Source organism: Mytilus edulis, chromosome 5 (assembly GCF_963676685.1).
Source record: "Mytilus edulis chromosome 5, xbMytEdul2.2, whole genome shotgun sequence".
In the NCBI taxonomy this organism is placed as follows: domain Eukaryota; kingdom Metazoa; phylum Mollusca; class Bivalvia; order Mytilida; family Mytilidae; genus Mytilus; species Mytilus edulis.
In genome coordinates this window covers 39,196,360-39,340,538 of record NC_092348.1, presented here as the reverse complement: position 1 = coordinate 39,340,538, position 144,179 = coordinate 39,196,360, and the positions used below count along the sequence as shown (strand labels likewise).

General features: G+C 31.6%; 2 protein-coding genes across 3 annotated transcripts; one reads left to right on the top strand and one right to left on the bottom strand.

Moving 5' to 3' along the window:
* Positions 1 to 12,207: 12,207 nt before the first annotated feature.
* Positions 12,208 to 13,251, bottom strand: LOC139525078 (uncharacterized). Its single transcript, XM_071320258.1, has one exon. It carries the CDS (start codon positions 13,249 to 13,251, stop codon positions 12,208 to 12,210), a length of 1,044 nt encoding a protein of 347 aa, XP_071176359.1.
* Positions 13,252 to 55,652: 42,401 nt separating this feature from the next.
* Positions 55,653 to 123,340, top strand: LOC139523638 (GTP-binding protein GEM-like). 2 transcript variants are annotated; one of them, XM_071317801.1, is made up of 4 exons: positions 55,653 to 56,340; positions 115,387 to 115,469; positions 119,839 to 120,022; positions 122,960 to 123,340. In XM_071317801.1, exons 1-4 carry the CDS (start codon positions 55,800 to 55,802, stop codon positions 123,202 to 123,204), a joined length of 1,053 nt encoding a protein of 350 aa, XP_071173902.1. In that variant the 5' UTR covers positions 55,653 to 55,799; the 3' UTR covers positions 123,205 to 123,340. The 2 variants fall into 2 exon arrangements, with proteins under 2 accessions (XP_071173902.1, XP_071173901.1); XM_071317800.1 differs by lacking the exon at positions 55,653 to 56,340 and adding an exon at positions 82,704 to 83,576.
* Positions 123,341 to 144,179: the final 20,839 nt, after the last annotated feature.

Genomic DNA, 144,179 nt, shown 5'->3' with positions numbered 1-144,179 from the left:
CCCATTTCCATTCTCAATTTTATTTGATATTTGAACATCACTCAGACACAAATTTGATTCATGATCAAATTTTTTGGTATCATAAACAGAAAATTCACCACATCTTAAAAACCCGAAAAAAGCTGTTACACATGCAACTTCTATTAAAACATCAGTAAAACTATCAAAAATTCAATTGCGTAATAAAAACACATTTTGTGTAAAATATCAAATGTGATAGGTAAACGAACTCTCTTAGGCATAATGGCACGCTTCATTTTCAAACCTACTAGTACTGATTTTAATTTTGGCAATGATTTACTGACAAAGTCCTCTAATGGATTAACATCCCCTTTTAGTAAGTAAAAGAAACGTATACCACATAGGTAGGATTTAATGGTGGAATATCTCAGATGCTTATTAGATTCGCAGTAGGCTATTAAACACATCAACAGGTTCTCAGAAACAGGTGGTAACTGGAAAGTTGACCAATTTGATCCTTGTAATTGTAAGAACTTAAGATAATGTTCATATCCCACGTTGTACAAAGCTTTAGTTGAATCTGCAACAGCGAAAGCTTGTAAATGTTCTACTGCGATGTCCAAATAATCACTTCCAGGGTTGGACAAGGAGTTGCTGCTTTCTCTGCCTCTGGTGCTAACTGATGAAATTTGTTTAGTTCATTTTTCCAGGCACATGTTCGCTGTAAAATGCAAAGTTAAATTGTGCTGCACACATAACAAGACGTCTGATCAGTTTTATGATTATTGGATCTTTTGACCGACATTTAGTTAGTATAATAACAGATGCTAAATTGTCGCAGTGAAATAAAATACGCTTTTTATACCATCCTTTCCCCCATAAAACAGCTGGCACCCCGATAGGATATAACTAAAAAAAAAGCAACAGATAGAGTTTTATCCGAAATGGTTGGGAGGTCTTTTGGCCAAGTGTCACAAAACCATTTTCCTTGATAAAAACCTCCAAAATCAATGATAGATGAAGCATCCTTAAATAAATGCATGTCCGCTGCAGAGGTTAAATGAGATTGTAGCCATCTTGTTAAATCAGATTAGCACTCTTTATTTAAATGAACATAGTGGTGACTCTCTTTGACAGAAAACACCAGTCTATAAAGGTAAGTGACAAAGGCCCGACCTGGCAGAATTACTCTTGTAGCAAAGTTAAGATGTCCAAGTAATTGTTCAAGTTCTCTACGCGTACAAGATTTTTTATCTAGAACAAAACTAATAAATTGTGTGATTCTCTCAACCTTGTCTAACGGAAGTCTAGCCTGCATATTAATCGTGTCCAAAATAATGTCTAGGTATTCGAGTTCGCAAACTGGTCCAACAGTCTTTTTACATGACAAAGGAATATTAAGTTTGTTAAAATTAAGGCTTAACAAAGCCATTGTTCTTTCTCCACAATCAGAAGGTTTGTCTACAGTTAAAAAGGCATCTAATAGATGGAAAATAACTTTGATATCATAATTGTTCTGAGCTATCCAGCACACACTTGTAGATAAAGAGTCAAACAGACGGGGACTACAACGACACACAAAAGGTAAACGAACGTAATGATAGTACTGACCATTCCACTTGACACAAAAGAGATGCCACTGTTCTTTTTTAATCGGAAGTTGTTTGAATGCATCTGAGATGTCCAACGTACAACATAAGGACTTTAAACCATATCTTTGAATCGCATTAATAGCATCATCAATTTTAATGTATGTCGAGGAACATAGGTCTTTATCTATCAAATCGTTAACACTGTAGTGCTCATATAAACTATGAGGAGATGATAAATCAATTATAAGCCTTTGCTTTTTGGAATATTTGTGTGTAGCAATACCCAATGGACTTACTCTATTACTTAAAAAAGGAGGTTGAGAAAAGGGGCCCTTTAAAAAAACCTTTATCAACCTCCTGTTGTAATAAATTTGTGACTACTTCAGGATTTTTCCTGGCATTTAAAGAATTTTTACATTCATAAATAGGTAAATTTACATCTGAAATTAACATATCAAATCCATTACGAAGGCTGTTACATAAAAAGTTCACAAAACGACTATCTGGATGATTTAAAAGTTCCCTTTTTGATTGGTCAATGTCAATAGGTTTTGAGGAACGTCTGTCGTATCAATATAATCTAGTCATTTTGATTTACTGTTGGGCTGTCTAACTGGGAATGATTTGTTTTGTTCCTGTTGGGTTCCTGGCATAGATTTATTAGTGGAACATTTAAACTTTCCATGGGGTTTCTTGCAAATTTTACACACGTGAGCATATCGGCAGTAAGGTTTGACACAATCTTTTGGTTGATTAAAATTATTACAGATTTGCATTCCATCATGCATCACAATATCTCTTCCATTTGTATCCTGTGTAGGTTGAATTTTAGAATTTTGATATCCCCTGCTATTCCCACACATAGATGATTTGTGAAGTGTTGAAGAACAGAAATTGCACATATTTACTGTAGATCCAGCACAAACCATGTGTCTCAATTCTAAATCACCCCTTGACCAGTCAATTTTTATATTGTGTTCTTGTAACATGATTGAACATTTTGAACTAAACATTTTGTGATATTCAAAAAATTTTGCTGGCCACACATTAGCGGTCTCGATGATGTGAGATAGGTAGCAATCTAGTTCTTCCGTCCTGTTTGGAAATACTTGACACATTATTTTTTTATATCTTTCAAAAGCTGTAATCAACTCGTCTAATGTTAAATTTCTTTTTAAACGGTCATCATTTTCTTTAGATATTTGGTGATTGGGCGTTTCATAGTTTGGAAGTAGGAGTATGTTTAAGTTGATGTGTTTATCTGAGATGATTTTGGTGCGAATCTCTGGAGAAACCATGTCAACTCCGGAAAACGCTGTGGCGAGATATCTATGTTTTGACAATTGCATTTGTTGATTTTGCATGGAAAAGATTGGAACTTGTGAAACGAAACTGTTTGGAAAATTCATCTGATTCGGGTTTGCAAATTCTCCCAACGTAGGGTTTTGAACACCAAATGTATTTTGGTTAACGGGTAATGTTGATCCAGGCCCGGGGTTAAAGTTCATGGCGGAATGCAAGTTGTATTTATTAGTCTGTTTTGGAACTCCGGCAATAACTTGCTGACACAATTGTAATGTGTTGTTGACAAGAGCATAGTCAAGCGTATTGAGATCAGCCCTGGTCGGAAATGCGTTGTTTTGACGCGCAGAAGCACATATTACTGGTAAAGGCGTGGGCTCCACTGTATTCATCCGCAAGGTAGATGCTGTCGGAATATTGGAAAATTCGGGATTTTGCGTATTTGTAGTCGATAAAAATAACACCATCTAATACATTTGATGCTATAGAAGTATTCAAATTTGCACTGATGTTGGTAGTTCTAGTATTTCCACTGTCAGAACTTTCCGGACTACTTTTTTGAATATCCAAGAAAATACGTTTCAATTGTTTATTAGTAAAGGTTTTCGGATATTTTGATCCCAAGCAAAGCTTATTTATCTGTAAGCTCTGTTGGTGTCCAATTAATCGGATTATTAGGATCTAGTTCTTGACCACGAGTTCTTTTCCTAGAATCCCTCCTTTTAGAAGCCATAACGAGACGAACCTTGTCCACTCTGCCCGCCCATAGACATGGGCATGCAATTTATTTTGTTTGATTAAAAGACTTGCAAGTACAATCAATATTATTAGCTGGAGTGGGCACGGATGGGCTATCCACGGTGGGCCGGTGGAAAAAGCAAAATCCACCCGGGCTGTTGTACATTATCAAAGATACGGCCCTTGTCTGTAATTGATAAATGACAAATGCTGGAAACTGCTACATAATTCCAACAGTATTTGGTTTTGCATAGTTCTTCAAAAGTCTGAGCAATTGGTTAAATGTATTGTAATTGTAATTCACATTTGCAAGACCCTAAGCTAATAGAATGCTTAATATTGGAACCCGCTTTTCTGATTAAAAGTTAATTTGCTTTCCTATTTGAATATCAATAAAATATTTGCTAAATGACATTAAGCAAACAATTGCCAATCAACCAGAAAAACAAGTGCAATTACATGCAAACAATTTCATAAATATAAAACACAAAGATAATCAGGAAATGAACTTGTTCAGACATTAATTTGCATTTCGGAATAACTAGAAGTTGATGCAATTGTGAAAACATTAAATCTATTTACTAAAAGGAACACCCAAATTAAGCAAAAAAAAAAATATAAGTCGTAATTTTTCTCGTTTAAATTGTTTTACATTTGCCATTTCGCGGTCTATTTGAGCTGACTATGCGGTATTGGTTTTACTCATTGTTGAAGGTAATACGATTACCTGAAGTTATTTATTTCTGTGTCATTTTGGTCTCTTGGGGCCCCAAAATGACTAACGTAAAACCATTCAAATAGGAAAATTATGCACATTATAGAACAAATAAAACATTACATTAAGTATTTGTAGGGTTTGCATACACATTTCCGTAATTTGTTTTAGTTCATAGCTTATAATATCCGTTGAAATCATTTGACGTTTTGATAACGTTTTCTTATAAATAGATATAAGAAGATTTGGTATGAGTGTCAATGAGAAACTTCTCAATCCAAGTCACAATTTGTAAAAGTAAACCATAATGTACATTTGTAACCCAAATAATTTAAATAATGGCATACTGTATCAACTTTTTATTACTGTAAACACACGTTCGTGGCATTTTATGTGGTATATTTGCCGTGGTTACTTAAAACTCCAAGGGAATTTAAACTCATAGATCGAAGACAAACTGACAACGGTTTTGTGTAAAATGAAAAGACACATAACTAAAGACATCCACTTCATTTGCACTTTCGCGGATAGTCGCTAATTTGCAATTATCATATCACATCTTCTTATTTCTTGTTTATAGATACGTTAAAGTGAGAGGTATTTGTGTTTTTTGTTGTTAATTATGCAATTACTTCACGTGAAAAGACTAGAAAACACGTGTTATGTTTTAATCGTAGTATGTATAGAAAACAACTGGTAGTTACCTCCCGTTAAAATGTTCATTTCAATTATTTTGAAATAATTGAAAAATTAAACATTTTTACTCTTTTAAACTTATAAATTCAATAGAGTGATACAAGTTGTATATACAAATGGAAGTAACATATCACGAGTTGCTTTCTTTCAAAAGTTTAACTGCAAGAATAGTAAATAAATGATACCGCAACTAGCATTATTTTGATTTTCATAAAATGATCCATTTCAATATATTGGATGCGCTTATACCTAAGGAAGGTAACTGAAGGTGAGTGCGCCAACCTTTCTAAAGTTCTGGTAGGCAGTGGTGTTTTCGCCTATGGACTGTCATAATGTACAACGCCGACGGAGGAGAACCAATTACTGCTTTAGCCGTGCACCTTTACAAGGTGTATTTTCTTATGGGTTAGCAATAACCCAAAAGAATTTACTTTGGAACGGATCTCATACTTTCTACTTTTTCATCCTTACTCTTTATTATTCTTTCAATCTTCCTTTCAATCTCTATTTTTTTCTTTCACTGTATATTTTTCACACGCTCTCTCTCTTCTACTTTTAGTTTAAATTTTCTCTCAATCTTTCTTTTTCTCTCGATCTTTCTTTCTTTCTCTATTTCTGTTGACTGTGAGAGAGGGTGTGGTGTTAGTGAGAGAGGTTGTGGGAGGGTGTGGTGTTGGTGTTAGTGAGAGACACTGTTAGTCTTAGAACATGTTAGTGAGAGAGAGTGTTAGTGAGAGAGGGTGTTAGTGAGATTAGTGAGAGAGAGTGTTAGTGAGAGAACGTATTAGTGAGAGAGGGTGTTAGTGAGAGAACGTGTTAGTGAGAGAGGGTGTTAGTGAGAGGGTGTTAGTGAGAGAGAGAGAGAGGTTGTTAGTGAGTGTTAGTGAGAGAGGGTGTTAGTGACAGAGAGAGAGAGAGAGTGTGTTAGTGAGAGTGAGAGGGTGTTATTGTGAGAGAGAGAGAGAGCGAGGGTGTGTAAGAGAGTGCTAGTGTGAGAGAGAGCTAATGTGAGAAAGAGTGCAATAGTGAGAGAGAGTGTCAGAGTGTTAGCGTGAGAAAGGGTGCCATTGTGAGGGAGAGTGTTAGCGTGAGAGAGGGGTTTCAGTGTGAGAGAGGGGTGTCAGGGTGCCAGTGTGAGAAAGGGTGTTAGTGTAACAGTGTACCAGTGTAAGAGAGTTTGAGATAAGACTGTTTTAGACAGAGAGATCGTTTGAGAGAGGAGTGTGACGGAGAGTAAGAATAAGAGAGTAAGAGAAATAGAGTGTAAGAGAGAGAGATAATGGATAAGTGAGGGCGAGTCTATGAGAGAATAGGTGAGGCCTAGTGTGAGGGGGGAAAAGTAAGATATTTAGAAAATCCCACAGTACGTGAGAGACAGCGGCGGGAGAGTGACGTAAAAGAAAATAGAGATGAGTGGAAGTGGAAGTATGTAAGGATTAAATGGATGAATTAGACAGACAGAGTGAGTGAGTAGACATTTTCTTTACATATGTTTGTTTTTTGGCATTATTTTGGAAACTAATGAAGAGACGTTTTATATATCCGAAAAGATCTTCAATTCTTTGAATTTCCCCAACGCGTAATTCAACATCTTATATTTTACACTTCATACTGTAATTTTATTCAGCATTTTGTTTTAATATATAAGATAAAGAGAAACAGGGGGAAAAGTATAAAAGATTAAAATTTATTTCTGCGGGTTTTTATTTGCTTTCATATTTTCATATTATAAAATATGTATTACATGGAGTTCTAACTTTAAACGGCTGAAATAATAAGCTAGACGTAATTGTAAAGCAAAATTATATTCGGATGAAATTTGATCCGGAGGAAAATATTCCCTGGGATATTTATTCCTTTGCCGTGAAATTCTATCTGGGTAGTTAACTTATTGAATAGTTATTAGAAAAAACTTATCTTTTACAAATAATATGAAATAATAATAGTGTATTTGAATTAAAGCTAAATTGTTAAAAAAAATGTATTATAATAGGAAATAATTTCACAAAATATCATTGAAAAAAATTCCTGAAATATTCAAGTAAAGATTATTCTGTTAAAAAATAAAATTATCATGAAACATAAGAAAGAAAACCGGAAGTAATTTCAAAGATCGTAATTGTGAAATAATATCATGATTAAATTAAGTGAAATACATGTAAACGTGAGTTGTTTTCAGATCTCAGTACAAATATAAAGTACAAAGTAAAGCCGTAGAAATATAGTTGCATTACTACTTTTCACAGTAATAGAAGAATTTAATTATGATGACATTTTTAACTATATAAATAGTTTTGTTTGGGGACAAAGATGTAGTTGTTGAGTAAATAAGGGAATCAGATAAATCATAGTATAACAATATATTGGAACAAAAGCAATTTTAACAGGTGGATAGTATTAATCTGTGAAATGTTATCTGTCTATTTAAATCATGTTGTAAGTTATCTAAAATGAATATATAAAAAATAAGATTCAAGGACAAATTTCACTATGGAATAGATTCAGGAATATATTATATTATTATCTTTAAAATATAAATTGCTCATAATTACCTGCCTTTGATAAATTATGCAAATTTGTTCTACCTTTGTGAAACATTTTATAATTATAGTCAGGTATATATTGATTATGAGTAACTTACATAGTAGTTAATGAGTATCTATTTCATAAGGTTCTGTGAAATATGGTATGGCAAATATATATCGGTACATACTATCCGCATAACACAGATAGATTTTGACTCCTCTGGAAAAAATCTACCTTTGGTATACCATGTCTGGATAAAAATTACTGTGACAAATTATCCCCAGGATAAAATATCACAGAGGAAGAAACAAACCATTACATAATCAACAAAGAAGTCAACATGATCGAAATAGTCAATCGACTTCTTATACAAATAATTGCCTTTCATTTACGATGTTAAAATTTTTGGCAAATACTGTCTGTATTATAATAGTTAAAAGAAAATAACTTTACTCAAAATAAATCTGTGATTTTATAATTTCACACATCACGTTATGAAATAAAGTTCATCATGTATTCCTTAAAACGTTAGGAAGAAAAATACTAAAAAAACTTTGGCTTACCAAATTCTACTACCTTAAAAGAAAAAAAGGCAACAGTAGTATACCGCTGTTCAAAACTCGTAAATCTATGGACAAAAACAAAATCGGGGTAACAAACTAAAACTGAGGGAAACGCATTAAATATGAGAGGAGAACAACGACACAACATTAAAATGTAACACACACAGAAACAGATTAAGCATTAGACAAAATCCGATGAGAATAAAAAATATAACATCAAAACCCAATACATGAATTTGGGATAGAAAAGTACCGTGACACGTCTTATTGTAATGCGAATTCACACTCAAATATAAGAGAAAACAAACGACACAACGGAAACACAACGTAAAAATGTTACACACACACAGAAACGAACTATGATATAACATTGGTCATTTTGGAAGACAGGATTTGCAGTTCGTTTTAAAATATTTTCACTGCTCCTTTTCTGTCTTTTTTATATTGTAACTGGTTCACTTTAAAGTTGTGGGTTTATTCTAGAAGAGATGATTATATAATACCATCTTTAAAGACTGAATTTGAACTTTTTTGTCTAAGTTGAACGAAGTATTGTTCCCACTGTATCTTGTTGTTCGTACACCAAAATAGAAAAATAACATTTCCTATTTGCTTGAATAGTTATCAAAGGTACCAGAATTATAATTTAGTACGCTAGACGCGCGTTTCGTCTACATAAGACTCATCAGTGACGCTCATATTGAAATATTTATAAAGTCAAACAAGTACTTGAACTTCCTTAATTGAAAACATTCAAACTAAAGTTTCTTTGTACAATTTTGAAAATATTACTATGAATATGAGATTTGGAAACGGCGAAGTATGTTGTTTGAAGCAAAACTAAAATGTTTCTTTTATTTTCTGCATTGGACTTATGCAACTAGTTCTCGGCAATTCACACGATCTTAAGTACCTGTAGTAGATTTGCAGTTGCTATTCCAAATTTTGTTGTAAAATACAACAACATTCTTTTTGGACAGGTTATGTTTTTGTTCTTTTAAATTTCTATAAATAATTTTGTTAGCTTTTATGTTGAAACTACAATTAAGTTTCTATTGCTTTTAACAACATAAATCTGGATTTTTATTTCATATTTCATTTTTGACCTGAAAGTCTTTCAACTAATATTTGCTTGTACGTGATGTTTTCTAAAAAAAGATAATATGTAAGAGCAGGTACACGAATGTACTTGTCAAGAAAGTGTTGGTGTAAATTTACCAGGTGCTTTGCATAACTGTAAATTAGTTTTCTTTGAAAACATCGGCTTATAGTAAAAGATTAGAATATAACTATGTAGATATAATTGTATTCGAAGAACGGCTGAAAATACCATGGTAACAAGAAGAAAAATAGAAATCACTAAATCATCATAAAGGTAAATTTCGCATACAACTATTAATTTTACAATAGCAGCCCACTAGACATCAATATTATTCTCTGGAACCGCTGCAGAGTTAACAGCTGCTACTCAGCATACATCATCAGTTTTCATATTTCCTGTGTCTTGGTCTCTATGTTTTCCTTGATGTGCAAAAAAAACAGTCTAAGTATTGCAAAGACTAATTAACACAGAACTACGTCATTAAAATTAATCTAAAATAATATTCAAAACAACTGACAAAATAAAAAGACGGCATGCGATATTGTAGGGAGGAAATATGATATATGATGTTCCGAAAGTATACATGTATTACAATGAAAATATTTAGATCTGTAAAAAAGGAAAATCACAAATTACTTAACTCAAAGGGAAACTCACAACGGAAAGTCCTAAATCAAATGAGGAAATCAAAAGCTAAAACACACGAAACGAATGGACAACAACTGACCCGGTACAGTCATTTTCTAATGCAGAAAATGGTGGATTAATGCGAACTAAACCTCTCACTTATATGACAGTCGCATAAATTTATTGTTTTGTATTATCATTATGCATTACAGATATCCATCACGTCTCACATGATTTGAAAAATGCATTACAAAAAAAAAAAAAGATAACAAAGGGATAATAAAAAATCACAAATCCACCAACAAGAATGATAACAGTCCACACAACATGTACACTTAAGAGAAACATCAAGAGTGATCAACACGTATCCAACAAAGGAACGGTATATACTCTACGAAGATTGTAGTTCATAAAATAATTATTAATAGCAGCGTCATCTGATGTTTTGGTAGAGAGTGGTTTCATTTGCAATCAAATAACATCTCACTTTTGCTACAAAGAAAAGTCATTTTACTGCAACAAAGATCAATTATCGCAGCGACTGAGTTAGTTTTACTTGATCTGCATCTTATCCCATGAATAAAAAAATTTCATTGCCTTTAACATGTTTAAATAATAAAAATATCTTAAAGCATACAAATCGATTCCACATAAATTTGCAGTGTAAATTTTCTATCATTATTAACAATTTTCCGCTTCAAGTGGACAACATTTCTTCAATATCGATGAACAGTGCATTATTATATTATGTCGTATTGCGCTGAAACAGAATTATCAAAGGATATTTCGTTAAATCTGATGACAACTAGACAATAACAGTTTTGTTTTATGACTTCACTTGTTCTTGATGTATTATAAAGTGGTTATATCTTATACCAAATTAATGTCTCTTTCATTTTCCCGTACCACTCTTTATCACAGAAATGATAATTCTTGCCTTGAGATGCTGTCTCATAAGCATAAACCCAAACCTCAATTCTGAAGGACTCATGTCTGTAGCCGGTTTGTAATAACTGTAAGTGTGATGAGAAGTATACTAATATATACAAAGACTAAGTACTAAACTATTATTTATTCAAGAATCTAAAAGCATATGCATTTATTTACAATATGGCAACTGGGGACTTATGTACAACTGCAATTAAAAACCAATAATGTATAATGTTCTATCTATGCAAAGGGAGATAACTCTAGCTAAATCTTTAAACTTGGAATTGAGATAATTTTTCATAGATTTTGTATCGAAATAGCCAAATACAGATGCTTGCAGCTGTAGCCCCAAGTTGAAATAATAAGAAGAATAAAAATCAATCCACTCCTTGCTGTCAGTACACATTTTTAATTCTTCAAAGTAGATGTCATTTGAATTTGAGCTTTTCTAAGTACATCTGGAGATGTATGAATCTATTTGGTATAACAATCTGAGGACCATCGTCCCAAAGTTTGAATAAGATGATCTTCCAGTCGTGCTTTGTGTGCAGTGGTTGCAGCACCACTTCTGAATGAATGGCAATTATACTTTTCGCTGGATAATACTAATTTATCTAATGTACATTTTACATGAGAAATGAAAAAAATTCTTGACAATGGATCACCTTTATTAGTAATAAAAAAGGACTCAGAATTGCCAAAAATACTCATTCTGAGTCTATAGTATTTTTGAATACAACTACAGGACATATATCTGTAGAGTTTTTGAACAAAGGAATAGTAATACCATACCTAAAATGATCAGTCTTAGATTTCGTAAGGTGCACAAAAATACAGTCATTTGATATTTGAACATCACTCAGACACAAATTTGATTCATGATCAAATTTTTTGGTATTATAAACAAAAAATTCACCACATCTTAAAAACCCGAAAAAAGCTGTTACACATGCAGCTTCTATTAAAACATCTGTAAAACTATCAAAAATACAATTGCGCAATAAAAAACACATTTTGTGTAAAATATCAAATGTGATAGATAAACGAACTCTCTTAGGCATAATGGCATGCTTCATTTTCAAACCTACTAATACTGATTTTAATTTTGACAAGGATTTACCGACAAAGTTCTCTAATGGATTAACACCCTCTTTTAGTAAGTAAAAGAAACGTATACCACATAGGTAGGATTTAATGGTGGAATATCTCAGATGTTTATTAGATTCGCAGTATGCTATTAAACGCATCAACAGGTTCTCAGAAACAGATGGTAACTGGAAAGTTGACCAAGTTGATCCTTGTAATTGTAAGAACTTAAGATATCGTTCATATCCTACGTTGTACAAAGCTTTAGTTGAATCTGCAACAGCGAAAGCTTGTAAATTTTCTACTGCGATGTCAAAATAATCTCTTCCAGGGTTGGACAAGGAGTTGTTGCTTTCTCTTCCTCTGGTGCTAACTGATGGTTAAGTTCATTTTTCCAGGCACATGTTCGCTGTAAAATGCAAAGTTAAATTTTGCTGCACACATAACAAGACGTCTCATCAGTTTTATGATTATTGGATCTTTTGACCGACCTTTAGTTAGTATAATAACAGATGCTAAATTGTCGCAGTGAAATAAAATACGCTTTTTATACCATCCTTTTCCCCATAAAACAGCTGACACCACGATAGGATATAACTCCAAAAAAGCAATAGATAGAGTTTCTTCCGAAATAGTTGGGAGGTCTTTTGGGCGAGTGTCACAAAACCATTTTCCTTGATTAAAACCTCCAAAATCAATGGTAGATGAAGCATCCGTAAATAAATGCATGTCCGCTGCAGAGGTTAAATGAGATTCATAGAACATGTTAATTCCATTCCACGTTGACAAAAATTGTAGCCACATTGTTAAATCAGATTTACACTCTTTATTTAAATGAACATAGTGGTGACTCTCTTTGACAGAACACATCAGTCTATAAAGGTAAGTGACAAAGGCCCGACCTGGCAGAATTACTCTTGTAGCAAAGTTAAGATGTCCAAGTAATTGTTCAAGTTCTCTACGCGTACAAGATTTTTTATCTAGAACAAAACCAATAAATTGTGTGATTTTCTCAACCTTGTCTAACGGAAGTCTAGCCTGCATAGTAATCGTGTCCAAAATAATGCCTAGGTATTCAAGTTCGCAAACTGGTCCAACAGTCTTTTTACATGACAAAGGAATATTAAGTTTGTTAAAATTAAGGCTTAACAAAGCCATTGTTCTTTCTCCACAATCAGAAGGTTTGTCTACAGTTAAAAAGGCATCTAATAGATGGAAAATAACTTTGATATCATAATTGTTCTGAGCTATCCAGCACACACTTGTAGATAAAGAGTCAAACAGACGGGGACTAGAACGACACCCAAAAGGTAAACGAACGTAATGATAGTACTGACCATTCCACTTGACACAAAAGAGATGCCACTGTTCTTTTTTAATCGGAAGTTGTTTGAACTTATCTGAGATGTCCATCGTACAACATAGGGACTTTAAACCATATCTTTGAATCGCATTAATAGCATCATCAATTTTAATGTATGTCAAGAAACATAGGTCTTTGTCTATCAAATCGTTAACACTGTAGTGCTCATCTAAATTACGAGGAGATGATAAATCAATTATAAGCCTTTGTTTTTCGGAATATTTGTGTGTAGCAATACCCAATGGACTTACTCTATAACTTAAAAAAAGGGGGTTGAGAAAAAGGGCCCTTTAAAAAACTTTATCAACCTTCTGTTGTAATAAATTTGTGACTACTTCAGGATTTTTCCTGGCAGTTAAAGAATTTTTACATTAATAAATAGGTAAATTTACATCTGAAACTAACATATCAAATCCATTACGAAGGCTGTTACATAAAAAGTTCACAAAACGCCTATCTGGATGATTTAAAAGTAACCTTTTTGATTGGTCAATGTTAATAGGAAGCCTTTGTTTTTTGGAATATTTGTGTGTAGCAATACCCAATGGACTTACTCTATAACTTAAAAAAGGGGGTTGAGAAAAAGGTCCCTTTAAAAAACCTTTATCAACCTCCTTTTGTAATAAATTTGTGACTACTTCAGGATTTTTCCTGGCAGTTAAAGAATTTTTACATTCATAAATAGGTAAATTTACATCTGAAACTAACATATCAAATCCATTACGAAGGCTGTTACATAAAAAGTTCACAAAACGCCTATCTGGATGATTTAAAAGTAACCTTTTTGATTGGTCAATGTTAATAGGTGTTGACCAGTGGCGGATCCAGAGGGGGGCGTAGAGGGCGTACGCCCCCCCCTTTGCTTGGACTTTTTTTTTTTTTGTAAAAGATTAATCAGACAGTCACAAGACTTCGTGAACTTTGATATTTCCCGTGTATTTAGTTTTTATGTGGCAGTTCTTTACTTATAAAGATATTTTTCGCTCGTATTTACTGTAATATAAAGTCAAAGTCCTGTGATTCGCTACGGTGGAGAAAACCAGTGCGTCGAAAAAACATCACTATGTCAATTTGAAAATCAAATTACAGTAACAAATTGCTTATGCTGAGGGTGACAAGAATGACACATTCGATGTGACAAGGATTGAGCAAGAACGTACTGACTTCTATTTCACAATTCCACCAAACAGAAAGTAATACTCTATTTCAATGTCAGGAACAAAAAAGTTCCACAGCAATATTATTTACCTACAAAAACATGTTTAACCAAACACGGCCAAGCCTATTAATAACATAGCTGAATAATGATCCTCTGTAAGTAAGCTTAAGATCTAAGTTAGGGACCTTTGATTTGAGGGGGCAGTCTGAGATGTATAAGAGGAAAAGTTCTGACACTGCTTTCTGCCTTAAATAAAATTCTTGTCGTATCAGGATTGAAAACAATAATCTTGTCCACTTTTTTTGCCATTTGAAACCAAAATTTCCAACAGATTTTTTTTAGAATTAAATGACCATGATGATTAATAAAAGGGAGTAATTTTTTGGTTTCCGGGGTTTTGCATGTAAATCCAGTATCTGACCTGAATGTCTGTTTCGCCGAACTGATTTATTGAATACTTTGACCAAGGCCCGACTGCAACCTGCCTGCTGGATGTTGCCTTAATGTCTCCATTTTTCGACCGTCATTCATAAATTCGTAGCCTTTGGTTGATTTGGAACCCCTCACTTCCCTTGTTGGCGGAAACATTTCGACCAAACATTTGGATAAAAATTGTCTGTTTGTTTCTTAACTCGTGTCGGTCGTATTGTAAACAAACGAGAATTTTCCATGTCCATTTTTAACTGGCAAGTCCCAATCAAATATATTAGTACATAGCTTTGGATCCATCCCATCATTTTATAATAGACAATTAATGTGGAGAATACGGCATAAAAAATGTCCAACTCTTACACTTTACAGCAACTATAAAATATACATGTCTTAAGTCAAGAACCGTTTAAAAACTGCATTTTACACTAATTCTATGCTTTTAGTCTAAAAAAGGTCCCAAAAATTTTTCGCCTCGCTCCGCTCCGCGATTTTTAGTTACTTCGCCCCCCCTTTCCAAAATCCTGGATCCGCCCCTGTTGACTGAACGTCTGTTGTATCAATAGAATCTAGTCATTTTGATTTACTGTTGGGCTGTCTAACTGGGAATGATTTGTTTTGTTCCTGTTGGGTTCCTGGCATAGATTTATTAGTGGAACATTCAAACTTTCCATGGGTTTTCTTGCAAATTTTACACACGTGAGCATATCGGTAGTAAGGTTTGACACAACCTTTTGGTTGATTAAAATTATTACAGATTTGCATTCCATCATGCACCACAATATCTCTTCCATTTTTATTCTGTGTAGGTTGAATTTTAGAATTTTGATATCCCCTGCTATTCCCACACATAGATGATTTGTGAAGTGTTGAAGAACAGAAATTGCACATTTTTACTGTAGATCCAGCACAAACCATTTGTCTCAATTCTAAATCACCCCTTGACCAGTCAATTTATATATTGTGTTCTAGTAACATGATTGAACATTTTGAACTAAACATTTTGTGATATCCAAAAAATTTGCTGGCCACACATTAGCGGTCTCCAAGATGTGAGATAGGTAGCAATCTAGTTCTTCTGTCCTGTTTGGAAATACTTGACACATTTTTTTTTATATCTTTCAAAATCTATAATCAACTCGTCTAATGTTAAATTTCTTTTTAAACGGTCATCATTTTTTTTTTAGATTTTTGGTGATTGGGCGTTTCATACTTTGGAAGTAGGAGTATGTTTAAGTTGATGTGTTTATCTGAGATAATTTTGGTGCGAATCTCTGGAGAAACCATGTCAACTCCGGAAAACGCTGTGGCTGGATATCCATGTTTTGACATTTGCATTTGTTGGTTTTGCATGGAAAAGATTGGAACTTGTGAAACGAAACTGTTTGGAAAATTCATCTGATTGGGGTTTGCAAATTCCCCCAACGTAGGGTTTTGAACACCAAATGTATTTTGGTTAACGGGTAATGTTGATCCAGGCCCGGGGTTAAAGTTCATGGCGGAATGCAAGTTGTATTTATTAGTCTGTTTTGGAACTCCGGCAATAACTTGCTGCCACAATTGTAATGTGTTGTTGACAAGAGCATAGTCAAGCGTATTGAGATCAGCCCTGGGCGGAAATGCGTTGTTTTGACGCGTAGAAGCACATATTACTGGTAAAGGCGTGGGCTCCACTGTATTCATCCGAGAGGTAGATGCTGTCGGAATATTGGAAAATTCGGGATTTTGCGTATTTGTAGTCGATAAAAATAACACCATCTTCTTCATTTGATGCTATAGAAGTATTCAAATTTGCACTGATGTTGGTAGTTTCAGTATTTCCACTGTCAGAACTTTCCGGACTACTTTTTTGAATATCCAAGAAAATACGTTTTAATTGTTTATTAGTAAAGTTTTCGGATATTTTGATCCCAAGCAAAGCTAATTTATCTGTAAGCTCTGTTGATGTCCAATTATTCGGATTATTAGAATCTAGTTCTGGACCACGAGTTCTTTTCCTAGAATCCCTCCTTTTAGAAGCCACAACGACACGAACGTTTTACACATATAATTTGTCCAATAATAAAAGCATCAGGCTAAACACAAAGTTATTCTATGTGTAGTAATTCTTCTTGAAGTCTAAAGAATCAAAGTACACAGTTTCAAGTCAAAAAGCTGACCAAAACAATAGAAGTTCATGTATTACTTGCATACACATATCATACGCAAACATCGTGTGAAGTAATGACGTAACAATATAGATTAGAATGGAATGTGCACTGTGGCGTCATAGACCGTGTGCAAAGATAATTAACTACCCAATAGAGTGAGATGACAACTTCATAATAAACTCCAATCATAATAAATATAATTTTAATTATATTTAATGATAAGGAAAAAAGTCTAATAGATTATTTGATTGGTCCTAAATTGATGCTTACTATTTAGTCTGATAAACAACAACAGAATTTCTTTATAATCTATATTGATAGAATGAGAAGAAAATATGAATCAATTATTAATCATGTTTAGGTCTTTTATACCATCAGAAAGAAATAAAAACAACACTCTATAAATGTCCTGCACACGTGGCGCTTTTCTAGATTTAATTTAATCAGAAATGTTCAATTGGGTGCGCGCCGATGAACGTGTTTTGAAATTTTTCACAATTCTTTATAATTGACCTATTGATATCGTTCTATAGGATATGGGTTTTTCTCAATTCTTTATAATTGGCATATTAATATCGTTCTATAGGGTATGGGTTTTTCACAATTCTTTATAATTGGCCTATTAATATCGTTCTATAGGGTATGGGTTTTTCACAATTCTTTATAATTGGCCTTTAATATCGTTCTATAGGATATGGGTTTTTCTAATTGTTATAATTGGCCTATTCATATCGTTCTATAGGGTATGGGTTTTTCACAATTCTTTATAATTGGCCTATTAATATCGTTCTATAGGGTATGGGTTTTTCAAAATTCTTTATAATTGGCCTATTTATATCGTTCTATAGGGTATTGGTTTTTCACAATTCTTTATAATTGGCCTATTCATATCGTTCTATAGGGTATGGGTTTTTCACAATTCTTTATAATTGGCCTATTAATAACGTTCTATAGGATATGGGTTTTTCTCAATTCTTTATAATTGGCCTATTTATATCGTTCTATAGGATATGGGTTTTTCACAATTCTTTATAATTGGCCTATTTATATCGTTCTATAGGGTATGGGTTTTTCACAATTCTTTATAATTGGCCTATCAATATCGTTCTATAGGGTATGTTTTTTTTTACAATTCTTTATAATTGGCCTATTAATATCGTTCTATAGGGTATGTTTTTTTTTACAATTCTTTATAATTGGCCTATTAATATCGTTCTATAGGGTATGGGTTTTTCTCAATTTTTTATAATTGGCCTATTAATATCATTCTATAGGATATGGGTTTTTCACAATTCTTTATAATTGGCCTATTAATATCGTTCTATAGGGAATGGGTTTTTCACAATTCTTTATAATTGGCCTATTAATATCGTTCTATAGGGTATGGGTTTTTCTCAATTCTTTATAATTGGCCTATTAATATCGTTCTATAGGGTATGGGTTTTTCACAATTCTTTATAATTGGCCTATTAATATCGTTCTATAGGGAATGGGTTTTTCACAATTCTTTATAATTGGCCTATTAATATCGTTCTATAGGGTATGGGTTTTTCACAATTCTTTATAATTGGCCTATTAATATCGTTCTATAGGGTATGGGTTTTTCACAATTCTTTATAATTGGCCTATTTATATCGTTCTATAGGGTATGGGTTTTTCACAATTCTTTATAATTGGCCTATTAATATCGTTCTATAGGGTATGGGTTTTTTACAATTCTTTATAATTAGCCTATTAATATCGTTCTATAGGGTATGGGTTTTTCTCAATTTTTTATAATTGGCCTATTAATATCGTTCTATAGGATATTGGTTTTTCACAATTCTTTATAATTGGCCTATTAATATCGTTCTATAGGGTATGGGTTTTTCACAATTCTTTATAATTGATAGATTTTCATCCCCGCCCGCCCCTCAAAAATCGTGCCGCCCCGATTTTTTTTTATTTTTCAAAATTTACGACTTCCGGATTTTGTTCATTTACGTTACCGATATCCGTGTCGAAAACTTCGTTTTGTTAACTTCCGGTAACAATATTCAACATGGTTTTCGTGATTCTTAGAGTAAAATGCGGTGTAAACGAAAAGAAAGCGTGGTATACTACGAATTTCAGTGATGAAAAAAACATTTTTGATTTGTATAACGAGTTCGCGTCTGGAAATCTGGACAATAAATCGCCTGTGAACGAAATTCAAAACTCTAGAATAACGGCACATATTGGAACCAAAAAAAGTGAAATGAATACGGAAATCGATCCTAGCACAAAGTTGTGCGACGCGGTTCCTTGCCTTGGTCCCTACATAGAATACAGAGTTAATAAAGATGTAAATGAAAACTGTGAAAAAAATGCTAAAGCTGATGTTTTTACTATATTAATGCAGGGGGCAAATAAAGCTAATCATATGCCTAACATAAAACATGAACTTAACCAAAAGAACAAATTATTTAATGATATAATTGAGTGGCTAAGGGCACAAAATGTGGGCTTTTTGTCAACTAACAAAGACAGTTTTGGGGTGAATTTGGTTAATACGTTAACAGACATTTTGTGGTATGTGGACGGTAACCACCATCCATTAGCTAGCCGAGCATGTGATATTCCTGAAGCACTGACTCATTTTAATGGGTACTATAAACCTGAATTAAGAAAGAGAAAGAAAATTGATTCAACTAGTCTTCAAGAAAACATTTTACGCAGTCATTCAACTGCATTTTTACTTCTTACGGAAAATGGCTTTTTAAAACGAGAGAAGTGGTTGCCAATAAAAACTATTCATTTAGAATTTGGACAAAATTTGAAAAAGTATGCTGATTTTTTAGTTTCGCAGCAGTACAGAACAGAATGCAGTGCTTCGAAAAAAGTTTTCCAAGGGGACAAGGAGAGGTGGGAATATTGAGCACCTGTCTCCAATATCAATCCTACAAAGCAAGCAAGATACAATTTATTACATACTGCTATTATACATAGTGACTTTTTTGCTCCTATTGTGGTCAATGACTACAGTCCGGGTGAACCAAACAGAAGATATGACTATTTCAAAGGCCTAATAGTACCTGTAAAATGCTGTCAATTTAAATAAACAGGATCAAAAGAACACTTGATGTTTCTGTGGAAAGTTCCAATGGTATCTGAGAGTGATTTACTTACTAAGAACATGCAAATAGCATGCAATTTGCGTAAATCACTCCCGGTGTATCACAGTCGGGCAATGCGACGTGAATTTCTTTCTTTGTTTGGTCGCATAATTTCCAATAAATCTGTGTTTCTAAGAGAGGCTTCACAGACAGAGGTTGACAGGCGCATTAGTGAAATTTTAGACAATGAAGACTCTGAACGTATTTGTGACTTAAGACTAAAATAACCGGGGTCAACCCGAAAAGTATAATGAATTTCTTTCAGAATGCCAAAACTATATAAATGAGAAGCTTGAACTAGCTGTAGATGACAGACGGCATGACAAAATTGATAAGGGGGGTGATGTTATAACTCATTTGGCAGATGCGTTTTCAGTTACAGATCTTTATGAACAGGTTAAAGCTAAATTAGCTCCAAACATTTTAGTCCCTTCACAGCAATGGTTGCGTTGGCAATTTTGGCCACGTCATGCCAATTTTCAATCTTCTCATAGATATACAGGCAAGTTGAAAGTAAAATTTATGATTCAAAGTCGCCAATTTAGAAAGACTCATGTAGATATGCATTATGCTTCTGCTATTTTTAGGTACCAAAAAGAGTTTGCAATAATGTATAAACCATTTTGTAATTTTGTGTGTATGGATGATAAGCACAAATTAAAAGTTGGGGAGCCTGGATATCCAGTTGCAACTGTGGAAAGGGGGAAGCAAGTCATTGTTGCCATGGGAAAGAAATTTGAGGTTGCTGATCACGACTTCACAAAATTTTCAATAACTCCAAGTGTAAATTTATTTTCAGAGATTCCAGATGAAATTGAACAAACATTTTATGGTGGGCAAGTTTTTGTTGGTGTAAAAGAAACAGCATTTCAATCTTCTTCCCCATGGCGACATGCAACTGAAATGTCTAAAATTTTGAAAAATTAATTTTTAGAAAATGGTATGATCAAGCCCATTTTAATTTTTTACAGCGATGGGGGTCCCGACCATAGATTGACATATGTTTCAGTTCAAATGTCTTTGATTTGCCTGTTTCTTATATTTGATCTTGATATGATTTGTGTTGCTATAACCCCTCCACAAAATAGCTGGAAAAATCCAGCTGAAAGAATAATGTCTATCTTGAACCTGGGTTTCCAGTCATTAGGACTGATGCGTGAAAAAACAGAGCACTATGAAAAACAATTAGATTCTGCAAATTCATTAGGTGAAATAAGAAAAATAGCAGAAAAATATCGTACTATTGAGGAAGAGGTTTTAGACTCGGTTGAACCTGTTCGTATTTTATTGTCAAATGTAATAACTAGGCTCAAATGGAAAGATAAAAACTTAAAGGTATTTAATCCAGCAACAGAGGGTGAAATATTTGATCTCAGACGAGAAATATTGAAAATAGACCAGGATATTAAAGTTACAGATAGTACTCAGCAGGATATTAAAAAAAGAAAATTGTTTGTCAGTTTTTTGAATGATCATTGTAAAATTGCTCAGTACATTTTTAGTGTAAAAAAATGTGGTAAAACATCATGTCATGTTTGCAAAAAACCTCGTTTAAGTAATGAAATGTTTGAAAGACTTTATCATCTTCCAGACCCAGAGCCACTTAATTGTGACAAATATAAATCATTTGATCAGTTATATGGAAAGCCAACTTCAGAGAAGTATAGACCATCACTCGTTGGTAAACCATCATCTGAACATGGATTACCATTTTCTCCATCTTCTCAGTACGCTAAAAATGTTGAAATGGTTGTTCTATTTTCCGATTGTGATAAACCGAGAGTTTTTTACTCCAAAAAGGTAGTAAGGGGTGTCAGAAGGACACAACTATCAAATTGTTTAACTGATATTCAGTACACATGTGGTTTTTCATTTGATGAATTAGATCTTGATGAAGAAACCCATGTTTTGAAAACTGTGTTTTTAAGAAAAAACAGAACATGTAACTGTACTATTGAATTAACGTATTATTCTACTGGTTCTTAAGATGTTTGTTTCTTTTGTGGAACTGATGAGCTTGAACCTGCTGAGGCAGGTGATGAAGATGAAGCCAAAAAATATTATCCTTTATGCACTGGTTGTAAAGATAATGGTAAAAAACTTGTTGAAAGACGTACTAGGAACAAATTTAATCCTAAATAACCAAATTTTTTTATAAATGATACAATATAGTTACAAAAATGTTTGAACTCTTTGTTTTAATATATTCATGTAATATAAGTATCAATAATTTTCAATATATTGCAATTCAATTCAATGTCATTCTTGTTTTGTGTGTAATAAAACAGATAGTTTTATTTGAATTTAGCTTTTATTGTCATTCACTTTGATATGGTCAAATGATGGATAATTTTCACACTGGATATTTGTCAGAGAAATGAGATTTGAATCTTGTAACATGAGATGGATCATCTGATATTGAAGACTATTTTTGTGACTTTGAGATGTCTTTTGGTCAGTTTAATTCTGAAGAGATTGGAAGTTGAATTTTATGTGCAGCAGCATATGTCTGGAATAAAATATAATACATGTATAAATAAAGAAGATGTGGACTGATTGCCAATCAGACACTATTCAAAAGAGACCAAGTAACATGGAAATTAAGAACTATAGCCAAGGTTATCTTATGGCCTTTAATAATGAGCAAAATAAGCCATTTTATAACGTTTATATATTTATAAAACCTTACAAAATAGTTTCTTATGAAATAAAAAATAAAAAATAAAATCCTCCCACCCGCCCCATTTTTTTTCAAAAGTTGGATGAAAATCTACTAATAAATTTTAGTTGGCCTTATATCGTTCTATAGGGTATGGGTTTTTCACAATTCTTTATAATTGGCCTATTTATATCGTTCTATAGGGTATGGGTTTTTCACAATTCTTTATAATTGGCCTATTAATATCGTTCTATAGGGTATGGGTTTTTCTCATTGTTATAACTGACCTATTAATATCGTTCTACAGGGTATGGGTTTTTCTCATTATTGTTGGTATTATACAGTGACTGGTAATTTATCACTTTATTTGTCAATTGGTATTGATGGATAGCTTTATGAATGATAATTGTGCAACAAATCCTTATTTCAGCTGATTCGTCTGTTGTTACCCAGCGGCATTTTACAGCTTACTATACGAATTTATTTTGCTCATTGTTAAAGATCAGATAGTGACCGGTGGTTGTCCACAATGATTACGTCTAGCCTATTATTTCAACCGTTTAAAGTTAGAACTCCATGTTATACATATTTTAAATATGAAAATATGAAAGCAAATAAAAACCCTCAGAAATAAATAAAACAGCAATTCAAGAGCAACTACGATAATGTTTAGCTTTTAGGTTCAATACTATTTTTCATCTTTTATACTTTCCCCGTGTTTCTCTTTATCTTATATATTAAAACAAAATGCTGAATTATTACAGAATGAAGGGTGAAATATAAGATGTTGAATTACGGGTTGGGGAAATTCAAAGAATTGAAGATCTTTTCGAATATATAAAATGTCTCTTCATTAGTTTAAAAAATAATGCCAATAAACAAACATATTTTAAAAAAAAATGTCTACTCACTCTGATTGTCTAATTCATCCATTAAATCCTTACATACTTCCACTTCCACTCATCTCTTTTTTTTCCGTCACTCTCTCGCCGCAATCTCTCATGTACTGTGGGATTTTCTAAATATCTTACTTTTCCACCCTCATACTAGGCCTCACCTTTTCTCTCATAGACTCGCCCTCACTTATCCATTATCTCTCTCACTTTCTCTTACATTCTATCTCTCTTACACTCTATCTCTGTAACACTCTTTTACTCTCTGTCACTCTCCGTCACACTCCTCTCTCAAACAATCTTTCTGTCTCAAACTCTCTTACATTGGTACACTTACACCCTTTCTCACACTGGCCTCTCACACTGACACCCCTCTCTCACTATGGCACTATCTCTCTCACGCTAACACTCTTACGCTAACACTCTCTCTAATAACGGCACCCTCTCTCACGCTAACACTCTCTCTCACTCTTGCACACCCGTTCTCACACTATCACCCTCTCTCACGCTAACACTCTCACTCTTGCACACCCTTTCTCACACTAGCACCCTCTTTCACACACATCTCTCACACTAGCACCCGCACACTAGCACTCTCACTCTAGCACCCTCTTTCACACTAGCACTTCATCACACTAGCACTCTCTCAAACTAGCACTCTCTCACAGTAGCACATTCTCTCACAGTAGCACATTCTCTCACACTAGCACCTTCTCTCTCACTGGCACCGCTCTTACACTCAGTCACACAGTGAACAGAAATAGAAAAAGAAAGATTGAGAGAAAAAGAAAGATTGAGATAAAAGTAAAACTGAAAGTAAAAGGGAAAGCGTGTGAAAAATATACAGTGAGAGAAAATAATAGAGATTGAAAGGAAGATTGAAAGAATAATAAAGAGTAAGGATGAAAAAGTAGAAAGATAGATAGAGATCCGTTCCAAAGTAAATTCTTTAGGGTCATTGCTAACCCACAAGAAAATACACCTTGTAAAGGTGCACGGCTAAAGCAGTAATGGGTTCTCCTCCGTTGGCGCTGTACGTTATGACAGTCCATAGGCGAAAACACCACTGCCTACCAGAACTTTGGAAAGGTTGGCGCACTCACCTTCAGTTACCTTCATTAGGTAAGAGCGCACCGAATACATTGAATTGAATCATTTTATGAAAATCAAAATATTGCTAGTTGCGGTATTATTTAGCTATCATTCTTGCAGTTAAACTTTTGAAAGAAAGCAACTCGTGATATGTTACTTCTGTTTGTATATACAAATTGTATGACTCTATTGAACTTATAAGTTTAAAGGAGTAAAAATGTTTTATTTTTCAAATATTTCAAAATAATTGAAATGAACATTTTAACGGGAGGTAACTTCAGTTGCTTACTACACATGCTACGAATAAAACATAACACGTGTTTTCCAGACTTTTCACGTGAAGTAATTGCATAACTAGCAACACAAAACACAAATAACTCTCACTTTTACGTATCAATAAACAAATTAGAAGAAGATGTGATGTGATTTTGCCGATTAGACAACTATTCGCAAAAGTGCAAATGAAGTGGATGTCTAGAGTTAACTATATTTTATGTCAAAGAGATTTGTTAAATGTATGTGCTTAGTCGGTTTGTGTTTTTGTTGACTGTTATGTGTCTTTTTATTTTACGCAAAACCGTTGTCAGTTTGTCTTCGATCTATGAGTTTAAATTCCCTTTGAGTTTTAAATAACCACGGCAAATATACCACATAAAATGCCACGAACGTGTTTGTGTTTACAGTAAGAAAGACTTGATACAGGATGCCATTATTTACATTATTTAGGTTGCAAATGAACATGATGGTTTACTTTTACAAATTGTGTCTTGGATTGAGAAGTTTCTCACTAACACACATACCAAATCTTCTTATATCTGTTTATAAGAAAACGTTATCAAAACAAATGATTTCAACTGATAATTACAATGGTTGAACCGTCATAGTTTACACTAAACAACGAATTGGTAATGGTTCAACGCCACTGATCAGGCAACGTTAAGCTCTGACGGATTTTTACGTTTTGTTCAATTCATCTTTGTATTTATGCTTTTAGATGGGGATGTGTTTTGTCTTTAAATAAAGACAACATACATGTAGTATACCTCTGTTCGAAAAATTTAACGTATCCGATGAATGTTATTGAAGGACAACTTATTAATCGTTTACACATAATTAGGTATTATTATTCTATGAGGTTTTTTAAGAGACAAATTCGTAGAAATATTATCTATCATCAGATATCAATGTTGCAAAGCTTGAATTACTATGTTCTGCAAGGGACTTAAATAATTAGACATTGTCAAAGTCTTGTACGTGTATCATATACAGTTTTGAAAATCTATTGCAAAATAAAATATTGAAATGTTTCGCCAAAACTAACAAACAGCACACAAAACACAACATAGAACATTAAAGACTAAGCAACACGAACTCCACCACGAATAAGGGATGATCTCGGATGCTTGGGAAGGAGAGTTTATCCTTCTCTTCATATGTCACCCGTCGTGGTTATCATGTAAGTACGAACTCGGTGACAAGTCTAATTTGATAGGTCACATTCTTGGAAAAAAAATGAACGGGATTGTAATTTAAGACAATTAGAACATATCAATCGTCATCTGAGAAGCAGATAACGGTCAACCAACTCGTGATGGCTACCGTTAATTTTACAAATGGATGATTTTATATAGTTACTAAATAATAATAATCGTTTACAGTTGTTTGTGATATGTTTTTTGTCAAGGTTTAGCTAAGTGGTTAATGTACAATTTTTATATTTAAAGATCAATAGATTAATGTGAAATGTCTTTTTGTGACTTAAACAAAATCGACAACAGCTGTTTTTGTATTGTTATTTTATGATATTTGTTTTGTATTATTATTATAATGAATCTGATATCAATTTTGTCACGCATTTACAGCAAACACCACCAAATATCTATTTTCTAATTTTAAGATGTTTGTATGTTTAGTTCTCTATTAAGTTGCCCTTTACCGCACAGATCATTTTGTTTTAGTATGCTCGCCACAAAAATAAATAAGAGTATTTAGTCGTCGCTATTTTCGTCCGTCTGTCTGTCTGTTTTTTTTCCAGTTTACTTGCTTAATTTGTATGAAAATTCCAACAAACAGAGGTAGGCTAAGACGTTTATGGCTACTGCTTGTTAGGTCCATAGGTCAATGTAAAAGGTAACTGTAACTAGAATTTTGAAAAAATGTTTTGGAAAATGATTTCCAGATGGTACATTTAAACATTTTAGAATGAAACTTATACAACTGAAAAATATTACAAAGAGGGAGACGCTTATTAATTTCAGAGTTGAAGTTACTGTTTCTGAAAATGTTTGCTTTTGAAAAAATTGCTATCCTTGAAATGTAATATATTTTTATAATTTTTAGCAATATGCTCCATATCTGGCCGGTAATATTTGTCAGATTGAGGGAACTTTTGCACAATTGGTTAACAATGAATCCTATACATAATATATCTGCATATTGTAGCTCTGGAGAAAGTGCTGGTAAAATTTGTGTTGTAGATACTTTACTTTTTATACTTCTTGGAGCATTTAATACATACATTCTAGTTCTCTCTTGCTAAATCCAACATTAACAGTGAAATTTTGTAAAGTTTATTCGGACATATTTAGCAATGCAACAAATCTTTCATTCCTGCACTGTTACGGGTTTCTATCTGGTATCTACTCCAAAGCTATATTATAGAGTTAAGCGCTTTTCCTATAATTTGTTTTATTGTATACTAAGTTCCTCCATTTGCTTGAGATTACATATTGTAAAGTTAAGTTTAAACCCGCTTTTTGTTTTTGTGCCTGTAAATAAATAGTCATAGGTTCTTCAAGGATTTCTTTAACGTTGAATTTAGAATTCTGAAAACAGTTTCATTCATAGTACGTGTCCACGTTTCCTAAATCAATGTCAAGCCGTTATGCATTTTTGATTACATATTCAGAGGTTTTGAATCTGGGACAAAATGTTGTATTCGGTTAATAGTTTTTGTAGAATATGAAAACATATAATTATTTTACTTTTTAACACGTAAATAATCGAACAACTGACGGCTTGGTCAAATATAATATAATATCTGTTAGTTTTACAAAGCTCTAGTTCATCGTAGTTTATATGCATATATATTTTTATTACAATAAGTTCTCATGTAGTTTCGTACAAAGAACGAAAATTATAATAATAACAGTTTTTATTTGAAAATTTCATATTTTCATTTATTTGTTGTAAAAAATGAAGTCATAACCCTAAAACTGAGAGTCAACTCCATTGAACATTTATAAATATGTTATAATATATTTAAACGTTAAATTTACTGGTCGTAAGATGTTAAAAGTATTCGAGTCGCTAAGACTGTCTTTTCGCGAGGCAGGTATGGACCTTTCTTGTTTGCTATTTATGTTACCTTTCGAATATTTAATTTCGAGCGCAAAGAGTACACTAAATAATGTAGACGAAACTCTTGTAGAGCATACTAAATTTTCAAACGGATATTGTTTGTTTGCGATTTGCTGATATACAATTTAGGATATAATTTTAGATTAAAAATGTATCTCCCGCATGCAAAGCTCTGATTCCTTGTCCGAATTTGGCTGTACTTTTTGTTTTTTTTTGTATTTAATAAGCTCTTTTGTTTAAGTTTTGGATTTTTCAAATATTTTTGGCGTAAGTATTCAAAATGTTTTTACCATCGTGATGAAACAAAATCAACTGAAACGTAATAAATTATGTTGATTTACTCAAATAATGATTTATGAATGCATGCCATCTATTATCGATTTATGTGTATTGATTTCTGACATGCAGTCGTGAACAGAGGGAATTTTTCTGTATTACACAGGCAAGATAGCCGGTTAAAGGATGTGATAATATGGGGTAGCTGATGATGGAAGTTATTAACGACCTTGACTGGCTATACAGCTCTCGCGCGGTCGGGTTAGGAGCAGCTATAAAGAGCATACACAAAACAGCTAGACAATCTACTGTAAACTCGCCCTCAAGGAATTCTAACTACCATCTAATAGTGAATCTAGATTTATTGGGCTCATTCTTGGGTTACGTTAACTATTGTAGATTGTGATCAAATGTCGTTATTCACTTAAAAATCCAAAACGTTTACAAATTCCGCCAAAAACCTTACTAACATTGATTTGAGATTTTATAAAACAAGAAACCTCGCATAGTCTTGCAACAGTTATATGCTTACATACATGTATAATATTATTTAAACAATTATATAAAATCTTGAACATATTATGTAGAATTTAATCTAGTTTTGATATAAAACATATGAATGTTATTGATATATCAATCGAAATTTTTATCACCTTTGCTGAATAAACTGTGTTAAAGCATAAAACGATACTGTGCTGGTATAATAAATTGAAATGTTTTATTAATGAGTTAGCTGTTTAACAATGATATACCACTTTGCTTTTTGAATAGCGTGAACGATACATTACACATCGGAAATTAAACCATGATAATCTACGACAAATTTTATAATGGCAATCTATTGACTGGGAAATGAGCGGTATAAAATTGATACTTTAGCGATAAAATGAATATTATCTATGGATAATAAGGAAATCTACCTCCCCTTTTTCTAACATGTAAAAGCATTGTTTTCAGTTTTCCGAAGTAAATTTATAAAGTACTGCAGTCTAAACTAATCTATTTATGTATAACAAATATCGAGTATTATTATAATACTTAATATGGTTAAATATTGATTTTTTTCTTCAAAAGTGCATCCATTACGATTGTACTATAAAAACACTAACGTTTATAGTTGTCGTTCTTGCGTTTGATGTGTTTTATCATTTGATTTTTCCATTTGATTAGGGATTTTTTCGTTTTGAATTTTCCTCGGAGTTCAGTATTTTTGTGATTTTACTTCTTACGTCATCCATCCGAACCAACGATTACTTGCGTATAAGTAAACTATACATGGTATGTTAAAAGCTTAAAGCTTAAGGTACCTACGATGCTCATTCTTTTTTCTTTATAAATACAAATGTGCAAAAATATAAAACAGCGATTTTCTTAATTAAAGAAATGCACACCGTGTGAATACACAAACTAGCTTGTAACACAGATATATAATACATCTTTGATATTTCAAATGAAGTTTGAAAGGTGTTTATTTACACACTTGTGAGCATTACGTTGTATGCATCATTTAAACATCAATGATTATTTTTCAAGACAATCAAGAATATGATTCAGCATAAAATAATATAATAACAATATCCCCAGTACACGGATGCCCCACTCATTTTCTATTTTCAGTGGACCGTAAACTGGAATAAAAACTCTAATTTGGCATTGAAATTAAAAGATCATATCATAGGGAACATGTGTACTAATTTTCAAGTTGATTGGACTTCAACTTCATCAACGGGCGGACGAATGGACGAACGAACGCACAGACCAGAAAACAAAATGCCATCAACTTTTGTAGGTGGGCATAAAACTAAACATTTACATCGTAATGCAGAATGTATCCACCAACACCACGTAGACATATTTCTCTATTTTTTCTAAACATTTCAAGCTATTTTACCGTTTTTTCACCTTAAGGACTATTATAATCTGTTTCTAAACATATAAAGCTATTTTACCGATTTTTAACTTAAAGGACTATTGTAATCTATGATTATTTGGTTTGACCATTGAGCAGTGCAACAAGTATCACATTAATAGAACGATATATTATAATACTCTTCCGAAGTATGTTTAAATTGCGGATATACGAAATGAGGGGTAACGACAGTATGTTTAGCGAAACAACATTGAAAGATATCTTAAGATCAACACGCAGTTTGAAAGATACAAACGAATCTATACGTTTTCCGCATATCAAGTTCTTATTTACCCGAGTTTTAAGAACTTGTAAAGAATAATAAATACCATTTGAATTTTAATTGTAATAAAAAACCACATGATACTACCAATCAACCAAAATGCTTGTTATAGATATTTAACTTGCATAATTTGATTTTTATTTCGAAGTAATACTAACACCAATGTTTTTTTTTGGTAACATATTCCATTTGAAAAAGATGTGAGAGTTAAGAATGATGACGACAGACGGTTTTTCAATTCAAGAATAAATTCCGCTTGAAGATAATATGGTAAAGCATAGAGTGTCGAAAATATCTTTTAAGTTTACATTTCTTCAAATAATTATTTGAGATTGTCCTCTTTACATCTTCTTACTATTTTTAAAACAATTAGTGACTTAAATTACACTCATAATCTTTCTCTTTAACGCTTTTCTCAAAACCTCATTAGATATTAACGTTAATATCTGGGCAGGGATACAATTATTGCAATCATGTCTACGAGAAATCCAAAACGAGAATCTTTCTGAATGTTCTTTCCTGCTAATTACAAGTCTATAGCTCTAATTATGTCGTCTTTTGAACACTCAAACAGACTGCTGTAATCGTTGTGACCTTGAAATTAATATCTTTTTGACCAACATCTGAGATGTATTTCTTACAGCTCTGATGAATAGATTTGTAGCTTTCATTTTCATTTGACATTGGTTAGATTTTAAACAGTATGTACAGTACTGTACTGTCAATTGTTTGTGTAATCATAGTTAAAATGAAAAGTAACATTACGCTAAGGATTGCATACGAAAGTAAAGAATCATATAATAGTAACAATTCAGTGTGAAAATAGTCTTTGTTTTCTTAAACAGAACTTTAAATTTTAGAAATAGGAAAATCCGACTACACAAAAGAAAAACGACAAACCAACACCAACAAAACTGTAAACCTTTAGAAAAAAAAATATCTACTAACAAATTGACAGAACTGTACAAAGGAAATTCAAAAACGATAATCAATATACATTTTGAAAAATCTGACAAACCAAACGCCCGACTTTATCAACCAACGGAACACATTACCTTATTATAAATAGGAATAAGAATATCTTTCTCTTTTTCTTCTCAAACATATAATTGTTCCAAACCACAAGATTAACCATGGTCAGATGTTCCTGACTTGTTACAGGCGCAACTATGCAGCGGGATTTAACATATTGTGTGAGATCTGAACATTCTCCCTTTACCTCTAGCAAATGTGAAATAACAAACACATATTAATTCGCACATTACAATTCATTATAAAAAGAGTTCGATGCCAGAAAAGGTAACAGAAGAAACTAAAATAAATGACCATAGTCATTAACAAAGGACTACTAGCATTTACTGACAAGCCAGCTCCTGACCTCAATTAAACTAATTAAAAAATGTCTTTCTTATATCAAAATCAAGCACAATTCTTTTCGTTATTGGGATTGGTATCATAAAAAAAAGTATCATATCATCCTAAACTATACGAGAAGAACACAACCCGTATCATGCCAAAAATGTAAAGACCCGATGAGTGAATCAATAATACTCCCGAAAATACCATTTATATTGACCTGACAACAGTATCGTAACTATATCACTTCTGAATAAGTCTGTTTAACGGTTTGGTTAGCTCTTGAGGTGAGTATCGATAAATGTGTGCCTTCTTTAGAATATTACTGTAAAAGATGGATGTGGAATACCTGAACGTATTTATGATGTCTGCACGTTTATCTATGTTTTCAAATGCTATCTTTGTACCGATGATAAAATTTAGTGAATGTTTTGGCTGGTTTGTGATATTTAAAACCCTTGTGGAATAATTTTCCAGTAATATAGAGGTTTTATTCGTTAATATCGAAAACGTTGTTACATACACGAGCGAATAAAATTAGTTAAGATACATAAACGACATAAAGTGGTAACAAGGGAACATCACCATCTGAAATGGAAAATTCACAATATGAAATGAAATATCATATCTTCTATATACGATGTAGAAAACACGATCTAATTCATTCGTTGTACACAAGATGATCCATGAAAAAACTTCTACAGTCGATGATCTCTGACAAAGGACGGCTGATTTTCTTACATTGACTTTTTATTCCTGAGCAGCGATATACCAGCTGACATTGTCTATAGGACATGTTTGTGGCAGCTGATACCACACGTCAGTCTGAACGTAATAAGCCAAGGCCTTTCTTGATAGAATATTCTTGACATAGACAGTAGTTTATAACTCAATTTAAAGCCTTGTTTCCCATTTATACTGACGATATCGTGTCGATCACTCAACAGTTTTGTATATCAACCCATTATTGTATTAATTCCGAGAAATTACCTTATTAGATTCAAAAGAACAAAATTTCCACAAATTTTCACAAAATTTTCAGCAAACGTAAGATGATGTTTGTTCAGTTTTTTGATACTCGTATTGACTGTGCCCTAAATTTCAAGTTACAAAATGTAGCTTGAAAATTTTAATAAAATCAATCTACATTTACTTCTGGTAAGTTCTTATGACGATATCGGTTAATTGAGAGATCTGAACATAAACTACTTTCTAATAATTCTTTGTTTCTTTATCTCATTAACACGCATCTTAAATTAAAAAAAATAAATAAAATATATTGAATTCGTACAGCGTTACACTATAAAAAAGTGTTATCTCCTTGTCAGCTCATTATGTTTCGATTCGCTCAATACTAAAAGCTTTCATAAGATAACGTAAAAACGCCGTGACAAAGAAAGGTTTTATAAACAGCATTGTCTTAAGATAGGATTAACCTTGAACTTTCTAAATATAGATACGTTTCATTTCTTTGACGTAAAAGAACTATAATCTTGTATTTCTCATAAATAAGAAAAAAAGTGTATCATAGTAAGATTTCGAAATTGTGTCATTTTTTATAGGAAAGAATCTATACTTAATTTTTACTGTGTTTTCCTAACTCAATTGGCACGCCAAATTTCCACCCTTCATGCATCTAAGGTTGACTTAAACTGCAGAACCTATACGTAATGAATTTGTAGTTAATTTGTTCTCTTTCGACGATGCATGACGTGTTGACACTGGACATCCGAAAAAAAAAATCATAGAAAAATTATATCATATTCGATCATTGTAAGCTTCATGTTATATAAAGTATAAAATATTCATGAATTTTTAATGTTTTAGTAATTTAATATGAAAATAAATTGAACACATATTTAATGTTCATTCCTTTTTAGCTCACCTGGCCGAAAGGCCAAGTGAGGTTTTCTCATCATTTGGCGTCCGTCGTCCATCGTCGTCGTCGTCCGTCGTCGTCCTGCGTTAATTTTACAAAAATCTTCTTCTCTGAAACTACTGGCCCAAATTTAACCAAACTTGGCCACAAACATCATTGGGGTATCTAGTTTGAAAAATGTGTCCGGTGACCCTCCAAACCAACCAAGATGGCCGCCATGGCTAAAAATAGAACATAGGGGTAAAATGCAGTTTTTGGCTTATAACTCAAAAACCAAAGCATTTAGAGCAAATCTGACATGGGGTAAAATTGTTCATCAGGTCAAAATTTATCTGCCCTGAAATTTTCAGATGAATTGGACATTCCGTTGTTGGGTTGCTGCCTCTGAAATGGTAATTTTAAGGACATTTTGCTGTTTTTGGTTATTATCTTGTATATTATTATAGATAGAGATAAACTGTAAACAGCAATAATGTTCAGCAAGGTAAGATCTACAAATAAGTCAACATGACCAAAATGGTCAGTTGACCACTTTAGGAGGTATTGCCCTTTATAGTCAATTTTTAACCATTTTTCGTAAATCTTAGTAATCTTTTAGAAAAATCTTCTCCTTTGAAACTACTGGGTAAAGTTTAACCAAACTTAGCCATAATCATCATTGGGGTATCTAGTTTAAAAATTGTGTCCGGTAACTCGGCCAACAAACCAAGATGGTCGCCATGGCTAAAAATAAAACATGGGGGTAAAATGCAGTTTTTGGCTTATAACTCAAAAACCAAAGCATTAAGAGCAAATCTGACAGGAAGTAAAATTGTTGATCAAGTCACGATCTATCTGCCCTGGAATTTTCAGTTGAATCGGATAATCGGTTGTTATGTTGCTGCCCCTGAATTGGTAATTTTGAGGACATTTTGCTGTTTTTTTGTTATTATCTTGAATATTATTATAGATGGAGATAAACTGTAAACAGCAATAATGTACAGCAAAGAACTAAAAATAAGTCAGTATGACCAAAATAGTCAATTGACCCCCTAAGGAGTTATTGCCCTTCATAGTCAATTTTTAACAATTTTCTTAAAATTTGAAGATTTTCAATAACATTTTCCACAGAAAGTACTGTAATAGATAGAGATAATTGTAATCAGCAAGAATGTTTAGTAAAGTAAGATCTACAAACACATCACCATCACCAAAACACAATTTTGTCATGAATCCATCTGTGTCCATTGTGTAATATTCACATAGACCAAGATGAGCGACACAGACTCTTTAGGGCCTCTAGTTTTACTTAATATTGAAATTTTCTTTGTCAACCTGACGAATATATTCTCAAAATTGACTTTTACAAATAAGTTGAAAAGCCCTTTTAAATTCAAAAGTGCTTCATCATTTTGAATACGATGTCACACTAAATACTTTAACAATTCTTTGACAAGGACATTTTCTTAAAGGAATAAGTTAGAGATGACATGTACATGGAAAATATAATAATCTAAAAATTTGAAGTTTTAAGTAATGTATTTGTAAATAAAGAAGATAGTAAATACCGTTACATTGTTACATCATAATTAAACAAAAATTGATTACAAAAACAAAATACATATTTTTCTAAAACTTTAACATTGAAAGGTATATTTGATGAAAACTGAGAACTTGGATAACATATGCCCCACAATATTGATTTTGCGAATGGTCGGGTGGGCTTCTAATGATTAGCACGGCAATTGCAGAAGATATGAATACATTGTAGTTTCATTCACAAAAACAGTTTTACAATTCTATAAAATATGTCTCGCATGAATTTGAAACAAATATTCGTGCAAAAAAGTGCATAAACAAATACAAGCTATAGTGATAAATGAGATCAAAGACAAATTATTTTTAAACAAAATAATCAAACTTGTTACTCATAGCACAATGTAGCACCAACGGTTAGATGTTCTTCATAACCTACGAGTAATTGCTATCTTTAAAAGTTCAAATTGAGCTTTAAATCATTCATGTAGGAGAATTTCAATTTCCGATGTACAGTTATTTCCAGATTTATGCAGCATCAGTTGTTCATCTCAAATATTGATAAACACAAGTACAAGATTCGATTGAATATCAGTTAATATATTCAAAGTACATACGTCTAATGAATCAAACTGTGATCTCAATGGTAATTTAATTCACATCTTTTCATTTGTCTATGCATCCCAAATGTTGTGTACTAATTTTAAGGGACAGATAAACTATATATAAAAAACAAAGCAAACAAATCCCCCCCCCCCCAAAAAAAAAACGAGAAGGGCAGGGCAATGTTTCTTTAAGGCAAACTGAAAACAATTCAACTAAATTAACGACAGTTTTTAAAGTGGATCTTCAAAATGCATAATTTGAAAATGAATTCTTTTGTGCATATTCGCTAGGACATTTCATCTTCATCCTCAGATTTCTATTCTGAACTTCCACGAATTATTTAATTAGAACGTTAGTTGATGATTTTCCCTTCAATGGCTTTCTTTTTTGTACGGTTTAAAAAATTGGGGGGGGGGGGGGAAGGGGGGGGGAGGATAAAGGGAAGAAAATTTTGACGGCGTAGAATCTTGACTGTGTAGACAAACAATTCATATACAAATGGGTAGTCACATATCTCTTACAGTGTGGTAGACAAACGTATATTCTATAGGCATAGACATATCCGTCTTAAACATGGGATTGGACAACCGTTTTTTATAAAGAGGTGCAACCAACCGGATATGTAACATGATTAAACGCCCCTAGGCAAATCTTGTGACCTTTTAAGTTTTAAATAAATCACGAATATAGTTAGAATAGAATTTTGTGACAAGACGTGAAACGGAATAGAAATATTCATATATGTTGACAAATTACAGACGAAAGTGCACTTGTATTTATTCTGTGTAATCTTCAACAAAAATGTGGTCAATCAATCATAACTAATTCTTAAACATGCAATGTTCATTGTATATGTCTGTCATTGATCTGCAGTTTTGTAATTGACTTGACTGTTTTGACTTGTAAGATAATTGGTCTGAGTTGTAAGATAATGATTGATTCAAGGGCAAGACATTGTTCTTTTAACATTTTGTTGATGTAGGGAAAAAATGAGCTCACAAAAATACTGAACTCCGAGAAAAATTTGAAAATGAAAGTACTTTATCAAATGGCTAAATCAAAAGCTCAAAAACATCAAACGCATGAATAAGAACATGAACAACATTCATATTCCTGACAACTGAGGAAAATATAACGGGATTGGAATTATTAAGCAGGGCAGGATCTTAAAACAACGTAGACTTTCCATCCGTTTCGATATACTCATTATATAGAAACTGAAAAACTGAAACTCCTAAATAGTTTATTTTAAAGACTTTGTGAACTTGAATGACTATTGGTATTTACTAGTCCCTTGTCTCTAATGGAAATATTTTCAGATATTTCAAAATATATATATGTACATAAGCTAGCATGAATTCAATATGTTATTCATTAGGTTATGATGGTTTAAGAATTTATGTAGCCTCTTTAAATTGCACGTGTTTTAAAATTGTTTATATGTATATATAACGGGATGTATGGTAAACGTCAACAAAGCACAAAATACAAAATTTATCGACACAACTTAAACGAAGAAGGTTGCATGAAGATTTTTGCAATGTTAAAAAAATATGATATGAAATGATTTTAAAACCTTTAGTACATGCAAGTCTTTGTCATTTAAACTGTTGAATAATGCTTTTAATGTTAAAAAGCAAGTTGTTCATAAACTTGTAGGTATTATCTTTTTGTGTTTGTTCTATCGTTAGGTACCTCAATTAAAACTGTTATTACTAGTTCGTATACAAATACGAGATTCAAACACATGTATATAATGCAGTTGGACGGCAAACGATTTAATGGCTTCTAAGGTCAAGACATTGGTCACGTGATAAAAGGTCAGAGTTTACGATTTTTTGGTAAACGTGCATGTCTTGTGGTTATGAGACTCGTTTTGTTTTATTTGTACTCGTACATTTATAAAAAATGAATTGAATTAGCTTCCTTATTTTATATAATTATCATTAAAAAGTGTTGTTAAAATGATATAAATTCACGAGTGAAGTTAAACTTTTTTTCTGAAAATTCGCGTAGGTCCACTGAAAATCCCTTATAATTCCTTAAATAGGTTTAGTAAAGTGTTGAGAGGTATAACATATGAAGTAAAACCATTTTTTGTTGTTCTTATTTTACTTTATCAGATCACAAAAAAAACGGATACGCAATTGTGTCAGCTTGTTCGTTGCGAAGCGCAGATCAAAGGGAGATAACTCGGTACGCGCGTCGTGGGATACTGCAAGTTCACAACAGTAAATTCGAGTAAAATTAATGATTGCAGATATATTTCGACGATTTCTTGAATAACTTTTCAATATTCCATGTTCTTCTACTGTTGTAACATTAAAATAGTCATGGAAAGGTTGAATATGACATTTTGTTAAGTACTTACAGGTTATTGAACACTTCCAAAGAAGAAAATTATACATTTAACTGACTTTTCTCTGAAACTTGGACTTATTGTATATTATCAAACACCCTTTTGGTAGATAGAAGAATACAAGAGGGGATTATCAGTTTTTTGTCAGCAGAACCTGTGTTACAATAGAATTGAACTTCTCATTACCTTAAAACAAAAATATAGAAAAAAAAGAAATATAGTCTTCAAAATTGTGAACATTACAATAGAATGAAAATAAAATCAATTTGCAGTGGACAAAAGTACATGTACAATTTTTGTTTTATTATACCTGCTTTAAGACCCAGGGGGTCTGGTGATTGGAACCTACTCTTTTTATGGAAGATTAATGCATTTGAATGGGATCATATCGTTGGAACCCTCCTTTTTATCCTTTGGTAAGAATACCACCACCCATGTTTAAAATTGTCTTGATTCACCCGGAGATAAGAAACTATATAAGATGTACAAGTTATGTTTCTTGCCTTAATCAAGAGAAAAAATCTGAAATCCGAAGAAACAGAAAGGGATTTAAAACATAATTATCAACACATAGATAACTAAACAAAAGCTGTATTGCAATCTGATATCATGCAGTTCTCATAATTCCTATTATATGTATTATTTCAAGTTTTGCTTTATTTTTTTCTTCTTTTTATATTCGAATTCAAAAGTCCTGCAACAAACTGTTGAGTCCTTTCAATTAAATTATTGATTGAATAATAAGCCAAGCTGACCAGTAAATAAAGTTTGAAAATGCTTCGTTGAAATAAAATAGTGGTATTATGTCATAAAATATACTGAATCAACTTCAAATTTAATCCAAATTCATATTTACCTGCTCGCAAATGCATAGTCAATTGAACTACAAAAACAAAAACCTGAGACTACTACAATGTATAACAAAGAGATTGGTCACTTCCCATGTTATAGTAGTCTCAGACAAAAACAAAACTGACTTAAATACGATATGTTTAGAATTTTTATGAAAAAAGGACAACAATGAAATATCAGAAATAATCTCATAGTATCAAATCAGAATGTCAGTTCTTTTAATTGAGATAATCAATTTAATCACATTATTCACTTTTATAAAAAAAAAACACCTCATGATAATATCTGGATTTACAATCATTGACCAAGCTTGTCAACATCTCACTTACTTTAAATGCTTTTAAAAGTTAACCTGTTAGTACTAAAATAAAGAGAAGTGGTATAAGATAAGATATAAGGATATTTTATTCGAATTAAAGGGCCATGAAAAGCAAAGTAATGTATGACAATGATTTTTATAATTGACACATTAATGTTGATATAAATAAGATAAATATGAATATGACCAACTTTATTCTTAGATTTTTAACCACAGCCAGATCAGAGCCACGCATATATTAGAAAAAAGGGCATAACAATTATATCTGCTATTAACAGGCAAATATTCTCAAAGTCTTAATTAAAACAATATATGTACTTTATTGATAGTTTTATGAGTTCAAAACATTTATTTTGAATTGCATCACTTTTCAATACCTCTAGGTTGTCTTGAATAAAAAGCCAATTAAATTGGGCACTTGTGCTTAACTTTTCAACATTTTTACAACTGATTATTATATTATCATTAAATTCTTTTCTTAAAAAGTTATAAAGGGGAAACTGACATTTAAATGTGGTATAATTGCCACTGAGATAACAGTCTAGACACTTATCACAGAAGACAGTTAAATATGTCTGTTTACCTTATGAGGTCTGTAAAGAATGGATTTGATGGTATGACTTGTGTATGCATAGAAATATAATGAAGATAAAATTGATTTTTAACGTAACGTCTGAATACACAACATTCCCAAGCTATCCCCACAGAACATATGGCTACTTTGTAACGGTAAATGTAATTGGATGATCTTCAAAATTCAATAATAAAATTGCTCATAAATGATTGGATACGAAATTGTGTCAGCTTTCACTTTGATGAAAAAATGTAAACATTGAAATCAGCCATTTTGACATAGGACACAAACTATTTTTCAATGTTTTAATTTACTACAGAACGGAACATCGTTCTCAAACACGCCGCAGAAAAAATATATGTGGCGCTGTTTGTGGGCGTAAATATTTTACATACTGGTCCTTTTTGTGTTGACAAGTTGACCTTATCTTCAACGATTTTCGGTACTTTTACATCTTCGGATTTCAAATGTTTGACTTTGAGCGTTCCTGATGAAGGTAAATCCAGAAAAGCGCTTCGGACGCAATAAATTATAAAACGTGTTGTTTTCCATTTTTTTTATCTGTCAGATTCAGGCGTTTGCCATTCAACCAAATGCATATTGTTAAACATCTTAAATTATAAATTTGACCATCTATTGCTTTATAAATAATCGTTTCATGTTGAATGTTAATGTAATATGATATAAATATGAGATTTATGTTCAAAATAAAAACCCAACTAATGTTACATATTAATTATGTATTATATACAACTCTGCAACCATTTAAGGTTTCTAACGGCATAAATTCAATTTATATATATCGATTTTTGAAATGATTACAAGTACAATAGGTAATCCCCTTATTTCTACAGCTGATCAATAATGTAAGGCATTTTAGTACATCACTAAGAGAAAAAACAACTTTAACGTTTATTAAGTGTATTATGAAGAGTGTTTTAAAATTGTGTTAGTTGATACGACATACGAGGATCTGTATTTCCCATCATGTTTTCCTAGATAGAGGTCTGCTGCTCAAATGGAAGCTATTTAAAGTTCCAAATGATTCCTTTGTAAATTTTACGGATGCCTTCACGGACAGGTACTGAATATAATAATAATTGCAAACCCGTCCTCTTTTCACGAATGTGACCTACCGAATAAGACTTATTACCGGGTTGTACTAACATGAGCAACACAACCGTTTTATGTGGAGCAAGGTTTGCGTACCCTCACAAAGCATACCCAGATATTGTAGGGGTTCGGGTAGCTCAGTCTTGTGTTTTTAGTTTTTTGTTTGTCTGTTTGTCTTATTTTTTAGCCACTGCATTGTCAAATTAATTTCTACTTATCGGTTTGAATATCCCGTCTTATATCTTTTGCAACTCATTGAGATAAGTGAATTTACGAGTTTAACATACACAATCAAAGTAAAAACTCAACTACAAGTAAGAGCATATCCGATCTATTGTTGATTTCATATAGTATTGTATTTTAGACATATTTCATTGTAATAACAAGTAATAGTAAAAGTTCAACGATAAGTTAATATTGATATTAAAAGACCTCCGAACAAAAAGGGGTGTTCAGATCCACGAGCCCGAAGGGCGAGGGGATTTGAACAGCCCTTTTTGTAAGGAGGTCTTTTAATGTCAATATTAACTTAATCATTGAAGTTTTACTGACTTACAAACCGTCAAAAATATAAGAAAAGTACATAAAAAAAGCTTGCAGAAACCTAATTCCCCTGAACTGGACGAGTCTAAATATGTTCAACTTAAATGATAATTAAACAGTACTCAGACTGATATATACAATTAACAGTTACAAAATTGCAATGAAAACGGACCGATTTACATCTTATAATTATTCATTATCATTATTTTTTTAGCATTAAAATAACACCAAATGATAGTTTTACAAAATTAGGGGGTTAAATAAATTGTTGTTTAGCCAACTTTTCAAAATAACGATTTCTTATTTAATAAATGAGGCAATCAAAACCCCATACAGACCTCATTTATAACTGACCAATGAATACATGTATTTTACCCAACAACTTCTTGCTATATATACATGTACTTGATGTTTTTTATCTGTCAGTAATCATGAGATAGATTCGTAAAGATCAGACCTTCGAAAACAGTAAGTAAACTCTCCCAACAACTAGCTTTCTAAACAGCTTGTTTCAGAACTTCTAATCGGACAGACCTAGATGCATAAGGTCCTTCACAATATCCATCCGGTAAATGTTCATTTTGTTTCTGATTCGGTAATTTGCCTACATAACGTTACTTGCGAATGCAATATAACAAGTTTTGTCTATTCAGTCAACTTAATTGAACATGTAGATCTTGCTTTATTTGTTTTTTTTAAATAAAAACTATGCATGCAAACTTCTTTGAATAAACCCGTATTTAACTAAATTTCACTGGTCCGATCAAAATGTGTTAGGTGAGATATATTCAATTTATTATATGAAAATAAATTCTTTAATTTAGTCGTCCGTTATTCGCTTTTCATGTCTTAATGAAGCAAAAACACCTGAAAAAAAACTTCATATTTCTTAGTTTTATCCTTGCCTAATAAATCGTATTAAAACAGAAGATAAGAACCATAGTAAAAAAATATTTAAACTTCTTTTTAATAAGCAGTCGTAATAAATTGAAGAGAGAAACAATTTAAATGGAAATTGTACATTATAGCATTTTACAAGATCTTGTCTTTGTGTGCTAAGTACTAGTACAGGAAAATTAATTAAGTTCATTGATTGTTGTTTGCTTTACGTCCAGTAGCAAATATTTCATGCATGTTCATGACTATAACACATAAATTTTAAATACAATAGATAGGTCGTGCAATAGAAGGTCGACAGTGAGGTTGGACGTGAAACTTTAAAATACCACTGGAAAATGAGGGTATATTGAAAAAGGACAGAAATTTAGACTTGCAACAACTGGCAACATTCGGACCACTCAAATAACTGGTAGAAGAGTTTTTTAGTTTGCCGCGAACGTTGATCTTTAAATTCTACTCTGAAGTCGATTATCGATGTTTACGTGTAGTTTACAATATCATTTCACGAATCCAATTTAGGTTAGATACTTTTAGCTCGCTTTAGTAACTGTGAGAATTCTGTGAAACTGTATTGTGTATTGTACTAGTTTTTGGTATGATATTCTGCATTACTGATCACTACCGCTCTCCTGGTTGGTCTTGTGTTGGGGTGTTCACCTCGAGAGCGGGAGGTTATTTGTTCGAATCCCGAACGGGTCAAACAAAGACGTTAATTAAAATTTGAATTATATTTCAACGCTAAACACGTGGCAACATAATAGTAAGAGCACAGACTGGTCGACTCAGAGTCGGAAATGTGTCCAGGTCAGGTGACTTTTCTTCCTGCGAAAAAATATCTTGTGAACTTACACAATAAAAAATACCTACTCAGGGTGTCAGTCTAGTAAAAACGGGGTTAATACTCTATTTACATGTTATCGTCCTCAATATTAATTTTAATTGCCGCTGGTCGTCATCCATTATCATCATTTATTTTACCGTTATATTATACAGTAAAGTGTTTTTGTTTTACTGGTTTATATAACAACCGATCAAAATTATAATAATGCAGGCAAAATTTTTCAACCAAACACTTGTGATTGTTGGGATATCTTTGACGGTATATAATATTTAATCAAATGTGCCTTTTCGGATAAATAATGTTTGACGGTAAATATTATTGAATTAACTCCGTATAACTATTATTTAGTCATGGGTCTGTTTTGAGCTTATTATTCTGTATACGCATCTTTCTATAAAAAAAAAGACTGAAATTAATGTTGACTCTAAATATTTTGATTTATCTGTGTCTTTGGGTTGCTGTCGCATTAATGTATACCTTTATCTTCTTTTATTCAAAACCAAATGATTCACTTAGATATAGAGATATTGACATATCTGGACCTCTCCCGTCCCACAGTATACCCTTGCTCAATGGGTGCGTTCGTTTGGCTTATTGGATATATAAATACGCAGCTTTGTCGAAAACATAAAAGAAATGTATATCGGTGGCCTGGTGTAGTGAGAATTCCACGCTATCTATACTTTAAAAAACATTAGAGGAAAACACGATCTACGCACGAGTTGAATGATAGAAATGCGCCAACAACAAGAAAGGTCAGATAAATCTTTTCAAATAAGTTGCATGGCTGATTTTAACAACATTTTTTGTGACTTTTGCTAGGACAATCGTAGATGAAAATAATATAACAAAACCGATTAACAAGACAATATATAAAAAAAAGAAACGCCCAAAATAAGTTGAATCCTTTTATAAATTGTTGTCAACATTTTTTTTATCATTTTTTTTTTGCTTTATGACAACTATTATACCAGTCTGAGATATAAATAAACTTGAAACATAAATAAACTTGAAATAGCAAATGTCATTGTACGCTTCAATATATGAATTATTGCCTCTCAACGAAGATTGTTTTTCTGTTCTAATCCCCTCCCCTATTAATTCTGCTGGAAAGGATACAATGTAACACTTGATGTGTACTACGACAAAGTTATTTTAATGTTAAGAAACAATATTAAATGCAAACAGAAAAATAATGGAAGAAATGCTAAGATTTACGCTGAAAAATTCAAATGTAAATAAAAATGAAATATAAAAAAAAAACCTGGAAAACTGTTTGAGACACTAATCAACTGAGGACAAATGATTATACATCACTAAATGAAGCTGGTTAATTTATTGCTCCTCTGTGTCCAGTGGCAAATATATGTCATGCATATTCACGACTAAATGCAAAGTGGATCAATCTGAGGCAAATGCTTACAAATTTAGACTGGCACTTTTTACAATAATGCAGAGCGTTTGCTAGAGGTAAAACGTATGCCATAATATAATAGATTCAATTAAATCATGATGATCTCCACGGTAGACGAATGACAAAACGATCAATAACGGCCACTATAAATAAATGAGATATGGACTTTTTTATAAATAAATTCTTATTACAGCCAACTTCTCCCGGTTCGGGACAGGTTATTATTTCCATAAAATACCGTTTGATTATTGATCGGAGATATTTTAAGCAACCAAAAGCACTTTGAATCAAAACATTAATTTTCTTAAATTCTAAATTATCATAGTTTTTTGTTGGGTGTTTTTTCCCGATCCTATTTCGGACCACCTGATTTTAAGAGGGCGTATCTAATTAGTCATGCGCGATTAACTTTAAGTAAATTGAACCTCAACTTAAAGACCTACACCGGGTAAATAAGTTAGAAGTACAATAAGTAAACAATAGAAATCCTTTGTGAAATGAGATCGTCCCAGGTATCTTAGAAAATTATTTTGCGTTGAATAACAATGAAAAATGCACGAGCAGGTTTGTAATGCACCATAAAGTGTTATGTTTCGTTATGCTTAACTATATGTGTTTTTTTTTTATATATCCATGAATATATACTTCATCTGATTAAAAGTATTTTATATTTCTTCTTGAGACGAAAAGATTTTGAATCTTTTGATGATTGAAACGGGCAAATTGCACACAGTACAGTTAACAAATATACGGAATGCTCATCCGTTGTGCATAAGGTAATGTGTCATTGATGCCAATCCATATCCAATCCATTGGATAAAAAAACTGTTACATGGCATGGTAACTCCATGGTAAAAAAAAGGTCAAGTTTCAAGATTGGAACTTGAAATATATCACATAGCTAACCTGCCAAATTAGGCCAACATAAAAAAAAATATTGCCCTGACATTTCATGATCAGCTCAGAATTATAAAATAACGGGACAACGCAATCACATAGATTGGTATTACGGCACACTCCTCCAATGTTTAAACCAGTCTTTTGGACAGGTCCCTTGTGCATGTAAAGGACAAGGCAAAAATAGCTAAAAAATGACACTTGAACACGAAGATCTTTGCACAGGTAGGACATGCCTGTCCATTTATTTGGCTCATCATTGACGATGATAGAAAGAAAAAGCAACTGAGGTGCAATGTTCTAAGACGACATTCCATCGATAATCGCCTTCTCATGACTATAACAATACCACCTCCAAGGAAAGTGTCAGAATGGCTAGTCAATAATCACTCATAAAGTTAAACACGACTTTTGTCCTACAACATATACCATGAATACCAAATTTGTAAATTTATTTTAACCGTTTACCAAATGATCTATCGTTAGTTATACTACTAATGGCATATATTTTGTTGTCATTAAATTAAGAAGGAAAAGGCGGTTACAAGTTTAGCACTCTTTTTGAAAAGGAACAACGATAATTCTTGTGAAAGATATAAGAACATAAGAAAAAAAAAGTAGAATGAGAGTGGTCTTTGTAGATGTAGCTAACAGTATATGGGAAGCATAAGATAAAGATACCAAAATGACATTCAAACCCATGAGTCGAATATAAACTGACAACGGCATTGCAAAACCTGAAAAGACGAGCAACAGTACACAAAACACAACATAGATAACCAAAGATCGAGCGTAACAAACTTTATCAATCACGAGGATATACAAATATGACAAATGTTGCTAAAGATAGTAAGAAAGAAATCGAGGGGTCTATGAAGATTGCAATATACGACAAATAAATAAACATTTGTTAATATTGGTTGACGAGGAATAAATATTCTTGGCAAAATCTATTCGTATTTTTCCCCTATACAAAAAAGACTTATCCTCACAAGAAATCTTACAAAATATCAGCTTATATTTTTTTTTACATATAATTGATCTAATTTAAGCGTATTGATTTAAGCTTGATTTCGCAAATAATCAAGCACTTTCTTGTATCATTTATAATTCTTCGTATACAAAACTTTATTTGTATTGCCTTTCTACATTGTATCAACGGTATACAATATGAAATGTCAGTGCAGCCTTCAAGCTAGATGTGGACATTGATTGTTCTTTGTCAGATCTAAGGCTATTTCGAATAGTTTTTTTTCTTTGCTTCTTAAATATAGACAGTCTAGCTTCATTTAATCGTGGGGAGAATTTAACCCCTATGAATTAATCACGACGAGAACAGGAATATCGGAAATCTGATAGACAAGTCAATGACAACCATATATATATGTTATATATAACTTGAGCCATTAACACATAGAAAGGTTCCCACAAAACAAGGTTCAAACAAATAAAGGAATGCTTTAATACAGGCAATTTCATCATTAATTGTAAAAATAGTTTGACAACTTTACATTATTTGTCAAATGAACGACCCATTTTCGTTTTCTTCAGTTTTCATACGTTTGTATTGGTTCTGAATGTTCAAATAGTTTAGACTCGAGAATAATGGAGGAAACACCACTTTGAATTTGCTGAAATGGGCATCGGGTGCAGAAACATATTAGGTTGTGTTCATGTTATTTTTTACAATTTCATTTTTATCACCTTGTTTTTTGAAAATAATGTTCTTCAATAAAAGAAAACATTAACTCTGATTTTCAAAACTTATCCCTGTATTTTATTTATAGTGCTTCAATCCCAACAATAATAATAGTCATGCTTCAATTTATCCGTTGTATAACATTTTAAGACGTAGATGTATTTCGATATCTGTCCATGTATAATAAATCATTACTTTAAAAATGAGATATTACATAACCGATGAAACATTGAAAATGACTATATTTATCAACGTTATATTTTTATCTTAGATTCTTTATAGCGACATGTGATTGAAATTCCGAATGCGTTTTCAATAAAGTAAGTCAGATAAGAAAGAGACTCGCTTTATTGAAAAAGATGTAGACCTCAGGCTTATATTGAGAAAAGATATTTTTTTAATAAATCATCCGGATTCCTTCTGTACTGTATAGAAACTTGCTACCAACCATCCAATGTTCTATACAACTAAGTATGTTTCTAGACATTTTATAAAAGTTTTAGCTTGATCTTTTAAATCTAATGTAAACAAGCTTACTACATTACATGTCGTAACGAAAGGTCGCCCATGATGTATAGATGCAAAAATAAAGTCTTTTTGACTATTTTTCTTTGAAGTTAGGTGGTAAAAATTTGATTTAAGTCCCATAGATCTTGTCAAGAAAGGGAACAATAGTATACCACTGTTCAATAGACATAAATCGATTTAACTGAAACAAATCCAGTCACAAACTAATACCGAGGGAAACACATCAAATTTAAGAGAACAAATATTCAAATTAGCATGACTGTACAATATGGTCATATACACAAAAAAGCAAAATAATGTAAACGCGAAGCATATAAGTTTTAGATGGGTTTTCTAACATAATGGTAACATTAAGTTCGTTTTGAATCAAAAGTATTTCTTTGATAGACCGATCAGACGTTGTTTTAATTATAAAGAACCATTATGATGCGAAGTTTGAAGCTAAAAGTGAAATCTGTTTTTTCCCACTATACACAGTGAAATAAAATCTATACCTTCGGTCGCAAACCAGCATAATAAATTGTGATATAATTTTTACCAAACCTTTCTATATGTCATGATTATTTATTTCTACTGGTGTAAACATCAACAAAGAGGTGAAGAGCGTAGAGTAATAAATGCTGGTTTTGATAATAATAAAAAAAGGATTTACAAGAATTTGAACGATATTGTTTCATTCGTTAAAGGTAAATTCAATTATTTAATACGCAGAATAGGCAGATTAGAAAGTATTAAATGCTTATACATTAAGTATAGATAGGGACAAAATTTTCGTGTTGCTTAGTCTTTAGTTTTCTATGTTGTGTCTTCTGAACTATTATTTGTCTGTTTGTCTTTTTTTTTTAATTTTAAGCCATAGCGTTGTCATTCATTTTGGTCTTTTGTGGATAGTTGTCTCATTGGCAATCATACCACATCTTCTTTTTTATATTGTCAATTTATTTTCAATCTATGAGTTTGCCCCTCTGGTATATTCCGTCCCTCTTTTCTAGTAACTCTAAACAAATACAACAAAATTAACGTAAAACTAATATGCCAGAGATTAACAAACAGCAACCAATAACAAGGCAATGGGAAAAGACACACAACGAATTTGGCGTGGTTAAACATGGTTTGCTCACTCATTCCTCATATAAGCTGGGCCAATGATGTAGGCAGCACAACATTAATTCAAACTGTTAAAATCGTTAACAAAAGACATTACTGAATAAAGGGACACAAAGCACATCCAGAACAACTTATATAAAAACAATTGGCACAAAGCACCGATATAAGAGTATTCTCAGTTGGTTATTGTTTTGATAGATGGCTAGTGTATTACAAATAATGCTACGCATATTAAACTACATGTCTTTCTGCATTATGTATCATGTGTCATATGTGGCAAAACAAAGGACAATCATTTTACATAAAAAGCCAGTTAAATAATGAAACAAAGTATTTTCATTGAAATTTCAACATGAAACCATGATCATTTTAATTTTGCTATTTGGTTTTATTTACTTAATTACAAGATTTTATTCGAAAAAAACATGGAATAGTAGTACAAGATAATTACATAAATACTTAATTTAATACCAGAACAAAATATTTAATGAAAACAATCAACTTCAATAAACTGCTTTAAGTTTCATGGTCGTTCACAGCGTGCAAAACTTTCACAAATCTATTTGTTGTGTACAGATGAATTTCATCTGATATTTTCTACTGGTTAGATTTGTAATATAAGATGCATGAATAATTTGATAATTGCCGTTAATGAAGGGGATTGATATTAAGAGAATTCGAAATTGTCTATACAAAGTTATAGACATACATTTTGCATTCTCATAGTTATTGTGCAATTATCCAAGGCCTCTGACATAGGATGAAATTCTTTACGATATGGTCAATGGCCCAGCGATTACCTTTTAAGTCAAACGCTTTGACTGCCAATGACACAATTGTTCATTTGTCCTAAAATTTCAAATAACATAAGTGTAGGCAACAGTAAAAGTCATCGTACTGCCTCCAACTTTGCACAAAACCAATACCCATACACATTTTTTTATTGTATGCCTACTAATATTTAAAATTTGAGTATCGCATTACTTTCTCATAAAATGACTTAAAACTGAATATATACTTTCTAAAGAGAATCGACGGTTGATTTGATACATGTTTTTCCAGTATCTCTCAACACAAACTACCGTTGGTGCTCTCATGTTTTCTTCACATATTGCATCTGTCGTCCAGATCAATGTGAATAAGTGCACTACATTTAGAAAATCCGAAGTTCACTGCCATGAGTAGAAAAAAAACCAGTACATATATAGAAGTGAAACTTATCAATGATGTATTCGCCTGAGCACAAAAGTGCTGAGTACTTAACTTCCACTAGCAGTGTCATCGACTGAGCGTTTGTAAAATATCACCAGCGATACCAGCCTTACAATTTGACACTGTTTGTTATTTCGGTTCACATAATAAAGCCTATCTAAAACATAAGTATGATACAAGCTTTATTTGACCAAACCATACCAACGTCGTCAAAATAAAGTTGAAATAAACTAATCTGCTGCTCGATTTAAATAGGAAAATCGCCAATTTTGAACACGAAGGGGACGATGTGACATTTTCTTAACCTGATTTATTATTAATACGTTCTCACCGTCATCGACAAAAAATGTATTATTGATGACACGGGTGTCTGCATAAGATTTCGGTTTTGATAGATATATCAATATGTGGTATGAGTGCCAATGAGACAACTCTCCACCCAAGTAACAATTTATATACAAGTTTATAAATATTCATTACATGAATTATATTTATATATCTGGGAAAATAATTGATTTATAACTAAAACCTTGTTATTTTTCTGTTTAGGATCTGAATTATTTCTTAATTTATATATGATTTTTTTGTCAGTAAAGTAAAATATTTTTGATAGGAAACAATAAATTAATGAGAATAGATTATTAATTATTTATAACATTATGCAAGCTTATTATAAATCAATCTATTTTCAACGCTCTAATTCTGCTCGAAATGATCATATAACAGTTTTCAATAGATATAGAAATATTACGAGAAACGACAAAATGCATTTTTTTGGGCATATATATGTGAAATGAAAAACAGTTTGCCCTAGCCTTTTCACAGAAAAAAATCAAACAAAAGAAAAGAGACCAACGAGAAAGTAAAAAAAAAATAGAACAAGTATGTTAGGAATATAAACATCACACTGCCTTTCAAATAGGGATATGTGGTATGAATGTCATATAGGACAACCATCTAACAGAGACGTATATATTATAAAACTATGTGACAATATAGAACCTTCAATAATGAGTAAAACCAATACCAAATAGTAAGCATGTAGACTGTAAACCTATATGTGTTTACAAACACTTGAATATACTAGTAGTCACTTTTGAAACGTTCATATGAATTCTGTCAACCTTGGATTAGTTTAATGAATATTGATTACACAATTAACGCTTAGTTTGTTGTACATTGTTTTTGTACATGCTGTATGTTATATTGCATTCATCATTGTAACAAATACATTACATTTTGCCGGTTCATTAACTTTGAGAAGTTCATCTTAACAAAACTTTGATAAAGTGGTAAAAAATAATTTCCCTTATAATCGTTAATGATTACAGCTATTTGATTTGATATAAGGTCATGATGGTGTAATATAGCATTACAAAATTATAATATCCGGGTAACTGTAAAAGTATCTCTGGCTTAGTTTTTGCTATGTGTCGTCTTTGTCAGTTGTCTGAGCAAAATATCGGTATCACGTGGTCAGCGTCACATTGTAAGTCTTTGTTTTTCGAAAAATGTCTTGACATACATTTTTGGAAGAAAGTTGGGCAGTTCCAATCTTGATAACGTGGATACATTCACGTATTCTTTACAATATTGCAAGAATTGACTATTCATATACAACGTCAGTGGCATGTAAAATATACAGTGAAAGGTTTGAGTTGACTTTCGCTCGTGTCAGTTAATCCAAAATGAATTTGTAAATTGTTTCTTGTTTATTATACATGTGTGAATAAAGCTGATTCAAGAGTAAAATATTTAAATCTAATGCCATATGCCATGCTGTGAAAGATATTTAGAACAACCAGGCCTTTGGTCTTCACAGTGAGTTTTACATGCATTCACAATAAAATGAAATTTTGTAAACAGAAAACTGACGGTATAATAGGCATATAAATGATCAATAATTGTTCTTCGGGTTATTCAGGTTCAGATGTAACGTTAATTTATTACATTTTCGTGATGTGTTGTCTTCATATGTTTTAGAAATAAATTGATATCTTGGGATTTCTACCTCAAACAATGTAAATCTGAAGAAGCCACATATGGCATGACATTTATCATATATTTGGATTACTGAATCCTAAGGGTCTTCATGTTAAGTGGCTAATTTACATTTATTTTAAAAAAAAGCGTATAAAACAAACCAGTACAGCTATTGTAGAGCTTGTTTTGTGTGATTTCAATGTCCTTTTCGTATAAAAGTTGATATAACATATATTTAGGTAAACAAATAAAACATTCAAAGAGGAAAACAACGGTTACCATGAAATTTAAACGACATACTACTTCTGTGTAACATTTCTAAATAAACTTGTCATCAATACCAGACTAAATTATTGTGCGTACGACGCGCAATTTGTCTCCAAATTACTTATCAGTTTGTAACCCGGATTAGTTTTTTTTCTGTCGAATTATGAATTTCGAACAGCGGTATACTACTGTTGCCTTTATTTAGCAGTGACGTTCGACTGAAAATATTCAAAAAGACCAAGTAAACTACGAAGTTGACAATCATGTAGAACCCAAATATCTGAAACATTTTTTGCAATGCAATGAAGTAATTTATTTTTCGGTTAGAACATTCATTTCATAACCATTTATACACAGATAACTTTTTTGAAAGCGTAATCATTCACAAAAACACGGTTATAGCAAACGCAATGGGGAATATGTACACACCTTAAGTAGTGTCTGAAGGAATATCTGTGTCGGAAAAAGATTATAGACAACAAGGAATGAACATGTGTCTGTTTTATCGAAATTGTGGGCTGATTATGTCAGTATCCATCAAACCCTAACTCTGTTTATAGTCCTTAAAACTAAATGTTTGTTAATTTTCTATCATTTGAAATTAAGGGCATTTTATCGATTTTGTTTTTATAAATTATCAGGTTTAGTCGTTCAGCTGATAATTGTAATTGTTACCTTAAATAAAAATACAAAAATATGATTCAATGCATAATCATATGAAGACATCGATTGGCAATATATACTAATGCACATAACGCTGTAAGTTTAATCTCAATTATTAGCTTAATTTCATGTTAAGACGATACTAAACAGGAATATAAGTTTCCAGTGGGTTGAATTTACGTATTTGATTTATAATTTTCTATATATATTTGATCCGATTATGCTTTTTTCAATGAATTATGAATTTCAGTCATTCAGCTGAACTGATTAATTGATACGCGAAAATTATAAAATTGCGTTAAAAATATCTCATGGAAGATGATTTGCAAAATATAAAAAAAAAACATAACTATAGACTAAAGCTTCAGCGATTTGAATCGTTGTACCGATTTGTCTCTTTTCATAAATCCATTTTGGTTTTAGCAGCTTTTCAACTTTTGTATTAGGTATTGGTAGTTTAAATATTTTGGCATGACACATCATTTAAGATACAAGCATTGTCGAACTTGGCATCTTAAGCAATAATATTAGTTGAAAAAACACTGACAATACTATGACTAAAAAACAAAAACAAAAACAAACAAAGAACAGGACACAAAACACAACATAGAAAACTGAGGTCTTAGCAACACGAACCCCTATAATAAGCGACTTCTTGTTAACTCTAATGGAAGATGCCTCATCATATAGAAACGCCAAAAGTAAATATTTAAATCAAAATTTGCATTTTAAAAAGTTTAAGAAAAATAAATGCAACAATAGCTGCTTTTACATGTAAATTCAAATGAAAAGTATCCGGACATGTATATCTATATATATATTTGATAAGAAATTGTATCACCATTTCGTATCACAATCATATGCTAAACAATAATCAAATGACACGACATAATTACATTGTGACCATGTCAGGTTCAGTTAATGAACATGATGAATCAATTTTTTAATTATACGTTTTAAAGAAAATATTACTCGACAAATTAGGCAATGAGATGTAAACTCCAGTTGTAAGTTTTAACATTATGTAGGTTAATCTAAAAGTGTGATTGCAATAATATTACTAGATACGCGTTTATGATTGTCACTGTGCAGGATAATTTATAATTCTTTTTTCCTGTTTTCACCATCCTCCTTACTACTACAGTGATGATTATCAATTCAATGTAGATACCAATCAAAGGACATCTGTTACTTCGATATATAATAATTGGTTTCTATGCTTCCTTACAAAGTAAAACAAAATCCCTCCAACCCAAACAAAACTCCTGAAATAGCATAGTTGGACAGTATGGGCAATGATCCGTACGCAACAAATTCAGAAAAATCATTTCATCCTTATATTCATATATAGTAGTATTTAAATAAAACATATGATATTTAAGAATAAAAACAAATACAAAAATAAAATGAAAATATGATTAGGGACAATGACAATGATAAATTGTAGAGCATGCAAACAAAAAGTAAAATAGAAGTTACGCATACAAATCGAGTGTTCACAAATTGTTACAAAACAAAGATAAGTTTACAATAATCTTAAACTTGTAATTTGATATAAGTGACATATCATTGTTGATTGGGTTATTGTGTGTTTGGTTGTTGCTTTGATTTATTACATTTTCTTGATTTATAGTCTTCGGTTTGCATGTATTGAATGGATATCATGGGAGTTCTATTATAAAACGATAAATTGTTAATCCAAAAATTTATCATGTTTTGAGATTATCGAATCCCGCGGGTCATCTTGTCAGTGTAGATATTTTACAACTACGTTATAAGCAGTTTCACGAGTTAGTACACGTACATTTGTTTTTTTCAGACCTAGGTTAGGAGTATTATATTAAAAAAAAGCTATAAAATAAAGGATGTCACATATAACAAACTAGTCTAGATTTTTATGCAGACATATCAAAACAACCACAATTTAAATATAATGTACACGCTATTTCTCTTCATGATTTAAACGTGAACTTATAACTAAATGTAAAATTTTGAATTTAAGAAACACAATAATCACCTTCAATTGTTTTGAAGTAAACCTTATTCTTGCACTGCCAATAGTAATTTTGTACATGACCTAAATATGTATTTAATACTTGCCACAGGCCGTTCTTTTAGCTACAATTCAACCAACACTTTATTAACACATATATATGTTATGGTATAAAAGAGATTTTTAAGACAGCTAATGTTACAGCTGTTAGTAGTATATATACACGATCAAAGGGCAGATTAAAAACAATTATTGAAAAAATATTGTCAGTCGATACTGTATCTTCTTTCTCATCAGAGAGAAATATTGAAAGTGTTCAAATGCAGCCAATTGATTAGTTGAAAGCGTAAAATCAACATTCACTTACACAGTGAGAAGCTTAGACTTTGTCAACCAATAAAATGTCAGCTGAAATCTATATCAATCAATCAGAAAGCAGGTAAATTTTAGTTTACTTTAAAATATCGTGAAATTGCCGACTTGTTGTCAGAATTTTATAAATATTGAAAGATGTTGATTTTTATAAATGGCTCTTTAACTAGTGATATTATTCATTTGCGAATAAAGAGAATATCGAATGGAAATATTTAGGAATTTAAAGGGATAGTAAAGTTGCGACTGATTAAAGAAAAGTATGCATCATAATTTGCAAGAAGTTGAAGAAGGAAAACTAATGTACTTCGATAAAATGGAACGTGCTCCAAGCCCGTTGATTGGGGACCCAAAACCAAGAGTGCGATCCACTTCTATGAAAAAAGCTAAAAATAAGACGTTTGAGAGTTACGAAATTGATGGAATTCGACCTAGAACAAGCAGTTTACCAACGAAAAACAACTATAGGAGGCCTTTAATAAAGAACTTGAGAACAAAGTACGAAGATCAAGATCACGACTTGTATAAACTCAGAACTTTTGATGTGACATCGAAAGGCATAGTCAACCGAGGGGATTCCATCAAGTCTCGCAGTACAAACAGTATTGTTTCATCTGAGGGTGATGGATATGCCTTATCCATTGGATCAAACTCATTTTCACAAAACAGTTTAGCTAATAGTGATGGTTCTTTACAAAAACCTAAGCCTTATAAGATTGTAATATTGGGTGCCTTAGGTGTTGGAAAATCTACAATTGTCCAGCAGTTTTTGACATCGGAATATCGGTTTGATATCAGCATCGGTAAGTCTTTCTAAAATGTCTTAATGTACTGTAATAATGTGTCTTTCTATCTTGTGATGTAACACTTCTGCTGTTAGGTTGGGTGAAGGTTGGCGCCTATGAAAACACTAAAACCAGCTGCATTTGTTTGCAATTGTCCTAAGTCAAAAACCTGATGTTCAGTGTCCGTTTGTTGATATGGTTTATAAGTGTTTTTTGTTTTTATATAGATTAGACCGTTGATTTTCCTGTCATTTTTGGAGCCCTTTATAACTTGCTGGTCCGTGTAAGCCAGGGCCACGTGTTGAAGGCCGTATGTTTACCTATACTGGTTTACTTTTATAAATTTTGACTTGGATGGCGAGTTGTCTCATTGGCACGTATACCACATCTTCTAATATCTCTTTGAGATTTTCTGAATGTATAGTATTTGTTCATGTTGCAGACGTCTTTTCATACAGAAATATATTTAAGCGTCCTGATAGCTTAACTCTTTTAATGCATACGGACATATATAAAGAGTATTGTTCAATTCCGTTGTGCTCTCTTTTATGAATTTTGTTTTGCATCTAGTATCAGAGTAATAAATCTTTACATTTTATGACAAATGCATCTTGTCCATATATGTACTACATGATTTAATATAATATGTCATATTGAGCATAAAATTGAGAATGAAATGGGGAATGTGTCAAAGAGACAACAACCCGACCATAGAACAGACAACATCAGTTATTCTCCAATAATACCCATTGCGTATAAGCTAAATGCTCCAGTGCTGATATAAAAATGCGAAAACGGACTTGAAGAAAATATCACTTGAAATATCATTTGAAAATTATGCTTTATTTTACTCATGTTATTCACTTGCTCCTCAGCCGACTTGTTCTCCTCATGTCTTTTTATTTGTTTCAGCCCTTTGACGTTTTGTTGAGGATTTAAAGGTCTCCAGTTATATAACCACTAGTATTATTGAACACACATTATTTGTAAAAATGCTTATCTTTTATGCAGACTGTTTTACATTAAAAAGATGTTTGCAGCACATGTTTTAAACATATGCTTTATTACATGTTTATGTGTATTTGGAACTTATTCTATAATGCAGTAATAAGTAATGCTTTAAAAAACTTTTGCCAAGTAACTCCCGAAATTTTCTTTTTTTTTCAAAAAGGAATTTCTAGCAAAATATTCAAGTTCTGATGACTGTTTAAATATACGTTTAACTTTAATTTTCTTTCTTCTATAATTATTATTTGACGAATTCTGAGACGTCTTCTAATAATCAAAGTCTTTTTATTCTTTTTTTTTCACCAGTCGTGTAGTCAGAATTTTTGTGTTAACATATAATATCAATGATACGTTCATTTTTTGTAATTGATAAATTGAAAAATGCTTGAAACTGCTGCATACATTGTAATTCCAACAATATTATATTTTGCATATTTCGTCAAAATTATGCGGAATGGCTAAAATATTAGAGGTATATGGGGAGGGTTGAGATCTCACAAGCATGTTTAACCCCGCCGCATTTTTGCGCCTGTCCCAAGTCAGGAGCCTCTGGCCTTTGTTAGTCTTGTATTATTTTAATTTTAGTTTCTTGTGTACAATTTGGAAATTAGTATGGCGTTCATTATCACTGGACTAGTATATATTTGTTTAGGGGCCAGCTGAAGGACGCCTCCGGGTGCGGGAATTTCTCGCTGCATTGAAGACCTGTTGGTGACCCTCTGCTGTTGTTTTATATTTGGTCGGGTTGTTGTCTCTTTGACACATTCCCCATTTCCATTCTCAATTTTATGTTATTGTAGTACATATTTTCAAGACCCCAAAGTTTATTGAATGTATAATATTCCAACAACAGTGGCAATATAGATATAATTTGCAGAACCCGTTTTTCTGATTTATACTTAATTTGTTTTTATTTTGTATATCAATAAAATATTTGCTAAATGACGTTAAGCAAACAATTGCCAATCAAACAGCAAACAAGTGCAATTACATGCAACCAATTTAATAAAGATAATAAGAATGGTTATCAGAGGTACCAGGATTATAATTTAGTACGCCTGACGCGCGTTTCGTCTTCATAAGACTCATCAGTGACGCTCATTTCAAAATATTTATAAAGCCAAACAAGTACAAAGTTGAAGAGGATTGAGGATTCAAAATTCCAAAAAGTTGTGCCAAATACGGCTAAGGTAATCTATGCCTGGGATAAGAAAATCCTTATTTTTTTTCGAAAAATTCAAAGTTTTGTAAACAGGAAATTTATAGAAGAAAATACACTTCCTTAAGCATTTATTTTCATTTCGGAATAACTACGCTCGGAAAAATGAACAAATAAATAGTTTGAAATTTCCCAATCATTTCCTTTTTTGATGACATTGAAGTCGATGCAATTGTAAGAACAATAAATCTATTCACTGAAAAGAAAACCAAAATTAAGCAAAATTTAAAATTCAAACTTGGAAAGTTGTTAATTTTCTCGTTTGAATTGTTTTACGTTCGTCAGGTGGCAGCCTTATACAACTATCTATGCAGTATTGGTTTTACTCATTGTTGAAGGCCACACGTTGGCAAATAGTTGTGTATTTCTGTGTCATTTTGTCTCTTGCGAAGAGTTATCTCATAGGAAATGAAACCACATCTTCTTATTTTTATATTTGCAACTATATTTGCCATAAATCTGTGTTGACTAGGATATAGATATAAGAAGATGTGGTGTGAGTACCAATGAGACAGCTCTCCATCCAAGTCACAATGTGTAAAAGGTAAACCAGTATATGTCAAAGTACGGCCTTAAACACAAAGCCTTGGCTCAGACCAAACATCAAGATATAAAGGGCACACAAATTACTAGTAAATCATCCAAATAGGAAAATTATGCACATTATAAACCAACTAAAACATTGCATGAATTTGTTGTAGGGTTTGCATACACACTTCCGTAATGTGTTTTCTGTCATAGCTTACAATGATTGAACCGATATAGTTAACACTAAACAACGAATTAGTATTCGTTTACACATAAATCGGTACTCTATGAGTCTTTTTCAGAGACAAATTCTTAGAAATATTATTTATCATAGGATATCAATGTTGAAATGTTTCGCCAAAACTTACAAACACAAACACACAATTTAGAACATTAAAGACTGAGCAACACGAACTCCACCACAAATAAGGGGTGATCTCGAATGCTTGGGAAGAGAAGGTTTATCCTTAATAAAATCGAGAATGGAAATGGGGAATGTGTCAAAAAGACAACAACCCAACAATAGAGCAGACAACAGATGAAGGTCATCAATGGGTCTTCAACGAAGCGAGAAACTCCCGTATCCGGAGAAGCCTTCAGCTGAACCCAAAACAAATAAGTACACTTGTTCAGTGTCAATGGATTATACCAAACTCCAAATACACAAGATACTAAAATCGAAAATCATACAAGACTAACAAAGGCCAGAGGCTCCTGGCTTGTGACGTGGTGATCATGTGAGTACAAACCCGGTGACACGTCTAATTCGATAGGTCACATTCTTGAAAAAGGGACGGGATTATAGTTTAAGACAATTAGAACAGATCAGTCGTCATCGGTGAAATAGATATTCCATAACGGTCAACCAACTCGCGAAGGCTTCCGTAAACAGTACGAAGGAATGATTTAATAAAGTTACTAAACCATAATTATCGTTAACAGTTGTTTCCGGTATGTTTTCTGTCAAGAGTTTAACTAAGTGGTTCATTTACAATTTTTATCTTTAAATATCAATGGATTTATCTGACATTTCTTTTTGTGACTTAAACATAAACGACAACAGCTGTTTATATATTGTTATTTTATGATATTTTTGTTGTTATATTATTATAATGGCTCTAATATTAATTTCGTCACGCATTCAGAGCAAACACCAACACATGACTATTTTCTCGTGGTTTCAATTCTTTATTAAGTTGCCGTTTACCTCATAGATTCTTCTATTACATATTATGCTAACCATGAAAAATAAACGTGAGTCATCGCTTTTCTGTCCGTCCGTCTGTCTTTTTTTTAAGTGTACTTGCCTAATTTTTATGAAATATAAATGAAATATTTTATGGCAGTTCGACAGACACAAACGATAACCTCTGAAAGATAGAATTAGCTATATTATAGAGTTAAGCGCCTTTCCAATAATTTGTTTTATTGTATACTTAAAAATGTAGTTCCTCCATTTCCTTAAGATTACATATAGTATCGTTAATTATAAACCCGCTTTATGTTCATGTGCCTGTAAAGAAATAGTCAGAGGTTCGTGAATTGAATTTAGAAATCTGAAAAAGCCGAACCTGGTTTCATTTGTAGTATGTGTCAACATCTCCAAAAATAAATATCAAGCCGTTATGAATTTTTAAATACATATTCAGACATTTCGATTCTGGAGGAAAATGTTGTATTCAGTTAAAAGTGTTTGTAAACTACAAAAACATATAATTATTTTACTCTTTAACACGTAAATAATCGAACAGCAGCTTGTTCAAATGTAATATAACATCTGTTAGTTTTACGGTGCTCTAGTTCATCGTAGTTTGTATGTATATATATTTTATGTCAATAAGTTGTCATATGTTTTCGTACAAAGAACAAAAATAATAAAAACAGGTTTTATTTGAACATAAATTTTCTATATTAAAATTTTATGATCTTTCATTTGTTGTAAAATATGAAATCATAACATGAAAACTAAGAGTCATCTACATTGAGAAATTACAAAAGTTTCATATAAAAAAGAAGATGTGGTATGATTACCAATGAGACAACTGTCCACAAGAGACCAAAATGACACAGACATTAACAACTATAGGTCACCGTACAGCCTTCAACAATGAGCAAAGCCAATACCGCATAGTCAGCTATAAAAGGCCCCGATATGACAATGTAAATCAATTCAAAGTCTATTAATTTTCAACGTCAAAAATACTGGTCGAAAATGACACTAAGGTTGTCTTATCCGCAGACACAGTCTTCTTTGGAACGATTTGGTTTTCCATGCAATTTTGGCTGTTGATTTAGCCCCCAAAATGATTGAATTCGAGGGCTAAAATTACACTTAATATGTATGATATACTAATTTGCGAATATGGATATTGTTTGCTTGAATTTAGCTGAATATAATTTTAGATAAAGGATTATTTCTCCCTCATGCATAACTTATTCCTTGTCCGAATGTTGCTGTAATTTTTGGTCTTTTTTGTTGGATTAGCTCTTCAACGTTTGGTATCAATTTGGATTTTTAAACATTATCAAATATTTTGGCCTGGATGATCACCAAAGAGACACACGCATCTGATGTAGTAACATTGGTACCGTGTGTTATCATAAGCCTTGTATCTTTGATGATATTGTTTTTAAAACTTCCATAGCCAGTATACAATTACGTATTCAAAGTTCTTTTACCATCGTAATGAACAAAATATACTGAGACATAATATGTTGATTTACGCCAATAATGATATTACAAAATGTTCTTTAATAATTAACTGATAACTTCACCAGTTTTATAAATATAATATAATGTTTATCTAATGTTAGCGTTTACGTATGGTTTCCTTAAGACAGCTATGATCTAACATTTTATGAGGATTAACAGATCATAGCATATAAAATCATTGTGATTAGATGAAACCCGTTAATGCTGTCACCAGAGAGGAGGAAATTAATGACCAGATACAATCACTGAAATCCCATTTCCGGCTCGAGTTAAGGATATTTCTTCGCGTGTTAATAAAATGACAGAACTTCAGTCCTGAAAAAAACCTTTTATCATGACAAGCTTTGTGGTGTTTTGAAGCAAAGGCAATATGAAAAGAGATCTCACAAACATGTTTAACCCCGCCGCATTTTTGCGCCTGTCCCAAGTCAGGAGCCTCTGGCCTTTGTTAGTCTTGTATTATTTTAATTTTAGTTTCTTGTGTACAATTTGGAAATAAGTATGGCGTTCATTATCACAGGACTAGTATATATTTGTTTAGGGGCCAGCTGAAGGACGCCTCCGGGTGCGGGAATTTCTCGCTACATTGAAGACCTGTTGGTGACCCTCTGCTGTTGTTTTTTATTTGGGCGGGTTGTTGTCTCTTTGACACATTCCCCATTTCCATTCTCAATTTTATTGTTCTAAAATTCATTAAACATTATTCGATCAGATCTCTGAACAGTAATTTCAGTATAACATTGCCATTACTGGTGGCAATATTAAAAAAATGTCAAAAAGGAAACAAAATGACAAGAGCATTTATGATTTCTCTATCGTGTTCTTCATTTCTTTTTGTAAAGAGATCTGACATGCATTCGTGAACAGATTTTTCTGTATTAACCTATAGCTATAGGTGTACAATGTTACCTATGGGAATGCAACAAGAGTATACATCCCAATAATCGAAAATTATACCATAGTTATCTATTGTATAATTTTCACAATTATACCATGGTTTTATTGTATATGGTCTTCGAAAAGAAAAAGAAAGATGTGGAGACCTGGCGTTGTCCTCTTGAATTTTTTGACACAAGAACAACTGAGTCAGTGAGGGGCCACTAAGCTTAACTGACCGCTTTGCACCAGCCGATTTAAATGAATGCAGAGGGTGGGAATCGAACCCACATATACCAACTCCGTTGTCCTATATTTCAAAATGAGCAAAAATTTTCCCTCTTAAAACAACTAAACGAATAGTTTAAAAATGATATATAATATATATTGCTTGAAATATAAGCCGATTTTCAGTTATTGAAATATATATATAGATTGTATCCTCATAGGCTCCAATGTACAGCTACGTGTTAAGATTTACTTTAACATAGGCTTTTTTTTAGGATGCACATTCCTTTCAAGAAGCTTCATATATGATAAATACATTAGACTTTTTATAACAATATAAATGTTGGATCGTTAAAATTTGATAGCAACTGGTTACTTAAAATGGAGCTCAATTTTTTGTATAAATGACCTATAAACAACATGACTTTGTGATTATAATCGTGATCATATTGAAATCCCATTTATCTAAAATCTACAAAAATTTTGGTTTTATTTGCCATAAAATAGCCCTGTTCTATGAAACTGTTAAATGCAATTAGAGGCGGATTTAAAAGGACAGGGGGGCCGCTCCTCCCCTTTGTCGAAAAATTTTGGTTGCTTATATAGGGAATTACTGGAGCTTGACGGGAGCGGGCCCCCTCTTTATAGGCAGTAAGTGGGCACCAACTTATGAAAATTTCTTGATCCGCCATTTGCAATGAAACAATTTAATAATTATTTCACATGGCGGCTGCAAAAGGGGTCACAAACCTTAATAGCTCTGGTGAAATAAATTTCCTCGTTTTTAATAAAAACAATTTAACATTTCGACCGTTGAGATAAAAATTAAAAAACAAATTAACCCTGGATCTGGGATTCCAGAGAGCTTTCCAAATATCTGAAAATATTTGACTTATCTTGCATCCATTTCCTGAAAATCTAATTCCTTTACCATATGTTTGTCTAGATCTGTAACGTTATCCACCACCAATGTAAATGTGCATCCTTCAGTGTCGAAAATTCAGGTCTAACTGCTATTCCCGCGGTTTTTGTTGAAACCCCCCGGTGACCTCACTCGACCTTCGGTCTCGTGAGGTTAAGGCCGGGGCTTTCATCAAAAGCTATGGTATAATTTATGCAACACCACAAAACTATCCAAAAATATTAAATATCTATAACTTACACAGGCACGATAGCCGGTCAAAGGATGTGATAACTATAGATTATCGTTGATCATCTCAACGAGATTCATTTTCTCGCTTGAGCCGGCATGGCGAAAGCGAGAAAAGCAATCGAGTTGAAATGACCAATGATAATCTGTTTATCGCTATTTTACATATGACGACGTTGTCAATTTCATGTCAATTTCATTAGCAACACCACGTGCCTCCTTAGGTTCTAGGATTAATTTTCCATCTCAAGCAAGTAGCATGATATGAAAAATTATCACAAAAAAAGAGCAAAGGAAAAACGCACAAAATAGTGATACTGTGGGGTAGCTAAATATAGCTTATACAAAACAGCTAAACACATTTACAATCCCATATAGACTCAGTCTGGGGGAATGCAAACTTCCCTATGATTATGAATGTAGATTCGTAGTTACGTTAACTATAGCAGATTGCGGATTAATGTCATTATTCACTTTAAAAAACAACATATTTACACATTCTTAGATAAAGCTGACTAGAAATTGATATGGGATTTTATAAAACAATCAACCATGTATATAAAAAAGAAGATGTGGTATGATTGCCTATAAAAACACTTCACAAGAGACCAAATAACACAGAAATATAAACAGCTTTCTTTCAACAATGAGCAAAGTCCAAACTGCATAGTAAGATATGAAAGTCAACGAAATAACTAAATTTATAGAAAACAATTCATACGACAACACACAGCAGTTATGTGCTCACATATTTATATAATTTTATATAACATCTTAACACGGTTAACATGTAAATATCAATATGTAGATTTTAATCTAGTTTTGATATAAAACATATGTATGTAATCGATACAGCAATCAAACTTTCTATCACCTTTGCTGAATAAACAGTGTTGAAGGATAAAGCCGATCTGTACTGGTATAATAAATTGAAATGTTGTATTGATGAGTTAGCTGTTTAGCAATGATGTACCACTTTGCTTTTTGAATAGCGTGAACGGTACATTACACATCGGAAATTAAACCATGATAATCTACGCCAAATTGTGTAATGGCAAGCTATTGACTGGGAAATGAGCGACATAACATTGATACTTTAGTGATAAAATGAATATTATCTCTGGATAATATGGAAATCTACTTCTATTTTTAATAACATGTATAAGCATTGTTTTCAGTTTACTTGAAGTAACTCTGCAGTCTAAAACAAATTGTTTATAAGTAATAGCAAGTGTCGAGTATCATTATCGTACTTAATTTTTTTTTTAAAGTGCACCAATATTTCACATATTACGTTTATGTCATCCCGCCGAACCGATGAATTTTGTATTAGTGAATTATACATGGACTGGAAAAATTAAGTACCGAAAAGGCACTCAAGGTTTTCATTCTTTTTTCTTTATCAATACAAAGGAGTAGGTTCAGTAAGTCCCCTTTTTGGCCTCAAAATATAGCAGTTTTAGAAAATTGTGAAAATGTAATCGTTAAGATATTTTTTACAAAGTAGAATGCTTCTGCTACATAAATATGGGCTGTTTTTGACAAAACAATGCACATTTATCGGTTACTAGCATCATTAAGTCATGCTAAATTACTGAAATCTTCACAATTGTAGCATTTAAGTGAAATTTTAGACGATTACCGTCTGAAATGAAAGTGGCCGCATTCGTGTTCATTCATAATATTGAAATGTAAGTTGTATTTGATGATACATAATATATATAAAGGTTGAGGATAAACACGGATGCGGCCACTTTCATTTTTGACAAAAATCATCTGAAAAGTGACGATTTTTGGCATATTTGATAGATTTTTCATATTTAAGCTTGAATCGGGGTGTTTTAAATGACTTATTAAGTTAAAATCTTCCCCATTAACTAATTGAATCAATTGAAATAGACACTTAAGTGTTTAGAAAGTGTCTAAAATCTTTCGTTAGATGAACTTGAAAATTGAGGCCGAAATCGGCCCTTACCGGACCTACTCCTTTGCAAACATATAAAACAACGATTTTCTGGATTAAAGCAATGCACACCATGTGAATGCACAATTATCAGCAAGTAACACGGATAAAGGATAAATCATTGATATTTCAAATGAAGCTTGAAAGGCGTTTAGTTTCACACTTGTGAGCATTACGCTATATGCATTTTTTAAAAATCATTTATTATTTAACAATCTGGAATATAATTTAGCCTAAAATGATATAATAACAACACACATTTACATAACAATGAAGAATGTATCCACCAACAACCACGTAGACATATCTCTCAAAACATATAAAGTTAGTGTACTGATTTCTAACATTAAGGACTATTGTAATCTATAATTATTTGGTTTGACCATTGAGCATTGCAACATTGTAGAAGGATGTGTCTGCTTTTCGTCTGGTACATAATTCTACCAATCAACTACAATGCTTGTTAACAATTGAAGATATTTAACATACATAATTTGATTTTTATTTCCCCAAAAAATAATAACAACTTCAATTTTTTTTTTGTAACATATTCCATTTGAAAAAGATGTGAGAGTTTAGAATGATTACGAAAGATGGTTTTTCAATTCAAGAATGGATAATATGGTAAAGCATAGAGTGTCTCTAGCACCTAAATTTTCCCCGGTTTTGGAAGGTTTTGTGTGACTTAATCCTTTTTTCTCTGTACATTGTGTGTCGACGGTTTTTTTTTTATTACATTTCTTCAACTTATTGTTTGAGATTGCCCTCTTTATATCTTACTATTTTTAAAACAATTAGTGACTTAAATTATCTTCATAATCTTTCCATTGAACGCAGTTTCAAGACCTCATTAGATATAATAGTTAATATCTGGACAGGGAAACAATTATCATGCCCCACCTACAATAGTAGAGGGGCATTATGTTTTCTGGTCTGTGCGTTCGTCCGTACGTCCGTTCGTTTGTCCGTTCGTTCGTCCGTGCGTTCGTCCGTGCGTCCGTTTGTCCCACTTCAGTTTAAAGTTTTTGGTCAGGGTAGTTTTTGATGAAGTTGAGGTCCAATCAACTTGAAACTTAGTACACATGTTTCCTATGTTATGGTCTTCCTAATTGTAATGCCACATTAAAGTATTGACCCCAATTTCACGGTCAACTGAACATATAAAATGATAGTGCGAGTGGGGCATCCGTGTACTATGGACACATTCTTGTTGCAATCATGTCTACGAGAAAATTCAAAACGAGAATATCTAAATGGTCTTTCCTGCTAATTACCAGTCTATAACTCTTATCGTGTCGTCTTTTGAACACTCGAACAGACAGCTTTAATCGTGATGACCTTGAAATCAATATTTGTTAGACCAACATCGGAGATATATTTTTTACAGCTCTGATGCATATATTTGTCGCTTTCATTTTCAACAGACAATATAAATAACAAAACCTCGAAAAACAAAATGCCTACTAACAGTTTTGGGGTACATTTTACCGGTTTGTGAGAGCTGAACCTCTTTACCTCAAGTCAAATTGGAATTAAACATATACAGCAATTAGCACAGCAAAACACAGTGTAAAAGAGGTCCAAGTCCGATATCAGAATCGGAAACAGAATAAGCAAATCAAACGGACAATGATCAACATAAATTATTAAAATACTACTAGCATTTACTCACAATCCAGCTCTAGACCTCAATTAAACTGAATACAAGAATATGTCTTCATTATATGAAAATCAAGCACAATCAATCCCGATTTTGGGTTAAGAATCATACTATCCAAAATAAATGAGAAGACATAACCCAACAACATGTTTTTAGAATAAAGATGTATATTTCCGATGCAAAGACCCTATGCGTGAATCAATATTAATTCCGAAAAATGCCTTTTATAATGACATGCTAACAGTATCGTAAGTAAATCCATTCTCAATAAATCTGTTTAAAGGTTTGGTTAGCTTTTGAGTTGAATGCCGATATGATTATGCTTTGTATGGAATATAACCATAAAAATGGATGTAAAATACTTCAACGTATAAGATGTCTTGACGTTTATTCTTATTTCAAAATGTAATTTTTTGTACCGATGAGAACATCTAGCGAATGTTTTGACAAGTTTGTGAATTGTTTTTCCAGCTATATAGACTTTTTATTCATTAAAATCAAAAACATTGTTCCATACATAACAAATTCGAACATTAAAGATATGTAAACGACATAGGATGGATATGGTGCTAAGAGAACGTCACCATCTAAAACAGAAAAAAAATCACAATATGAAATGAAATATCATCTCTTCTATTTACGATGTAGAAAGCACGATTTGATTCATTCGTTGTACACAAGATGATCCATGAAAAACTTCTACAAGCGTGGAACTCTTGCAAAGGACGATTGCTTTTCAAACATTGACTTTTTATTTCCCAGCAGCGATATACAAGATGACATTATTTATGGGATATGTTTGTCGCAGCTGATACCACACGTCAGTCTGAACGTAATAAGCCAAGGCCTTTCGTGATAGAATATTCTTGAAATAGACAGCAGTTTATAACTCAATTTAAAGCCTTGTTTCCCATTTATACTGACGATATCGTGTCGATCACTCAACAGTTTTGTATATCAACTCATTATCGTATTAGTTCCTAGAAATGACCTTATTAGATTCCAAAGAAATTAATTTCCACAAATTTTCACAAAATGTTCAGCAAACGTGAGATGATGTTTTAATTTAGTTTTCTGATACTCGCATTGACCGTGCCCTAAATTTCAAGTTAGCTTGAAAATTTTAATAAAACCAATCAACATTTACTTCTGCTAAGTTCTTTCGAAATAACTATATTGGTTAATTGAAGGCTCTGAACGTGAAATATCTTTGAAATTCTAATATTTCTTTTCTTTCTTTATCTCATTAACACGCATCTTAAATTAAAAAAAATATATATTGAAATCTTACAACTTTACACTATAAAATACGTGTTATCTCCTGGTCAGCTCATTAGGTTTCGAATCGCTCAATACTAAAAGCTTTCATAAGATAAACGTAAAAACGCCATGACAAACAAAGGTTTTTAAACAGCGTTGTCTTAAGATAGGATTGACCTTGAATTTTCTGAATATAGATACGTGTCATTTATTTGAGGTGAAAGACCTATAATCAATTCTTGTTTTTCCAATAAATAAGAAAAACAGTGTACCATAGTAAGATTTCGAAATGATGTAATTTTTTATAGGAAAGAATTTATACTAAATTTTTACCTTGAGAAGTTGTCTCATTGGCACGTTTATTTTTTTGGACTAAAATATAAATTAATTTTTAATGTTCTAGAACTTCAATAAACAATTTATTGAATAAATATTGAAGGTTCATTCCTGTTTACAAAATATTGAATATTTGTTTTCAACTTGATGAATATATTCGCAAAATTGACTTTTACAAATAATGTGTTGATAAAACTCTTTTAAATTCAAAAGTTCATCATTTTGTTGGAGTAGAATCCTGACTATATAAAGGTTTCTAGACAAACAATTCTTATACAAATGGGTAGACACACATCTCTTACAAAGTGGTAGACAAACAGTTCTTATACAAATGGGTAGACACACATCTCTTACAAAATGGTAGACAAACGTATCTCATACAGAGGCGTAGACAAATCAGTCTGCAACCAACCGAATATGTTATATGACGAAACACCCTTGGGCAATAGTAGTAACCGTTTAAAATTTAAATAAATCGCGAACATAGTCAAATTAGAATTTTGTGACAAGATGTGATAGGAATAGAAATATTCATTTTTGTTGACAAATTAAAGCATATTTTGTATATTCTTCTGCCAATCAAACATATTATCAATCAATCATAACTAATTCTTAAACATGCAATGTGCATTGTATATGTCTGTCATTGATCTGAAATTTCGTAACTGACTTGATTGGTCTGACCTATACGATAATGCGTCTAACTTGTAAGATAATGATCGATTCAAGGGCAAAACGTCGTTTTTTTTTTTGTTTTTTTTTTTAACATTTTGTTGATTTAAGAAAGGATCTAGTAGCAACGTAAACTTTACATCCGTTTCGACATAAGCATTTAATAAAACGATTATTCTGCAATTGTTTAACATAATACAAGTGCTTGCGAATTCGAAAAGCTCTTTGTATTTGCAATTGGCCCTACATATTCCCGGTCTCTATAGGAAATTGTTAGCGGATACCTAATTGAGTGTCAGTTTCCGATAGTCGTAAAAATACGAAACAAACATATTCCTATTTACTTTACTAGATATCCATGTTATCAAAAAATGAAAGGCTTATTGTCACTAAGTAATGTAAAAGTTTTAAAAAATCTAACACTTTTTATTAGTAAACTTAAGAACATTTTGTAAAATGATAGTCAAAATTAAATGTATTTTTTTAATATGTTTTCTCCTTTGTTATACATACCATTGTTTTTTGTTGTTTGTATATAAGTAAATATTGTATTCCTCTTGTTACACATATGTTGTGTCTGAGTGATCAAATAAAGTTGATAATATATATACATATACCAGCATGGATTCACTATGCTATTCCATAGGCTATCATGATTAAAGAATTTGTGAACCTTTTTTTTTAAGGTTGTACGCTTTTTACAATTGTTTGTATGTACAATGGTATCACGGGATGAATACTAAACGTCAACAAAGCACAAAATACAAAACCAAGCGACACTACTTAAAGAAAGAAGGCTCCATGACGATTATTGCCATGTTTAAAAATCAATGACGTGCAAAAAGTTTTTGAAACCTCTATAACATGTATGCAAGTCTTTGTCATTTAAAATGTTGAATATTCTATCAATGTTAAAAAGCAAGATATTGACACGATAGTTTCATGTTAAATGTAATTATAGTATAAATATATGTTCTATGTTAAAAAAAACAACAAATTTTACATATTAATTGTGCATTATAAGTTTTTTACCTTAGTACGTACCTTAGCTGTATTTGGCAAAAATTTTAGAAATTTTGGTTCTCAATGCTCTTCAACTTCGTACTTTATTTGGGCTTTTTAACTTTTTGGGATTCGAGCGTCACTGATGAGTCTTTTGAAGACGAAACGCGCGTCTGGCGTATACTAAATTTATTCCTGGCATCTATGATGAGTTTATTCTTTAACGGTATAAATGGAATTTATATCAATCGATTTTTTGAAATGATGACAAGTAAAATAAGTAATCCACTTATTATGCTTTTGTAACTTAATATCTCTGTCAAGGCTTATAACAAAAGTCTTTTACAGTTGATCAATAATGTAAAAAGCATTCCAGTATATTAGCTAGAGAAAAACTACTTTCACACTGATTGTGTGTATTATGGAAGAGTGTTTTAAAATTGTATATTTATATAAATGTACCAGGTCTTGTAATTCCCATCATGATTTCTAAGATAGAGGTTTTCTGCTCTGCTTTGTAGAGTTCCAATTGGGAATTTTGAAATAATTTCTTCGTAAATTTTACAGATGCCATCACGACTTTGATATATTCCATAGAATATAGCGGACATTGATATAATAAATGCAATCCCGTCCTCTTTTCACGAATGTGACCTACCGAATATGACGTATTACCAGCGTGTACTAAAATTAGCAACACCACTGGTGCCTTGTGAAGAGGAGGATCTGCTTGCACTTCCGGAATACCAGAGATCATCCCACGTTTTTGGTAACGTTCGTGTTGCTTAGAATTAAGTTTTCTAGGTTGTGTTTCTAGTAATTTTGTTAGTATGTTTGTCTTTTCCCTTTTAAGCCACTGCCTTGTAAATTTAATTTCGACTTATCGGTTTAGATATCCCGTCTGGTATCTTTTGTCTCACTTTTAAAGTAGTGAATTTTAGAATTTAGCACACACAATCAAAGTAAAAACTCAGTTCAAGAAAGAGCACATCAGGACGATTGTTGATTTCATATAGTATTGTAATTCAAACATATTTCATTGTAGTAACAATGTACCATACATTGGTGCGTATCGTTTTGCTTAATCATCTGTGTATTAGTATATCCAGAAAAATATACTCTATCTGATTAAAAGTATTTTTTATTTCTTCTTGAGGTGAAATTTGAAAAATCTTTTGATGATTGAAACGGGAAAATGGCACACAGTAGATTTAACAAATATATGGAAAGCTCATCCGTAGTGCCATAGGTTAATGATATATTAATGCCAATCCATATCAAGTCTATTGATTAAGAACACTGTAACATGATATCTGCATGGTAAATAAAGTCAAGTTTAAAGATTGGAACGTGAAAAATTTATCAAATACTAAAAAATTACAGATTTCGACTACCATATCTTGTCTTTTCCTTGATTCAAGTAGTTAACCTACCCAAAATGTGACCACACTTAAAAAATAGTGCCATGACAATTTATGATTAGCTCAGGATGATAAAATACCGTGAAAGCTCAATCACATAGATTGGTACAATGGAACACTCCTCCAAGGTTGAAACCAGTATTTTGGAATGGTCCATTATGCATGTCAAGGACAATGCAAAAATCGATAAGGTGTATTTGACTGGAACAAAAAGACCTTTGCACTGGTAGGACATGCCAGTCCATTTATTTGGTGCACCATTGACAATGATAGAAGGAAAAATAAAATGAATACAACGTTCTCAGACGAAATTCCAACGATAACAAACTTCTCATTAGTGTAACAATATAACCTTAAAGGAAATTGTCAGAGTGGCTAGTCAATATACACTCATAAAGTTAAACACGATTTTTGTCCTACTACATATAGCAAAATTGTAAATTTGTTTTTACCGTTTACCAAATTATCTATCTTAAGTTATACTAATAATGGCATGTATTTTGTTATTTAGTTGAGAAAGAAAAGGCAGTTATCAGTTTTGCATTCTTTTTTTAAAAGGAACAACAATAAAAGTTGTGAAAGAAAAAAAAAGGATGTGTGGTGTGTTTGTAGATGTAGATAACAATATACATGATATAGCTCAGGAGAGGGTGGCACAAGATATAGATATCAAAGGGATATTCAAACTCATGAGTCGAATATAAACTGACAACGCGATGCAAAAAAGGAAAAGACAAGCAACAGTACACAAAACACAACATAGATAACCAATCAAGCACAAGGACATAAATGAAATAAACGACAACACATGTTGTTAGAGCGAGAAAAAAGAGGTGTAGGAGTCAATGTAAATTGCAGTATACCACAAACATGACAAATAAATAAACAGACCGAGGACAAACAATTTTCATGGCAAAATTTATTCGTATTTTTGTTGTAGACGAACTACACTTATTCTCACAAGAAATGTTACAAGTTGTCAGCTTATATTGCATTTGATCTGAAAATTAATCTGTAACCCTTTAATGGAGTTCTCTTCTAGTTTGAATATATACAAATCCTGTAATTTTTATTGAAATATACAAAAATAGGAGTTTTATTTTGTAAATAGTCGAGTCCATTTTCCATAATTGTCATTTAACACGTATAAAAACCGGGAAAACCGGTTCTCAATGCCATCTTTATTACATAGTTATTGACTAGGATAATCAAAATTAAAAAAATAATCACCTTCACAATTTTTTCAATTTATCATAGTTTCGTATAAAACACCTTTAAATTTTTTAAAAGATGATAATTGTCTTATCCCATTCAAGTCTTATAAAATATCGCTACAATTTAAAATACCACAAAACATAAGCCAACATATAATTTATCTAATTTAAGTGTATTGGTCTAAGGATGAATTCACAAAAAAATCAACAACTTTTGTGTATCCTTTATAACTCTGCGTTTACAAATCTTGGACAAAAACTTTTGTTGGTTTGCTTTTCTACATATTGTATCAACGGTATACTATATAGAATGTCAGAGAAGTCTTCAAGCTAGACATGGACACTAATTATTTTTTGACAGATCTAAGGCTTTTCGCATAGTTTTTTCTTTGTTTCTGAAATATATACAGTCTAGCTTCATTAAATCGTGGGAATGGTTTTACCCGTATTACTTAATTACGACGAGACCAGTTGTATCGGAAATCTGATGACAAGTCAATGACAACCAGATAAATGTTAACTTAAGCCATAAACACGTAAGAAAGGTTCCCATAAAACAAGGTACAGACAAGTACAGGAATGCTATAATACAGGCAATCTCATCATTAGACGTAAAGGTAGTCTGACAACTTTGCATTATTTGGCAAATGTATAACCCTGGCTATTAATTTTTTCACAGTTTTTTATACGTTATATTGGATTTGAACATTCCCATATTTTAGCGTCGAGAATAATGGAAGAAACACTACATTGATTTTGCTGACATGCGCAACGGGTGCAACAACATACTTTGTACTGTTCATGTTATTATTGACACATTCATTTGTATCACCATGGTTTTGAAAATAATGTTCTTCAAGAAAAGAAAAAAACATTAATGCTGATTTTAAAATCGCATCTCCATATTTGATTTATAGTGCTGCAATACACCTTATCGCTATTTGTCCACCATTACTGAAAATCACAAAGGTTCTCGTAAAATTTTGACGTCATAAAACAAAATATCTGACACAACAATGGAAAAGTGATTGTTGTATGCGTCAAAAGTTTAAGCGGCCGGGTCAGCCGGGATTAGCGATAAGGTGTTTCCCAACAATAACAATAGCCATGCTTCAATGTATCCCAGTAAATAATATTTTAAGACGTAGCTTTATTTCTTTATCTTTACATATATAATAAATTATTACTTTCAAAATTGACAGCTATTACATAACCGATGAAACATTGAAAATAACTGTATTGATCAACGTTATATTATATCTTAAATTCTTTATAGCGATATGTAATTGAAATTCTAAAGGCGTTTTCAATAAAAAAAAAAGTCAGATAAGAAAGAGACACGCTTTATTAAAAAACATGCAGAATAAAGGCTTATATTGAGATATTTTTTTAATCATCCGGATTTCTTCCGTAATGTACAAAAGCTTGCTACTAACCACTCATTGTTCTTTATAACATAGTATTTTGATAGCGGTTTCATCTAGATAATAAAAGCACCTGAAATTATATATTCGACACTGAATTGGCTAGAAAGAACATAATGCAAAATAAGAATACGCGAAAATTCGTTTACAGTTGATAATTCTAAGAAAAAAGTAAATTTAATCTCTTTGGGATAAAATCATGTTTTCGATAGACAGATTATTCAAAATTGAGGGATCTGCCGTTGTGTCAATTATAAAGGTACCAGAAAGGCGATTATCCGGAGGCAAAGTTTTGAGCTACAGTTCGGTTCAGACCAAGCATTACAAGACGGGCGGGAAAAGTTACACGTTAGCTCTGCGTTAGGTTCGAAATTTTAGCAGACATAAAAAGTGAACGGGTGTTTACTTTCGCGTTTACCTCCGCGTTAACGCGAAAATGGGGCGTCTTCTAATTTTGTAAAGAGGATACATACGTTTACTGTTTGTAGTAAACGCGCGTTAACGCAGATTGTCATCGTATCCTGGATACACTGTCCTAACATAAATACCACATTTTAGATTTACATATTGACAATTACAGTCAATGATATTATACCTCTTTTATTAATTGAAAATTAATCATAGTATATATAAGTACAGAATGGATATTTATCCTTGAACTGTAATACCTCGAAGACAAAGTTTACATTAGTACAAGTTTGAGAAGATCTTGCAAAAACATTACTGAAGTGAGAGGTGAGTTGAAACGATTGGATAATGTTCAAGTTTATAGAAAGGGTTAATATGCATTTTCACGACGTTTCTGTCATAGTGGACATATTTTTGTGAGTCTATTTTGTACATTTTACTTTTGGAAAGAAAAGATAGAAAATTAGCTATATAAAATTATTGGAACTGTTTTTTTGCAATTAACAAAAGTTAATATTTCGAATTAAAAGTGTTTTTGAACTGATACGATTAAAACACATATACGTAAAATATTAAGATAACAGTCGTTTCAACAAAATAAAAAAAAGATGGATATGAAGTCCAAATGATAATTTACGCAATCAGTTAAAGCGAAAAGTGAACTTGTGATTACTTTCAAGTGCACTAAAAAGTACAGTAACTGTTGTGAAATATGCAATAAACGTTCGATTATTATTAAGTACACGTGAAAAAAATTAGAGCTAACGCCCGTTTACTACTGACTAAATAGACGAAGAGTAAGCTCGCGTTTACTCGGGTAGACATTAGAAATTTTCTTTTTGACTGGGTTAATGTAATTGACTGAAAGTTAACGTGAATATTTAAGTTAACTAACGAAATATGTGTTTTAGAATAGGGACATATATAAACGGGAATAGTCCTCAAGTTAAACAAATATTACCAAAAAATTTACAAAGAAAAAATATGAAATATCTTAATCTACAGCAACCAACATTAACTCTTTTGTAGCAAGGCAATGGGGTAAAGGTAAAAAAAGGTAAAGGTGGCGTAGTGAAACATGTTTTTTTTAGCACTCAATATTCCTGCAAACCTGGAACAGTGATGTAGGCAGCACAAAATTAAATCAAACTGTTAAAATCGGGTACAAAAGACATAACTCAATAGAGCGACACACAGCAGAAAATGAACACATAATATAAAACAATTGTCACAAAGAACTCAACGTACTCGCGGTTAATTTCTGTTTTGATGGAAGGTGATTTTGTTTACTATCATACCACGTCTAATTGCATGTCTTACTGCAATGTGTATCCTTAAATGTAACAATATCAAAGGACAATCATTCAACTTCAAAAGACAGTTAAATAACGAATCAAAGTATTGGTATTGAAATTGCAATGTGTAACCATGAAGCCATGAGCATCTTAATTTTTGTATTTGGTTTTATTTACTAAAAGATTTTATTCGAAAAAATGCAGAACAATAGTACAAGATAATTACATTATTACGCAATTTAATACTAATACCAGTACTAAATACTTAATGGAAACAATCAACTTTCATAAACTACTTAAAAATGCATGATCATTTACCGCATGCAATACTTTTACAAATCAATTTGTTGTGTACAGATGAATGTACTCTGTGATAATTTGATCTTCTATTTTCTACTGGTTAAATTTGTAATACAAGATACATTAATAATTTGTTATAAACTGTTAATAAAGGGCATTGATGTTAAGACAATTTGAAATTCAGTCAACGAGGTTAAGGACAAATTCTCATGATTATTGTGCATATTTCCAAGGCCTCTTAAATACGCTGAAATTCGTCGTGATATTCCAACGGGCCAGCGAAATGATTTCTCGGTCAAAAGATAGCTTGCTGAATATATAAAGATAAAAACATGCGTTTTGATTGCCAAGGACACAATTAATAAAGTTTAAGAATTCAATTGATATTGATGTAGGCAAAAGTAAAAATTATCGTATGGCCTTTCACATTGAACAAAACCAATACCCATACATTTTTTTTGGTCGCATGCGTACGTGTTTTTTCATTTTTTTTCCCATATCGCTGTCTTTTCTCAGATAATGACTCACATTTTAATGTATACTTTTAAAAGATAATCGACAGATCACGTGATACATGTTTTTCCAGGATATCTTTAGAATTCGGTCTCAAATATTGGCTCAATATAACCCATTTCCAAAAGTGAAAAAAAAGTAAAGCGAAAGTAATGAAAAATAACAAGAGTAAAAAAAGATAGTACACACATTTTTTTTATCATACCAATAGCAGCATGTAGCACTTTCAAAAATTGTATTTTGTTAGAACACTCGATGATTATTTTGGTATTGTATTTTTCTACTGTTCAAAACAGTAGTATGAAAAATAAAATGTTTCGTTAATCAAAATCGTCCATCATTTGTCTTTACGTAGTGTAAATCTAGAAATTACATGAGTGCTACTATTTTTGCATGCTCAAGTAAATGAATGCAAGTCTTAAAAATAGTTGTGATATCATAACGTCTAAAAAGACTGAACCTAAACAGTCTTGCTAACAGTAAATTATAATTTTGTACTATAAATTAAGTATTCCGATTTTTCGCTTGAACAAAAATGAGACCCTATTTTTGTTTATTGTTTTATTAGAGATAAAAAAAACATATGGAAAGTCTGAAAATAAATTGCATATCTCATGATTGACTACAAACGAATGTTAGAATAACACTACCTTAGATATGTAAATTAGGCTGTAAATTGATTCAAAGATTAACCATGACTTACTTGTATTGAACTCAGTCGTGTAAGACCCGTTCAGATTACCGTTGCTGTAACAGTTAACAATCAATTTCCTTTATATGTAAACTTTCCAGTAACGATCAAAGATTACGGTAATGCTTTTTTCTTAAGGAGAGTCGATATGTGCATCGTACATCTTCATATTGTTATATGAATTCAAAATCCCGACAGAAGATATAAAAGGGGCACCATCTAAAATTATAAGTTCTTGAAAAAAAACCAGATAATAACATGCAAGGCACAAGACAGAATTCGACTAAATAGGTGTCTTCAAAAATCTACAAAATTTAAAAAAAACAAACTTACATTGACCAACTAGAACACCACAAAATACCATGCATCAGTCATAAACATGAACATGTTTAGCATGTTAAGTTCAGATAAAGACATGCATATTCTAGAGTAAAATATATAGATTTTATGTGATGTGATATCCTGCGGACGTTATTTAGTCACCACGGTATACAAAGTGAGTTTTGGATGTATTCACACTAGAATGATATTTTATAAACATAAATTTTATTAAAACTAACTGTAAAATAGGCATATAAGAAGTCAATAATTGTTGTTCGGGTTATTCAGTGTTAGATGTAACGTTGATATATTACAGTTTCTTGATGTATTGTCTTCATATGTTTTTCAAATAAATGGACATCTTGGGATTTCTACTCCGCACAATATGTATCTGAAGAAGCCACATATGGCATGACACTTATCATGTATTTGAATTACTGAATCCTAAGGGTCATCATGTTAATTGCTAATTTACATTCATTTTTAAGAAGTGTATATAAAAAACAGCACAACTGACATAGAGCGTGTTTTATGTGATGTCAATGTCCTTTTCGTATGAGGGTTAATATAACTTATATTTAGGTAAACAAATAAAACATTTAGAGAAGAAAACAATGATTTACCGTGTTATATATAATTATTGCTGATGATAATTCTATTAAGGAATGATATATGTTCATTATATCTTTAGACACTCAGTTGGTAACCATTACAATAGGGACTGAAACCACGTCCGTAACTTTCATAACAACAATGAAATTTAAACCACATACTAATAAATTCAATTCCATTTAACATTTCTAAATAAACTTGTCATCAATACCAGACTAAATGTTTGTGAGTCAGAAGCGCGATCTGTTTGCAAATGACTTATCAGTGACGTTCGATTTAAAATATTTAAAATGGCCAAATAAACTAAGAAGTTGACAAGCATGTAGAATCAAAAATTCTAAAAGATTTTTGCAAATTACAACAAAAGTAATTTATTTTTCGGATAGAAGATTCATTTTATAACCATTAATACACAGATAACTTTTTTGAAATCTTAACCATTTACAAAAACACTATTATAGCAAACTCGATGGGAAATATACACACCTTAATGAGTGTCTGAAGGAATATCTGTATCGAAAAAAGATTATTTACAACAGGGAATGAAAATGTGTCTGTTTTGTCGAAATATGTGTGCTGATTATATTATTATCCATAAAACCTTCACTCTGCTTATAGTCCTCAAAATTAAATGTTTGTTCGTTTTCTATCCTATGAAAATAAAGGCCGTTTTTGCGATTATTTTCATAATTTGTCTAGTTAAGACGTTCAGCTGACTATCGTAATCTGTAAACCTGAAATAAAAATAGAAACCCTTGATTTATTGCATACAAAAATATATTGGCCTCAGCTTTTTGTAAATAACACAGTAAGAACATGCATAATCTCATTTATTGTCCTTATTTTATGTAAAGACGATACTGAACAGGAATAAAATTTTCACTAAATAGAATTAAAGTATTTGATGTCCATTTTCTATATATGTGATTCGATTATGCTGCGCTGCAATTCATTTGGAAATAAAAATCAGTTCTTAGATAAGTCTATTTTCAATGAATTTAGAATTTCAGTCATGTAGCTGAACTGATTAGTTGATCAGCAAAAATGATAAAATATGGTTTTAATAATTTGAACATTTAAATATAAAGATCACCAAAACATAACTATAGACGTAACTACAGAGATTTGAATTTAGTCATTTTATTGGGTTCATTTTTGGTTTTAGCAGCTCTTCATCGTTTGTATTAGGTATTGGATGTATAAATATTTTGACCTGGAGCATCATTTAATATACAAGTACTGTCGAACTTGCCATCTTAAGCTGTACAATTGGTATCGTAAATGTTAATGTATGATTATATTTATAGATTTATGTTTTACAAGTGTCCGGATATATTTATCTTTATTTATGTTTTTTTTGTTGCTTCGTCTGTTGAAACCTTTACATTCTTCCCTCAAAACCGTGTTGTTTTTATAAAGGGGTGTAACAAGGCTACTATCTGTATAATCAGCACCGTCACTCACCCAACATGGAAACCTACTAATCTAATACCGAATATACACGGTCTTTTTGCAGTTGTTTTTAAACAATCATATTCCTAGAAATACCGAGGAGTTAAAATAAAAAATCGTATCACCACTTCGTATCACAATAATATGCGTGATAATAATTAGGTGAAACGACAGAATAGTTATAGAGACGCAATCACTTGTAAATTTTGTTTCCGATTTACATAATGTAGATGTTTGATCAATTATAAAATATATATTTTAAATGCAAATGTTACTAGACAAAATTGGGCAATGTGATGTAAACTGAGGTTGCATCTTCATCGCATAATTTGACTTTTCATTTTATGCTTTATATTTTGATGGTTTTGAATTTCAAATGGTGCGTCTATTACTGAATGTGTTGACGGCATTTCGAGAAAATAATCAAAGAAACACGTACCGAGAGCAGTGTAATTAGTATAATGCATTTGTGAATTTGTATTAGTTTGTTCTGTTGTTTGATTAAGTTGATTAATCTGTTTAACTGTTATACATTGTTTGTAGTACAAAAACTTAATATAAAGGGTGTATACTTTTGATATCAGCATTAAATTTATTCTGATAAGAAAAAAAAAAGAAATTATTAAATAAATTAAAAAAAAAAACCTCAATGATACGCTTATATCACTGCCTTGTTAAAGTTCAGCAAGCATCTTTAGGATTGTCATTATGCACATTATACAGGATAATCTAGAACTACTTTTCAATATTTATGTTCATGCATAACACACTCCATCCTAAAACAGTCATAAGTATCAGTAGCTTGAATAAAATTTTGCAAATAATTCGTGCAATAAAGTATGTTTTGTCAACCACTCGCTCAAATGAGATTCAAAAAACGTTGTCCTGAAACACATGAGTAATGTACATTCAAACCAGATTTAATCAACAAACTAAAAGAAATTGTTTCGGTCCGGTTTCAGCGTCTTTGTATACGACTTAAACGATGAATAGATGAATAATAATTGGTTTGTATGCTCCGTTACATAGTACAACGAAACACCTCCAACCCAAACCCAATCCCTGAAATGAAGCAATATAAGTACACAATAAATTCAGAATGATCTTTTCATCATTATCTTCATAAATAGTGATATTAAACTGAGGATATGATATTTAAAATGAACAACTACAAAAATGACAGAAGAATATAATATGTATTAGGGGCAAAAAAAAGGAAAAATTAAAGGGCATGCAAACAACTGAGTCGAATGGAAAATTACGCCAAAAATCAGGTGTTCACTAAATATTACAAATCAAATAAGATTAAGTTTACAAGAACCTCACATTCGTAATTTGATATAAGTGACAGGTTATTTTTGATTGAGTTATTCTGTGTTCGGTTATTGCTTTGATTTATTACACTGTATTGATGTATATTATTCGTTTTGCATGTAATGAATGAATATCATGGGAGTTCGACTATAAAACGTTAAATTGTTAATCGAAAAAAGCCGTATCAAGCATGACATTTATCAAGTTTTAAGATTATCGAATCCCGTGGGTCATCTTCAAGGGTTGATATTTTACAACTACGTTACATACAGTTTCCCAAATTAGTACACAATGTATACACTTTGGGTTTTTTTCAGAATGAGTTTAGAGTATCATATTCAGAAAACTCAATGGTCTAGTTTTTTATTCAGACATATCAAAGCAAATGACAATCTAAATATAATATACACACTATTTCTCTTCGTGATTTAAACAAACAACTAAATATTATATTTCGAATTTAAAAAACACAATAATCACCTACATTTGGTTTGAAGTCAACGTTTATTCTAACACTGCCATTAGTAATTGTGTACATGTCCTAAATATGTATTAAATATTTGCCACAGGTCGTTCTGTTAGCTACAATTCAACCAACACTTTATTAACACATATATATGTTATGTTATGAACGAGATTTCTAAGATAGCTAGTGTTACTGCTGTTAGTAGCATATATACACGATCAAAGGGCAGATTAAAAACAATTATCGAACGAATGTTTTCGATCGATACTATATCTTCTTTCTCATAAAAAGATAATATCGGAAGTATTTAAATGCAACCAATCGATCAGCTGGTAGCATAAAATCAACATTCACTTACACAGTGAGAAGCTTAGAGTTTGTCAACCAATAAAATGTCAGCTGCAATTTATATCAATCAATCAGAGAGCCTGTACATTTCAGTTTATTGAAAAATATCTTGAATTTGTCGTTATTAGACTTGTTGTAAGAATGTTATAAATATTAAAAGATGTTGATTTTCTGAGTTGCTGTTTAACAAGAGGTATTATTCATTTGCGAATATAGAAAAAATAGAATGGAAATATTTATGAATTTAAAGGAAAAGTGAAGTAGCAAGTTATTAAAGAAAATTATGCATCATAATTTGCAAGAAGTTGAAGAAGGAAAACTAATGTATTTCGATAAAATGAAACGTGTTCCAAGTCCGTTGATTGGGGATCATAATTGCAGTATGTACAATGAAAAATTTATAAATCATAAACCAAGAGCGCGATCCACTTCTATGAAAAAAGCTAAAAATAAGACGTTTGAAAGCTACGAAATTGATGAAATTCGACCAAGAACAAGCAGTTTACCAACGAAAAATAATTACAGGAGGCCTTTAATAAAGAATTTAAGAACAAACTACGAAGACCAAGATCACGATTTGTATAGACTAAGAACTTTTGAGATGACATCGAAAGGGATTGTCAACCGAGGGGATTCCATCAAGTCTCGCAGTACAAACAGTATTGTTTCATCCGAGGGTGATGGATATGCCTTTTCAATTGGATCAAGTTCTTGTTCACAAAACAGTTTAGTTAATAGTGATGGTTCTTTACAAAAAACTAAGCCTTATAAGATTGTAATATTGGGTGCCTTGGGTGTTGGAAAATCTACAATTGCCAAGCAGTTTTTGACATCGGAATATCGGTTTGATATCAGCATCGGTAAGTCTTTCTTAAATGTCTTAATGTACTGTAATATTTCATAGTGTGTCTTTCTATTTTGTGATGTTACACTTTTGCTTTTATGTTGAGTGAAGATTTGCGCCTATCAAAACATTAAAACCAGCTGCATTTGTTTGCAAATGTCCTAAGTCAAGAACCTGATGTTCAGTGTCCGTTTGTTGATATGGTTCATAAGTGTTTTTCTTTTTTTATATCGATTAGACCGTTGATTATCTGTCATTTTTGGGGCCCTTTATAACTTGCTGTTCCGTGTAAACCAAGGCCACGTGTTGAAGGCCGTACGTTTACCTATACTGGTTTACTTTGTGACTTGGATGGAGAGTTATCTCATTGGCACGTATACCATATCTTCTTATATCTCTTTGAGATTTTCTGCATCTTTGCAGAAGTCTTTATTATACAGAAATATATTTAAGCTTAACTCTTTTAATGCATACGGAAATATATAAAGAGTATTGTTCAATTCCGTTGAGCTCTCTTTTGTGAATTTTGTTTTGCATCTAACATCAAAGTAATAAATCTTTACATTTTATGACAAATGCATCTTGTCAATAAATTTACGACATGATTTAACATAATATCTGATATTGAGCATAAGTGATTCTCCAATAATAGTCGTTACTAATTAGCTAAATGCTCCAGTGCTGATATAAAAATGCGAAAACAGAGTTGACGAAAATATCACTTGAAATATCTTTTGAAAATTACGCTTTATTTTACTCATGTTATTCACTTGATCCTCAGCCGGATTGTTCTCCTTGTGTCTTTTCATTTGTTTCACCCCTTTGATGTTTTGTTAAGGATTTTAAGGTCTCCAGTTATATGACCACTAGTATTACCGAACAAACATTATTTGTAAAAATGCTTATCTTGTATGCAGACTGTTTGACATTAAAAAGATGTTTTAAACATTTGCTTTATTGCATGTTTATGTGTTTTTAGAAAAGAGAGGGACGAAAGATACCAAAGGGACAGTCAAACTCATAAATCGAAAATAAACTGACAACGCAATGGCTAAAAATGAAAAAAAAGACAAACTTATTCTATCCTGCAGTAATAAGTAATGCGTTAAAAAGCTTTTGCCCAGTAACTCCCGAAACTTTCTATTTAAAAAAAACAAAACTGTTCAAATATACGTTTTATTTTGATTTTCTTTCTTCTATGATTTTTATTTGACGAATTCTGAGACGTCTTCTAATTATCAAAGTTTTTTTATTCTTTTTTTTCACCAGTCGTGAAGTCACAATTTTCGTGTTAACATATTATATCAATAATACGTTCATTTTTTCTAATTGATAAAATGAGAAATGCTGGAAGCTGCTACATGTACATACATTGTAATTCCAACAGTATTAGATTTTTCATATTTCGTCAAAATTCTGCGGAATGGCTAAAATGTATTGTAGTTGTAGTACATATTTTTAAGACCCCTCAGTTAATTGAATGTAAAATATTCGAACAACAGTGGCAGTCCAGATATAATTTGCCATCCCGTTTTTCTGATTTATAGTTAATTTGTTTTTATTTTGTATATCAATAAAATATTTGCTAAATGACGTTAAGCAAACAATTGCCAATCAAAGAGCAAACAAGTGTAATTACATGCAACCAATTTAATAAATATAATAAGAAAATACACTTGCTTAAATATTTATTTTCATTTCGGAATAAGTGCGTTCGGAACAATGAACAAATAAATAGTTCGGAATTTCCCAACCAGTTCCTTTTTTGATTACATTGAAGTCGATGCAATTGTAAGAACAATAAATCAATTTACTGAAAAGAAACCAAAATTAAGCAAAATTTAAAAATCAAACTTGGAAAGTTGTTAATTTTCTCGTTTGAATTGTATTACGTTCGTCATGTGACAGTCTTTTAAAGCTATCTATGCAGTATGGGTTTTACTTATTGTTAAAGGCCGTACGTTGACAAATAGTTGTTTATTTCTGTGTCATTTTGTCTTTTGTGGAGAGTTGTCTCATAGGAAATGAAACCACATCTTTTAATTTTATATTTGCAACTATATTTGCCATAAATCGGTGTTGACTAGGATATTGATATACAAATGTGGTGTGAGTACCAATGAGACAGCTCTCCATCCCAGTCACAATGTGTAAAAGGTAAACCAGTATATGTCAAAGTACGGCCTTCAACACAGAGCCTTGGCTCAAACCGAACAGCAAGATATAAAGGGCCAAAAAATTACAAAAGTAAAACCATTCAAATAAGAAAATTATGTACATTATAGACCAACTAAAACATTGCATGAAGTTGTTGTAGGGTTTGCATACACATTTCCGTAATTTGTTTTCTTTCATACACAATGGTTGAACCGATAAAGTTTACTCTTAACAAAGAACTTGTAATGGTTCAAAACCACTCAGTCAACGTTGCGCTTTGACGGATTTGTTCAATCCATCTGGGTTTTTTATGCTTTCAGGCGGTGTAGTGTTTTGTCTTTAAAAATTGAGCTCATCCGATGAAAGTTATTCTAGGAAAACTTATCGTTTACACATAAATCGGTATTCTATGAGGTTTTTTAAGAGACAAATTCGTAGAAGTAATATCTATCATACCCGGATATCAAGGTTGCATAGATGAATTATTATGAACAGTATTCTGCAAAGGGCTTCAACATTGTCACAGTTTTAAGAGTTTCAAAAAAGCCTACTGCAAAAAAGATTATGGGAATGTTGTGCCTAAACCGACAAACATAACAGAAAACACAACAAAGAAAACTCCACTACAAATTAGGGTTGATATCGGATATAGAAAAATGGTCAAAGTAAAAGGTCACTGTTACTAAAATTAAGATTTAATTTTTTGAAAAATTATTGCCAGATTGTAATTTTAACTTTAGTTTCCTTTTCCTTTTTAAAATGAAACTATACAAATGGAAAAAATATTAAAGGGGAGACGCCTATTAGTATTAGAGGTACGGTCTCTGTTTCTGAAAATGGTTTCTTTTGGAAAAATTTGCTATCCTTGAAATGTAACAGTTTTTCATAACATTTTTTTCTTTAATGACCATCAATTCACATAATTCTATTTTTTGTTTTTTCTAATTGAAATTAGAAAACGGACGGCATTCAACAAAGAGCAAAACCTATAATATATAGTACGTTATAAAAAAAGACGTAAGCATATCAAAGTGAAAACAAGGGCCTAATGTATAATAAAGCACTTAGCGAAAACAAATATGACAGCCCGACAGACACGAACGACAACCACTGAAAGATTGCATTAGCTATATTATAGTAATAGTTAAGCGCTTTATCCATATTTTTTAAAATTTTATACTTAGTTCCTCCATTTCCTAGAGATTACATATTGTAAAATATAGTTAACCCGCTTAATGTCTATGTGCCAGTAACAAAAATAGTCAGAGGTTCTTAAAGGGGTCCTTGACGTTGAATTTTGAATTTAAAAAAAACATGTTTTATTTCCTGTACGCGTTATCTTTTGCTAAATCAATATCAAGCCGCTGTGAATTTTTAAATACATATGTAGACGTTTTGATTCTGGGGCAAACGGTTGTATGTGGTTATTAATAGTTGTAAAATACAAAAATCATATAATTATTTTACTCTTAAACACGTAAATAATCGAACAACAGCTTGGTTAAATATAAAATAACATCTGTTAGTTTTACAATGCTCTAGTTCATCGTAGGTTGTGTGCATATATATGTTTATGTTAATATTTCTTATTTAAATTTATTTGTTGTAAAAATGAAATTATAACTCTAAAACTAAGAGTCAACTCCATTGAGCATTTATAAATATGTCATAGTATAAGTTGTACGTCATTCTACTCACTAATGTTGTCTTACCCCGAGGTATAGATGGGCCCTCCTTCTTGAACATTTTTGATTTTCAATGCAATCACTATGGATTTAGCCCTCGAAATGTTTAAATTCGAGCGCTCAAACTAATTGCAATTAATATGTAGATGAAAATCTATTTTGGAATTCTAATTTGCAAATATGGATATTGTTTGTTTGAATTTAGCTGTTATACAATGTTGGATATGATGTTAGATTAAGGACTATATCTTGCTCGTGCAAACCTCTGATTCCTTTACCGAATTTGGCTACACTTTTGTGTCTTTGTGTGGTTTGAATTGCTTTTCAACGTTTGTATAATGTTGGATTTTCAAATATATGTTGGCCTCGAATATTAAGATGAGGAATGAGTGCCAATGAGACAACTCTCTATTCAAGTCACATTTTGGAAAAGATAAATCATAATAGATAAAAGTACAAAAATGTACGGTCATCAATACGGAGTCCTGTCTCACACGGAACAGCAGCAAGCTACATTATATAAAGGGCCCCCCAAAAAATGAAAATTGTAAAACCATTTCAACACGGGAAACCAACGACCTAATCTATATAAAAACCCTTATGAATCACATCAATAAACAATGATCATCAGGTTCCTGGCTTATAACAGGCCTAGTATCGCTGATAAGAGCTTTCGTTTTAACTTTCATAGCAACTATACAGTTAAGTATTCAAATTGTTTTTACCATCGATCGTTATGGTGGAAAAATGTATTCAAACATAATATGTTGATTTACGCAAATAATGATTGATAAATACATGCCATCTATTACTAATGATCTTTTATCAACGGATAATTTCACAGATAACTTCACCGGTTTTATAAATAAAATGTAATGTCCATCTTTTGTAAACTTATATGTATGGTTTCCGTAGACAGCTATGATCTAACATTTTATGAGGAGTAACAAATCATAGCATATAAACAAAAACATTGTGATTAGATGAAACCTGTTAATGCTGTCACCAGAAAGGAGGAAATTTACAACCTGATACAATCACTGAAACACTATTACCGGCTCGAGTTTAGGATCTGAAATAGAATTGTTTTACAGATATTCCTACGCGTGTCAATAAAATGACAGAACTTCAGTCCTGAAAAGAACATATTCAAAACTTTGACAAACTGATAACTTTTTATTAAGATTATTGGTGTTTTGAAGCAAAGGCATATGAAATAGAATTATTTTAAAATTATCTCCTTAAACACTATTCGGTAAAATCTCTTAACAATAATTTTAGTATAACATTACCAATTACTGGTGGCAATATAAAAAAAAAGGAAACAACAGCTAATCGCAAGATCATTTATGGCTTCGCTATCGAGTTCAATCGCTATCAATCAACCATGTATATAAAAAAAGAAGATGTGGCATGATTGCAGTTGCAAATGAGACAACACTTCACAGGAATAAACAGCTATCTTTCAACGACGAGCAAAGTTCATACTGCATAGTAAGATATAAAAGGCCACAAAATTACAAATATAAAACAATTCACAAGCGAGAAAACTCACGGCCTAGTTCATGAAATTCAAAATGAACGAAAAGCAAATATGTACATATATAACAACGCAACAAACGACATCCATATTCAATCAGCAGTTATGTGCTTAAATATTAGATATAACATTTTAACACGGTTAACTTGTAAATATTATGTAGATTTTAATTTAGCTATGATATACAACATACAAAATGTATGTATGTAACCGATATAGCAATCGAACTTTCTATCACCTTTGCTGAATAAACATTGTTGAAGGATAAAGCGATTCTATACTGGTATAATAAATTGAAATGTTTTATTGATGAGTTAGCTGTTAAGCAATGATGTACCACTTTGCTTTTTGAATAGCGTGAACAGTACATTACACATCGGAAATTAAACCTCGATAATCTACGACAAATTTTATAATGGCAATCTATTGACTTGCAAATGAGCGACACAAAATTGATACTTTAGTGATAAAATGAATATTATCTCCGGATAATAGTGAAATTTACTTCCCTTTTTTATACCATGCAAACGTATTGTTTTCAGTTTATGTGAAGTAACTCTATGAAATACTGCAGTCTAAAATAAGTTATTTATTAAAAGCTAATATTGAGTGTATTATAATACTTAACATGCTTAAGTTTAAGTATTATTTTACTTTCCAAAAATGCACTCATTACAATTATATAATAAATTCGCATACTTTTATGTTATCCCTCCGAACAACGATTACGTGCATATTAGTGAACTATAATACATGGTCTGGCAAAATTAGGTAGCTTAAAGGTACCCAAGTTTTTCATTCTTTTTTCTTTATAAATACAAATATGCAAACATGTAAAAAGCGATTTTTTGGATTCAAAAATGCGTAACCCGTGCATGCACAAACCAGCTGTAACACGGACAAAAACATAAATATTTATTATTTGATATGAAGCTTGAAATGCGTATACTTTCATACTTGTGAGCTTTACGCTATTAGCATTATCTAAAAATTATTTTTTGTTTAACGAAACAAATCTTGAATATGATTCAGCATTCAATGATCGAATCTCTATACACATGTACATCGCGATGCAGAATGTGTCCATCAACACCACGTAGACAAATCTTGCTCAATATGTTAGGCTATTGTACCGATTATTAATCTTAAAAGAGCATTATCTATCAAGTTTATGATCACCGATTTTACTCAAATCTCATATTTACATACTAAAACGCATATCCAAATTCCAAAAAGTCTAAAATAAACAATTAACAAATCATAGACTCAATAATATGTATCGACATTTAGTGTGTATTTTTGTCTAGACGTCATCTAATTACTATCTATAAAGATGACGTCCGAACACTAGCAATGGTCATATAACCTGATAACACATTAATATACATAAAGACAGATAGGAAACACGTGCATTTAGATTTTTCTTGGTCTGTTTCATATAGTAGGCTGATATATAAAAAAAGAAGATGTGGTATGAATGCCAATGAGACATCTCTCAACAAGAGACCAACATGACACAGAAATTAACAACTATAGGTCACTGTACGGCTTTCAACAATGCTACGAGCAAAGTCAATAGCACATAGTCAGCTATAAAAGGCCACGATATGACAATGTAAAACAATTCAAACAAGAAAACTTACAGCTCTATTTAAGTCTAAAAAAATGAACGAAAAACAAATATGTAACACATGAACAAACAACAACCACTGAATTACAGACTCCTGGCTTGGGTTAGGTACATATACATACAGAATGTGGCGGGGTTAAAAATGTTAGCGGGATCCCAACTCTCTCCCTAACCTGGACAATGATATAACAGTACAACATAAGATCGATTTATAAAAATCCGTTGAAAAAGGCTTAACTTATCAGATGGATAAAAATACAAGTGGTCGTGGCCGGGTACTTGTACATCCCAACAACAAAAAGACACTAGGTACAGATACATTTGTATGAGAGTACTCGCAGTAAACTGACAGCTAGTTCAAAGCCACTAACACCAAATAAAAAAAGCAAGTATCTAAGACTAAATTATCAATCCGTACACATCCAAGAGAAAAATATGACCTTGTGCATTGCCAATATACAGGTATTGACTGATTGTAGATCCATGAATCTGTAAATGTATATAACATACTAGTAATATTTAGTTTGCTTTTAAATTACTGATAACAAAATAAATATTTATACTAATAAACACAATATTCAATGATCTTATTACAGTGTTGAATTGGTAACCTTTAGTTGGGACAGGCGCAAAAATGCGGCGGGGTTAAACATGTTTATGAGATCCCAACCATCCCTCTATACCTCTAGACAATGTAGAAAAGTAAACGCATAAACTTGCATAATTTTATTTTTACTTCGAAAAAATTAAAAGTAAAACAACGTTTAGACTTTTTAGTAACATATTCGATTGGATAAAGGCGATATAGATAAATATAATGACGAGAAGAAGGTGTCGAATTTAAGAATAACAACCATTCGAGATAACATGGAAAATCATAGAGCGTCAATAGATGCCTATTTACCAACCCCTAAATTCCCCCGGTTTTGGAAGGTTTTGTGTTACTAAACCTAGTTCTCTGTATATTGTGTGTCGACAGTTTCTTCCTTTTATAGCATTTCTTCATTCAATTGTTTGAGTTTGACCTCTTTATATCTTCTTTCTATTTCTAAAACAATTAGTGACTTAAAATACACTCATAATCTTTCCATTGAATGCTTTTTCAAAACCTCATTAGATATAAACGTTAATATCTAGGAAGGGAAACAATAAGTATGTCCAACCTACGATAGTAGAGGGACATTATGTTTTCTGGTATGTGCGTGTGTTCGTCCGTGCGTCCGTTTGTCCCGCTTCAGTTTAAAGTGTTCGGTCAGGGTAGTTTTTGATGAAGTTGAAAGCCAATCAATTTGAATCTTAGTACACATGTTCCCAATGATTTGATCTTAATAATTGTAACACATGATGATCCATGAAAAACTTCTACAGTCGAGGATCTCTGACAAAGGACGACTGATTTTCTTGCATTGACTTTTTATTCCCCAGCAGTGATATACAAGCTGGCATTGTTTATGTGATGTTTGTCGCAGCTGATACCATACGTCAGTCTGAACATAATAAGCCAAGGCCTTTCTTGATAGAATAGTCTTGACATAGTCAGCAGTTTATAACTCAATTTAAAGCCTTGCTTCCCATTTTTACTGACGATATCGTGTCGATCACTCAACAGTTTTGTATATCAACTCATTATCGTATTAATCCCGAGAAATTACCTTATTAGATTCCAAAGAAATTAATTTCCACAAAATTTTTCACAAAATGTTTCAGCAAACGTGAGATGATGTTTTAATTTAGTTTTCTGATACTCTTATTTACCGAGCCCTAAATTTCAAGTTAGCTTGAAAATTTTAATAAAAACAATCTTCATTTATTTCTGGTAAGTTCTTTCGAAATAACTATATCGGTTAATTGAAGGCTCTGAACGTGAAATATCTTTGAAGTTCTAATATTTCTTTTTTTTTTATCTCATTAACACGCATCTTAAATTAAGAGCTATATATTGAATTCTTACAACGTTACACTAAAAAATACGTGTTATCTCTTTATAAGCTCATTAGGTTTCGACTCGCTAAATACTAAAAGAGGGACGAAAGATACCAGAGGGACAATCAAACTCATCAATCGAAAAATAAACCGACAACGCCATGGCTAAAAATGAAACGGACAAACAGACAAACAATAGTACACATGACACAACATAGAAAACTAAAGCATCAACAACACGAACCCCTCCAAAAAACTAGGGGTGATCTCATGTGCTCCGGAAGGGTAAACAGATCCTGCTCCACGTGTGGCACCCGTCGTGTTGTTTATGAGATTACAAATCCGGTAAATAGTCTAATTCGTTAGGTCACATTCATGAAAGGGAAGGGGACTGCAGTTACGACGTAAGGAACATATCCGATATCATTTGGGAAACGGTTATTCCATAACGGTCAACCAACTCGTGATGAGCTTTCATAAGATAACGTAAAAACGCCATGACAAACAAAAGTTTTAAAACAGCATTGTATTAAGATAGGATTGACCTTAAATTTTCTGAATATAAATACGGTTCATTTCTTTGAGGTAAAAGAACTATAATAAATTCTTGTTTTTCTCATAAATAAGAAAAAAGTGTACCGTAGTAAGATTTCGAAATGGTGTCTTTTTTTATAGGAAAGAATTTTTACTAGATTTTCCCTGTGTTTTTCTTAAGTCAATTGGCACAACAAACTTCCACCCTTCATGCATTAGGTTGACTTACTTTGAAGAACCTACGTATTGGATTTGTAGTTAATTTGTTCTCTTTCGACGATGCATGATGTGTTGACACTGGACATCCGGAAAAAAAATCGACAAAAAAATATACAATATTCGATCATTGTAAGCTCCATTTTATGATAAAAATTACAGACAAGATATTTAAAGGTAACTTAGCCTGATGACAAGTTACTCTCTAACAATTAAAACATTCCTTAGCCATTTAGAGTTTTGATCAGTTCGTGTCGCTCTATCAAGAGCAGCCTCACAACTTCACCACAGTTTCTGACTGAAAAAAAGAACACCCAAAAACATACCTGTATATGTTTACATTGTGACATGGATGAGAAGTTGTCTCATGGCACGTAAACTCGATCTTCTAATGTATAGCAACACAATGATAGTTTTGAACATTTCTAATCAACATCAGATTCTGACATTTATACCCTTAAACAAATTTGGCCAGTTTTACACAAAACGTTTCATCACAGTACTTCCTTAGACAGTTCTACTACTAGTTGTAGTAAAGCAAAGAGTGGTGGTGAAACAGCCTGATTTCATCTATAAGTAAGAAAAATATACTGAACTCAAACAAAAATTCAAATCGGAATGGCAATTTAAAAAGCTCAAACAGATCAACGAATGGAAAAAAAATATATATTCGCAAAATTTACTTTTATAAATGTGTTGAAAAAGCACTTATAAATTCAAATGTTCTTCATCATTTGAATTCAAGCGCACGCTTAAGACTTAAACAATACTTTGACAAAGATTTAGAAGGACCTGTAACGTATTTTAAAGGAATATAACAAAGATGGCATACATGGAAAAACATAATAACAAAAAAAAATGAAGTTTTAAATATATTTGTAAATAAAGAAAATGATACATGCAGATACCATTACAATTTTACATTTGAACATCATAATGCCATAACATGTGGTTAAGAAAACAAAACACATATGTTTCTAACACTTAAACATTAAAAGGCATATACGATAAAAAACTGAGAAGCTGGATAACATATGACCCACAATATCGATTTGGCGAATGGTCGAGTGGGCTACTAATGATAAGCACAGCAATTGCCTTTCCGGTTGCAGAATATATGAATACTTTGTAGTTTCATTCACAAAAACAGTTTTACAATTCTATTATATACGTCTCGCATTAATTGGAAACAAATATTCATGCAAAAAAGTGCACAAACAAATACAAGCTATAGTGATATATAAGATCAAAGACAATTTTTTTGAAAAAAAATAATCAAATTTGTTACTCATAATTAGTCACGATTAGCATCAAAGTTTAGATATTCTTCATAACCTACAAGTAATTGCTATCTTTTATAGTTCAAATTGAGCCTAGCTATAAATCATTCATGTAGGAAAATTTTAATTTCCGATTTGCAGTTATTTACAGATTGATGCAGCATCAGTTGTTCATCTCAAATAATTATAAACACAAGTACAAGGTTCGATTGAATATTGGTAAATTTATTCGAAGTATGTACTTCTATCGAATCAAACTGTGATTTGTATATGCATCCCCAAATGCAATCATAACTCATTCTTAAACATGCAATGTGCATTGTATGTGTCTGTCATTGATCTGAAGTTTTGTAATTGACTTGACTGATTTGACTTGTAGGATAATTGGTCTGACTTAAAAGATAAAGATTGATTCAAGAACAAGACATTGTTCTTTTAACATTTTGTTGATGTAGGGAAAAAATGAACTCACAAAAATACTGAACTCCGCGAAAAATTTGAAAAGGAAAGTCCCTTATCAAATGGCTGAATCAAAAGCTCAAACACATTAAACGAATGGATAACAACATTCATATTCCTGATTACAAAGGAAAAAATTTATTATCCGTTTCGATATACTCATTTTATAAAAACTGAAAAACTGAAACTCCTAAATAGTTTATTTTAATGCAAGTCTTTTGGAACTTGAAGGACTATTGGTATTTACAAGTCCCTTGTCTCTAAAGGAAATATTTACAGATATTTCAATATATATGTACATATGCAAGCATGAATTCAATATGTTATTCCGTAGGTTTTGAGGGTTCAAGACTTTCACAAACTTTCAAAGAAAGAAGGTTGTATGAAGACTTTTGCGATGTTAAAAAAAAATTACATGAAATTATTTTAAAACCTCTAGTACATGCAAGTCTTTGCTATATAAACTGCTGAATAATGCTTTTAATATTAAAAAACAAGAAATCCATAAACTAGTATGCTTTGTTTTTTTCTGTTTGTCCTTTCTGTGGGTACCTCAATTAACTGTAATTAAAACTAATTTGTATACAAATACGAGATTCAAACACATGTATATAATACAAATTGTTAAATATCTAAAATTATAAGTTTGACCATGTATTGCTTTATAAAAAATCATTTCATGTTGAATTGTATTATGCTAGAAATATAAGATTTAGGTTCAAAATAAAACCCCAACTAATGTTACATATTAATTATGCATTATATACAACTCTGCAACGATTTAAGGTTTCTAACGGTATAAATTCAATTTATATCAATCGATTTTTGAAATGCTGACAAGTAAACCAGGTAATCCACTAATCATAATGTTGGAATTTCATATCTCTGTCAAGGCTCTTAACAAAAAATTTCTACAGCTGATCAATAATGTAGGCATTCCAGTACATTACTAAGATAAGAACTACTTACACGTTAATTAAATGTGTTATTAAGAGTGTTTTAAAATTGTCTTAGTTCATAAAATATACCAAGGCTTTTATTTCCCATCATGATTTCCTAGATAGAGGTTTGCTACTCAAATTGAAGCTATTTAAAGTTCCAAGCGGTGAAGTTGAAATCATTCCTTTGTAAATTTTACCGATGCGTTCACGAGTTGTTTTACCCTTATATGATATATTCCATTGATGATAGCAGACATGTTCTAAATATGATAATAACAATCCCGTCCTCTTTTAACAAGAGAGGGACGAAAGATACCAGAGGGACAGTCAGACTCATACATCGACAATAAACTGACAACGCCATGGCTAAAATGAAAAAGACAAACAGATAAACAATAGTACACATAACACAACATAAAAAAACTACAGAATAAACATCACGAACCCCATCAAAAACTAGGGGTGATCTCAGGTGCTCCGAAAGGGTAAGCAGATCCTGTTCTACATGTGGCACCCGTCGTGTTGCTTATGAGATAACATATCTGGTAAATAGTCTAATTGGGTAGGTCACATTTATGAAAGAGAAGGGGACTGTAGATACCACGTAAGGAACATATCCGATATTTCTTGTGAAAATTTGACCTAACGAGTAAGACTTATTACCGGTTTGTACTAACATGAACAAGACAACCGGTGCATTATGTTGTGCAGGACCTGTATACCCTTTCCGGAGATTGTCTCCAATTTTTTGGTGGCGGTCGTGTCAATCAGTCTTTAGTTTTTTATGTTGTGTTTTAGTAATTTTGATTGTCTGTTTGTCGTTTTCTTTTTTAGCAAATTAATTGTCAATTTAATTTCGACTTATCGTATAATTCATTGTAATAACAATTTACCACAAATTGTAACGTATCGTTATGAGTAATCATCTGTGTATTTTTAATATCCATAAAAATGTACTTTATCTGATTAAAAAAATTTATATTTCTTTTTAAGATTAGAAAATGTTGAATCTTTTCATGATTTATTGTTTAAGAAAACTGCTACATGGACGCCTCCGGGTGCGGGAATTTCTCGCTACATTGAAGACCTATTGGTGACCTTCTGCTGTTGTGTTTTTTTTTCTATGGTCGGGTTGTTGTCTGTTTGACACATTCCCCATTTCCTTTCTCAATTTTATCTCTATGGTAAAAAGGTCAAGTTTCAAGATCAGAACTTGAAATTTATCAAACAATGAAAACAATTATAGATATCGACTACCATTTATTGTTTGATTTTTGTTTAAAGTAGCTAACCTACCCAAAATAGGACCAATCTAAAAAAAATCAGTGCCTGACCATTCTTGATCAGCTCAGGATTATAAAATACCGGGAAAACTCAATTACAAAAATTGGTATTACGGCACAATTCTCCAAGTCATTTGGACAGGTCCATGTTTCATGTTAAGGACAATATCGATAATGTGTATGAAACTTGAACAGAAAGACCTCTGCCCTTGTTGGACATGCTCATTTATTCATTTGGCGCTATATTGACAATAATAGAAAAGAAAAAGTAAGTGAATAATGTGTTGTTTGAAATTCCGTCGCTTACCGTCCTCTAAAGTGCATTGCAATACCAACTAGAAGGGAATTGTCAGAGTAGCTTGTCAATAATCACTCATTAAGTTGAACCTGACTGACTGTTATCCTACTACCTATACCAAATTTGTTAATTTGTTTAAACTGTTTACCAAAATATATATCTCAATTATACTTAACTTACATTTTGTTGAGAAAGAAAAGGCGTTTACCAGTTTTGCACGGTTTTCGATAAGAAACGACAATAAATTTTGTAAAATATATATCTAAAAAAGTGAGAAGGTTTTTGTATATCTAGCTAACAATATAGCACAGGAGATGAAGACACAAGACAAAGGTACCAAAGGGACATTCAAAAGCATGACACGAAGGTCAACTGACATAACCATAGCAAAAAAAGGAAAAGAAAAGCAAAAGTACACAAAATACAACATAGAAACCCAAAGATAGAGCAATCCCACTAAGCACAAGAAAATAAAAAAGAAACGACAAGACATGTAGTTAAAGCTAGAAAAAAAAGATGGATAGGATTATGTAGATTTCAATATACCAAACATAAATAAACAGACATTAATAAAGGTGGAAGAGGAAGTTTTTTATATATTTTTTTTCTATAAAACTTACACTAACAAGAGATCTTTCAAATATCAGCTTATATTTTAATTTATCATAGTTTTCGTATAAAATACGTTTTAATATTCCAAGAGATAAATTTTCGTATCTGGTTTAAATCTTAAAAACATCTTAAAAACTATTCATTTAATTCGGAATACCACAAACATAAGCCGACATATAATTTAAGTGTTTTGATCTACTCTTAATTCATAAAACATCAACCACTTTCCTACATTCTTTATAACTCAGGGTTGGAAAAAAACTTTGCCTTTCTACATTGTATCAACGGTATAAATAAAAAAATGGCAGTGTAGCCTTAAAGCTAGACGTGGACATTGATTTTTTTCTATTGTAAGATATAAGGATATTTCGCATAGTTTTTTCTTTGCTTCTTAAATATATACAGTCTAGCTTCATTTAATCGTGGGGATAATTTAACCCGTATGAATTAATCACGACGAAAACAGGAATATCGGAAATCTGATCGACAAGTCAATGATATATGTTAACTTGAGCCATTAACACGTAAGAAAGGTTCCGACAAAACAAGGTCCAAAAAAGTACAGGAATGCTATAATACAGGCAATCTCATCATTAAATGTAAAGGTACTTTGACAACTTTACATTATTTGGCAAATGAACAACCCATTAATGTTTTCTCAGTTTTTATGCGTTTGTATTGGTTTTGAACAATCAAATATTTTAATCTCGAGAATAATAGAAGAAACACTACATTGCAATTGCTGAAATGCGCATCAGGTGCATAAACATACTAGGTATTGTTCATGTTATTATTTACACATTCATTTTTATCACCATGTTTTTGAAAATAATGTTCTTCAATAAAAGAAAATATTAACTCTGATTTTCAAAACGTATCTCCGTATTTGATTTATAGTGCTTTAATCCCAACAATAATAATAGTCATGAATCAATATAACACTTTAAGACGTCGCTTTATTTCTTCATCTGTACATGTATAATGAATTATTACTTTAAAAAATGACAGCTATTACATAACCGATGAAACAGTGAAAAGTAACTGTATTGATCAACGTTATATTTTATCTTAGGTTTTTTATAGTGCCATATGATTGAAATTCTGAAGGCTTTTTTAATAACATAAGTCAAATAAGAAAAAGACACGCTTTATTGAAAAGGATGCAGAGCACAGGTTTATATTGAGAATATATATCTTTTTAAATAAAATCATCCGGATTCCTTCCGTACCGTACAAAAGCTTGCCGCCAACCACTAAATGTTCTATATCCAATGTAACATAGTATTTTTTAACGGCAGTTTTTATAAAATCGCCCTATAAGACATATTATTAAAGTTTAAGTTTGAACTTTTAAAAATGTAGACAAATTACTTTGCCGTAGCGAAAAATGCGATGTCTAGATGCAAAAACAAAGTTTGTCTCAATATTTGTCATTGTAGTTAGGTAATAGAAAGATACAAATCTCATAACGAGGGAAACAAATCAGATAAAAGAAGAACACATTTTCAAACCAAAATGACCGTATAGTTTTGTCAACTACACATGATGGCAAATAATCAATTGGAGTACGAGAGAGTTCGTATGAAATGACGAGAAACGAGGATATACTACATTTCCACTGGCTGTAATGTAACGATAATATAAGTCTGCGTAGAAACATTTTAATTGAAAAAGAAACTATAACTTATCACTACCGCCGTCACTCACAAAATTTTATAACAGCCATAATAGAGTTGACCCGAATGTGTTCATGCATGGTAAATCTACAAGGAACCCAGGTTAACTTATATAGTAAAATTTATGACGAATTCATGTAAAATTTGGTCGCTCATAAATTAAATCATATCTTCGAGGCACTGGAAAAAGGCACATTACAAATGTGTCAAGTTTAAAAATGTTTTTGAACACTAATTTATACTGCACTCGTTCTTTGTGAGCAGTCAAAATCCGTTGACTGTATATTTCTATGTCATATACAGTCAATGACCCGATATCACTTTTCCTCATGACTATTGCCAGAACTATTTAATTATTTATGACGACATCTTCAACCTGTCGCTGGTTCCAATATTAACTACGAAGCGTGGAACGACTCGAGGTTTCGGAAAAAAATATTTCACCTGTTAACTTTTTTCTTTAAAACCTATAAATTTGTTTTATGCTTTTTTGTTGATATTTAGACAATATTCAAACGATATAACTCAAAAGACATAACTCAAAAGACCGACACAAATAGAACAACTAGTTATATAAATACAATAGACTTAAAAAACCGAGATAACATTGTTTGCAGGTGTTTTTTGTTTGGATTGATATTTAATTACCACGTCCAACTACATATCTTACTGCAATATGTATCCTTAGATCTAACAAAAACAAAGGACAATCATTTAACATCAAAAGACAGTTTAATGAAGAAACAATGTATTGTTTTTATTGAAATTTCAAAGTAAAACTAGGAAACCATGAGCATCTTTATTTCGCTATTTATTTTATTCATCAAGAGATTTTATTTGAAAAAACACGGAAAAGTAGTACAAGATAATTACATTATTACGTAATTTAATACCAGTACTGAATATTTAATGGAAACAACTAAGTTCGATTGACTACTTAAATTGCATGATCATTCACAGCATGCAATACTTAACAAATCAGTTTGTTGTGTACAGATGTATGTACTCTGTGATAATGTGATCTTCGATTGTCTATTGGTTATATTTGTAATCTTAGATACATGAAATTTTTTTAATAATTGCAGGAAATAAAAGGCTTTGATATTAAAAGAAATTCTCTCTACCAAGTGAAAGGCATATTCGCATGATGATTTTGCATGTTTATAGGGCCTCTGAAATATGCTGAAATTCGTCATGATATTATAAACGGGCCAGCGGTACGTTTTTTAAGTGAAAAGATAGCGCTACATATAAAAAAAATAAGTACAAGAAGTAAATGAATTTTGTCTTAAAAATATTTGTGACATTAAAATGTCTGAAAAGATTGAACCTGAACAGTCTTGCTAACAGTAAATTATATTTTTGTACTATCAATGAAGTATCCTGATATTTTGCCTGCACTTAAATGACATCTAATTTTTGTTTATCGTTTTATTAGAGATAAAAACATCTTAAAAGTCTGAAAATAAATTGCATTTATCATAATTGACTACAACCGAATGTTAGAATAGCACTACCTTAGATCTTAGATAGGGACGAAACCTGACTGAAAGATTAACTGTGACTTACTATTGTTGAACTCAGTCGTGTAAGACCTGTTAAGATTAACGTTGCAGTATCAGTTTAAAATCGATTTCCTATAATTGTAAACTTTCCAGTACCGATCAAAGATAACGGTTAATTTTTCTGGAAAAAGAGTCGATATTTTTACAAGAACGCTATTCATACACTTTCATATTTTAGTATGAATGAAAAAAAAACAGACAGTAGATAAAAAAGGACAATATCTGAAATTATGGTTTTGTGAAAAAACAAATAATGACATGCACGGCACAAAATAGAATTCGATCAAATAGTAGTCTTTAAAACGTACAACATTGTAAATAAAACAACTTAAGTTTCAGCAGCACGAACACCACCAAATACATGGGTGATCTCATGTGCTGCGGAAGAGTAATAGCATCTTTCACATGTAGCCCCGATTGTCTAGAAAAACTGTAATATAAGAACATATCATTGAAAAATTCAATCAAGATTTTTTCCCAAACACAGCTAAGACAGTCAATGCCTTAAAATTGGTAGAGACATATTTGTGTGACATTTAAAATGTAAAGATACAGAAAAGGATTGATTAATGATGTATAACGTGAACAAGAAAGGGTACTGCATACGTGATATCCACAGGGACGAAACTTCCACTAGTAGTGGCATCGACCTAGTGTTTGTAAAATATCACGAAAGATACCAGGCTAATAACTTAGTACACCAAATTCGATCGAAACGATTCTTTGGTTCACACTATAAAGCTTATCTAAAAACGTATGTATAATACAAGGCTTAAAATTGACAACTTTATACCACAAATTCGTCCAAACAAATGAATTTGAAAAACACTCATCTGGTGATCGATTCAAATCAGAAAATCGCAAATTTTGAATACGAAAGGGACGATGTATCATTTCCCGAATTATATATCCGCATTAAACATTATTGAAAAAAATGTATTATTGATGAAGGGGGATTCATACGATATCGTTATTGATAGTTAATAAATATTCATTACATGTATTATGTTTACATAAATGAGATAAGAATTGATTGATACAAGACTTATTACTAAAACCTTGTTTTTTTTCTATTTAGGATCAGAATTATTAAATAATTTATAAAAAGTATACAAAATGATTTTATTTGTAGTAAAGCAAAATACATTTGATAGGAAACAATAAACTAATGTGAATAGTTTATTAGTTATTCATAACATCGTGCAAGATTATCATAAATCAATCAATGTTCAAATTAGCGTTCTACTAATGCGCTGATTGATTATATAACAGTTTCAAATAGATAAATAAATGTAATTAGGCATGACAGAGTGCAGTATTTTGGGCATATATGTGAAATAAATTACAGTTTTCCCAAGCCTCTGTAAAAAAGAAAGAAAAGAGACCAACTATTAGGTGAAAAATAAGAACAAGGTTGTTAGGAATAAAAACATCACACTGCCTTTCAAATAGGGATATGTGGTATGAATGTCATATATGGCAACCATCTAATTAGTTATCAAAGGTACCAGGGTTATAATTTAGTACGCCAGACGCGCGTTTCGTCTACGTAAGACAGTGACGTTCATATCAAATTATTGATAAAGCCAAACAAATTCAAAGTTGAAGAGCATTGAATTTCCAAATAGTTGTGCCAAAGACGGCTAAGGTAATCTATGCCTGGGATAAGAAAATCCGTAGTTTTTCGAAAAATTCAAAGTTTTGTAAACAGGAAATTTGTAAAAATGACCACAGAGACGTATATATTTTAAAACTATGTGACAATGTAGGACCTTCAATAGTAAGTAAAACCAATACTAAATAGTAAGCATGTAGACTTTAAACCTCTAAGTGTTTATAAACACTTGAATGGAGTTAGTTTTAAAACGTTCATATGAACTCTGTCAAACTTGGCTTAGTTAAATGTTTATCATTACATAATAAACGTTGAGTTTGTTACATTTTTGTATGTTATAAACGTTATGTTATATTGCATGCATCATTTTTACAAATACAGTACATGTTCCCGGTTCAATAACTTTTGAGAAGTTCATCTTATAAGGACATCAATAAAGTGGTAAAAAAACAACATTTCCCTTATAATCGTTAATGATTACTGCTATTAGATTTGATATAAGGTCATAATGGTGTAGTATAGCATTACCAAATTATAATATCCGGGTAACTGTAAAAGTATCTCTGGTTTAGTTTTTGCTATGTGTCGTCTTCGTCAGTTGTCTGAGCAAAATATTGGAATCACGTGGTCCGCATCACATTGTTAGTCTTTATTTTCCGAAAAGTGTGTTGACGTACACTTTCGGAAGAAAGTTGGGCAGTTCCAATCTTGAAAATTTGGATATATTCACGTTTTGTTTACAATATTGCAAGAATTGATTATTCATCAATATATTCATATAACGTCAGTGGCATGTAAAATATATATTGAACGGTTATAGTTGATTTTCGCTCGTGTCAGTTAATCCAAAATGAATTTATAAATTGTTTCTTGTTTATTATACATATTTTGTATGAATAAAGCTTATTCAAGAGTTATATATTTAAAACTTATGTCGTATGACATGCTGCAAAAGAGAATTTATTTACCAGAACCAAGAACTGTTGCACTACACAATGAGTTTTATATACATTCATACTAAAATAACATTTTGTTCACAGAAATTTTAAGAAATCTGACGGTATAATAGGCATATAAGTGATCAATAATTGTTGTGCGGGTTATTCAGTGTCAGATGAAATGTTGATTTATTATATTTTCTTGATTTATTGTGTTCATATGTTTTACAAATAAATGGATATCTTTGGATTTCTACGACAAGCAATGTGAATCTAAAGAAGCCACACATGGCATGACATTTATCATGTTTTTTTTATTAATGAATCATTAGGGTCATCATTTCAAGTAGCTAATTTACATTTTTTTTAAGAAGTATATAAATAAAAAAAGAACAGCTCACGAAGAACTTGTTTTATGTAATGTCAATGTCATTTTCTTATAAGGTTATTATAACTTATATTTAGGTAAACAAATAACACATGCATAGAAGAAAACAACAGTTAACTATGTTATTGCTGATTATGATAGTATTTAGGATTGATATTTTTTCGTAATATTTTTGGACACTCAGATGTTCAACAATTTAAACCGGGTCAAAAACTATGTTCTATACTCTCATAGCAACAATGATGATCAAAAGACATACTCAGTCTAATGAATTTATTTAGCAGGTATAACTCTTCTAAACACACATCAGTAGAAGATTCATTGCATTAAAATTTATACATAGATAACTTTTTTGAAATCTTAATTATTTACAAATAAAGGCAACAGTTGTATACCGCTGTTCAAAACTCATAAATCGATAGAGAAAAACACAAATCCGGGTTACAAACTAAAACTGAGGGAAACGTATCAAATATAAGAGAACTACGACACAACAGAGAGACAACACCGAAATGTAACACACACCGAAACGAACTATTATGTAACAATGGCCATTTTTCTGACTTGGTACAGGGCATTTTATGACAAAATGGTTGGTTGAACCTGGTTTTGTGGCATGCCAAACCTCCCGCTTTAATGACAGTGTAAATTATAAAATTAAAATGACAACTTTACACGACAGGGTTACAATAAATAAACAGATAAATGGGAGAAAATATAGGAAAGAGAAAGACACGAATAATAGCCACCAAAAGATAACAGGTTGAAAAATATTTTTATACGTCAGACGCGCGCTACGTCAACACAAAACTATGGTCAGATGTAAAAACTTTGAAAGCCATAACAACTACAAAGTTGAAGACCGTAGACGACAAAAAGTTTCAAAAAGTTGTGAGGCCAGGGTTATCCGCCTGGGACAAAAACATCATTATTATAAACAAAAACACTGTTATAGCAAATGCGATGGGAAATATACACACCTTAACGAGTGTATGAAGGAATATATGTCTCGATATTTTTTTTTATCTACAACGTGTGATGATTATGTTAGTATCCATAAAACCCTTACTCTGCTTATAGTCCACATAACCAAATGTTTGTTCGTGTTCTATCCTTTGAAAATAAAGGCCTTTTTTTCGATTTTTTTCATAATTTTTAAGTCGTTCAGCTGCCTATCGAAAACTGTAAACCTTAAATGAAAATACAGAAATATGATTCAATGCATATGATGAGATCTATTGGCATAAGATTATTGTAAATGACACAGTAAGTTTAATCTCGCTACTTAGCTTATTTTCATGTAAAGACGATACTGAACAGGTATATGATTTCAAGCGGGTTGAACTAAAGTATTTGATTTCCATATTCAATATATTTGATCCGATTATGCTTCTGAAATTCATTTTGAAATAAAAACCAGTCCTTTGATAAGTCTATTTTCAATGAATTTAGAGTGTCAGTCATTCAGAGGAAATAATGAGTTTAAAAGCAAAAATTATATCATATGGCTTTGATATTTTTCATGGAAGATAATTTGCACATTTATAAAAGTCATCAAAACTAAACCAGAGACTTAAATTACAGAGCTTTCAATCTTTGTCAGGATTTGGCAATTTTGTTTGGTTAATTTTGTAATTTCAGTCTTTTCTTTTTCTTATCAATAACATTTTATATGAGCAATATATTTAAACATTTTATTATCAAATTCTATGGAACAGTTTTCTGTTTATTACACAAAATTGGATTTTCTATACATAATCTATACAAAAATCTGACAATTTGGCACAACATGAAGCGTGAAAAGAAAAAACGTCTGTTTATCAATTACTATAATTAAATATACTGAATATTTCATGAAATATAGCATTGTTTTTTTCAACCACTAACATAATGGAATTTAAAAAATGATACGCCAGAATACAAGAATAATGTACACTAAATGAATACCAACAAACTAAAAAACATCGTTTTGGTCCGATTCCAGCGACTTGAGATACCACTAAAAAGAGATTATGTTATTAGATGGATAATAACTTTTATTTGCTCGGGTACAAAATACAACGAAACCATTCCAAGCCAAACCCAAACCCCTTAAATGGCAATTTTCGACAACCTTAGCCAGTAAAAGTATGCATTAGAATCGGATAAATCGATTTCATCACTATATTCATATAAAATGATCTTTTGATAGAACATATGATATTCAAAAGAGGGACGAAAGATACCAGAGAGACATTCACCTCATTAATCGAAAACAAAAAACGCCAAAGCAAAAAAAAAAATTAAGACAAATAAATTGAACTAATACAGAAATGAAATCAGAATGCAATAAATTATGTATTAGGGGCAATGGAAATGAGAAACAAATAAGAGGGCATACAAACAACAACGTATAATGGAAAATTATGCAAAAAACAAATATCACAAAAGGTGTCAGAAAATATTACAAAACAAATAAGTTAAGTTTACAAAAACCTTTAACTTGTAATTTGATATACGTACAGAACATTGTTGATAAGGTTATTCTGTGTTCGGTGGTTGCTTTGATTTATTACATTGTCTTGATGTATAGTCTTCGTTTTGCATGTAATGTATAGATATCATGTGAGTTTTACTATAAAACGATTAATTTCTAATCGAATAAGCCGTATCAAGCATAATATCTATCACGTTTTTTAAATTACCGATTCCCGCGGGTCATCTTGTCAGAGTTGATATTTTACAATTACGTTACATACAGGTTCAAGTCTTAGTACACATATACTTGTTGATTTGTTAAGAACGAGTTTAGGAGTGTCATATTATTAAAAGCTGATATAAAGAAGGACGTACTTAGCATGCTTAGGTGAAATTAAAAATTTAAGAATTTAAAATTAACACTATAATTCGGAAGAGAAGTAGTGAAGGAACAATTATGGAGCTCCCTTTCGAGATATATAATTTTTAATAAATGGCGGTAAAGGCTTGAGTTGTACTTTTACCGTATATTTCCATTGATGTTTTTATAGTCTCAAATCGGAATGAAAGAAATATAGAATCTGCTTAGATTTTGGTAATTGATCATGACCTTGTGTGAGCTATTGAAGTCCTATATGAAAATAAAAATGGGTGTTATTAGGCTGACTTTTGCACGCTGTGTTGTATGAAAAATGCCACGGAGTCCGAAAAACTGTCACAAATTCATAAAACTAATCTACAGTCATCCTTTATCAGAACGTGAACAACCGAGAAAAAAACAACCAACAATGTCTTTCGTAATAATACAAGCACTGTATCTAAATATTTTTAGTTATATAGTGTGTAAGTGATATAATACGATATTCACGGGGTCGCTCTAACTCCATATGGAATTTTGACCACATATATATATATATATATATATCGTATTAGGCCACTAGAACACTGTCTGGCGAATTTATCTTAACGACTATCTATGCATGTGGTATATAGACTTATGGCCTATCAAAGTGATCAAGTCTTCAATACTCAGTATTAAGAACCAAAATAAATTGCTCTGTACAAAAAGAAATGCCAACAATAACAACTTGTTATCTTTGAATTAGCATGTTTATCTATTGTCATTACTTAGTCCTTATAATTGAAAAAAGTAACATTAAATTTAAGTAGATGATTGTTTTAACGTTAGTAAAGCTCAAATTAAAAAATGTTTGCTAGCCCATCTTTGTGATTAATATAACATAACTCGGGTTAGTTTTCGAATTATTTCAACATTATGGGGAGATACTTTTCATATATATTCTTTTTCATAAAAGTTCAAATGCTTTATACAGGTTCTAATCATAATATCTCACTAAATCATTGACATAAGTTTGAAATTTCTGGAATTAAGGGGTGGTTATGATGTTCTATTTTTAAGTTTATGCGTACATGTATGTGTATATTGTGTGTATTTGTGTTAGGAGTGTCACCGCATACATATATTGTTATTCAAATAATGAAACTATATTAAGGCAATTTTCCTGTTTTCAATTGAATTCTGACTTTAGAATTATATACACCATATTTAAACAATGCATGCTTTTACAAGTAGCAGTCTCAATACTGTCATAAGATAGATGACGTGGACACAATTTAAAATAGTGAATAGACTTATTAAGAAGGGATATAATTACGATACTGTTGTCAAGTCATTAAAGATTGCATATTTTGGCGTTAATATTGAGTCACTGATAAGGTCTTTGCATCGGAACTAAACACATTTATTCTAAAAACAGTTGTTGGCATGACACGGGTTATGTTCTTAATCATAATCTTTCAGTCAGTTTAATTGAAGTCTGGAGCTGGCATGTCAGTTAACTGCTAGTAGTCTGTTGTTATTTATGTATTATTGTCATTTTGTTTATTTTCTTTGGTTACATCTTCTGACATCAGACTCGGATTTCTCTTGAACTGAATTTTAATGTGCGTATTGTTATGCGTTTACTTTACTACATTGGTTAGAGGTATAGGGGGAGGGTTGAGATCTCACAAACATGTTTAACCCCGCCGCATTTTTGCGCCTGTCCCAAGTCTTGTATCATTTTAATTTTAGTTTCTTGTGTACAATTTGGAAATTAGTATGGCGTTCATTATCACTGGACTAGTATATATTTGTTTAGGGGCCAGCTGAAGGACGCCTCCGGGTGCGGGAATTTCTCGCTACATTGAAGACCTGTTGGTGAACCTCTGCTGTTGTTTTTTATTTGGGCGGGTTATTGTCTCTTTGACACATTCCCCATTTCCATTCTCAATTTTATCATTGACATTAGTATGACTGCAGGTGTATATGTACACGTGTGTTGGTCACCTGAATATATTTTGTCATATTATAAATAGCAGTATCCTGTATCTTTCTGTGGCAAATGCACTGTTACAGTAAATTTCCCAACTTTACTCAAAGTATCTGGTTAGTGAGAGGGTAAACTGCTAATAACAACCATTATTTCCCATGCAACTTTTGCATGGCCGGTGTAGTAGTTTTTTATGATGATGAAAGTCGGGAACGCCAAGGACAAATTTCATACTGTGAGGTTTAGGGATATAAATGGACAATTCATTTCTGACATTGGATTGCAGCAGTTTAAAGACATTCCTAGTCATATTTAATAGACCGTGTTCTTCAACCTTCAGTCTCATGAAACTATATTTCAGTCTATTAAAACTATAGTTCAGTCTATTAAAACTATATTTCAGTCTATTAAAACTATTTTTCATCGTGAAAAACGTTTGTTTATTGGATGTTCTCCTCTTGTAATAGATTACTTTGTACCTGCAAGCAGTATAAAACATTGTTTAGACATAGTAGTTCATCACCTTGATAAGATGCATTGTTTTTTTTACCATTAATGCCATGTATAGAGATTAAACTTATTCATGTCTAAATAGCAAACGTTTATAAACCAGTTTAATGGGTCATACCAATACATTGTATTATATTCAAACAGAGAATTACACAATCGTAGGCGTTATTAAAATAAAAACTGTTGGCCAATCAAGATCACAGATTCTCAGGAGAATGCCATATATAACATTTCTTTTCATGCAGGAGGAACTGTAAAAAATTACGTAATCAACTGGTAAATACCTCAATATATTAAATTCGTATTATTTAACTGATGATAAGTGGATAGTTATTATATTTTATTCGTATTTATCAGTATATATACTTTAAATACATTGTCTTTTATGTATTATCCCATCAAGTAAAATAATGATGTACTGATAACGTCAAGTATGACGCAGTTGAATATCACCTCTAAATATGCCTTCTTTAAATAATTTCTATCAGACTAATATCAATCTTATGAGTTTTGTCCATTGCAAGTATAAATACTATTAATTTGAAACTTCGACTGAACTTCGCGATGGGTGGTTATTGCCAGTTTGATGATAAAACTTTTGCCCCTCTGTGGGATTTTTATCTTATTTAACGTTAATACGAAAAGAAAAGTATACTGTTGGTGAATTAATTTTGTAAATTCCTAAATTTAAATATTCATTTTGAAAAACAGATGAATAAAGCAAATGATTATCGAATATTTACTGTGTCGTTGTGTGATAAACAGCGGTATAACACTTCACAACAAGACAGTAGTTTACCCATCGGAAGAACAGTATCTACAACATTAATTTACGAACTGACATTCTTTGTATGATAAATTAACATAAATATTAACCACACAAACATTATTGTTGTTTGTCATGTCATTGCGTGTTATGGTGTTGATGTTATATCCCTGAAAAGGGTATTGTAATGACAACAACATATATATATATTAACATGTAAATTGTTCGTAAGATAAGAGGATTTATAAATGTAAATTTCTTATAACTTAATGTCATTTATATTTATCAAGTAATGCAGCTAATAGTAAACAGTTAAAGAGGAAGTACATATAACTTCTGCTAAATAATCACTCCAATATCTAAGCACTGTTAGCATCTTGTTGGAATTTAACCTTGTCCGTCCATCCAACTGGATGTAGATACACGACATATATTCGGCTACATTTTTTAAGCTACAACTTTTATAATACATGTTCGATATGTCTACACATTGTAGAGGTGTGCATGTCTGCAATATGTGTCTCTCCGAATTCTCCAAATGCCAAGTACATTGTATTGGGACTTTTTTTTTGGGGGGGGGGGTACTGAATGCATAACGATATCATGTTTCATATAGCATTCCCGTCCTTCATTTCTGAGCTACAGCTTTAATATGTTATGTGTATTTGAAATTATCATTCTGGTAAAACGAAGGTTCATTTTCAATAGTATATTCAATGATGTCAATGAATAGGCGTATGTTTATGATCATGTATTGATACCGTAAACATTTACTCAAATAGTTTTGCGATTTTAGTAATCCCAATGCCTAATGGAAATATGCTGATTCTATTGTACGAATTCTTGTTCTAAGTGTTTCTCGTTTCTCTTTTCTCGGTTTTTAAATAAATTAGACCATGTGTTTTCCCGTTTAAATGGTTTACACTAGTATTTTCATGGGACCCTTTATAGCTTGCTGTTCGGTGTGATCCAAGGCTCCGTGTTGAAGACCATACTTTAACCTATAAAGGTTTACTTTTAAAAATTTTGACTTAGATGAAGAGTTGGTATATGCATTCATGCCCAATCTTCTTATATTTATTCCCAGTACAGTGTATGAATAACCGAAAACAATGCAGTAAAATGAAACCAAACAATGCAAAAATGTTTCGAAAATACCAACTAAGTGATTTTTAATTCAGTCCTAACAAAATGTCATTTACGACCAAACCAGGAATGTTATTGTTGATGGCTGTAACAAAATCATTATTATTCACAATATATTAAAAGAGTCTGGACTGGAGGTTTAGTTAAGTTTAAACTTACTGTCAGCTATGAACGTCTAGCTTCTGGCAGCAAAACTCTTACTTAAGAAGGCCGAACGTTTTGATGAGTGTGTTGTATACAAGTTTTTCAAATACAGAAGGACGTGCAATGAGTGCCCTATTTGTGGTTAAATCCTCGTCCTTTGGTGAATATGTGTCTCATTTTGGCCACCATACCACAACTCTTTATTTCAACGTTCATTTTTAAATGAGAACGATATTAAATATAAATAAATGATGCATTTTATATTTTGACCATAAACAATAACTATTGATTCAATGTAACTATATTCTGATGATAAAATTTTAAATATGAAATATCATATGTCATTGATCCATTACGACTATATACATGATATATAAATGAACAGCGTGTAAAATAATAACAACGATGAATTATCAGTTTTCGTCGATTGACGCTTTAACTATTTATGAAAACTGTCGATTTATTATTTTCTAAATTAAATTCTGGGACGTGAACTTTTTTCCCGTATTAAAATAGAAAAGACATTGTCTGTAAATGTCTATTCTATATCAAAATTTAAATACTAAGAAAATAAAAAGAAAATCCATTCAAGATTTCAAGAACAGTTGATTTTTACCATTAATGAAAGTTGTGTAAATCTTTGCGTCGACACAAATTCCGATTTAAAAAAAATATATGAAACTCGTATCATGCAGCGTAATGTTAAGATACAATATATATGTCGAAAAACATGTCGTACCCTAGAATTGAACTAACACTACCAGTAAATGAATAACCAATGCAATAAAATTCATTATGAAACAAATTTATAACAATACTCATGACAATCTGAATCGAATGATTAGATCTAAAAAAAATTGCAAAAAGTCTGTAAACAAAGCCTTTATTTCTCACTATGAGCACTAAAATCTGATTATGATGTGGTAATTTTTATGTCGTTTTAGTATTTGAAATTTAGTCAGTACATTATTATTTTGAAATCTCAAATATCTGCGCAGTACAAATTAAGGTTAAATAAAAGAATAACATACATTCATAAATGCTGCATCAACAGGTTAGGCGTCTCCTGCTATGCATGTACCAACCAGCTAGCAAATATCCACTTAGTCAAAATGGCATTAGGACAAAATTAATAAGTTTATAAATTAGATGACATTTCTCTAATGATCCAAGATCGTGACAACAAGGCACATGTGAGTTGAGGCACAAGGCATCATAGAATATCGGTCAGACAACTTTCATAACATTATAGGCACAGTGTCAGAACCACACTTCCGTTGATGAAGTTCATATAATGTGAACATACACGAGTGTATCTTTTCAATTGACATATTATGTATTTGCCATATAGTAGGAGGTAATATTCCTATTGAGAATTTGAAAGTTGACAATAGAAAGTTAAAATCATCAGGTTTGTCCAGTTATAAGTTGGCCATCTCTGTATATAAAAAAAGATCAAGATCTGAGGCAGAGAGTATATTTTCGCTGATATCCTTAATATTTTTTTTTAACAGCAATATATGGACACTATCTTAAAAATACATTAAAAACATTGTGAGACGATTTCTTTTAGTTTTGAATTGAAAAGGCTATGTTAAATCTCAGCTTCACAAAATACAACGAGTTGTTCATTAGAGATGCCCACTAAGTACCAATTTTGAATGCTGGATGTCTTGATAAAAAATTTCCTCCTATAACTCAACAAATGTGTTGTCGATATTTAAGTCCAGCATTTTTATAATCATTGTATTCTTTATAAAGTGTAATTTTCATAACCTAAAACATGAAGCTGTTATCTTCGTTTCTCAATCTTTTTGTTACATCAGCTAACTTTGTCAGACAATATACATGATGTAGTCAATCTTAAGGTTGCACTTTGTAAATTCAGCTGTTTCTCAAACCACGCCTCTTTTTGGAAGATATTTAATACTCACAGATAATTTGATTTGTTTGATTTGTGGACATACTGGTTCCCAATTATGGTCTCTATGTTTCATCTCATAGATACATAACTTGTGACTGTTACCAGTATAAGAACATACTATTGCACTGAAAAAATGAATTTTGAATTAGGCAAGAAGTAACGGTAAGGATGGTACATAATTTTAGTATAAGTTTAAACTTTTACAATTTCAGGGCATATTAATGTTGAAAATATGCCGCACAGCCCTAATTTTTGTAAGTAATAGAAGTGCATATTATTTTCTATTTTAGGATATAATTTTTCGCTAGTAAAAGTGTCACAGTTTTAGCAACAAGGGAGTTCTTAGGCGAATTACATTGTCTATATTTACAGAAATGCAACCTTAAGTACATGTAGTAATGTAAGGATTGTAGTTAGCAGTTGATGGTTTGAATGTTTGAGAATCATCATTTATTGTATCAGTGCTTGAACCTGTTGAATTAATCTCTGAAGGCGATTTTTTAATTTAGCAAAAAGGAAGTAAAAACTTCAGAAAGCTGTTAAATAAAACATATATACAACCAAGCTTTATACATGTATTGATGTTTACAAAAAATGTAAAGGTAATGTTTCCAGGATAAAAACGGAGTTTTTTCGTTGTCTTTCGTTTGTTAATACAAAAGTTAAGAACGACCAATACTTGATATTTGATTTTTCTGAAATCTCCCTTTTTCTGAAAAATTAAGGAAAATATATATTAAAACAACCAGTTTAGTAATGGAGTCCTTTACATACCACATGTTGGTTTTTTTTTTACTAAAGAGCAATTTTGTTTGATTCTTATCTGCTGGAATAATACTGTATGTGTCATAAAGAAAGAATAAATCACGCACAACATCTGACTGTTTGAATGCGTCAAACCCCATGTACTTATTGTACTTCTTATTTTTTATGTGCCGCATAAAGCCTGACCAAACAGTTCAGAGAAACTGTAATAAATGTATCAGATAAAGTTTATTTCACTCACTTTTCACCTTAATTGCATCTATCGGTTTGTCGAAATTGTTCAATTGATTATCTTTGAAATTCGATATATTGAAATTTTGGTTAACAACCTCTTCATTGTGATACAAAGGTCACAAAGGTTTAAGTGGTCCTGAGTTTCAAAATAACAGTGGATAAACTTGACCTTGACCACAACATCAAAAGTAGATTCTAGACTTTAACGATGTTCCTGGGAGAATATCCTTAAGATCTCAAATCACCTTAAAACCCTCCAAACGTCAATGAAAAGAAAAACACGCGTTTAATAAATCAACATGATATGAAAATCATTATGGGAAAATCACTTTCCTATAATACCGGTATGTCAGATATTAAGACCACAACTACACGCCGAAAATTAATAAACAATAATAATTTGGCTGTAAAACATCTTGAGTCTAATAAAATTTTGATAGAAATAATACTTAATACCCAACAGTCTCTAAAATATATTTTAGTTTTAGTGGAACTATGAGTGAGAGAATTCAGCAGAGACTTATTATTTTACATGGTAAATATACTCTATTTGCTGTAAAGTTTGAGTTCACGTGTTAATTTCCTATCTAAGAAATTGTATGATAACTTTTCTTTGACTTTCCAATCGTTTATATAAATGATATATAAACAAGACAATTTGAAATGATTGCCAATAAGACAACTCTCCACAAGAGACCAAATGACACAGAAATTAACAACTGGTGCTGACATTGTTTTCATTAGTTTGCTATTTAATTGCCATAATCTCTTATATCTAGAGTTACTATTTTTTCCTATTTATTACAGATAGTCAACAAGAAAAGATGGTTTCTGTTCTACTAGACGCAGAGGAATCAACAATGGAGTTCGTTGATCTCGAATCAGAAATGGTAAACTTGTAAAAATATTATCCTTCATCATTAGTGTTTATATTGAACAAGTAAAAAAATGACCATAGCGATGTTCCAATAATAAAGTTAAATAGAGTAAATGGATACAAATGATGGACATTTTTCTCTTTTGGTCAAATTAGTCATAAACAATACCGTTATAATGAATGAGAAAATTGAAATAATATGTTTCCTTTCTTATTATTGAGATGTCAATAACCCTGGTGACATCGACTTAATAATATTTCTCTTATCATCTAGAAAGTAATCTATAGAAGCACTATATGAACATGATGAACACTCGGTTCAATATCTTTGTAATTTATATTTTGTTAGTTGTTTACGAAGAGCCCATGTTTATACTTCTATATAAGTCAAGCTCATAATTATAAGCCAGTTAGCTATAGAAAATGCTGGTATAAAATCAGGAATATGACAGTTTGTTTGACGTGTTTGAGCTCTGGATTTTGCCATTTGATAAGGGACTTTCCGCTTTGAATTTTTATCAGAGTTCCGTAATATTGTGATTTTATTATTTTATACAGAATCACAAAACTAAAACAGAACAGTTGCAAAAAAAAAAAAAACTTAAAAAAAAACTTAAAACGACCGTACAGTACAATATAATACATAGTTATTATATAAAACTGATGAACACGAACCAACTATAAAAATTGTTTATCTAAGGAGATCCGAATAGGGAAGCATCCTTTATGAATTCTATCTTATATATTGAGATACAAGTTTTCAAAAAGCGAAGCCAAATTATTGTGTAGAAATGCCTATTATCTAATGAAAACAACGTGATTGAAATAACACATAAACACTTAACATATTTTCTCGCTGCATTGAAGACCCATTGGTGGACTGTTATCTGCTCTTTGGTCGGGTTGTTGTCTCTTTGACATATTCCCCATTTCCATTGTCAATTTTATCATTAAAAGTATCAATCAAAATATGTGTATACTGCACTCGTTCTTTTTGAGCTGTCAAAATGAGTTGACTGTATATTTCTATGTCATATACAGTCACTGACCTGATATCACTTTTCCTCATGAATATTTAAATAAAAGTTGCCGCAATGATATTTAATTATTCATACAACATCTTCAACCTGTTCTTGTTTCCAATACATACAACGATGCGTGGAACGACTCAACCTTGTTTCTTTTGTAATTATTGGAAAAACATTGCAACCTATAAATCATTATGTTTTATCCTATGGTTGATATTTTAGTCCATACTCAAACGATATCGTTCACCATCGAATGTGAGTTTCAACAGGTAAATGTACATTTCATTGTGTTGTATATTTCTCTGCGACCATGATATGAGGCCTCTTTAAATATGTTAAAGGGGATTTCCCCCAAACATTGAAATCAAATAAATAACCTTGACGCATTAAACAACAATTGAAAATGTTTTTTTAGATTGCAGTATAAAGACAATAAAAGTTCATTGACTTGGCATATCAACGATATAAGGATTCGGCCCGAACCGGGGAAATAGCTCGTCACAGCCTCGCATTTCCCCGTTTCTAAGCCTCATCCTTATATCGTTGATATGTCAAGTCAATGAACTATTATTGCCTATATATAATATATCATGTACTGTAGTACGCTGCTAGATTAAAACTGACGAGGAAAGGTAACACACGGCCAGCGAAAGCTCTTTTTTTAGAGCCCAGGTGGTCGTGTGGTCTAGCGGGACGGCTGCAGTGCAGCCGATTTGGTGTCCCGATATCACAGTAGCATGTGTTCGAATCCCGGCGAGGGAAGAACCAAAAATTTTCGAAAGCAAATTTACAGATCTAACATTGTTGGGTTGATGTTTAGACGAGTTGTATATATATATAAGTACGTCTGAGTCAGTGACAACTCTACAACAGATGTATCCATCAGATCGCCAGCAATGATGGTGATACATAGCTGTGTACATAATGTATATACAACTCGTCTAAACATCAACCCAACAATGTTAGATCTGTAAATTTGCTTTTGCAAATTTTGGTTCTTCCCTCGCCGGGATTCGAACCCATGCTACTGTGATATCGTGACACCAAATCGCCTGCACTGCAGCCGTCCCGCTAGCCCACACGACTACCTGGGTTATATATATAAGTCACATTAAAGGAAAAACCATTGTAGTTTAAACAATTAGAATATAATTTAGTGGCCATCTGTCAAAAAGACATTCCATAATGACCAATATACTCGTGATGGCATCCGTAACATTTTCAAAGAGATTAGCCGGTTCAATACCTACATTGTAAGCAGCAAATCAAGAGAGGACATGCAAGCTATATAATATCGTATTCACTGGGAGACAAATATTCCAAATGCCGGCTGTGCAGGAATGTTGCTACATGGACATAGAAAGTTGAGAGATGAGAGGCTGAAATCATCTGTTTAATTGAAAAGTTGTTTTCCACCGACCCTTATGCATTGTCTATATCTAAGGCAAAAAATGATTCAGACTTAACTGTATCTTGTGTATTCTTTATTTCATTTCGTAGGGAAAAGATAGGTTCAACAGGGTCAACAGACTTTTTATTCTGAATGTTTTAGTTGCAGGACATCATCTATATTGTGGAATGTGAAATTAAAAGATAAACATAAACTAGCTTTTGATTTTAACAATTCATCCTTCATGTAAGAAGCTCCCATATATATAACCGCAGCTTTAACAATAAATTATGAGATACACAACTCTTATAAAAGTAGATTTACATTAACTTGGAAATGAAGTAATGCAAACTAGAGATAATGTTCACTAATTTGTTGCACTATCAGCAACATTGAAATGTTGATAAACTAACAAAAATACATTTTTTTATTTAACCATCACGCAACGCAACATTAAATTTAGCTTGAAATCGCCCCCTTCATTTTTATGAGAATCAATAATTAGAAAGTTATTTCGTAACTTTAACATATTACAATTTATAAATATCTTGGCGACTATGTTTTTATGTCAAGGAAACATGAAATCGACGAATTGAAATACATTTTAATTACTTTTCCTCATAAAACAATCATGAATAAAGACTTTTTATTCAGATCACGGAGGAAATCTTCAACTTTGATATCATGAAATACGGTTTAATTAGTTATGCTCAACTTATTAGAAACCTCTACTGGCAGATTTATTCCTTTACAATATTGCGTTTACTTATAGGCATATACGCATATTGATGGATATTTATTTTATCATCGTTAAAGGCCGTAAGGTGACCTAATGTTACTTCTTACATACCTGCTCTTTTTCGAATAGCTTCATTGGCAATCATTCAATATCCATTTAGTTTTATAAAAAAAAAATTGTATTATACATATTTGTACAATAATAATTCATTTTATACTTTATATTTGTTCTTAAATGTGTTAACTGCTAGGCAAGGTTTACTTTATCACAATAATGTCTGCTGTGCACTTATTTTTGACATTATTACCTATTATGTCTGTTTGTTTTGTTCATGTAGTGTAGTCAATAATGAAATCAATGCGACTGTCATACAAGTGAGTGGTTTAGCTATGCTTAAATATGTTTATTTCATTATTTCCTACATAAGAAAATGACATTATCAAGTCAGGAATATGACAGTTGTTATCCATTCGTTTGATGGGATTGACTGTTGACTTTACAATTAAATTATGGACTTACCGTTTTAAATTTGGCATTTTTGTTATTTTACTTTTAAATAGTTAGAATTTGAAAATGTTCGTTTCGAGCATATCCTAGCAGTTTGTATAAAAGACTAACGCATCATAAATGTTGTTACAAGATCTATAAACACTTTTTTTGATTTTTGTTAAATCATGATTAAATGCAATTATAAATAATATTTGACTTTTTGACATTGGTCTCTTTTTTTCAGGGGGGGGGGGGGGATAAAGCAACGTACAATGCTTTAAGAAAATGATAATTAAAAAAACGTGTGAAAAATCAAATTATATGTATAGTTTGGCCAGCAAAGGCTCAACATGATTTTAATTATCCACCTCTTGTAATGACATGCGTTCCATGTTCATTTGTGGATTATATAAATATATATATACAAACTTAAAGTATGCCAATGAAACAATTTCCTCTCCACCTAAGCGCGTCAATGAGATAAACTGCAAATGATGTAGAATAGAACATATTTCTTTTATATGTTATGTTTTTATTGACTGTTGTTTGCCTGTTTTGCGTTTTACAACTTTATAATAATGGTATGTCAGTTCATTTTAGACTGATTAATTTGGTTTACTCGCTTGGTTTACTCGCCTCTCTTTAGGAATACTATTTTTCATTCACTTGATTTATAGTCTTGTAAGAAAGATTCTTTGTCATTTTTGGGTATTTGTTTACCATTGGTTTTTTTCAGCACGAACACGTGGAAGGAGAATTTGATTGTTATGTAGTGGTTTTCTCCATCGATGATAGAAATACATTTGACAGAGGTGTTGATATTTTATACAATCTTCGTCACGAAAAACACATTGGCTCTGCTATGATTTTAGTTGGGAATAAAAGTGACCTTGTAAGAACTAGAATAATACAACCAGAAGGTAAGTATTTACTCCGTGAATAAAATACCATTGATAATGATCTTTGCTTATGAATGATAAAGAAAACTAATTTTACTATGAAGTTTCTATCACCTGTTTTTAATTTACAGTCATACTTTCATACCACATGACATGTCTCAAAGGTCATGTGGAATAAAGCTCGAAAGATGTTGTTACGTCACGGGAATCAGAGCTTGAACGACATGTTGTCAAACCAAGTAAAATGGAGCGGGAATGAATTGTCATATCATGTTACATGCAGCTCTTAATTGTTATGTTAAACCACGCGAAATGGAGCTCCAAAGAAGTTTTGTTAAACCACGTGAAATGGAGCTAAAAAGATTTTCTGTCAAACCACGTGACATCAGGCGTGAATAATGTTCTGTTAAACCACGTTTAGTGGAGCTCGACATATGTTTTGTCAAATAACGTGAAATGACGACAGATGTGATGAAAAAAAACTTGAAATGGACATCAAAGATTAGAATAAGCTATTTTTTTTTATCAATTTAACAAATTAATTAACACTTTCTGTAAATACGTTATATAGCTGATCGTTACAAATATGTTGGTTGTGGCATGTAAACAAACCTCTTTTCCCGGATACGTTTTTCTTGCTTTTATCCTTTAATATCTGACCTTGCGGAGATTCAATTTCGCCATTGTGTCATGTTCAGTTTCAATTAATTTAGGTAAAGGCACAAAAGAGGGACGAAAGTTACCAGAGTGATAGTCATACACAAGAAATACACATGCGCAACAATTAATTTTCGCATAATTATTTCACATGTTGTACTCGGTAATATAAATCCATCACGTAAATGTTATAGCTGGTTTACATTGGATTAGTACCCTTATACATGGATCCTGAGAAAGTTAGGAGTAAATAAACTCATCATAGATGCCAGGATTAAATTTTTATATTTACGCCAGACGCGCCTTTCGTCTACAAAAACTCATTGACGCTCAAATTAAAAAATGTTTAAAAGGCCAATTAAGTACGAAGTTGAAGAGCATTGAAGACAAAAAATTCCTAAATAAAGGCAACAGTAGTATACCGCTGTTCAAACTCATTAATCCATGGACAAAAACAAAATCGGGGTAACAAACTAAAACTGAGGGAAACGCATTAAATATAAGAGGAGAACAACGACACTACACTGCAATGTAACACACACAGAAACGGACCAAGCATCAGACAAAATCCCACGAGAAAAACAAATATAACATCAAAACCAAAAAACATGAATTTGGGATAGACAAGTACCGTGACACTTATTATCGCAATGTGAATTTACACTCAAAATTAAGAGAAAACAAACGACGCAACGTTAAAATGTAAGACATACAGAAACGAACTATAATATAACAATGGCCATATTCCTGACTCGGTACAGGACATTTGTAAAGAAAAAAATGGCGGGTTGAACCTGGTTTTGTGGCATGCCAAACCTCCCTTTTTATAGCCATGTGAAATATAACATTAAAAGGACAACTCAACACCACAGGACTACAATATAAATAAATTGGAGAATACAGTTGACAAAGAAACACAAGAACAACAGCCAACAAAAGGCAACAAATTAAAAATTTTAATATGTCAGAAGTGCCTAACATTTTTGCCAAATACAGCTTAGGTAATCTATTCCTGAAGTAGAAAAGACTTATTATTCATTATTTGAATAAATGACGCCAATCATCATTAAAGTACTGATTTTCAACCTTACTTTTAATACAAATATATAATATCAAAAAGAAATTGATTTTCAACCTTACTTTTAATACAAATATATAACATGTATAATGTTTCAAAAAGAAATTGAAAAAAGATCTGATATATATATATGTTTCAAGCAGTTCACAATGTAAAAGACACCGAAGTATTAATGACCTCATCGACACCATACACAATTGAATATTGTATTTCAAACATTAGATCTTTTCTACTCATGCAGATTTTAGACGATGTTATTACTATCTGATGTGATATGCTGATTTTTCTAGTTCTTACTCGATTTATCCCTTTCCTGGCCTGTTGATTATTTTAATAAATCAACGTATGGTTTGTTTGATCTCAGTTCTTTATTAGTCTCAATTCGGTTATGACGTCAAATTGTCTTGCTTTCCCTCTGAAATTCCTATTGTGACGTTAAGTAAAAACCAACCGTGCCTGATGATGTCGCAAGGAACACATCTTTTATGCAGGTCTTTCAAAAAGATGGATTTGAAAAGATTGTCTGTATCTTGTCTAAGAATCATTAAAGGAACAGATTCCACTACCAAATATCGCGCAAAACGATATGTTTTCCACTCTCGACAGCTAAATGTTAAATATTAAGAACGCTCGGCGAGACTCGTGTTTTAAATTTGAAAATTAAACTATGTCGAGTGGATAAATATCGTATCACACTCGATGAGTGGTATAATCTATATTTATTATATAACCACAATTATACATACATAATAATACATATGAAAATAAGAAGATGTTGTATGATTGTCAATGTAACAATAAGCTTATATGTCTTTGATTGAATCTTGAATTCCGTTAAACGTTAAGTGCATGCAATCAATGCTTTTTTCATTTCATGCCTTTGAAAACTTCCAAAGATAGCTGCGAATTTGAATTTATGCATAATCCTGGCATTTTAAAAACAGTACAATAATTATGATTCACCTGGTTGGTTGTAAAAGAATAGGCTTAGCAGGAATAAGATCGTTTCTTATTATGGGAGGTAATAAACATATATTCTACTGTTTAATTACGACATTTTTTAATTAAAGTGCCCGAGGGATTAAGATATCCAATACCAAGGTTGAAATGTACTGCTATAAAGCATTGTAATACTTATTTCTACTGAATACTAGTACATGGAATAGTGATATTGACATATACTTAATTCTATGTAAAATATAAATTATTTATTATATTTGTAGAGGCAAAACCTGTTGCTGTACAGTACGATTGTAAATTTATAGAAACTTCAACAGTGCTCAATATGAACGTCGACGAACTTTTGGTTGGAATATTGAAACAGATTAGATTAAAGCATAAACAAGAAGGAAGGGAACGGTTATGTGGAACAGATGTCAGTTGTATTAACAAAAGTAAAACATTGCTGACCAAACTTTTTGGAAAAAACGCATTATCAAAATCATGTGACAATTTGTATGTTTTGTAAAGCTTTTTTGGAAGCGAAAACTTATCTGAAAGGTAATATCATTCAATGCGTTAACATATTGATTGCCTAAGATCGTATTTTGTTAACATGGGGACTATTATATGTTTGAAATGTCATTGTAAAATTCAATGGTTTTTTGTTTTTGAAAAAGAATTATAATAAAAAAAAATTCATATGGTGTTGTTGTTATTTAGTATAACCCGCTTTTTTAAGTTACCATGAACATGCATTTTGATGGGAATCTGGAAACTTATAAACCCTGGAATATCGTTTCAACTGGAAGATATATACTCCATATGCAGGCGCTGCTGGAATTTTGCTACATAAAAAATGAAAAGTTCATAATTCGAATATGAAGGTGAAGATTGAGGAAGACTTAACAGTATATGTTGTATCCTTTATCTCAAGTTCGGTGGGTAAGATGCATTCAACAAAGTCACGAAACAACATCTATATAATTAAAGCGGGTAGTAAGTAAACTACTGATTTCTGTTTCTGTCTTTCTAAATAATCTGCATAAGAAACGTCGGTATGAATTCATTCAGTCTCGTATGGATAAATGAAACTAATCGAAAAGAAGAGGTGCACAGAATTAATTGGTTCCAATCGGAATTCCACTTGTATGTTGAAAAACACGTCCTCAAAAACTAACAAATATATAAATCAAGTATTTTGCTAATGTAGTTTCAGAGAGTTGCTTGTTTGAATCAGAGTAATTTGTTTTTACAAAGTGAAATCTATTCCTCTCTAAAACAAGACTCTTATTTTTACGTTGACTCAATAAGAAGCACTGACACATGGCCATTTACGTGAAGAAAAGTCGATTACTTTGATGCTATTTCAAGATGAAAGAGTTTACAATTGTATGTTGTCTTAAGGTGGTACCCAACACTTTCACTAAAATTAATTTGGCTCGTTTAATTTTCATAAAATTTTGTCAAAGTATTTACTTTGACACTTTAACAAAAACATAAAAATTTTAAAATTTTTTAACCAACCGTTTTGTCAGAAAAATTACACTGGTTATATAGCAATTTGACAACCACAAATTTTAATCATTGAGAAGCTTAATATTCCTTTTACAACACAACGTAATTAAAACGTTTAGCTGACTTTACAGAGTTATCTCCCTGTAGTGTTAGGTACCACCTTAACAATCTTTCGGATTTAGTATTTAGAAGGAGGTTTCGTGGAGCACTTGGAAGACCAAACTGCATAATAAGATAAATAAGGACACTTACGTAGTTTAGGTGTCACATGAAGCGGAGGAAGATCCAGTGTCTTTTCTTTAGTTGAAACTCAAAAGGAAAAAGACCTAGCAATATAAAAATATTTGTAAGTGTCCATATCACTTATGTAGTTGAGGTATCAAATACAGTGAAGGAAGATCCATTTCTTTATCTTGGTTGAAATTTCGAAGGAGCGCAGTACATATCTATGATTTTCCTAGATTTGCTCCTCCGTTAGTGTCGTAGGGTATATGTTGGGTTTCTTTTTGAATTGGCATTATCTACTAGTTTTATTAAAGCAGCTAATGCAATGTGATTTACACAAAATCGCGATGTTGTTTGAGGCGTTATTTTCGGAGTCAACAACAGCGTATAAGAAGTGATACATACCACGACATTTAAAGCCAGTAATATTATGACGTCGTGATTTCTTTCGCATATGTTAACGATATATACTACTTTCGTTTGATTATAAATGTTATTACAATTTCAAATCTACACTGTGCAGTTAATCTTATTTTATTTGCCTTTTAATAAACCTGTTTTTCACATGAAGAAATTGAAGGGCCAGTATGGAAATTTCGGAGAAAAAAATTAGTTACAATATTTTACCTCTATATTCAAACAGTACGTCTAATCCCAAAGCACTATTAAAATAGGATAAACAAAAGTAGGCCACGTGTTTATTTTTATATTCAGATAAGATGGTTATTCGATTATAAAGATATTTTCAAAATTTTTGACCTTATCATGATTATGTCTGAAATGATGACATAAACTAAAAAATGTACTTTAATTTATATATTCAATTATTTTAAATCGCGACTGAAGCAGTATAAGTAAATGACATGATTGAATTTCTTTGTAGTTTACAAGATGGATATTGGGAACAAAAATGTGAAGTGGCAATTTGTTTAGAATTATCTGATATGGCGATTAAATATAATTATGTTTTTGATATTCAATATTAATCTTAAGTCTTTCTGTAAATTAAAAAACAAATGTAATCAATATAAGGCTTTAAGTGAAAGGCAAAAGATACCAAAAGGAACATACAAACTCACGAGTCGAAAAAGATGACAACGCCAGGGTTAAAAAGAAGAAGACCAACAGACACACTATCAAAGTACACAAAACACAAAATAGAAAACTCCAGACGGAGCAGCACGAACCTCACCAACCAGGGTTGATCTCAGGTGCTTCGGAAGGGTAAGCAGAGCCTTATCTAAATGCAAATGGTTCATTTCTATATGCAACATGTGCAAGTCAGGATATGAGGCAGACCTAACTGTATATGTTGTAATAACATGTTTTATGTCTAAAATGTCAATATAATATAGAAATATTTTTTATGGCATTTTGTATGTTTAACCGTCAGGCAATGCATACATATTGTTGAATATATTCTTTTAAAAAAATGTATGCATCAATTTTATGTGGTACATGTTAATGACACATGTCAGTAATGCAGTATTCATATTGTGGTGAAAATAAGCTAAACGTAATACAATTGGTATGATTCATATATTTGTTAAAGATTTTCGTGAATTTTTAAAAGTTTTTCCAGAAATATGCAAAAGATTAAATATCCTTTCTTTACATATGGGAGTACATTGATGGGGGCGAGTTCATTTGATATAATAATACCTCGGTTATTTATATGATGTCAAACAATATAACGTGATTACGATTTTATCATTTAACAATGTTTAAGTTGATACATTTTTATTTAAACATCTCATTTGGGATTTATCATTAAAACTTTTCTACCATTTTATTGTCAATAAACATTTTACTGAACATCGCATTTTATTATTGAATTTTGCATTTTATAAGATGTGATTTTTAATATGAAAATTGAATGAGATAATGCGGATGAAAGTTTATGGGAGGAAAAAAAATAAATTATATTGCTTCATTTCAACAACATGTTTGCTTAATTGTAATAAATACAAATGCATTGCTTTCTTATTAACAAAACATTCTAAGCATCTGTCCTATCTTAACAACAAATATTGTGTGTTGCCCGTTGATAATGTCCCAAATAAAGTAATTTTGTGTGTGTAACCCACCCTATATAAATTGTTTGTAACCGGAATAAGGGGTTTGACAAGTGTCTTTGAAACTCAACAACAAATAGCTTCATTATAGAGAGGAAATTCTGTGTCTGTTCAAATTTCAAACGATGATGAAGTTATTGATACTCCCTATCTTTATTGAATTCCAAAATCACATATTAAGTGTCTAACAACGTCATATTGCTGAGTCTTCTATGTTATTGTTGGTATAACCCTTTCTAAATTACTCATAGCGATTTTATAATCAGACTTCAGATTTATTGTGAAACTATGTACTCCAGGGGGGGTGGGGAGGGGGAGGGCTGTCATTCAGATGTTATTACTGCAAATTTACAAAAATCTTTTGGAGAACTTACAGACTAAGTATCTTTTTTTCTTGCAAATATTCCTTATCCCAAGCTCAAATGCATATCAAAATGATTAGTTCTGCTTTGTTTCGGAAAAAATGCAGGCGTAGTTACAATCTTGTTTTTGGTAGGAATAATTATTACTATTAAAGAGAAAAAAATGCAAAAACCCAAAACTGATTCTAACAAAAAGTTCTCTGAAAATGACATCATGACGATGCTTGATTTCTTAATTGACAACATATCACGCTCCAAGTACAATTTTGTCAAAAAACACAAAGCAAGGCCATGTGAACCAGTTTTGCCTTTTCCTAATGATTTGTATCTTTATTTGTGCGAGGCAGACTTCATACAGCACCTAGAAATGATGATTGAAAAGAAGCTAAAACTATCCATTAGCTTCTTGTTCCGCAAAATATATACAATTAAGCCTGTTTAATTTTTTTTTACAACTTATATTTCTCAGTAGTAGTTGCCTTTTTCTCAGAACCACCGAATGGATCGTTAATATATTAATCAATTCTCTTCATGCGTGTATGTTAATATAATGTGATCTTCATTTGTATAGATGTACTCTAAACATCAAAACTCCCCATACAGCATGAAAACGAAGAAGAAGAGAAGGAGGAAGATGACTGACTGAAACCAACGCTACGGAAGGTCTCTTCTCTACCATGGTCAATTTGGGGAACGATAAGGTTAGACTTTTGTATCCCAACTCATAAAACATTTCATTTGTTGCAGTTGCATTGGTAACGTTATAGCTACAACTGGGACGAAACCTTTTCTAATAGACTATTAATCCTTGAGGATGTCAGCATCAACGGTCCACATATTCTAGGCATTGAAATAAGGAGATTGTGAATTCAACATTTGATTTTGTAAAATTTGGAAATCATTTTAAGGAAATTAATTAAGGAATTTATCTCCCTTATGCAATGCTATAGTTCTGTTGTCAAATTAAGCTATACTTAATATCCTTTTAGTCAGCCCTTCAACGTCAGTATCAAATTGAATTTTCAAATATTTCGGTTCAAGTATCACCGGTTGAATTGATCTCATTAATGTTACTATCTACCGATTTTGCAAGTGTGTCAAATGACCTGATCATGCTTCGTTTAGAGGTCATACGATTTCCCCAGTTTCGTATATCTTTATATTTATACCAAAACGGATGTGCGAACATTTGTTGTTATTTATAACAGCGACAATTTCAACCACCCTCTCACCCCAAAATTATAAATCAATATGATAGAACTATAAAGATTCAGTACTATCCTTTGAATTAATCTTGAAAATGTTTAATGGCATCAAATGTATAATAAAAATATAAATGTCACAGGCAAGTCGTACCTGTTTAATGAATTAAGTTTGAACCGTTTCCTAATTACTTTCATTCTCTTTTGAGCATTTACTTATTTATTTGGTCAAGTTTGATTTGTATGTACCAATTACAGCCTATATACCGTATAGTTATGTATCCGTAGTCTTAATGAAACAAAATGTGAAATTCTATACAGATTTGAATACATGTTATTCAACCCTACACAATGTTATTTTTAGAACTGTCATATTAAAGGCTTAATATTAAACAAAACCGTCACGATTTAATCAGTCCATATATCACCTTTGCTTACTAATTTGTCGCGTCTGGCGTATTTACAAAATTTAGTTCTAGTATCTGTGATGAGTTTATTTGCAACATACACTTTTTATAAAGATAATTATGACAGGAATAGGCTGAAAACATGTAGAAATAGGTTAAAAAGGGAGAGAGAAATACGCTGCAAAAAAGAAAAGTAATAAAACGTGATTTGAACATATTAAAACAAACCGTTAATAACTTGATGTAGGTTGGGAAATAGTTCAACAACCTCATAATGTATTGCGTTTATTTAGATAAAGTAAAACGATTATGAATTGAATCAAAAAGAGATAACGTAATAGAAATAGTTATGCATTTTAGTTCTTCATTTTCCGTTTAAATGCATGGAAAAGGAGTGAACATTAAGAAAAAAAGGCACTTTTGATTAACCGGTACAAATAATGGATAGGAAAAACTGTAAAGATTAAATATGTATAAACAATAAACAGTTATAAAATTATTTTGAATGAGGTTAACAAATACAATAACTGTCTTCGACTGTGCTTGTCTGTGTATGTGTGTGTCATTTCCTGTGTCCATCACATATCGTTTCTGTTCTTATAGAAAGGTATAGGTCCGGTAAGGGCCGGTTTTGGTCTCAAATTTAAAATTCATCTGACGAAAGATTTTAAACACATTTTAAACATTTCAGTGTCTGTTTCAATTGATTTAATTATTTTTTGTGAAAGATTTTAACTGATACACTCATTAAAAATGCTCCGATTCTAGCTTGAATGTGATAAATCTATCAAATATGCCAAAAACTGTCACTTTTCAGATGGCTTTTGTCAAAAATGAAAGTGGCCGCATCCTTGTTCATCCTCGACCTTAATATATGTTATGAATTATCATAACACAACTTACAATGTACATTTCAATATCAAGAATGAACACGAATGCGGCCACTTCCCTTTAAGACGAAAACTGTCTAAAATTTAACTAAAATGCTGAAATTGTGAAGATTTCAGTAATTTAGCATGACTTTATGAGGCAAGTACCCGATATATGTGCATTGTAATGCCAAAAAAAACAGCCCATATTTATGTAGCAGAGGCATTATATTTTCCAAAAAATAACTAAAAGTTTACATTTAAACAATTTTGTAAAACTGCTATATGTTGGGGCCAAAAAGGGGTCCTAATCCTTTTAAAAATTGTTCTAATTTAATGAATGTTACTCACAAGTAAGAAACCTATATATTGAAAGACATGGTCAAATTGTGGTTCAACTTATACAACCCTGTAAATATGCTACAAAATCGCTTAACCTCTCTAAATATAAAAATCATTTAAAGGCCTTTTATAGCTGATATGGTATGGGTTTTTCTCATTGCCGAAAGCCGTATGGTAGCCTATACTTGCTAAAGTTCAGAAGTCTCACTTGTATGGTATGACCAATCATCACTCCTTAAAAATCACCAAACACTGAGGAAAAATGTGTGATGTGTACTGATTGATATTTAGTCTAGGATGCATAATAAATTTAAATGGATGTTATTGATTTTTTACTAACTGTCGATTACTGTAATAACTCTCACGTATGTATCTTTTCAGGGATTTTAAAAGTAAAATAGCAAAAATACTGAACTCCGAGATAAATTCAAAACGAAGTACCTTATCAAAACTCTTTAAATGTATCACAGTTTAAAAGTTAAAACTCAAAATGGAAAAACACGCAGAGTCGGGTGTTAACATGGTTATTGACAGTCTGCAGAAAGACATGTTACCGTTCTCGGACAATTTTTTTTGACCCCGAGTCGATAAGTGTTTGCTCTTTCTTTCTACTAAAAGGCATGTCATCCTATCTGGACAAAGTATTCTAACTCCGAGTAGACCAGCTATAAATGATGTGTTTCTCTGTCATATATGTTCTCCCATTTATTTGTATTGTAGTTCTGTCAAGTAATGTTGTCATTTTAATATTGTAATGAACATTGCCATAGAAGCGGGAGGTTTTGCATGCCACAACACCAAGTTCAACCACCCATTTTTTTCATATTGACATATTATAGTTGGTTTCTGTGTGTGTTAGATTTTAATGTTGTGTTTCTGTTGTCATAATTGTCCTCTTATATTTGATGTGTTAGTCTCAGTTTTAGTTTTTAACCCGGATTTGTTTTTTTTCTCAATTGAATTATGAATTTCGAATAGCGGTATACTACTGTTGCCTTTGTGTAAAAATTCTAATTCTATATATAAATAATGGGATATACTGATACTTATTATTCTTTTTAATTTTGAAATACAGGAATACAATATACGAATGATTCTGTAATGATCAACTCGAGTTCTCCTAGCATTTTCTTCCTATTTGATCGTACGATGAATAACTATGTAATGCATTTTAACATAACCTTGTTTTCTGTTGCATTCAAAATCATTTATTGTGTTTTCTTTGATTTTTTTAAAAACAACTATACCTTCAAATCAATATAAATACTGTTTATTTCCATTTCCAGTATTTTGCTACGTTGTTTCTTTTAGTTGATTTGTTAATGGAAACCATATTACCGATGTAAAACTATTTATTATCACATACAAATTAATATTGTACATTCAACTTCTTTAAAACCTTCTTTTCCCGGAAAATGACATTAAATTAATTACAAAAATATGTTCAAAGAATTAAATGCCAGTCTTATAAACTTGAAACACGCAATATTTTTTTTTCAATTTTACTAGTTCTACGCATACAACCAACATGTTTTCAATATAAAGTAGGCACAAGGAGGCAATTGAATATATTCCAATGCATTTGCATTGATAATATCAAAGCAGAATCTCGCATATATGCACATGTTAAACAGCAGATGAAAAAGCAATTGATATAAATAAAACGAACTGCTTTTATAGTCAAAAGTTTTTTTCTAAAATAAACCTCCACTAATGCATTTATAATGTTCCAACGATGAGAGGGGGAAAAGGAATTTGCGTTTAGAATTTATACAACTGTCCTTAAATGTTTTTCTACTTGTTACAGAGAGAGTATTATTTTGTAACGTGTTCATCCTCGTCGACCGTAAACTTTAGTAGAGAGTTTTCAATATACTATCGTCATGATCATATATAATAAATATATTGTTAAAGTGTTAAATTGTTCCTTTTGTTTCTCATAAATTATACTTTTGAATAGAGCTTTACAACGGTAACGACTTTACTGTAAAAATTGAAGAAAAAAAACATTCGTCTAAAGCGCTTTTCTGGATATAATTTCATCCGTTACGTTACGTAATGTATTCGAAAGATGAGGATGTATATGTACCGAAACCGTTGAAGAGCCGTATGACAAAAAATACCTAAAAAACACAAATTCTATCTAAGGTCAACTTTGCTTTAGGAACTTGAAACCTTAGTTTCTGTATAATTTCAAATTTTATCAACGGGCAATTTTAGAAAGGTTTGTTATAAATCATGTCAATACAGAAGAACTGACTCCTGGGACGATGATACCCTTGGGGACTGATAGTCGATCAGCAGAAGTATCGACCCAGTGCTGTAAAAAAAGAAAAAAACACGTTTAATAACTTTATGTTTACACCCATTGAAGAATCTGAAACTTAACTGAATGTCTTGTCCATGATTGAGATGATTTGTTTTGTTCTCACAGGACAATCAACACGATTTCAATTTCAACAAAGCTGCAGTTACGTTTTGTTTTTATATATTGAATCGCGTTTTCAACAATGTTAATCATACTTCTAAATAAGTGTATAAGACATGTTCACATAAGCCGATACGATTGGTAGATTTATGCATATTAAGTTATACTCCATCTAGTGTATTTGAATTTGAAACAATATATTGGAGTTAAAGAGTTGAGTTAATTAAACATTATCAACATTTATCATTTACCTCAATACCCTTTTTAGGGGAGGGGGTGGATCGGTCTCGGTATCGATTTGGGTTTAGGTTTCGGTATCGGCTTATGGTGAACATGTCTATTCGTATACATCACAGTAACTTAATATTTCAGTAGTTTTGTGCCTGCCCAAGTCAGAAGCATCTGCCCTTTTTTAGTAATACTATTGTTTTTTTTTAATTTTAGCTCATTTATATGTTTTGGAGTTAAGTGTGACTTTTATTTTTACTATACCAGTACATAATGTAATTTAAGGGCTAGCTAGGGACCACTTCCGGATGTGGGATTTTCTGGTCGCGTTGAAGACCAATTGGTGGCCTGCGGCTGTTGTCTGCCCTTTGGTCGGGTTGTTGTCTCTCTGACACTTTTTCATTTTCAATTTAATACCAAATAGTTAAGTGATGATTTCATAACGACAAAATGACTTACAATGACTCACCGAATTTTATACCAACAATACATCTTTGGTTTATGTCCATTGTATCTGCACAACCAGAAATGATTAGGGTCATCATCATTGATATTAATATGACGGCTATTAATCAGACCAATCATGTATATCTATCTTCTTTTTTTTTATACAAATAGGCTGGTCATTTTATGTTCATGGAGCTCTGTATTACAAAACCAAGATATATTGCAATAAGGTTTTATCTACCAAATACATCCTCAATGAAGGTACAATTCAAACCAGACCAAACACAACTAGAACTTTATGAATATTAACCGAATATGAGTAAAGGTACTAAATAGTTATAATATATTAGAAAAACGGAAACGATATATTCAAATTCATCAGTCGAAGACAAACTGACATCCCCATGATGAATAAACTAAAAATCAACAAAACGAATTACAACTGTCTATAAAAGACAACCTAAAACACTGAAGAGTTAGCAGCACGAACCCCTTTAAATACCGGTTGTGGCATCCAGTGATACAGAAAAGAGAAAGGATATACTGTTTGAACTCGTGTTGTTCTGTAAGTACAAATAGCGTGATGCCAAATCTGAGTCAAAGAGGATTGGATTGTGGTAACGACAATTGGGACATAACTATCCCTCATCATTGTATATTCAAGATGGATTATATGTCTTTTTTCTGGCTGTAAGTTTAGCTTTGATTTTGTTTATCGTTATTCAATGATAAGTTTTCGTTTGAATTGATTGACCGTTTTTAATATCGAGATATTTTAAAGCAGACTCAACATGCAATACGGTATGGGTTTTGCTTACTGTTGAATGATTTACGGTTACATATAAGTGCAGTATAAATCTTCTTTATGTCGGTTCTGTCGGATACTTGTCGCATTGACAAATATACTAAATCTCCCCTTTTATGGCACCGTTTGTCTCTAGTAATAGATTGCAAGTTTATGTTTTTTTTGTATTTGTATGTTTAATATAAGTGAAATAACAAAAATACCAAGCTCCGAGCCAAATTCTAAACAAAAAGTCCATAAAGCAAATGGTAAAATCAAAAGTTCAAACATATACCATACGAAAAGATAACAATTGTCATATTCCTAATTTGGAACAGGTATTTTCCTATGAAGAAAATAGTTGGCTAACTTGGTTTTATAGTTTAGCTCAACCCCTCGATTATATGACAGTCGCAAATAATCCATTATATTGACAACGATGTGTGAACAAAACAGACAGACACAATAGGTAAAAATGTCAAAAATAGGGGTAAAACAGTCACATTGTGTTATAATCTTTATCATTAAAAATGCACAAATATGCTAACAAATAAAAACAGACAGGAACACAGAAAATCACTTAATCAAAAATGAAACACAAGAACTACAAAATGACAGCATATCATAAGAAAGTGCACAGAATTTTATTGGTTTTGGTGATTCAAAATCATACTGTCGATGACACAATTTGTAATCCTACCTTTTTTCTAACTTCTGTAGTAGTATTTCTTTACCTTGGACCTTTGCAAAAACAAAAACTTTTTTCATATATCAGAAAAATATATATAAAGATTTAGAAATGTTTCACATAATACCAATCATTCAAATTCTTATTCAAACGCTCAATTTCAATATACGTCTACTTGCAAAGACAATTTCTAATTTCAGATTTTATATCTCTAATGTTACGATTCTCAATACTCAAAATATAATACATGTAGAATAATGACTTTTCAACAATTTTCTAAATAGACACAATAGGAAAAAATGTCACAAATAGGGGTAAAACAGTCACATCTTGTTATAATCTTTATCATTAAAAATGTACAAATATGCCAACAAATAAAAACAGACAGGAACACAGAAAATCACTTTAGCAAAAATGGAACACAAGAATAAGCACAACTACACAATGACGCCATATCATAACAAAGTGCACAGAATATTATTGGTTTTGGGGATTTAAAATCATACTGTCCATGACACAATTTGTAATCCTACCTTTTTTTTGATTTCTGTAGTAGTACTTCTTTACCTTGGACCTTTGCAAAAAAAAAACTTTTTTCATATATCAGAAAAAAATATATAAAGATTTAGAAATGTTTCACATAATACCAATCATTCAAATTCTCATTCAAACGCTCAATTTCAATATACGTCTACTTGCAAAGACGATTTCTGCTTTCAGATTTTATATCCCTAATGTTACGATTCTCAATACTCAAAATATAAAACAATGAACTCAGTGTGACCCTTCTCGTAAAAATCCGGTGATTACAATGCGCATGGATCTGTCATTGGTGTTAAATTTTAGGATCTTATTGTACATGTTATACACGTACTCAATATCTCTGATTCTTTGTTGAGTGTGTAAAAAGGTGACAATCGTTAAACTATGGCTTAAAACTCGACAACTAATTAGCTGCTATATTTTCATATCATAACAGACCGAGAAAAATATTTGTTTACGATTATACGATATGGATGCGTAAATGAGAATAAAATTGTACACAGAAGACTAAGTTTATGACATATACATGCATTGGTTCAAGAATTGGGAAGCAACATTTTCAAAAATCAATTCAAAATCATACTGTCCATGACACAATTTGTAATCCTACCTTTTTTCTGATTTCTGTAGTAGTACTTCTTTACCTTGGACCTTTGCAAAAAAAAAAACTTTTTTCATATATCAGAAAAAAATATATAAAGATTTAGAAATGTTTCACATAATACCAATCATTCAAATTCTCATTCAAACGCTCAATTTCAATATACGTCTACTTGCAAAGACGATTTCTGCTTTCAGATTTTATATCCCTAATGTTACGATTCTCAATACTCAAAATATAAAACATGTATAATAATGACTTTTCAACAATTTTCTAAATGTACCTTTGTTAAGTTATCGTCAAAAGTAATTTAGCGTCCCGATTAATTTCATTCATTCATCTCTGAACCATAGAAATTCACTTGTTTTAAAGAAAATTGTAACCAAAACTGATGAGCAATATGTTATTAATTTTGTGTTTCGAATCTTTTGTGGAGAGATTTCCTTCGAGGTTCAAATGAATAATTACAAGTATTTCCAAATTTCGTAAAGATTTTCATTACTTGACTAGTTTTCCAAAGCAGTTTACATGACTTACTTTAAAAAAAAAGTATGTACACACTTGTTTTCACGGGATTATAATTGTATGGTGACTTTTTATTTAAATACATTTTCCAAATTGAAACCGTTATTTCGTCCTCTGTAAGACGGTGCATATTGTCTACATATTCTAAGGAAAACAAATTGAAAAAATCAAGGGATTTAACTTAAACGTAATATGTTAAAGTCCTAAGAGGCAACAAATAAACCCGTGCAATGGTATCATAGTTAATTATGCAAGAGCTTATGCATGGTAGAGCTGATTTGACTTGAAGTCATATAAAACTTTATATTGAAAAAATAATGCATATGTTTTTTAAAACTAAATGGCTAGTTTTTATTATAAAGCTTATGTACATATACTACTTTTTTTCCCAAGAAAATTCTATCATTTGTCCAAATTTAGAAGAAATTTACTTTTTTAAATTGTCTTCTTCTAGGCAATAATTCGCCGATATGTTTTACGCAATGAACTCAGTGTGACCCTTCTCGTAAAAATCCGGTGATTACAATGCGCATGGATCTGTCATTGGTGTTAAATTTTAGGATCTTATTGTACATGTTATACACGTACTCAATATCTCTGATTCTTTGTTGAGTGTGTAAAAAGGTGACAATCGTTAAACTATGGCTTAAAACTCGACAACTAATTAGTTGCTATATTTTCATATCATAACAGACCGAGAAAAATATTTGTTTACGATTATACGATATGGATGCGTAAATGAGAATAAAATTGTACACAGAAGACTAAGTTTATGACATATACATGCATTGGTTCAAGAATTGGGAAGCAACATTTTTTTCACGAGTCACTCGTTCCAAATGACTTTGAAAGATTCTACATTTTATAGAATCATCACATTTTATCACTCTACTTTGAGAGAGTGTTAACATTTGATGTGAAACTCAATGAAATGGCGTTCGCGCCGCAAGTTTTATAATCAAACTTATTTGAACTCATCACGTGATGGAACAGATTATGACAGTTTGACTTACTGTTGATTCGAATGGCGGGTGATGTAGGTGACCAATAGACGCCAATCATGTCGATTCGCATGGCGTGTGATGTATGTGACCAATAGACGCCAATCCTGTCGATTCGCATGGCGTGTGATGTATGTGTACCAGTAGACGCCCATCCTGTCGATTCGCATGGCGTGTGATGTATGTGTACCAGTAGACGCCGATCCTGTCGATTCGCATGGCGGGTGATGTATGGGACCAGTAGACGCCGATCCTGTCGATTCGCATGGCGGGTGATGTATGCGTACCAGTAGAAGCCAATCCTGTCGATGCACAAGGTCTGGCTTCTTTTATCACCATTTCCTCAGTTTTTGTTTATCTAACTTGATTTCAATCTTCTACCCGGTTGGGTGGTCTATGAATAATACTGCCTCAAGGTGAATATGAAAAACCTAGTAACCTATTTAAAAATAGTTAAAGACCAAATCGATTGGTTGTTCTTCAAAACTGTAATGGCAGTTGTAAGACCTTTTTTATGAGGTTATTAAATTCATGTTTTAATTTATTTTTAAACCAATTGACATTTTGTTTCTATAAAAGAGGAAGAGATATAAAAAGAAAGTATAAATTATAGAACTCCATCAGGATGATTTTTAAATTTTACTACTTCATGATTAATCATTGTTTTTATGGATAAAGGATTGTTATCTGAAAATTACAAGATAAAGGTCGAATTTAAGTAGTATTATGTTTAAGCCAAGGCAGAAAGATAATCCTTGCATTTCATACAGCAGTTATTTAACTATAAAAAATAAATCAACCTTAACATGTCTATGCAAATGTATGTTAAAAAAACTTCGAAACATGTAGAAAATATAATTGTTCGTTCAAACCTCCGTTCCAAACACTTTTATAACGTAAAATTTATGTTTGTCAAATGACATGTGTAACATAAATTCATACTTTAACAAACACGGTTACCGTATTTTTTTTCTTTTTTGGATTGTTGAATAAAGGCAGTCCCACAAGAAAGATTTTCTTATTTTATTTCATACATGTGATCAATTGATAAGCAGCCTATACAATATTAATGCTTTTGGTTTGTTGTTTTTTGTGGCCTTCACCATTCGTTAATTTATTTTTCTGTAAGTGCATATTCAAGGTTTTTTGGGTGCATTTGTTGAAGACTTTCGAAGTAGAAGACCCTTTTGTTTCTCTCTTTTAAATGGTTTCAAAATTAAGTTTGTCATGCCAGTTCTATTTGTTTTTACATTATGGATGTGGCTAATCTGTGTAGATAGGGTTGTGAATTACAAATGTATAAAGTTGTTTTACATCACCGTCCTGTGATATCTAGTGGATAGTTGTTTCAATGGGATTCATACAACATCTCCATAATTTTTATATTAACGTGAGTAGCAAAGTGCAGAGAATCAAAATGTTTTATTTACGTTAGGGAAAACAAATTAAGCTATCTTGTTATATACGTAAGAATATAAAATAGAAAAATGCAAGTTTATTGATTTTTGTCCGGCGATTAAACTTATAATCTGGAGCACTCCTAGTCTCTCTTACAAATATGAGAGAAACTTTTCTATATCAATTACTATAACAATTTCTATAAACAAAAATCTGATTTTTTTTTATAGAACACGTTTTAAATCATTTTTTAACTAAAACAAATTCTAACAGATCTACATGTACCCTAGGGCAATGTTTGACATTTTTACCAAAGACTGATCTATAACAGTTCCAATCGTAGAGAACAGTGTAAAACGAGTATATCATTAATCAGATTCTTGCCCCCTCGATATGATCTTACCCTACGACCTTTTCTAACAGAATAGATTTTGACTGTTCTTTTTCGGAAAATTTCTAAAGGTGAAGTGTCCTAGAAATGTTCTGGATAGACGAACGAACGAACTCCAACTATACAACTAAATTCGTTAATTCTATGAATAAACAAGTAAGCGTCACGAGAAAAAGTCCCTAATCAAATGGAAAAATCAAAGGTTCAAACACATCAAACGAATGGATAACAACTGTCAACTTCATGACTTGGTACAGGCAAGTTTTGTGTAAAACATGGTGGATTTGAATAAACAGACACCATAGGTAAAAATGTCAAAATAGGGGTCAACAGTAAAATAAACAATCAAATATGTAACAAAGAAACACAAAAAGGTAAATAGACAAAGCACTTTAGCAAAAATGAAAAAAAAACAAAAACGAAAATTTACCATAGCACTTTAACAACGTATAACGCAATGACGGGATATATAAATACAAAGCCGTGTCAAATGAACACCAAAAAAGACTTAGGAATAAAAGTAATATTCACAAAGGCATCATAGGTAAAATGTCAAATATAGGGGACAATAGTCAGCATTATGTTATAATTTAAATCACTAGAATAAACAAACAAATGTATAAGTAAGAAACACAAACAATGCATATCGACAAAGCACATTAGCATAAATAAAAAAATATAAAAAATATAAAAATTTACCATCGCACTATAGCAATGTATAACACAATGAATGAATATATAAAAACAGATCCACGTCAAATAAATATCACCAAAAAATAGACAAAACATTTAAAGTAATATACACAAAGACAAGAATACTTGGCACGTGATTAAGATGATAAACAAGTAAACACCCATAATCTATACTTCCAGACTTCCAGTATTTTTATGAACTTGATACGGAAATTTTATATAACACAGTCTTGAATATGTTTTAGGAAAAAAGACATACCCCTGGTTCATCAACTTTCTACTCAGATATTGATGACATTTTTCATAGTTTGAGTAGCAGCTGCAAGCTTTTGAATACCGAATTAGTTGAGAAATATATATCCTCTACTGTTATGTAGGTGGAGTTGGTATTGCTACAAAGATTGGGGAAATTGATAAATTAAATTTACAATTAACAATCGTCTCGTTTGTCACAGATTCTGGTACTGAGATAACCGCTTTTGTCAGATGTTAGTCTAAAAAAAATGGTAGAGAAGGTCGTGTCTGTTGTTTCTTTAATTTCTAGTTCGGGGGTATATATTAATGAAACCCAACTAGAAAAGTTTGCATTGTCAATGGAAAGAACATCGTCAATAAACAGTATCTGAATTAAATAATCTGTGATCGTGTTTGGCATGTATCTGACAGAATTGCGACTCATATAAAAATGGTGAGAGGTCAGGAAGGAGAGGCGCACAATTTAGAATTTTATATTGGTAAAGGTAGAAAACCTGACAAATTATCTGGTATGACACCATTACAGTGTAATGTCCTGATATGTATCAGCTGTTTTCTCTACTTTTATGTTTTATTTAGCAATAATCGTCATAATAATCATACTACTTTAATTACGTCCATGTAGGACATTGACAGGTAAGTTCAAAAGACCAAGTGTAAGCTTTGTATATGTGTAATTGAAATAAAATATGTCCGCCTTTTCTGTTAAGGGATAGACATGCATGTTTACTTCTTACAAATCACCCTTTATAAGTAATATTAAAGGGTTACGCCAAATTCTTTATTTTCAGATGTCCTGATTATAATAAGCGGATTTTAATATTTGTATAATGTAGTGTCTCATACAACAACGATGTGTTTAAATCTTTGCAAAATGAATCAATATCTGATCAAATCTATACACGTATCAACATTTATGATTGAAATATTATAGTTCTTTACTATGTGTCTGAAGTTCTTCATTTTTATGCTCCTTTTTAAAAGTTGCTTTAAAACGTATGAATTAACTTCCTAGTATTTGCTACTGTTTTTAATCATCCCGAACGTTTTTCATATTTCATGAACAGTAAACTGTTTGCAGTAAAAACACAATGCACATAATGATGTAAAATGAAGAAGACAAGGATGTTTTAAAAAAAATTCTGTAAACGTGTAACAAAAGATACGTTTCGACCTTACCCTATATTTTGTTCAATATGCTTGAGTCTGTATCCATATCACTTTTAAATTTAGATCCATAACCCTTCGTAGTGTGATTATGTTATACCACAAATAGCTTCGTAATGTAGATATGTTATACCACAAGTTGAAGTCCGAACATCTAAATATCCATTTTAATTCAAATTTAAATGCAGATTGTTCAATTTATTTTCTGTTTAATCAATGATTCATAAAATTTATTTTGAAACATTGTTGATCCACATTTGCTATGTATTTAAGTCTTCAAAACATGAGTTTATGGAAATATCGTTACTAGTATCAAATGAAATTCATTAAAATGTTAAATGATTTGTAATGTCATTAATTCTGTTGGAAACGCATTATTGGAAATTGAATATTACAACATAATGCACAATTAAATATAAAACTGGTTGCATCAATAATCAATATCGTGTATATAGTGCATGTACATGTACGTAAAGTTGACGTGAGATGACTTTGCAATTTGTTAATTTTTTATTTAAAATTTGAAACTCTTTAATGATATAGTTTGAATTTCTAGCTACAACCGTTGATGTATGAGAGGTATTAATATGTCATCGAACTTTGTAATTGTCCATGATAATATGCACAAAATCAGATAATCCACAACCAAATGCAATTTTCATTATGTTATTAACTCGTATACAGTGATATTACTACGCAGAGTTTTACATACAATTTTGTTTTTATTAACCCTTTGCGATGTGTCTTCATTTTGTTCTTCGAGGCTGTAACTCAAATTTAAATTATAGCATAAACCATATACGACAAAGTAAAAATACAATAATTATTGTGTCCGATAAAGTTTGGTAACACTACGTGTTCGATACTTTAAAAAAAGCATTATAAACAGGTAATGTGTTGAATAGACTTTGTTCATCACCTGTTGAAATATGTGTCTTGAGTTTAAATACCCTGTTGATACTGTGATTTTAGTTCAATATTTTTGATTTATGTTCGACACTTTTACTGTTTGTACATTGCATTGCATGGGACAAAAAAGGCAAACGTGTCGGACAAAAAGCTAAATTATCAGATTAAAAGCAAATCCCGGACAGAAAGCATCGTATCAGCCTGCCAAAAGAAATCTAAGTATGCGTGATGATTGCTTGAACATATTTTGTTTTTATTTAGTTTAAAGCCGAAATTGAGACATATATTTTATAATTCCTTTTAATTAATTTGTTAACTGTTTGATTCTGTTTATACTTCAAAACCTGTACAATTGAATCAGGATGTGGTATATTTTATGCTAGTTTAAAACGATGGTTTGAGTATTTGTGATAGAGTTAAAAGAGAGGCCATAGATACAACAGGGATAACTAAACTAAAAAGGCGATAATGAACAACAATTGTCATGACAAAAGAGCACAAAATGACACAAAAGACGATCCACAACATTAAGACTCAATATTGAGCCATATAGACCCCACCAAAAATCAGGGATTATCTCATGAAAATCTAAAAGTTCTCTTCAGACGCGCCAAATGGATAAAGTTTTATTTTTGTTTCAAGGCACTTGGGTGATGCATCTGCTGGTAGTCTATTAGTCTTTGAGGCTATAATCAGAAAAAAAGTCAGGGCTTGAAACCTACACGGTATAATTATGCCCTTTCCGGTTCAATTAACACCCGCACACCAGTAAGTTCTTCGGTATTAAGTTCCTTTCTGGTATAGTCAACTCATCAACGTTTGTTTAAGTATTGGTGTTCAAGTAATTTAGCCTCAAGTATCATTACAAAGTATTTTTTACCGAAATTTGCATGTATTGCAGTAAAATGGGTACTGTTAATGTTTTTATAACAATAGTCAAATGAATATTTCATTCAGAAACTAATAAATAACAAAAACACTAAGATTGTAATTCTATCACACAAAAATTTACCGTAGATCCATTTGCTGTCTATGTGTGATATATCTTTAATTTGGCTTTCGAAATTCTTTTGTTTATATGTCAAACGGGAAGTAAATAAAATGCATCCTGTCAACTCACAAAGGTCAAGTGAAAACTTAAGCTTGAAAATATAATAAAGTCGAACAGTTATGACTGTTCTGAATACTAGCACTAATGGATTGTTTTTAAAAGTTGGCCAAAGGTACAAAAACAAATCAGTTACTAGTATACAAAATTAATAAAAGTAATAATGATTGTCTATAAAGGTCCTTGTTGTGTAAAGTAGATAAAATACGTTGTGTATAGATCTTGTTTATTCCAAACTAGACATTGCTACATAAGTAACGTCATAATTACATAAGTCAAGTAGCAACGTTAACATGTATATATTCGCGCTAAATTACCGACATTCTCGGGGCCGGCAAAAGTTAAAATATAAAATTATTAATCACTTTAAATGTCAATCGAATAGATATTACTGAAAACTAAATAATTAATTGTCTAATTAAATAATTAATTGTCTTTCTAAAACAAATTCAAATAATGCACTTATTAAATTTTCACTTTTAACGAAGTCTATCACTTTTGGGTAGTTAATTTCTTTATGTTCTCTCGAGCTCGGACAGATGCCTCTTGTTTTGGTAGAACTCTTGTCAATCTCTCTGTTGAATTCAAGGTATCATCATTTTTGTCATCTAAATTGTTAATGTTTGTTCGGATTTCGAGCGGGTACAGTTTTACTATAGGACGTGAAGTACATCCTACACTAGTTCGTATTATAGCTGCTCGTGTAAAACCATCGTTTCCAGTAATCAATTCATCAACAACGACAATGTTCCATCGGTTTTTCGGTAATTTATCATCTTGGACTTGCACTACATTTCCAACTTGAATAGTTTGTAAATTGTTTCCCGTTTGGCGATGAAACTCTCTTAGCGTCGTTATATACTCGGATTTCCACCGGTTCCAAAAATGCTCCATTAAACTCAACTGTTTATTCAAATGTTTATGCAGTTCTTGTTTTCCACTATTCACAGCAATGTACACAAGATTCGGTTGTGGATACGGCGTTAATGTTATTCATCTTCCGTACAGTAAGTGTGAAGGAGGTAACAGCTCCTCGTCTTCAATATCCGGTGATACGTAGGTCAATGGTCTATCATTAATGATGGCTTCTATTTCTGACAGAATTGTTTGAAGTGTATCCATGATAACGTAAGGTCTACCTTATGTTTTCCTCAAACAAGTTTTTGTAATTCCTATAAAGCGTTCCCACCATCCACCATACCAGCGCGCTCTTTTCGGTATAAATCTCCAATTTGTTCCATATGTTGACAACGTATCGTTTAGCGATGGTGATTCGGTTAATTCCTTTAATGTTTCCGAGGCGGCTAAATATGTCGAAGCGTTATCCGAAGTCATGGT

Excerpts from the sequence above, each read along its gene's own strand:
- LOC139525078 (XM_071320258.1), bottom strand. The coding sequence starts at position 13,251 with ATGGACATCTCAGATAAGTTCAAACAACTTCCGATTAAAAAAGAACAG.
- LOC139523638 (XM_071317800.1), top strand. The coding sequence starts at position 83,000 with ATGCATCATAATTTGCAAGAAGTTGAAGAAGGAAAACTAATGTATTTC. Across the intron at positions 83,577-115,386 it reads TCGGTTTGATATCAGCATCG|ATAGTCAACAAGAAAAGATG; the intron begins GTAAGTCTTTCT and ends TATTTATTACAG. Across the intron at positions 115,470-119,838 it reads TTGATCTCGAATCAGAAATG|CACGAACACGTGGAAGGAGA; the intron begins GTAAACTTGTAA and ends GGTTTTTTTCAG.